The following is a 144,179-nucleotide window of genomic DNA, read 5'->3' as shown; positions in this document are numbered from 1 at the left end:
TTTATCAGGTTGTGTGTGGATATACAGTTCTTAGGTTGAAACTTTTGGCTGAAGTTTCTTCCAGTATTTTATTCTGCAGGATTAACCACGTTGAGCTCTTATTTGTCACATATAGCCATAGGTGCATCCCAAATTGCATACAAACATTTTGGTTTCCTTAAATATATGAGTTAAATTAAATTGGCTTTAAAGACCTTCAACATTAATATTTTTTAAGTTTTTAAGTTAAAATGACTTGAAGGTAGCAAAAAGGTATTTTACAGTGTACGTACTGTGTACTGTTTTAAGTAGTCTGAATATTGCGTTCACACCAAAAACTGCAATGTAACGTTGTATCGCAATTACCCAGATGATGCACTTTTTCATCCGGAAAAAAATATAATGTGCATTTGAATAGTCATTTCCAATGTTTCTGTATTGGGAAATTGAATTGTGTTTTATGACAATATCCTATTTTAAAGTGATACACTAGATGGGTGAGTACAAAGTGCAAAGTATATACTTTTAGTATAGGCAACATCTTTTGGGACGTAGCATCCTTCATTTCCACATTCACAAACAAGTAATCTTATATTCCACTCCTTAGTTTTCCTTTGTTCTCGTTGATATCCAGGACAGTGATATATGGATGTAGGTAGGAATTAAGGGAAATAGATGGAGGAATCTGTTCTCATTTCTGCTGTTGCGTTGCTAATCCTCAGTTGACGTGCTCTGTGGACGTCTGCTCAGCACCGCTGCTTCCTCAGAGTGTCAGAAATCCTATTTCACACACTCTTACTGTACTTTATTATGGATGACATGCCTGAGAGATAAAAATGGATGGTGTGAAGCCATTTAGCCGTTCTGTCTCTTCTGTGAAGCATTGCTGAGGAAAACAGTAAAAATTGTCAATATTGTTGAGAGTTGTTGGCACTTTGCTTCGGGGGATATTGGTCTTGTGTAACACAGAGCGCACAAATTTAACTAGGTTTTAACTACGTGAGACACAAACTGTTCTGTGTTGTTCTTGTGATTGCATTCATGTAAAGGTGTATAAATACTATATACTGTATATATATATATATATATACTGTATATGTGAAGAGTTTGGTTGCAAAATTTGATAAATCTGTTTGACATGTTATGTTATCATGTTTATTGTTTTTAATAATGTTAGTTAACTGTGTTTTTGTGTTATTATGCCTTAAATCAAAACAAACCATCTGCAGTTTCATTGATATTAATTGGAATGCAATCTATGGAACAAATAATGATTTTAAAGGAAATTCTGGACCCATTTTGGAACCAAACTCTTCATAGGATATATGTATGTATATGACCCTGAAATTAGCAGTAAATTCTGCCTTAAAGTTGTATATTGTTACTGTCCTTCCAAAAGCTTGGATATTCAGATTTGTTTTGTAAATTATTAATTACAGTGCTGTTAAAGTTGACAAGCACTTTTTAATACTTTAATTGTTTAGATATTTGCAAAACTCATTGACCGACATAAAGGATATTAACTATTTATGGCAAAAAAAATCATGTGGAGATACAATGTTTTAGAAGGACAGCAGCAATATTTAAAGCGTTTATTGCTGTAACTGTATTTAAACATGGCCTGAAAAGTAAAAACATTACACAAAATTAAATAAAATATAATGTATATGATATATACTGCATTATATTTTAGATCACCTCCTTATGCTGACAATCATCATGTTTTAACCCCTGAAAAGCCCCTATACATAGAACAAATGTAATTTATAACAACTGAAAAAAGGATCATGTAGAGCACAAAAAAAACATTTTACTTGAAGCGCTTGAGCTAACACAATGAAAAGTTGTCTCTGTTTCTTTAACCTCACTCACAGTTTCTTGGCAAATGTTAATTTAGTTTTTCGATGAAACGGAGCTTAAGGGTATTCCAGCGTGACTCATCAGTGCTGTTCTGGTAAATAAGGACATCCAGAGAGAAATCAACACTCCACATTCTCTTTGATCTATTCAGAGTAGGCGCAAGTGTGGCTGTTTTTGTCTGTTAAACCTGAAATCATTGCGCTTAACAACACTGACTTGAATTCAGTTTTTTTACCAGGCACTCTCTAGATCAAATTTTACCAATGCTTTGACAAACTGGTCGCCCCATGTGTTATTAGTATAGTTGCCAATCAATCTACTGAATCCCCTCAAAAAGTGACATCATTTACATTCTTTGCAGTTCAACTTATAAAAAGCCTGTTTCGAATTGCTTTTGCATATTAAACCAGTCTAGGAAAAGAAAAACAAACTCAACATTTTCGTTCATGCACTTTTAAAAACTGATGTAATACATGCAGTTACCAAGGCTAAAAATAAAGCTTTTGGCTTAAATTTTTGATCAGAGCTGCTTCAGAGGGACCTACAGTAAAAATGTCACCGCCAAATTCTAACGCCCAATTGCCGCAGTCACTGAATGTAATTTATAATTCAAACTGGTCTGTTACTCATGCATGTAATTGTTCACCTTCACACCCGTGTCCACCTGGATGGTTAAAGAGCAGCTCGGGCCTTCTCTGATACGTTTATTTACCATTATACTCATGCTGGCACAGCCATCTGTCAGCTAAAACGCTGCAACAAAGAGCCATTTCCGAAATTCTCTTTGTAATATTAAAAGCTTTCATGATGCTTGGGAATAATGACTATCATCATTGGCTTTGAGAATTTTAGTTAAAGGCTCTTTATATGAGTCATACGGAAAATGTAATTCTTCTCGTATTGTTCTAATTTACAGACTAACACTGCATTGTACCCCGGTGAAATTTCTTCGTTCCAGTTTGTTGAAATGATGCACATTTCATTATCTTGAGAAGAAGCAATGCATTGTGTTTGACATCATTACGTTTAAAAAAAATAAAACCAAACAATTCACAATTATTCATTTGACCTGGTCCATTGGTTCATATTTCAGATAATGTGAACAAGACTTCAGGAGATATCATTAAATATACAGTCACTGAAATTGCTGGTATATTCAAATGTTGTACAACGTTTAGTTAAATGTAAAAATATATAGATATTTTGAACAATCAGAAATGTGAAGCTGCTTTTACTTTACTTACAAAGTCAACATGTTATTTATTGCTAAATTTTAAAAGATATTTTCACAAAAAATATTAAATTCTTTACCCAACTTACAAAGTCAACATATATTAGTAATTTTTTTGATATTTTCACAAAACCTGATTGCAATCTTTTTAATACTTTTACCAAAATATTAAGTTCTTGTTTAAACGACTTACAAAGGCAACATGGTATTTATTACAAAAATAATTACATATTATTTATTATTGATCATTTTTAAAGACATTTTTATATTGTAGTAGGAAATTAAGTGGTGGGGGATTTTACCCATTATTTTGTGCAATTGGTTATATTTTTATATTTTGTATTTAACCTTTACATGTATTGAGAGTCTGTACTATCAAATCTATTGATACTTAAAAATTATCTTTATTTATCAAATGAATGTAATGTAAAAAATACAGTATTTGATCGACCTGAATGTTTGAGTGCCATGATGTCTACCAAACAAAGAACATCCTTGTCACAGTTTTTGTTTATTAACATGCTCGCCATACATCTGCAAATAGCAATGAAAATCTTTCTTTTTAGTAGCTGTTCACCTTTCAACCTGCACCTGCATTGTTAGTTTGCCGTCATTTCTGAAAGCATTCTTGAAGAATGCAACGCAGGTTTCCCTCCCTGTGCATTTTAAGGCAAATTTGCATAGACCCCGAAGATGACTGGGAGATCTCCCTCAAAGATCCTGTGCCACAGCTAAAACATATCTTAATAGCCACAATTTTGACAGACTGACAGTTTTATCAATATACGTTTATATTAACCGCATATATAAGCCGCAGTCGTTCTTGCACTAATTTTGTGGATTACACCAGATACCAAAGCGGACATTGGCGTGTCACGCTGCAGCAGAAGTATTCCTGGATTTATTTACGGCCTCCTAAGGTTTTTCCTGGCCCCCTCCTTTCCTGCATTGCTTTATGTACGTGATCAATTATTTAGCATGTGGCTTCCTCCTGAGCTGCCTCCTGCTATGCTCAATGGAGGATTTCCTCCTCCTGCAAACGCTGCAGTGCTGTCATTCAGCAACATTCAAAGGAATTTAAGTTTCTTTTTTACTATGGCACTGTGGACTTTTAGATAATTAACTTTCACCGATTTATTGAATGTTTCAACTAAATGTGCATCACAGTGTTGTTTTTTTGTCAATGTGATGGAAATTTTCAGGCATTTCAGTAAATGTGATTTCAGTCACATCTCAAATATTTTTTTTTTAATAGCAATAGAGAAAACCTTTCAGTATTAAATGGCTACTAACACAGAATAATAAATGAAGTTTTCAAAACTTAAAATAAAAATAACATGACATGATGGGTTGGCACTCCATCCAGGGTGTATCCTGCCTTGATGCCCGATGACTCCTGAGATAGGCACAGGCTCCCCGTGACCCGAGGTAGTTCGAATAAGCGGTAGAAAATGGAATGGAATGGAATGACATAAAAAAGGTGAAAAATATTGGACATTAATGAAGAAATGAGCATAAAATCTTAACCCCTAGTTAGTCTAGTTGAAGAAATTCCCTTGAAAGAGATAACTCACTCCAAAACCTGTATGTGACTCTGTTTCGCCCGTTAAACACAAAATTATGTATTTTGAGAAATGTCTCTGTGCTTTTTCAGACAATAGAAGTCAGTTGGGCCAATGTTGTTTGGCTACTAACATTCTTCAAAATATCTAACCTGATCTCAATTTGTAACTATTTTACAAGGCGACTTATGTGTATGAATAAATATGTTATGAATCGTGCAAAAACACAATACTGAGGCCCCACCCTCTAACCCCGACTCTAACCCTAATGTCACGCGAAAGCTAATTCTACTAAAACGTGCGAATGAGGTCGTACAAATTCATACGAATTTGCCAAAATTAGCTACATCGTAAAATGTAAAAGAAGAAAAGGTCATACAGGTTTGGAATGACATGAGGATGATTAATTGCTGCAAGCTTTTTTGGGTGAACTATCCCTTTAATATCCCTTCTAGGTCCCACCATAAAAGACTCATGTTTCTGATATACTAGGAGAAAGTAGAGCTGTCCTTCATCTACTCTACGATCACGTTCAGTTACGAGAACATACAGTATGACCACCAGTGTACAACTTATAGCCTGCTGAAGGGAGGACAATTCAGCTGAGATTTTAAAAACCGCAGTCATTGAAGTTGTGATCGAGACCGCGGCTGACAGTGATGTACGAGCAGGCAGAACAGAAATACATCGAGCTTATAAAGCCTGTGGATGAATGGAGCAATATTTCAATATGTAATAGTGGCCTGTCACAGCCCCTTACTGTGTCTCGCATGCATCTGTCTCGCTGCTTCTCCCGGAGTCTCGTGTTGGGAGCCGAAGTCTTGATTCATAATGTGAGCATGTGTGCAGGCGATATTTGAGTTGATTTCCTATCAGCATTAAAATGTAGGGCTTTATTTTCCTGCCAATTGGCAGTAGTGCAGAAAGTGCTTTTTAATGGCTTAATTGAAAGAAGTGACTTCGATAGAAAATTAGTCATCGTGACACAGTCTGAGTCATTTGAGATGTCCATTTATGATGATGTTGTTGTGCATAAATAAAAAAACCAAACCCTGGTGCGCACCAAACAAGCAGCCCGATACCGCTGAAAAGATGGGCCTTGGTCCACTTTCAAACGAACTCTGGCGTGGTTTGATTGAAATATGAACGCAACAGACCAAAGGCATTGAACCGAACCAAAGACAGAAAGGGATGACAATATACGACCCGAAAATCTTGTGATTTGTAAATATAAAAGGAGTGTTTAGATCTGTGCTTGCGCATGTAACGGAGGAATTCCTGGCGCTGTTTTGGCTCCTTTACCGCCTTGCTAAAAGTAGCCTCATATGCGCAGGCATACACCGAGCATGTATTACCCACGCAGCACTGTGCAGATGCAATTGTTTTTGATCTCCTGTAAGCTCCGTTTTAAAATATAAATCAGAAAAGCTGTCCAATCACGTTGCGACTTTACACGTAAGATGTTAGGTTCGACATCTTTAAATTCGCTGTTAATCTGTCTGAACGCTAAGCGGACCAGGACTACTTTTTTTATTTTTTGCTCCGGACCAAAACACCAAAAGAACTGAATTAGAAATATGAACGCACCCTTAGTGCTCAGCCGCTGTAGTGCTTCGGAAGGCAGGGGCGGAGTGCGTTGCAATTCACATTTTCACCGCTAGATGCCGCTAAAATCTCCACATTGGTCCTTTAAGAATAAGTGACACTACATCTATCAAACGGAATGGCAAAATACTGATTGTTTTAAAAACAATACTCTATCTAAAGCTTTAAATGGTTTATGGAGAAATTACTGACTTGACGAATTTGTATCATTTATACCACAAGACACACTTCACGTTCTACACAATTAAAGGAAATGAGTTCAGGGAATTGGTTTCTCCGAACTGTCTGAGTTCTTTCAATAATGGGTATTTTATTAAATGCACAAATCTCAGCCAGGGCTTTTCTCTGCAACGTGGAATTCCCCCAATGGGCTTTCCCTGCTCATAATAACACTGATGTGGGGTTTGCTCTCAGTCTCTATCTGCTCGACTTCATCTTTACTTTGTCGTACTATCAGCTGAAGGCCTTTAAGAATACATAAGGACCCAGAAGGTTTGGCTAAGCCTGGTCAGCAAATCCAGCTACATGCTTAGAGATGTCTTTAGATATAACTGTATTACTGGCAGCAGTTTGCCATTACGTTACTGTGGATTTACATTTGTGTAATTTACTGGAAACAATTTGTATAAAGATAAATAAACATTAAAGTCTTTATCTTTACAGAAATATATAGAATAACAGCCTCATGCTACGGAGCCCTTTTAGGGACATGGTGGTGGGAAAAAATGAGAGGGAAGAGAAAAATATTTTTTTACACTTTTGCGTTATCTCGCAAAATCTTTGCGTTCCCCCGAGGAACATTGCGTTATCTCGCAAAACTTTTGCGTTCTCTCGCAAAACTTTTGCGTTCTCTCGCAAAAACTTTTGCGTTCTCTCGCAAAACTTTTGCGTTCTCTCGCAAAAACTTTGCGTTATCTCGCAAAACTTTTGAATTCGGACAAACACTTCCTGTTTAGATTAGATAAGATTCAACTTTATTGTCATTACACATATACAAGTACAGTGTAACGAAATGTAGTTTAGGTCTAACCAGAAGTGCAATTAGCAAGTGCAGGATATACAGTGTGAATAAATACAGAATACAATATTAGGGGAATATATTTAATGTCCTGCTGGCTGAGTTTGAGACTAGCTCCTTAAACATTGGTTTATATATGCAGATTCCCGAACTAATAACTAGTGAACTAAAGGTTCTTATAACACAAATGATACCTCATTCTACGTAACGTAAACAATGAACATGAACTAAATATTTTAACAAAACGAGCCCCAGGCGGGAGCCGGCTGAGACAAGACCGAAGGGATCCTCTATAAAGGGCAAACCCAGAAGATCATTAGGCTACTCAAAATAGTAATTCACTTCAGTGCTACATAATGTAGTATAACTAAAACCAGTTTAGATTCAGCAGGAGGCCATTAATGTGTAATCTGAATTTGGTGAGACTACAGTGTGTAACATTTAAGTTATTAATGACAATGTTTTAATAACGCTTTTTGGATTTACAGTCAATTTGTAGACGGTCTCTTTGAACTACCCCATGTTTCCTGCTCATATAGAGATACATTTATATTCTCGTTTTGAGGAAGACTAGGTTGTTGATCCTTGTCTAAGAATAATGTGTTGTTTGTGTTATAACAACGTTTAGCTCACAAGTTATTGGTCCGGGAATCTAGTATGAACCGCTCCATTGTTAATGTACGCAGTTGAATAACAGGACGTTTGAATGTTTTGCGAGATAACGCAAATATGTTTGCGAGAGAACGCAAAAGTTTTTGCGAGAGAACGCAAAAGTTTTGCGAGATAACGCAATGTTTCTCGGGGGAACGCAAAGATTTTGCGAGATAACGCATAAGTTTTAAAAAATATTTTTCTCTTCCCTCTAATTTTTTTTCCACCACCATGTCCCCAAAAGGGCTCCGTATCATGCAAAGCATTCTGGGAACCAAAATTAGAAGAAAAAAATGAAAAAGGTTGATGAGAATTTCTGTGTTCTCAGAATGCTTTGCTATTATTTTTTTGTTTTTTTTTCTGTGAAGATAAAGACTTTTTAATGTTTATTTATCTTTAAACAAACAGTTGCCAGTGAATTACATACTTGTAAATCTACAGGAAGCTACCGGCAGCTACAGTAGCTGCATAACGACAGCAAATATTTTTACAGTGTAGACATACTTATCAAGGGCAACCTCCCATCTGTAAAAAAAAATTCAGGTAACTGAAGAAACTGAGACGTTTGTGTATGATCTTTCTAATTGTTTTCGAGACTGTAAGTTGTATTGATGGTTTGAAGTCTTATACTTGTAGTTTTGGTGTAAATCTTTTGATACCTAAATTTTTTAATTCTTTCATCATTTACTCACCCTGTATTACTTTCTTTCTTCTGCAAAAGAAGATATTTTAAGAATTTGGTAACCAAAAACCGTTTGTCCCAATTGACTTCTATTGTTTGGACACAAAGTCAATAGGGTTTTCTGATACCAACATTCTTCAAATTTATCCTCTTTTGGTCGAATTATTTCTACATCATAAATATAAAACAGTCTCTGATTTACTGTTAAACCTATTTTTTTGCAATGGCCGTGACTTATGTGTTTTTGAATAATGAAACACTAACATCATTTGATGTGACCTTGATGCGCAGCTGTCATCGCAGATACTGCAGACCTGCTCCGGGCGTCTGTCACACTCTGTTGCTGTATGTATGACACGAGTGAAAGATTGTTTTCTATTCATATAATCTTAGCCAAGGGGAGCGTTCAAGAGGGTTGATCCACAACAGAATTTAAGAGAGATCTACATTGACTGCAATGGTTGAAACTGTTACCATAACCTTCACTTTCTCAATAGTTAGAACATATTTCACATGCTACAAATACTTGATATCTTGGAAACCCCCACTATCTGATTATTATCTTTTAAATTTTGGAAACAAATGTTATTCTTATCGTAGAAAATAAAAATATAGGAGATAGATGTTATTAGTTTACAATATACAAAATATTTTTTAATTGAATGTAAGATTGTCTGTCTATATTTCATTGCCCCAGTATGTTTTATTTTTTATTTATTACTATAGATTTATCTGCAAAAGCAGACAAAAAATCAATAGATCGAAGCCTCTAGGTGAAGAATTTATATAATCTCTACACGCTTCCTAAATGAATAAGTACAGAAATCAATGAACTTGAATTATAAGAATATTCCAAAGGCCCCAGTCCAATAGTTGTAGAAATCAATGATGTTTAATTTGATTTAAAAAAACACTTTGTTCCCTTTGTTCAGTGCCGTAAATATGCATTGAGATTACATCTAAACTTAACTCATTGCTGCTTCGCAATGTTTTCCACTATCACACCCAGTGCTTGAATTGAAGGGGGGCTGGGGGGATCCCCGGGATCCCCATAAGGCATTAGGGACCCCCCATAAGAAGTAAAAAACAGACTTTGGGGGGTAATAGTATATAGTAATGCATATTTAAGTCAAATATATTGTGTATTTTGTATAAATTGTATATCGCGAGACTAACCCCCACCAAAAAAAGTCTTATGAGGGGGACCCCCCATAAGACCTGGTTCAATTTGAGCACTGATCACACCCACCTCTAAAAGCACTTGCAAAAGAAGGGAGGCCATTATTGATGCTGTGGTTTGATAAATAGCTTGATTCCATTGAAACTTGATTCCATTGTAGGAGAAAGAAGGTTACACACAATCCATTTTTACACAAAGAGAAAGCTGTGTGGTAGAAGAAATGTTCCTGGGAGGCCCAGGCGTTCGCTTCAGATTTGCTGCTTTGATGCTTGATTGTTGAAATAATATTCTTCTGTTGTACGGTGTCTTACACAATAATACCCCCTGGCAGAGTCAATTCAGGCTATTTCTAGAGTTGTGGTGTTGAATTGCTAAGGAATATAGTGCTTTACCTACAATTAAATGCGTGAAGCTTTTCTACATGTGCTGCTTCAGTTGCTTTCTTGTGTTCTTCACAGAGTGCAGAAGAATGTGTTGTGTGTGACAATTTTTTTTTACATGGTTCAAATTTCGAAAGAAATGCAATTACTTTATTTGTTTTATTCTAACAAAAAGCCACATGATTGCAACGCTGGCAAGGCTTCTTCGTTATTTAAATGACTAGACATTTATATGTACTGTACAGTAAAGCATCTCCGTCTTAAGTGAAATATTGATGTCCTTCCAAAACCATGTATCTTCTCCATATTTCATGATGGGTTTTTTTTGCATCGTTATTAATAACCACCCTTTTTATGTTTGTCACTGTGCTTCGCAAACAACTAACCAATAAAATGTATTTAAAAGTGCTTGTCAACTTAGACAACACAGTACTTAATCATTTAAAAACCTCAGTGTTTGTTCCATTTCCTAAAAAACAGCGAATTTGGACATCCAAGAATTCAGAAAGAACAATGACACAACTGAATTGCATTTGTTATATTTTAGTGTTCTAGAAAATTGTAGCTTTACCTTGCTTTGAACAGCTGTCTCCAAAGTTAATCCCAGTTATTTTGCATTAACACCATGAGCTGAGACTGATGAAATATATTCACATGGCTATCATCCTCATGGGATGAAAGATTAATAGGAAACTGTAATGACCTCCGTGTTGAATGGACCACATGTACCATGTAATGGCAGTTCCTGTAGGAGGATTCCACATCATGCTAATAAGACTGCCATCCTCCATTAGTATGAGAGATGTTTAACAAATCCACCATCAGGTAGAACAAAAGTCTTGAAATACACATAATGTTAAATCTTCTTAGAGAAATAGTTTACCCAAGTTATTAAGTTATAATTTACTCACCCTCGCGTTGTTCCAAATCTGTTTAAATGTCAGAGAAAAAGATATTTGGAAGAATGCTTGTAACCAAACAAGCATCTTATCCACCATTGACTACCATAGTAGTCAACAGCAAGCAATAAATATGCTGTTAAAGATCGTAAAATATTGTTGAGTCAGTGCCTGGTTGTGGAAGAACACAGTCGCTGCAAAACCATCCTTCGGATTCCGACATAAGTTATGTGTGGTTGAAGTTTATTTTTAAAGAGCTCACGTTACCAGGGGACCTCTATAGTCATTTGTAATACTTGCACAGGTTGTCTGTGATCTTAATCCCGTGTGAATTGGCCCTGTCTGAAATTTGTAAAGAAAAAATTCCCCCACAAATAACTTACCATATTTCGACGAAAACAGAGGTCCTGTGATAATATTATTCCTGTGCGAATCGGCATCTTTGTGATTTGGTGGGCTCATATATCATTGTCAAGGTTTTATCCGAATAACGTAGGCTGTTTTGAGGTGTTTTGGTAATATTTCGGTAGCTGTGTCATATCCATTTTTTACAGGGAGTCTCCCTGTTTTTGTCACGGAAACTCTGGTAACTCATTGAGATTCGCGATCGCGGTGATCTTATGTCCAGTTCAGGATCACGGGCTCAAATGCTGACAGGTACGGATATCATTAAACACCGTACAACAGTAGGCTATACAATCTACGCAGAGCCTTGCCATCACATAAGTGAAATAAGTCAGTAACTGAGCAAAATCACAGGCCTCGTTTATCCCGTGTGATAAACAATACGTTTCTAACCAAATCCACAGAAGGCTCCAACTAAGTTTATAAGACAAACTGCTATCCAGTCATAGCAGTGGGCATTTACTTCCAAGTCTTCATGACGGAACGCCCATTCAAACCGATTGTTTATTGAGCCGGCATCAAAACGCGGGTAGAAAATACACTATTAATTTGATGTTTTTGAATGTTAAAACAAAGCGTACTTCATTAGTAGACCTCATACAACAGTATAAAACAATAAACAAGCCCAGTTCATGACACCTTTAAGAACTCTATAGTGGAACAACCTATGTATGTCAAATGAATTATTATTTTTTATATTCTTTTTATGCAATATTGTACGCAATATACAATTTCATCCTTCATTTTACATTATTTACACGTTTGTGTGTGTTACACAGTAGATCACAAGAGTGAGTAAACATCGATTTCTTTTTTAAGTAAATTATTACTGTAAGAACAGTATTAAGAATTATTTAAACAGTACGATTTGAACCGAATAAACAATGCTGTCTCAGATTTATCCTTAGAAATGTATTTCCATGCCTCATCCACATTTAATCCCACAGGCTGATGCACAGATTGCTCCTTGACAACATTTGGCAGAGGATTGAACGTGTGATACAAGGAGATAGCAGAGGACAAATGTTCTTGCTATTCTTAATGAAACTCCCATATGAGCACAGGTAGACTGTCCTCAGGAATCAGGAGCTGCAAGATAAATGACAACAAATAGCCGAGGGAATCCGGCATCGACTGAACGGAAGTACAAAATCCATCTTCTGGTAAATCTAGACCAAAAATGGGTCAGGACAGGGCACAGTTCATCACTTTAATAAAGTTGCAAAAAGGGAATGTCAGTGTTCTCTTACAAGATTTTCTTGATTCATTCAGAATAAAGAAAACATCAGCAGCATAGCAATTTCAACAAGATGCTATTACATACAGTACCTCTTGTATATATTCATTCCAATGACTCTTTCTGTTTGTTTAAACTCTATCTAGAAGGTTGAGAAGCAAATTATCGCCTAGCAAAATTTAGTCACGGTATATGCATCCATTTCTGCATATATATTGCTATTATAAATCGCTGTATGCCTTAAAGGTCAAGTGTGTAATATTTAGGATGATCTAGTGACAGAAATACAATATAATAAACATAACTATATCTTCAGGGGTGTTTAAAGAACATCCATAATGAATTATGTTTTTATTATGGCAAAGAAGCGAAAACGTGACATTATCTTTGTCCAGAGAGCCACCATGGTTACAATTCACAACCTCATCCCGAATACCACTTAAATCTCCATATTACTCCTTTAATCTAAACTGTATTTTCTATGTGTTAAACTTTTTTTAAGCTTAAAAAGAAGTTTCACTTTATTTGGTGCCTGATCAAAACTTTTAACAAAATACTTGTCATCCATTACGGTAATTTGTACAACATTTTACTAAATGAAATAGTTTTTTATATAAAAAGTTATCCAAACATTATTAATATAGAAATTGATATATGTATTACAGTAGGCTAAATATATAAAACAGGATATTTGCAAAAACATTGTTATAATTTTTTGGTTTTTTTTTAATAAATAAATGTTATATTTATATATTTCATTTTATATCAACACAATATTTTATAGTCTATTTTGTAGTTTTGTATTCTATTTTTCTAAGCTATAACTGAGTGTACTTGGCATACTTGCATGCAAGTTACGTTACTATCACTATTAGATTTGTTCTATTTTGTATTTGTAGCTATCATTGCTAAACAAGACTGTAAACTACCAATATCTACTGTAAACAAGATATTGCAAGAATTCTGCACATTTTTTAATTGTTATAACACAACATATCCTGAGGTCCAGATGTGAAAGGACTCCACAGGGGGACAGAATCGTACATATCATCGGCAGAGATGTATAGTTTGATCGCATTTGAGTAATTACGACACATCTGCTGTAGTCAAGCTCAGTTTCCAGATAAACATCCTAACTGTATACAATTAGCCTAAATGAGCTGTTGTCAAAAGCCTGAGTAACAAAAGTGGGCCACGTTTTCCCATAACGCCTCACTCATGAGACCACTGCTTTGATGCAGTCAAGAAAAGTGCATATGCTTATCTGGCAGTTCCCAAGCTGGTGACTGTGGTACGAAATAGCTTCTCTTTTACTGGTGGAACAAACTAGATTAGTTCTGCTGCAGCCTGTAGACTTTCCTTGCTGTAATATCTCCTCGAACACATGGCGAGAGAGACGATATCCGAATAGTTTACATAATGTGCTTTACAGTCAGAGCAAATGGATGTTTGCATCTATAAATGACTGCTAAGTGCTAGAACAACCTTCTGTTTGAATGGCTAGTGTGGGATAGATTCGTTTTTGTACCTGAGATGAAGTGCATGCACCAGGAGGTATTAGATGCATTATTTCTTGCATACACTAATTACCTGATTTACAGGCAGATAGAGCGCTTAATGTGTGCAGGGATGATGGCCTGTTTATGGTACCATGCATGCAATAATGCAAGAGTAAATTGTCTCATAAAAGACGAGCATTCCTTGAGTTATCTTTGATCTTTGGAATGCCGTGAATGCAATAAGACCGGGTTTCTTTTAGAAAAGAAGGACACGGCAGTTGATGTGCTTTGCATTTTTAAGCACAATTAAAAACAGTGTAGCCTTATAGTAAAAAAATGAGGATCAGCTATTCATATTTGAACCAATAATAAATAAAACAAGACTCCCTATTGCAGAGTATTGCTTTTGACGGACACATTTAATGACTGGCTCTGCTGTAATAGCATAGAAACTCTCACTACTGTTGTCTCACTACTGCTTTCAGCAAATAAAATGTCACAACATCATTCTCTATAGTGAAACTTATAAAAAAAGGTTGTCTAAGAATATTTGGCTCATTTGGTTCTGGCAAGTAATATTACCTGTGCTTCCAGAGAGGTGTCATTTCAAACTCAGAAGAATTGAAATGGTGCTATAATGTCTTAAATATTCATAATGTACTTTTGTAGAGGGACAGTTCATAAAATGGATCACTGAGTCTGCACGACAAGATTCAGATTGTGCAAGGCAAACTGACATCCTATTAATGACTTTTATACCTTTTTAATCTGAATGGGAATCTTTCTGTTGCGGATCATTTATGCATGTTATGCATGTTATGCTGTAGGATGGTTCAATAACACTTTACAATAAGGTTATATTTGTTGAAGGAGCCAGTCTTTGCTGTTTTTGAGGCTTTGATTAATTTTGATTATTTTTTGGGTGTTTCAAATTGGATGTTCATGTTTCTAATAAAAACAAAAAACACTTTATATTTCACATATTTCAATGGGGACCAACGTTTTTACCAACGTTTTTCAAAATATCTTCTTTTGTGTTTTGCAGAAGAAAGAAAGTAAGACAGGTCTACAATGACAACAGGATGAGTGAATGATGACAAAAGTTTTCATTTCGAAGGCGAACTATTCCATGAACCTTTAACTCTTATGTTAACAGTTTTTTTTTGTTAAATAAGAAGAATTATTGGTCATTGTTAGTTCATGTTAGCTACTACATTAACTAATGTTGACAAATATAAATTTATTGAAAACTGTTACCAATATTTATTTAAACAAAAGGCTTTGCAAAATAAATCCAGCTCAACGCTGTCAATATAGAAATATGAAAACCTGACTAATTGTCAATGTTTAAAATCACCTGTGACAAAGCAAAAGGGCAGTTTTGCTGTAGTCTTTATCTGAGACCAAAAAGTTGGTCGTCATGTTTTATTAATTCACTCAGAAGAGATGTGATTTCAAGAGCTGTTGATTTGATGCCACTTCTCACCAAAACAATTGAACCATTCATCATTTTATCTGATTTGAACAGTGAATTTTCCTCAGAGCAACATCATAGATTTACAGAAGGTTCTCAGGCTTGGAAAGAATTCCAGATGTGTAAAATTCCCAGTGACTCATACATCGCATTGTCCTGCAGAAGGTCTATGACGTAAGTGTGCCATAACCAGCTCTGAGCTCTGTTTGTTTCTCTTCTCTCATCTCATCCTATCCTTGGTGATGCTTTGAACGGTCTGACAGTATAATTGTAAGAACCCATTGGAAATTCATCAACAGGAATACGGCAAATCCATCCGTCCACAAGATGCCTATAGGCAAGATATAACATTTCAGACATGAATTATATACAGTACTTGTGCTTGAAATACTAAATACTACCACCATTTTTAAACTGTCCTAAACACAATTTTTCGAAGCTAATTTAGTTAACTAGTGACTTCATTATTACAATTAGTTTAACATTCATTTACAGAGCAAGATGGAGCAAAGAGGGCTTGAAATTACTTGCTTATTCGGTTATTTACATAAACCATGCAAACGAAATGATTGACTTAAAATCTGACATCCCAAAACATTCACAAAGATAGGACACGTTTCATAATTATGGCTTCAGTTCGCTGTGCTGTAAAATTGCAGACACACAAAAAAATCATATTAAAAATACAGCAACAAAACGTTTTGTCACGGTAGACTGCTACTCATTAGAAAATGCAGCTTGTTACTGATAAAAATTCTCTGTTTTGGAAACATATGAAGTACTGTCACGCTTCTGAAAATAGAGTCAAAACAGTACTGTCACAATTTAAAATTATTCTTCAACACTGCAAGATACATATTACAAATAAAGGAGCTTTAAAGGTTCCGCACAGCGATGCCATTGATGATCCATTTTAAGGAACCACTCGGTTGCTCTTTAAAGAACCCCCTTTCTTATTAACTTTTTATATTATGAAAAAAAATTTGGGACACAAAGATGTTTAATGTTTTCAGATGCTAAATGTTCTTTAGACAAAAAAAAGGTTATTCTATGGTATCGTGAAGCCCCTTTATTTTTGCATGCTGGCCTACAGTAGATGAGAGCGAAGCACAAACGAATAGTAGAGCCACAAGACGTCCCCCAAAATAAATAGCTGAAATAAGAAAAGCTAATAGCTTGACATATTTTTAATGTACTTGAAACAATATGAACACAAACTATACCAGATTGCCAGATAGCCTTGTCAATGGACTTTTGTTGACAATAAGCAACAAAGATTTCTCAGTTTGACAATAACCTTAAATTTACGGCTACTTAAACCTCTAAACATCAAAAGATAAAGATATACAAGCAAGCAGCGTTCAGCGGAACTGCTTTGTATCAAATATATGCTGTAATTTAAAAAGTCAAACTTAACTAACATAATGCCTTAAAGGGTTAGTTCACCCAAACTAACCATTGATTCCCCATTTAGTCTTTCAAGTCATTTCTTTTGAGAAATCAAAGAAAACTCTGAGGTTGTGTTTTTGGGTAAAGTACCCCTTTAAGTAGGTATAAGTGCAAAATCTCCAGTTTGATATCTTACTCAATTCTCATTCAATCGTAAAAAAAAAGGTTACTATTCCACTTTTATTACTTTACAGTTTTGCAGTGTTCATAAGATTCTTAAGTGCTTTGACCATTTGGGCATTCATTAATGTTTCAAAGGCTAAAAAATACCACAGATAGGGAGCATCGTTTAGCTAATATAAAGAGAAATGCATGACATATGGATAACAATGTTGGATGCATCTAATTTTGTCCTTGACTTAGCAGCTCTGCAAAACTGTGAAGAGGCATTAACATATTCCTCACGTTAATGAGAAAACGACAGATGGTGATGCATTATTGCGCTACTCAACACTTTCACTAGGACTTTGTGGTGGAGGCTTATTTATCTAGAGCTGAGGAAAAACCCTCTGCTTAAGAATAGTTCACATTTGGCGTGCATCATTAGTATTCATAGGGCTCGGCTTGCGTTTCCCGGGAAGTTTGTGTGGTTTGTTGTCTCCCCAGCGAGACAAATGTTCTCAATATTTAGCTACATTGGTCACTGTCACAGAGCTTGCTTGCCATTAATATTTCTTCTCGGCATACAAGAATGGTTTTCCTCATCATGTGCTTTCTCTTGCTGAGACTTACTGTGGAGATGAGTATAACATTCTGACTTGAAATATAGCAGTTGGCCGTTTTTACACCAGTGTGTAACTCCGTTTCTTGGTCTTAGACTCTTGTATGTACAGCTGTATACAAATATAAAAAAGCCTCCTCCAATGGACCCTTAATGTATTCACAGCGACTCAGTGAGACAAGTGACGAATGGAACCACAAACAGAAATCTCTGTTTACCATGAATGCTTTTAAAGAGTAAACCTCTGCAACTCTATATCAACATGCTCGGTCAGGCCGAATGAAAACAAATGCCCGCTGTTGAGTCATTCAGTGATGCAAGTAAGACATTAAGCATTTTCACTTAAGCAAATGATCAGAAATAGTAAAGAGTTGTTTCTTCAAAGCCATTAGAGTAACGACAGTGGTTTTGAGGTCGGTGTGGGGTTGAGGTTGAGGTTTTATTGTTCTATCCAAGTATTTTTTATATGAAAAAATTGCTACAGGGGTCTGTGTTTTACATTTAATTTGGTGTAGCGCAGTCACAGGGTAATTCACAATTATTAGGATGAGCTTCAAATAAATGCCATGGTGTGACAACAGAAAACAAAGACACAACACTGAGATACCACAGTAGTATTGGTTTGTAGCAGCAAGATCTTAACTGTTATCTTTGTTTCCCAAAGTGAATAATGAGCTTAAATTTTACTAGAAGGAAAAGAAAAGCCCTCGTTTTCTCTTGAATTCAAAATAAAAAAGTGATATTCAAGTTTGATCATTAAAACTCCATTACAACAGGCTTTGGCTAATGTTAGCTGTGGTTCACCACAAGGTATTAGACTAACTGTGCAGATTTATAACCAACCAGCAGTACTAGAAAAGCCCAACTAATGAGACAATAGAGTCTGCAAAGAAGATCCCAAGGTGGGCAAGGAATGCCCATGTATCATATCCCCACCCGGTGCTCATTCACAAGCTTTCAATTCACAGTAAAGCCAAATTGCTGTACTTCATAGTTCAATGGAGTGAATCAACACTTTGACAGAGGAAACCTCATGTGGTTACGGCTGTAACGTCAGCCATTCTCTACACACATGCTTCACACAACGCTCTCTGACCACAGAACGCACCATCACTCAAACGCACCAACCGATCAACAAGACATACTGGTCCCAAGTCAGATGATCAATCAAGCCCATCTTGGTTCGACAAATGTGCACAGGTTGTCAGGATGGTTTGACTGTAAAAACAGGACTGGAGAGGAAAAAGGTGCCGTTTGATGGACAGCCTGTGCTTGTACATGTGAACTGATTTGGGGAAGCCAAGAGGATTGGGTTTATTGGCGACTGAAGTGTTTGATAAAATAATTTAACTGATGAATATATTCCCAAGATATGTATAAACGTAGAGATGCATTTTAAGAATAATCCATTTTAAATGATTTAAAGGGATAGTTCACGCAAAAATTAAAATTCTGTCATTATTTAGTGACCGTCAGATTGTAACATATTTCTTTGAATTTCTTTGTTCTGATGAACACAAAGACAGATATTTGTAAGAATGCTAGGAACCAAACAGATGTCATCCTCCATTGACACCCATAGTATTCCCTGGGGGATGAGATTGCTGATAATTGCAGTTGCATAGTAATGTGTACTGTATGCTACTTTTCAGGAAATAAAAGGGTATTTTTTCAATAATTAAAGGGATAGTTTACCCCAAAATGTAAATTGTGTCATCATTTACTCAAAATACTTTTGAAGAACACAAAAAAGATATTTTGAAGAATGTTGGTATCAAACAGCAGTGGTACCCATTCACTTACCTTGGTTTTATGTCCGTTCAATAGAAGTTAATGGTAACCGCCGTTGTTATGTTACATTCTTAAAATATCGGCTTTTGTGTTCTGAAGAAGATAGAAAGCTTTGAAATGACAAGAGGGTGAGTGAATGATGACAGCATTTTAATTTTGGGGTGAACTATCCTTATGTTGTTAAAGTTGCTTGTGCAGAAGAAAATCCATACTGTGGCATTACTCCAGCTAAATGCACTAAATGTGTTTTGAGGAAGCCTAAGGACTGATTTTATGTTTTGCAGATATTGTGTGGGCTCCATTTATGGGTTTATGTTTTGAAGTTGCTTGGCTGCGGCAGAGCCTGGAAACAGACGGACACACTCACATGGAAAATTGAACGTCCCTGGTGGAAATATTCTTGGTAAAATACATTCCTTTCTTCGCTCTCTATATTTTTTGCATTCTTTATTTACTGAAGCATTTTTCAGTGTTTCACTTCAAGCCAAGACTGTTACTTGACTTTATACATTCTTGTTCTAATATTCAAATCTGTTGCAATTTTATTTCACGATTTATCAGTTTTGTAGTCAAAATGTTAAAATTTTTACATTAACATTATTGCTCTCCTTACGCTTGGCAATTCTTGACTTCAAAGGAAGGCAGATTAAAAAAATATGTGTGCACTTGACAAGTGTGAAAAATCTTCGTGCATTTATATCTCTGCAGGGAGCCGCTGGGAGCGTGCCCCAGATCACACCAAAAGGTCATTTTCATACCCATAATGGAACCGACAAGTACTGTTATTGATAAGAAAGCCATTTCAACTCCTAGCAGCGATTTTTTTCATGGTATTGATTTAGCTACTAACATGTAAGAGGGTCAGCGCTTTTGGCCTTTAAAGATGATTGGCTGATTTTATTGCACACTTTCTATATCAGGGACAATTTACATTTACATTTAGTCATGTGATGATCTCTAACATGCGTGAATAAATATGTCACACTACAACACATTTCAGAAAGACCTGTTGAATAATTAGGCAAGGCAAGGCAAGTTTATTTATATAGCACATTTCATTCACTATGGTAATTCAATGTGCTTTACATGAAATAATTAAAACAATAAAACAAGGAATTTAAAAACCTTTTAAATGTTATATAAAAAAAGATTTAAAGTTGATTAAAACAGTAAAGATTAAACTGATTATACATGAATCATGTCGCAGTCAGTTCGGACTAGGCACAGTGCTCATTTAGTAAATGCACAGCAAAAAAGAGGATTTTTGAGTCTGCATTTAAATGTTGATAATATTTTAGCACATTTCATTTCTTCTGGAAGCTGATTCCAGCTACGGCTAGCATAAAAGCAAAAAGTGGATTCTCCTTGTTTAGAGGGAACCCTTGCTATATCTAACTGACTTGATCCTAATGATCTAAGTGGTCTGTAAGGTTTATATTTAGTGAGCATATCTGCGATGTATTTCAGTCATAGGCCGTTTAGTGATTTATAAACAAGTAACAGTACTTTAAAATCAACCCCAAAAGTAACTGGAAGCCAGTGTAGGGATCTAGGGACTGGTGTAATATGTTCAGTTTTTCTGGTTGTAGTGAGAATCCTGGCAGCAGAGTTCTGTATGAGCTGCAGCTGTCTAATGGTTTTCTTGGGAATGCCGGTGACAAGACCATGGCAATAATCCACCCTGCTGGTAATGAAGGGATGAACAAATTTCTCCAAGTCTTGACTGGAAACAAACTATCTTGCAATGTTTTTGAGATGCTAGTGTGCTGATTTTAATACTGCTTTAACATGACTACTGACCAAGAGAAATTAACTCAACCCTCTCATTTGTAAGTCGCTTTGGATAAAGGTGTCTGCCTAAATTAATAAATGTATAGTATAGTAAATTTGCCCCAGTATGTTTATCACAGGTGACTTTACATCCCCCCTTCATTGACTCCATTAACGTATTGTAAAACTTGGCATGTTTTTCATTTGCTTGCATTGATTCCAGTGCGGCTTTACCTAAGGCTAATATTATTTCCTGCTATTCCTGAAAATTTCATTTTGGGGTCTCCTTCGCTCCTTGAGAGCAAACAGTTGCCTCTTGCCATGCTTTGGCGCTCATGGGTATGTCGTTGCACTTGCCAAATGTCATTTCATTAAAAAACATAATGTGGGGGCTCTGGAAATGAAGAATAATTGGCATGCTAGTAAAACTAATAAGTCCCTCAAGGAAATATGCTGTGCTTTTAAAATCAACCCTTTGAACCAAAGAGGTATCGGTACCCAATAAAAATTTGAAACTTCAAGTTTGCTTACTTGAAGCAGTATAGGTGTAATTTTATTACAGCAGTCTCAAGCGATTAAATCAATTGTCATGTTGAGAGTTTATTAGACGGTTTTCCCTGATCGGATTTCGAGGCACTGAATCCTGTAAAATGCCTTGTGTGGCTTCTTTTGCTCATGAGTGATTTAGAGAGTTGATCTGGCAAATCTATTGTCTTAATATAATCCTCTTTTTCTGTTTGTTTTGTGTATTAATTATATGAGTGTTTTGGGAAATGCACTTCAGATCGTGTGCATGTGGATTAGGATTATTTTTTAATTATTCTCTCTATTATCTATTTTTTATTGTTTTGTTTTCAATAATTTATGACAGCTTTACAGTTGGCAGCCATTCGCACTCATCGCACTAAGGAATGTAAAGAAACACAGTGTCGCTTTGCCAAGCTATTGTTTCATTGTAGCCTGAATGAAAATTTTGTTTGAAGTATCTCTACAAAAATAGCTCTCATTTCTATGTTCTGCTGAAGGCTTTGAAATATATTTGGAAGAATGCTTATAACCAGACTGATTTTGCCCCCACTGCCTACCATAGTAGGGAAACATAAAATGGTGCCACAGAACTGTTTGCTGTCCTACAATCTTCAAAATGTCTTCTTTTGTGTTTAACAGAACAAAAAAAAGTATAAAGTTTTTTTTTACCATGGGAGTCAATGGGGGCAAAATCTGTCTGGTTAAAGGCATTATTCCAAATATCTTTCTCTGTGTTAATCAGAACAATGAAATGTATGGGTTAATGATTACAGAAGTTTAATTTTTTGGTGAAGTATGGCTTTAAATACTGCCTAAGCCCTGTTAAAGCCCTATTAAAGCCAGTGTGAGATTGAACCCTAGCTTTGGAAAGGGGGAGCGTGAAGAGTTTTGACTGAATAAGAACAGGTCTATTTTTGGGTTGGACTTTATTGGGTGTGCGAAGTCGAAAGATGCAGTCATTTGAGAATTCAAAAAGAAGGGCAGTGTCTAATAATGCACAGTGACAGGAAATAACTTTGTGTTCACTGGATGTCCTTCAGTTGGAACAGTTGATGCTCAACCTCCAGATAGAGTAAAAAACAGTATTCTCTGTTCGGTAAAAATTATCTCTTTGTGAGCTGGAAATATTAAAGCTACACTATTGAACTTTTGCTCACAGTTTTCCCATGTGGTTGATAAGCGCAATTGCACTGAAGAAAGGTTTTCATTCAACCAAATAAAAACACTTTGGCTAAGTATTCACAGCTGTATTTTATAACTTGGGCCAATGAAAAAATATTGGTTTTCATTTGCTCAAGTTATACAATAAAGATTGGTTGAATGAAAAAAGAATTTCAGTGTATCTGTTACTAGTGTAGTAACACATTTAGCTGTATAAGATTTCCTGTTGGTAGCACAATACACGTGAATTTATTGACTGCACTGATTAAACCAGCAAATGCAGATATGTTGGAAACCATTTTTCAGTCTTCCGCAGGTAGGGGAAGGGCGGGGCTGTGTGTACCGACCCGAACACAGAACTTACAGAGTGTGGTTGTAGCCGCTCTGATGCTACTCAGCGTGAGTAGAATCCGTCCAGTTAAGTTGTTCTACCACTGAAATAATTTTAGAGACATTATTTTAAGGTAGAAAAAACTACAAAGTGTTGCTTTAAGCATTTGATAAATCACCAAGAGCTTAAGAGCTTAAAAATTCTGTCATCATTTACTCCCTCTCATGTCATTCCAAACATGCATGAATTTATTTTTTCTGCAAAACACATAAGAACATAATTTGAAGAATGTTGATAATCAATAACATTGGACCCCGTTGACTTCCATTGTACGGACAGAAAACCACTAAACCCTTTTTCAAAATATAGAGAAAAAAGAGTAGTTTGAATGACATAAAGATGAATGAATGATGACAGAAACCACATGCCTAATTTTATGACCAAGAGCAATCTGTTTTGAGTGTCTGGTCACTGGTAACCAGATTTTAGATCTTATTGATCTAAATATTTAACAGCAAATATTTAAAAAGACTAAGTAAAATAAGTAAATTTTGTTTTCTTTATTCTGTATTTGTATGGTTCGAGCAGCAGTTTTCAATTCCTTACTTTCTGTATTCTCTTTTTTGCTCTCTTTTCCAAAGGAAAACACAGCTATTTTCAGCAAAACTGTAGGTATATTCTGTAGGCAACTGTGGGCATTGTGCTGCTGTATTGAAAAACAATCTAAAATTGAAACAGCTTCACACTAAGATGGCTATGACGTCACTTGAATTGTTTATGCTACATCTGAAAACGATAGCATTCATAAATTCAGAAAACATGTCCATGTCATGGGGTTATTCATTATTGAGCATCACATTATAAAGTTTTTAAGTGAGTCATAATGTATTGCCTGTCATTGTTCTGAATTCATCCAACGGGATATTCATTACATTTTTATATTCAGTGTAACAAATTCTTGCGGGTTTTGACTGATTAAAGGGTGAGAAAATAACGAGAAAAGTTTTAATTTTGAGTGAAGTAATTGTTTGACTTTGTCCTGTGTGCTGGCAAAAATGAAAGCGGACATGCAAACACAAGTGCAAATGTTAACTATTTTGTAATATTTTAGTGTCTGCCAAATACACAAATGTCATAAATCCCCAGTGAAAATGGTTTGCAATGACCTTTGATTGTCATTTATTATACTAATACATTTTGACACGCCCTTGTCCCAGGTGACCCCCAATGAGATCCAGTTTATTCAACTGTTCACAGAGCATGAAATTACTTTAACTTCCCACCATGATTTAAACCCTGAAGCCGGTAAATCATTTCATCTCTTATCCTGGACATTCTCTCTTGTCCAGTGACCCTCTATTTTAGATGGATCAAGCTCAGACTCAAAAAGTCATTGGCCGGTCCTACATTTGAAGAGGCCATCAATATATCTGGCATTTTACAAGCTACATTACCCTTACTAATCTACTCCTACCAAGCATGCATTGCTCAAGCAAGTGCCAAATCACACAGTGTAGTACCCAAAGGTATTTTTACCAAATGCTTAGCAAAAAGTCTGCTTTTTTACCAGAATTGCTTGCATTTTAGCAGTATATTGACAAATCAAACCATGCCCTGTAAACTGTATCGTGTTGTTAAACCAGTATTCTGCGACGTTCCTTTTACTATAAGCTGCCAAAGGCAGGAGAGATTTCAAACATAGCAGAATTGTACTGTGAATTCCAATATTATTCAAACAGTTGTTTAATTGAATGTGATTCGGTTAGACTTCTTTTGAAATTGTGACTCTCTTACCATACAAAAACATACGTTGTATCTGGGAAAAAGATGTAAAAAAATTGTTTATAGTAATAAATATCCTCCCATCTTACAGTCTCCAAAACTAGCAAGCATTTTGCTGTACAAGTACAGGTTTCAAATATAAATTGAGTGTCCATCCAGGCCTCTGTATTTGTGAGGGGAGTTTTGATTCATGAGTAGTACAATGATAGACTATATACACATACACAGAGGCACTTTTATAACCAGCTCATTTAACAGAATGAATGAGTCTTTGAATTTCAAGTGAGTCTCGGATAAGTACATCATATGCACAGAAAATAGCAAAATTCAATTACATTCTCTCTGTCACAATGTTGATACTATATTAAGAGGAGGGATGCCATTAATGGAATCCTTTAACCACTGGTGTTAGTCAAGTAAATAGTTTTTTAAATATAGTGATTCATATTATAAAATAGATTACAGATTAAAAAGATTAAACTCAAGGTTTTAATAAGTCAAAGATTGGAACCCAAGACATCATTGGTCTTCCAATTGTTTGATTATGTCTTGAGGTGTTGACCATACAGTACAGTACAAGTTTTTTTTTTTTATGTTCAGGATCTATTGACAGAAATCCCCTTGCATAGAATTCGCCATGTTGTATCTACAGTAGCCGGAAATGGAAATGTGATGACATCTTAGTCCTGTTTCAGACAGCGTAGTGCTTTGAATGGGTAGGATGCAACCTCACCAAACGACCTTTTCCATAATAAACTCCTAATATGATGCCTTATTAATAGATAGTAAGGTGGTTGTTAGGTTTAGGCATTGGGTAGGATTAGGGATGTAGAGTATGATCATGTAGAATATGTGCTTTATACTACTAATAAAAAGCCAATATGCCAATAATAGGCATGCTAATAACAACTAGTCAATAGTGAGAATTGCCCACTAAACTGAAGTGTTACCAATTTTGTTTCCAGAACAGTGCATATTTTCTTACTTTTATATGTAGTTACTTTTATAATATGCTAAATTATCGATTTCTTTCTTACTGGTTTTATGGTTGACGGTCGCCTTTCATTTTTGTCTACTCTGTGGCGTGAAACGCTCAATGCCCCAAATGACTTCAATGCGTCAAAGAATTCTAAAAACGCCCTGTAATGAAATACATTGCTTATCTCAAGGGCAAAAGATCAATTTGATGGGCCCAACATCCTTATCAGACAGCGATTACATGGGGGGGGGAGCTGTTTCCTATTGGAGTTCTCTGACAACCCAGTATCTAACTCCTAATTAAAATTCGCATGGAAGGTCGGCTCTCGTGATGCGCCGAATGTGCCTCATGCATTGAATGGCCCACAGGGTCCACTGGCATTTAGTTCTACACGAAACACGCTACGCCGTCTCTTTCTTTGACCAAATAATAATTAGGACAAATTTATGGTGATTTATTGAATGACTATCTGCTTTTAAAATAGAAATATTTCTACATGCTTTAGTGATTTCTAGGCATCATATGACAAGCACTTTAAAAATACTTGAAAGAATGAAATGTGCACGGGTGGAGGTCTTTTATAGTCAGCATATGTAAAACATCCGATTTATGCATTCAAAGACAATTTCTTTGAGTTTGAAATAATGAGACGCATAGCATTTAAAAAATAACACACTGTTTGACTCATCAAGCATCCGTATATGATTAAATATTGAGACAATGCTTGGATGTAGAAGACTGCATATTTTATATAGATGTATTTACATGAGAAACACCCAACTGTACTGTAAAAAATCCAAAAGGACTGTAGGCTAAATGGACATCAAAACAAAACACTTCTGCTACTCCCCTATCCCGTAATTCTTTCAATTAGATAATTACAACGATCTTCACACTTAACCCCCTCAAAAAAGAAATCCACAGATGTGCCCGCTGTAGCTTGTTTTGACAAGTGCCCAGTGTATGTAGTGACTGGGCAGTAAGAAGCATAGATCATAAGGCAGCAGTGGCACAGATTTTTTTTAATGATGGCAGGGAGAACTGCTGCATGTTGACTCATCCTTATCAATATGCGTGACATCATTTCTAGCCTTGTAAATGTGCTGATTTAGATGCGCTAAATCTCCCGTTGACCTTAAAAACCCGTGTTCAGTGCACGAGACACAGAAATTGGTCTGGCTTTATTGCTGAGGGCTTTCTCAATTTCCCCTTACAAACTGCATTGATGTTTCAGTATTATTTATAGAGGTTTGCCCAATTAGTTTAAATGCAAAACTATCCTGAGCCAGTCTGGTGTGACGGTTTTGGGAGTGCTGGTGTTCTTCTGAATAATTAAAAGTGCAATGCAGTCTGACAGTCAGCAATTTGGCATCGCCATGCTAATAATACTTTGTAAATTAATTGCTAGATATAATCACCAAAACAGAAAGTGGTTGCTAAAAAAGAACTAGCAGAAGACACATTCAAATCCTACCCTTCGACATGTTTTTCAGCCACTTCCATTTACCACGGAGAGAAAAGACATTATCCAGAATGTACGTAGCATTTACTTTGCAGGATAAATTAAGGGGTTGCACAACATGATCCATCACGGGTCTGAAACGTTAATCAACGCACTATTAACACGCTATCATGTGTTAATCAGTGATGTCCATCGATGAGGCTGCGCCAGAATATTCTATCAAGTGTTTAGAAACAAAGAAAGGAATTTCTGCTTTAGTGTAAAATGGCTGCATGGCCTGTTTTAAGTGAAAGACATATCATTATACTCTAATTTCTTACATTCAGCTGGTTGCTAATAAAAATCAGTTGAGAACAGTGCATAGCATCTTATTTCTAATATTAAAAAAGAGAGGAGAACAAAGTGCTGCCTTTAAGTGCGCCTGTTTTCTAGGTCTTGGTTGGCCATTGTTATACACATTACACGTCAAGGTTAAACATATATGACTATGGCACTTTTATGTGCTTAAACATGTTTTTGCATCACAGCATCATGGTTACATAGCATTGATTTATTTATACATTGTATTTAACAAAATAATTGGGTTTCCTGTAGCTCAGTGGTACGAGCATTGCTACAACGATGCAAGGTTGTTGGTTCGATCCCAGGGGATTGCACATACCTATGAAAAATGGGTAGGATAATGCAATGTAAGTCACTTTAAGCGTCTGCCAAATGCATAAATGTAAATTTAAATGTAAAAAATAGATGTAAAAATAGACTTATGAAATTGCCCTCTTTTCTACTATACTGGTAATAAATATCAATATGCGAATATTGTTTATTTACCAACACCTGAGTACATTATTTTCACAATAGAGTACCCCAGAGTGTTTTTGTATGCAAACCCCAAAAGAGACTTAGCATTAGCACTTCCGATTCGATCCCCCCAAAGTCTATAAGTTTTTATGTGTTTTTGTCAAATCGCCGGAAATAAGGTCTGTGGTTAACGAAACCTCTAAATATTTTCATTTTTTAATCTATGACATAAAACACACCAGTTATAACCCTTTCGTGATTTTTGAAAGCCTTATTGTGTCTTAAAAACGGCTGTTGCTAACACGTTGCTAAAAGCACGTCTCACAAATAATGTAACATGGGCATAGATCTCTAAAAACATGGATAGAATGCATTCATGGAGTACTTACATACCAGGGAACAGGTTTTTAATAAAGAATTGTTGGAGGCTGTGTAGTGGGGATGTTGATATTGAGCGACCGTAGTGTAGTCTGTCTGTAGCCTAATGTTAGCTTTTTACTTCTGCCGATTGTATTTAGACTTCAAATGTTGTGTTTCCTTGTAAAGATAATCTTGATAGACAAAGCGTGTAAACATTATAAACCTTTGTTAATCACAGATTGTATTTTTTGACATGTTCGAAAAATATATGGGAAAAATGCATAGACTTTCAGTCGAGGGAACCATCCAGCACTAACTTCCAGGTTGGCCTACAAAAATACGTCATCCCTGCAGCACTCCATTGTTTATATATCATAGGTCATTGATGCCGACACATGATAATGGACACGTGGCAGATGTATGATGTACTTAATTGTCTTGAAGTAGTTACTTCATTTAATACTGTCACATGTAATTTCAGATGCAGAGATTCATTGCCACACTGCACAGGAGCTCCTGTCATCATTCAAGTGGCCACACCCCCTTTTAACCTCACAGCTCTCCTGGTAAATGCGGTTAATTTGTACAAGACTCTACTTATCTTGAAAGTTGCAGAAGCTGAACCAATACCCTCCAGCTGCAGGGTAGACCTGAAATGTGCAGGTAACAATTGCACAAAGACGCTTTTCATGAAACCAGAGCAAAGATACTTTTCAGCAGACTCAAAAATAATGTCAGAGATAAGCATGCAGCGCTTCACCCAGAAATGAAAATCCTGTCATCATTTGGTCACCCTCATGTCATTGATACCTGTATAAATTACAAATAGATGAACACGGAGGAGGATGTTTGGAAGAATGTTAGAAATTTTAAATTCTGTGACATCATTGATTGCCATAGTAGGGAAAATGAAATTGTAGTAAAAGGTGCTCCAGAACTGTTTGTGTTCTGAAATACCTCAAAATATGTCACTTTGAGTTCAATAGTACAACAAAAAAATGTACAATATTTTTTTCCTACTATGGTAGTGCTTTCACAGAACTGAAAATAGCTAACATTCTTATAAATATATTTCTTTGTGTTTAACAGAAATTCAGGGTAAGTAAATGATGACAGAATTTTCCTTTTTGAGTGAACTATCCCTTTAAAGCCCTGTACTAATAAAAATAGGCCAGCCTTCATATCCACCTATAAAGAAATGCTGATTTGCAAACTTGTTTAAAACACGTGGGTCTATTCGTGGTTTGCTTTTTGAAAAAGAACACAGTGATCAAACCAATGAGGGTCAAATATATTTCCTCTTGAAAGTAAACTTTTGTGTTACTAAGCGATGAGGAGATGTTCCCACATGCGGACACACAGCAGGCGCATGCTCCCTCAAGAGGCTTCGCAGCATCTGCTGTGCTGTATCACTCTCCGGCTCCTGCACACCGAGTCTTCTCTAATTGTCAGTTGAAAAGACGCAGTGATGCTGTGCCCTCTAACAAGTGCCTCTCAACTTAAGTGTCATTTGCATCATCTTAAGAAACAGGTAATTTAATGCAGGCTACATTGTTAAGTGTGATTTCTGTATTACAGGCCCAAACTGCAGTTAATTAAGCCAACATTAACATTCAGTTGTACTTGCGAGGCGGCCTGTGAGATCTGTTGCAGCAGATGCCTCCCAAAAGAAATAATTCTATTGCTCCGAGGTTTCTCAAATACTGAGAGACCTGAGACTGGCAGTCTCTTGTTTTCATATCTCAATTTAGGTTTCAAGGATCTAGCTTTTGTCACATGCTTCGTTTTGTAATAAAATACTGAGACATTTGTTGACACAAAATAAATATTCACGGGGTTACTGCATACGGGCAAATAATGCCCTATTTTACACTGCAGCTGATGAAACCTAATTAGAAAGATCAAAAGTTATTAATTTCCCATTCACAGAATTGAACCAAACCCAGACATTTCAAGGAGAACTCACTAAACTTTAACGTTGCCCCTAATGTAGTTTTAATTATTTTTTCTCATTGCTAATGTATCACTGGACAACAGAGGAAAAAAATATATTAATACTTCAGAAAGTCCTCCTTGTTTTCATCCAAATTAGATTTTGTGTACTTGCAGTACTTTGAATCAGCTGTAGAAACAGAAAACGTAGAAAAAAGCAGTAAGTGTTAATCTTGTGAAGTTAATTTCCTTCAGTTCCTTGAATTTACCCCAAAGCCTTTTTGACCTTGTGCTTTTTTTAATCTTGGTTACATTTCTGATGTAACAGGACAGACGAAGACCGACAGATTTCCTCTCTTCATATTTTTGCAGACACGTTCCGATTTCACAGAACTTTATCGCCACCAGATTTCTCCCTCTGGTTCGAAAGCAAATGCGTCACAGCAATGTGCGAAGATCTTGAGCCGTGGAGTCTCCAGACCGTTAAAGGCTGGAACACATGCCCTTAAGGGTCTGTTTGACCTTCATCTAAAACGAATGATTCAGCAGTTCTACAAAAGCGGATCAGTCAGATGAGTCACCATCATTCAGTAGTTCTCACTTATGCGGTTGGGCCAAGTGCATCAACCTTTAACTCGTGGCGTTAGATGCTGGGCAGTAAAATACAAAACCCGTGCCAATGAATTACAATCAGCCTCTCATGAGGCAGTGTAGCGAGGCGGGGAGGAGCTGTGGGTGTACCAAAGACCATGGCTGAAGGTAGTATATTCCCAGAAAAGCAATGTCAGCATTGTGGCAAACACACTCTGACAAGTGGAATGATTAATGAGCTTTGAAGGGCCACTTTAGACATTTAACAAGGGCTAATATTTTTGATGAGGGTGCTTAGGAGTGCATTTGTTTAAAAAAAAGAGCTTTCATATTTTGAAAGTTGTGTTGATTTTGTGCAAAGTGACCTAATTTCAAAACAGTACAGCATGATATACTACAGTATGGTGCAGCATTATGTAGTGTAGGATAGTTTAGCTTAGTAGTGTATAGAAGCACATACTGTAGTATATAATAGTACAATATGCAATAAGTACACTGCAATATATTATTAAAAAAAAGTTTTAAAAAAAAATCCACCAGCTGGTGCACCAGAAAAAAAGCATACCGTTATTTTCTGTAAAATTACTGTTTCCCCTGTTTTTCCTGTAATTTAAAAAAATCTGTAAAAATGTTTACAGTGTATAATAACATGTATGTACAGTATAATACGATGAACCTGTTTTTAATGGTATTCTATACCCGACATGTACATTTGCAGTCTATTTCTGTTATTTGAAGTTGTTGTACATGTAAAAATTCTGTAAAATGAAACTGTAAAATGAGTGTTAGTTAGCATACAGTATTCGGCTTGGTAGAAAGTTTCAGTTTCAACGCAATAGTAATCCTGCATATAACACAGAGCAGCAGTGACAGAGAGGACGCCCATGCTGTCTTTCACTATTCCAGTCGGTTACCGCCTCTCCTCTTCAATGAAGTCTTACTCAGTGAAATTAACATCAGATCTGAACAGCAGGTGGTGCTTCCTGTTTTTCTGAGTGGGAGCCAAAGCCATTCATGACTCAAGGTTGCACAGGCTCTGCTGGACACGAGGCACATACTGCAGCAGAACCATATGAGGGCCATTCATAATACTGACAACAATAGCAAAGCGCACTGTCACCTCAGAGAGGAGCCCCGTTTCTTTCAGCAGTCGTTTATGATTTGATTAATTTATCACAGCCGGGAACTGACTTCACACTCGGTGATGTCGGCTGCAGCGTGATGCTCGTCTTTTCGAGGTTTGAGGGAGTGCGTGGTGTTCATCATGTGTGTTTTTTTACAGCATACGAAGATAAATGTAGGCGTAAACATGGTGGCAGGGAATATCACACGGATGTTTGAAATGTATGATTTTAGGACAATAAGCATATTTTACTCTCCGATTCGTATGAGCCCTGACTTGTTGCACTTTTACCATTAATATTATTTGCACTGATGATACTTATACTGGTGTTTACAAAAAAAATTATATTGCTGCACTAAAACATTTTATTTATAAATATTAATAAATATTGATAAAATATTTATTAATTTATCAAATCAAATCTAATCTCTCTATTGTCACACATCATGAGTGTACTGATAGTGAAATTCTGAAGTACAAGACTCTTGGCCATGGCAGTACAAGCAACCAAATATGAAAATGTACTATATACATAAACAACAATATACACACTTTACACAATATACAATAAATAATAGACAATTGTATACAATATACAGTACACATATCTCCAATATACAGTACACATAGTGCACTGTATTGTCAAGGGATTTATGGATGTTTGGATGGCTTATATATATAACTTCCAGTGATGTTTTACTGAAAATCAAAATTATTAAAGGAACATTATATCCACTATATCTATAGGCATATACTATATATATATATATGTGTGTGTGTGTGCAAAAAACAGCCAGCAAGATTTTCTTACCATGTAAATTCCCATAAAATATACTGAATAAAATGACTATATTGTGAAAATGAACATAAACGGTCATAATCTGATCTTTTTACATCCTTTAAATTTTGTATTGATATATGACCTGAACATTTTTTTTAAGACTAACTCACTCCATCTTGACATACTTGCAGTCATTTTGATTGGCAGTTAGCTTATCTTTATATTCAGTAATGTACTTTACGGAACATAACACCTCTCCATCCCACTATCCAGGCCCCAGGGGCTGATTCTAAACCCATTTAGCTATTTATAATGCATGGGATTACTTATTCTCATGAAATGGGTGTATTGACAGCAGCCGATAACATGAAGGCTCCTCTATCCAATGGAAAGTAATTAATTACACCGGGTCATTCAATTTCTCTAGGATGCTAAGATGAGACCTTGCGTCCACTTGCAGTATATGCTTTATGGGCCGCTGGCCAAAGCTTTATAGAGAGAATGTTTAGTAAGGGAAAGTAAAGTCAAAGACAAAGGACTAGTAATGAGATTATTTTAGCAGGTCTGTTTTGCTGATCATAACCCTTGGAGCTAATACACGCATCATGTGTATATACACCTTAATGAGAGTCAGTTATTACATTTTTTCATGTACAGCTAAGAGTAATAGAGTTTATATATAGAGGATTAAATAAAACAAAGTATGGCGACTAAAATTTAATTTCTGAAGAAATACAAACTGTACTTTATTGCAATATCACACTGCTGTATAAAATCTAATCAGAAATGTTCCTGTTACCTAGGGTTTATGCCATGACAGCAAACATTATATGAAATATGAGTGATAGATAAAATAAAAAATGCAATGGCATCTTAAGTCTTCACTTGCAATTTAGTCTTTAATTCATCAAATGTGCAACGCAAACATACTGATTTTACACAATATTACCTATGATTTTTCTGTTCAGTGTGAAGACGCATAATTGAAATAATACTCATTTACGTCTTGTTTTGAAAATGTACAAAAATATGGGATTCCTCTCAAACACAAACACTCCGTCCCGTTTTCTATTTCCAGCATCTTCTCCGAGTTTATATGTAGTTCTCTCCAGTTATCTCTGTGCCTGTACTGTTCTTGCTCTTACATTATGAGGGCCTATACTGTGTGTCTCCATCGTTCAGTGCTGGCGAGAAATGGATTTACTGAGAGACTACACATCCTTCTTAAACCCCTTGTGGTGATTTTAGGTCTATTTTTACTGCGTCATTCTCAGCCAAAAAAGATTACAAAAATATACTTCCCTCTACATGTCAGTCCAGAAAAATGTAGGCTCCATTTTATAAACCTAACATATACTTCATTTATTTAATTTCATTTATAGACATGTTAATGTCCCATTGTTTGTCACTTTCATTTAAAAAATATATTAATGGTGTAATGATTTTATTTTCATCAATTGAAACCATCGCTAAATTTAAAGGTTAACATTTTTGGAGATTTACCATTCTCATAACTGTGAGTTGAAGCAATACTACCACAAAAGCTTAGATATGATCGTTATTAGAGAAGAAAACTGAGCTTCTCGATTTAGGTTAAAATGTCTTGCTAAGAAAAGAAAAAGCTAGGGCATGTTATATTAACTCTCCATCGTATCCCATTGGAGCACGCTGCTTTCTGCCAAATCACTTTGATATTAAAAGGGAGATGCCTATTCAAGACAATTTAAAAGAACCCATGCATTTTCTTAGTGAAATATATTTTAACTACAATACAAAGCACAAAAGTCTCTAGATCACTGTTGATGCGTTACTGCTCCTTCATTTATAAAGGTCACATGACATTTATGGCCCAGGTGATTGGTTTCCAAAAATGTGCCATTGAGACGTTTGGGAAACCTCTCCAGCATTTTTTAGACTTCCTTGGGTGTAGCATCAACACAAAGGTGCAGTTTAACATACAGTAGTTTGTAAAACAAATAATTGTTGTTAAAATGAAAAGTCTCTTAAATTCTAGTCGTGCTTAAAGGTCATATATTTCTTGCTGTTCTCAGCAAGTCACCGGATTACATTCAGAAGCTGTAAACTCACCATCATCACAGAAGTAATGTATAGAGGGCTGTAACTAAACAGGATTACAGGTCTTCACTTTGGTTACACATGATCAGCGATGCGGGAAATTCTTTTATCAGGGACTTCATTTCAAATAAATGCACAAAACACAACGTATAGAATAAAAGCAATGTGTAGTGAGTAATCTAAGTGTTGCTGCTCTGTGTTTGGTTATTAAAAGTACAGATGGTCTTTGAGAACGATGGATTCACTTTGCCTCGATTTTAAGAAAGCATCAGTAAAGGTCACTGTAAATGTATTCATTATTTTCTAACTCAAAGATGATAACCATAATTGACCTTATATGCATTTCCAACACATTTTCATCATGCTGCCAGTTATTTTATAGAGTATGAATTATTATAAGTGTGTTATGGATTGTCCCAGTTTTTACATGTTGCATTACTTGACTCTGGGAGAGATCTTTTATTCCACTGTTTGAAGTTGCTTCATTGATGCATCGTATGGTGTTGTCCTAGAAACATTTCTCATAAGATATTAAGCATTTCCTTAAGCATGAATCTAAAATAAGCAAAACCTATGATTACATCATCTAAGAAAGGTTAATTGTTACCTCCAATACTATGTACTGAAGGCAGTCCCTGTGTATATTTTTGTGTCATTGTTTTGTGTAACAAACCATTAAAACGTATTATATAATGGTCTATTGGTGCAGGTTGATCAAGCCCATATCTGTGTTAAAAAAAAGGTTATTAGCCAAATAAGGCTGATATTGTTTTCCATTATGTATACTGCTGGTGTGTTTTCTATAGGAAATGTTGTGGTAAAATTATATTATTTCACATATTTCAGACATGTGTAGTACAGTATGTGCAATGTAATGTTCAACATGACCTGTCTTATTATTCTGCAGTTTCGTGTCAGGACATGGACAGACACGATCTCGTTCACATCACCATCCACTCCCACAGCACCCTGTCCTTCAGGGGTGCCCAGTCACTTCATCAGCAAACTCTCGAGGACTTTATTCAACATTACAGAAGCCTCTTATCTCCCCCTCTCTGCAGCGAGTTCTGGGACTCTGGCACGCGTTAAAATCCGCGTCGCAAACGCATCTGTCTCGCGCGCGCGTAACGCAGCCCAGGGTCTTAAAGATTTGATGGGAAAACCTCATTCATTAGTAATCGAGTGGCTATTTCAAGTGGTGGGTCCGCGATCACTAAAGGCTCCGAAGCGCTCGAGCCGAAGCCCCCGCCCTCCCAGCATTTCCACGTCGTGCCTCCCTCCATCCACACAGCAGCACATGGTTACAATCAAGCCCATAAATCAGACGCCTCCGATCTAATAGTCGGAATGAAGCACACATGCACACCAGACCGGGGTTGGCTGCTGTTGCAGCAGCAGAGGATGCGAGAGATATCAGTGCTTTAAAAGGGGGAGGGATGGACGGCTCGAGATGCAACCAAAAAGCCTCTATAGTGATCAATATCTGACCGTCTTGTTGCAAATCGCCGCAGTGCTTCACAGGTGTATACTCGAGTATTCTCATACGGATTGACTGAACTGGAGCCACATGTCACATGTGCTTCTTAGGAAGAAACGGGGCATCATCTGCTGCAAGCCGGATCTGGAGGAGGATGCTGCGGCAAGTGATACACAGAGGGCTGAAAGCTTCTTTCTACTGGCTGGGTTTGTTCGTGAGCAGGCATCCGGTTTTCTTCCTCACCGTCCCCGCAGTGCTGACCATCATTTTCGGATCCACGGTTCTGAGCAGGTTTAAGCCCGAAACGGACCTGGAGATCCTGGTGGCCCCGACGCACAGCCTCGCGAAGATCGAGCGGAGTCTCGCCAACAGTCTCTTCCCCATAGACCAGTCCAAACACAAGCTGTACTCGGACCTGCACACCCCTGGCAGATATGGCAGACTCATCCTGCTGGCCAAATCCGGAAATATACTGGAACTTGCCGAGCAGGTGCTCCAGGTGCACAAGAAGGTCCTGGATATGCGCGTCAATTACAAAGGCTTCAATTACACTTTCGCGCATCTCTGCGTCCTGAGTCACCGGGACAAGAGATGCCTTCTGGATGATATCATCACGATATTTGAAGACATTCGTTTGGCTGTTCTCTCTAACAGCACTTTTGCCAAGGTCCCTGTGAGCTACCCGAATACAACGTTAAAGGTAAGATACGCATTCGCGCACGCATGTTTTCGTTGTAAATGCAGTGACTGCTGCTTCTGGAGCGCAGCGGTTTTGTTTAGCGATGTTTAGATATGGGAGCGTTTAGATCGAGGTTTGCATGGACTGTATCTGTAGTTAAGGTTGAAACAATGAAACTGCACAATTATCTCGGTATATTGCGACACTTGCCTATAACCCCCGACAACAGTTGTGACGCTTGCTTCGCGACGCGGCTCATGTCGCCCGTTCACACCGGGTAAACCCTCATAATTATGAATAGACTTCACTGCTGGTGTGTGCAATCCGAATTAGCTGCATACCTGTATAGATCCTCAAGATATGGATTTATTATATATTATATTATTATTATATATACCCCTGATGATATGTTCACACATTCTGTATGAATTGGGTATGTTAAAAGAAGGATGCACCTTGTGTGTGTGGTCAATTGCACAATTGCTAATACTCATGTGTCCTTAATCAAAATGTGGCAACACTCACAGACCGAAGACTAAACATAACAACAGCGCACATAGTCAAATATCATATTGTTTTCCCAAGCTTATGTCAGTCACAATAGAACAAGATGTGTGTGAATGAGGCACTCACTGTGGCCTCAAAGATTAAGAGCTCTCATTCATAATGTGTCCGTCTTTTTATACACATTGACACTGTTACTGCATTCAAGGGTACAACCTTCTTTCAGAGCTGTGATGTATGCTTCACCACACTACAAGATGCTGATATATTGAGCTTTTTTGCGAATAAATAGAGTAAGCTATTACCCATGTCTGTCTTCTGTTTTATTCATTCTACATCGTTTTAATGTAAAACCAATGCTGTTCAACTTCGTAACACATTTAGCAAGCTTAATGCAGTGGTTTAAAATCTTCTCGCTTGTCTGTCTGACTGACATTTAGCTAAAAGAGACTAAGTACACAATTGCTTCATTGTCTGGCATGCTGGAATTTAGCCTAGCTGGCTGAAGCCTTGTTTTTTGTTATGGATGGCTTGTTTAATGCATTTGTTAAAATGTGTGAAATGTATTCAAATACCAGTAGAAATCAAAATGAGTGTAAGCCACAGTTATTGTACTCTACAAGTGTTTAGCATAAAAATGTATATTGAAGATTGTGAATTTATAGCTGTAACAGGACATTATGGAAGCTGGCACTGTTTGTTTAATTTTCTAGGATTTGTGCTTGGTTGCTGCATTTTTATTAGACATCTATTTTAACACAGGTTTCTATTCCCATTTCTACCAGAAGCCCATATCTCAGATCTCGGATCATTTGTTAACCAACTTTAATATTCCTCAGATGTCCCAAACGTACCAATTATTTCATTCAACATATTTTCAGAACTCCGTTGATTTTCCCTGATTGCAAAGTACACTTGTCAGATTACAGTCACGCTAAGCTCAAATTCAACTTTAGTCATTTCTCTTAATGAATAAACCAAACAAGTAACTGGTTTGTTTTTCTTCCAGAATGGTAGAGTGTCCTTCATCGGCCATCAGCTGGGCGGCGTGCCCCTGTCCACGAAAAACTCTGACCAACAGGTCAAATTCGCTCGTGCCATCCAGATCACCTACTACCTCCGCAACCTTGGCCCAGTGGTACAGGACATCATCGCTGAGAAGTGGGAAAGCGAATTTTGTAAGCTGGTGCACCAGCTGGCTACGGACAGCGAAGAGCTACACATTCACTCGCTCACTTCCTTCAGCTTATGGCGGGACTTCCACAAGACGGGCTTGCTGGCCAAGAGCGAGGTGCTGGTCAGCTTGGTGCTGGTCCTCCTGGCAGCGACCATCTCCAGCTCCATGCGGGACTGCTTGCGAGGAAAGCCCTTCCTGGGCCTGTTGGGCGTCCTTACCATCTGCATCGCCAACGTGACGGCAGCTGGGATTTTTTTCATCTCAGATGGGAAGTTTAACTCTACGCTGCTCGGGATCCCCTTTTTCGCCATGGGTAAGTGCGCAGGGAGTGATGGTGATTGTATGCGGGATTACAGTAATTGCCGTGCGACTCCTCAGACGAAGGTGGGGGGTGTAATTGTTTTTCTACGGCAGTCATCGAGGTCATTGCTTGAGCAGGAATGGGCTTTGTTATTACAAACGGAGAATCTCTGATACCGTAAATGGAATTGGAAGATAATTGTGCTACAATAAAAATCATTACACCTTCGCCTCAATTCTGCAATTACGGTCGGGAGAAATGTCAAATTTGTATGAATATAAATGAATGTTGCATAACGTAACATGTAAATCTGATTGGTGGCTTACATTGTGTGTTGCTTATGATAGACTAATAAATAACATAGCAACTTGATGGGACTTTTACATAGAAAACTGCTCTATTGTGGTAGAAAAATGTGTTTGACAAAATGTCTATAACACAGCTTAAAGCCTCCATGAGTTGTGTTTTACACAGTGTTGCAGTGGTTGTAATAAATGATTTATCTATGCACACCATTATTAGTTTTTTTATTCATTTGCACTTGTAATCTTTAATCCAAAAACATTAAGCTCCTCTCCCCCTCAACAACAACGCTTCACCACATGGCTTTAGCAACAAAAGAGAGGTAGGACTATACTAACTGCCAATGGCCAGGCATTTTTCGCCCTCTCCTCCAGGCTCAACTTACAACAAACCAATCAAAAAGGGAAGGTCAAAATAAAGTCCCGCCCTACATTTTTTTTCTAATTTTAGAAGCCATATCACTCGAACATTCGTCGATGTGGAAAAGAAGTTAATCGCAAAGTCTGTTTCATAGTGACCTTAAAGGGATAGTTCAGTCCCCCCAAAACCTGTATATGTATTTCTTCTGCAGAACACCAAAGGGCTATTTCGAGAAATGTCTTAGGTTTGGTGTCCATACAGTGGAAGTCAATGTCTGATGTTGTTTGGTTTCCAATTGTTGTTTATGCAGAATAAAAGACCGGAACGATGTGAGGGTGAATAAATATAACAAGAATTTATTTTTGGGTGAACTATCCTTAAATTCTTGTCTGTCATCTATCAAGTTCAGCTCTTTTCAATTTCCTCATTCCAGAACTAATAATATCTGTGCATATCAAAGTATTCTAAATCCAAGATAATTTTTTAGGTGAAAACCTGTAATTGATAATAATAGTGTGAAAATTACATACAATGTGGCGAAATATTTCAGTCTATTGACTTTTTCTTTTCAAAGGGTTCAGTTTTATTCTTCTTGCATTTTTAGCGTATGACATGGAACAGTCATTAATTTCCAACGGTGCTATGTTTTTCTGTTGTTCTGTGGACCCCCGGGAACCGAAACTTGCGAGCTCAAACAAACTTGGAAATTTAACGAACACAGATTCAACACATCTCGCAGGTGTGAAAACACCCTTAGATTTTACACCTGTCTAGGCGGCATTAGATGCCCTTCGGTGACGGCTGTCGCAACCCTCAACTGAGTGGAACTAATTAGCTTCGAATTTAAAACGTGTATATTCGTATGCTCCTGCGGAGGAAGATTTGTGATTCCCGAAAACAAAGGGATAGAGGGTGCAAACTCACAATTACAACCTGCAGAGAATCACTGCATACAGCATTCCTGTTCTCTGTAAATAAGAAATCACTGCTTTTGCATTTCTTGATTGGTTTCTGTTGAAATGCAACAATTCTGCATGACTTCTCTGTTTAACAATTACAGCACTAGTATTGTAAGTAGACACCTTATTGTTCGATTTTATGATCATTAATGTTCTAGTAGAGCTTGTGGATCAAAGGTAATAATGCTCGCCGTTGTATAGTCCCCTCTAAAGCTCCAGCCAGCCGTTTATGGTGTCCCTAATGATGTAAACCCCACAGATCCTGGGTATTATTGTATGGCTAGCCCAGCGTGAAAGATTAATTGCTCCCTGACCAGTGGATTTTGAGCCCTGTGCTGAATACAGGCGGACCTGTGATTTACTCTGCGTTTGAGTTTCACAGGAAGGACAATCCTGAAAAATAGATTTTGTCCCGCCAGCAAAGATGAATGGCTACACACTACACTGCGTACCACAATGTGCTCATGTGTCCCCGGGGATTCAGGGTGGTCGGGTTGACCTGCAACATTTTTTTCTAAAGGTAAAGATGGCTTGACGGAATGAAGTGAAGCATGAATGAAGGAATGAGTCATAAAACGTTTTTTTCTTCTGCAGAACACAAAAGAAGATATTATAAAGAATTTTTGTAACCAAACAATGGAAGTACCCATTGACTTACACTGGTTTTGTGTCATAATAAAAGTAAATGGGTACCACCACCGTTGTTTGGTTAGATGGTTACCAACATTCTTCAAACTATCTTCGTTTGTGTTCTGCAGGAGAAAGTAAGTCATACAAGGATGAAAAGACAGGAGGGTGAGTAAATGATGACAGAATTTTCATTTTTGCATTAACTATCCCTTTAAGCTTCAAAGCATATTTTAGCTACGCCAGCTTAAAGGACAGCAGTATACACCTTCAGTTTGATGGTTATTTTTATTCAGACGCATACAGCATAGGACCTATTTATAGAAGGACATGGTTTCTGCCACGCGTCTTAGAGGCGGAGTGGCGAATGCTTTGTTCTTGTGGGACAAATGACAGGATGGGAAATCAATGTCAGATTACTCACTCACCTCCTGATCTCAGTGTATGTAAAGCTCTTTGGCGTTGTCACGATTTTCATGATTTTCTACATCAAAAGAACTGCTTTACTCTGTCACAGACTCTCACAGAGAGTTATATAAATTCTACTTTATTAAATTATTTAAAAATGTATTCTTATTTATATGCAGTACACACTGTACAGTATTTATCTATGTATCAGTTACAGTACAGTAGTTGTTTATTGTATCTTATTTTGAAGAATGTAGTATAGCAAACAGTTCTGGGGCACTTTTGACAACCATTTTTCTACTGTGGTAGTCAATGTTGGCAAAGAGCTGTTTGGTTACAAGCATTCTTCCAAATATCTTTCTCTTTGTTAATCAGAACAAAAACATTTATACAGATTTGGAACAACTCAAGAGTGTTGAAGACAGATTTGTTATTTTTGGGTGTACTGTCCCTTTAAACACTACATTCCCTTAAGCAAAGCTAAACTCACAGGTAGCTACTCTTTTTATAGTTCACAGTGGTTCAATGTCATGAACTTGTCTCTCAGTTTGTTGAATTGGCAAATATTTCGGGTGTCCCACCTCCAACCCCTGTGTGTCCGCTGCTCTGAGAGTACCGTAAGCTTGTGTTTATGTATGTGCGCAATGGCGCAGTCTCTCCCCGGCACGTCAGTCCTATTGATCGAGCTCATTTAGGGCCACAGACTGTGGAACAGCATGTGCCCTGAGATTCAGGCCGTCTCTCTGCAATTCTCTCCACACAAGCATGATTGTGTCTGGTCACGGCTAACGCACATACGGCGCCCGGGAAACAGTATCCCGTCTCAATCATCCATTCCGCGAGCAAACACGTACACAAAGCCGATGTTTAGACCCGGCCACCTTTCGCTGTCTCCCACTGGAAAATATAGATGACGGGGTGTTGGAAGATTGAAGTGCGGCCATATTGAATGCCATTGATTAGCCACTGTGCCAGAAGGCAAAGGGAAGTCCTGGGGAAGAGATTAGGGGCCTTTCAAATGAACTACTTATCACAGATGTCTTCAAGCGTCACACGTTACATGCCATTAGGCCCGTGGCTGGATAATTTGCCATTGTCAGGAGGAAGAATCAGGATGAGGGTGCTCAAGCGGTGTGGTGGACATCCTAAGCCAGGGGGAAAATTTAATTTGCATAGTGTACTTTGGTCAGGCGTGCCAGAGAGAACATTGCCAAGGTGTACGGATGGATGGAAATCTATGGGTCGCAGGTTTTCTGATTGAAATGCATGAAAGATAAAAAATTATATTAGGATAGATTGCATAATTTTGTGGTTAGTTTACAGGATATTGTTTGGACTTTTCTTAAATAATTACAGACAGTTTTTTTCTTATATGATGTTAATAAAAATGCTTGAAAAAGTGTTTTGTTGTGGAAATGCAGTTGTTAGGAGTGTTTGATTCTGCGGTGAAGACCTTGAACTCAGTGACATACTGACGTTGGCATGTTTTACAATACCATGAAATATGACGTGATGGACGGTAAGGTATATCTTCTCCCATGAGTTCTCGTGACTGAACCAGCACATATAGAAAATGATTGACAGCATAGGATGATTGACCCAATTCCAGTAAAACTGACAGTTATGTGTACTTTAAATGCTTTCCATTAAAGGAGATTAAGCGACATCTAGCTGTGAGGTTGCAAATTGCAACCAACGGCTCAATTCAATCCTCCTTTTCAAAGGACTACGGTGGCTGATACAAAGATGTTGTCACATTTTCGCTTTCGCTGAAGAAAATTACTTATTTATGAAAAGCGCTCTGTAGAGCAGTTTGTCTGGTTAGGGCCACTTTAGAAACAACATGGCGAATTTCATGTAAGGCGGTGTATGTAGATAGAAATAGATCATTCTAATAAAAACATAACGCTTCATTATGAAAGGTCTTTATACACCTCTGAAGACACAGTTATGTCGCATTTCTGTGTATAGGCCCTACCAAAACGTACACACTACCTTTGAAGGCTAAAATATTGTTTAAATTCCCTCATATTGCTTAAGATTATGAGTTGGATTCACATTATATTATGCACCTGTGCTCATTACTATCAGACTACAGAGGCAACTTTGATATAATCTAAATAAACACAGTAACAGTATATTGTCTTTCAAGTATTGTTGGGTCGAAGTCATGAGATGAAGTCAGAGAGGCGTTTATTCATTTAACTGTGCAGCTTGTGGCACAATAGATCCAGGCCGTATCGTTCAGCCCATTTTAGACTTCTCAGCAGTAAAGTAGGCCATAAGAAAGATCTTAAAGTTTGAAGTATTCAAATGAGACTGATAGAAAGTACAAATGCTTTTATTAGCTTGCTCTCAATGTGCTGTCTTTTGTTTTTAGCTACTTTCTCTGGGTTTTTTTTTAGATTCTTTTTAGGTTCTTCATACTGCAAACTCTTTACAAACTCATAAAAGACCTTACAACAATTTCTTTATCATAGGACTTTAATAAGCTCTGTTCCAAATCCTTATGAGATGACTCGCTTGTCTATAATTTTTAAATCTTCGATTATTATGTTTTGGTTTTGTTCTGTTTTTGTTTACTAAGTTTTGGAAAAGAACAATTATTATTATTTTTTTTTTTATTTGGTATCAAAATATTGGATAGACAAAAAACAATAACCATGAAGTATGTTCCACCCAACATCACATTATAAATCTAAACAACCCTAACAAAAATCAATTCATTTTAAATTATTAAGAGAAAGAGATTATTAAGAGATTATTAAAAGAAAGTCAAACGTCTTCAATCTCCACGCATCACTTCAGGATTGTTCATAGTCACCAGCATGATTGATAAGGTCCACTTTAATGAAATTACATGCGAGCACCCCAAGCCCTTTACTAGAGCGAGATTTACACGCGGCGCATTAGCGCAGGCTTTTTCATTACGAGCTGCAGATGTGGAGCCACAAGAAGAAACAACCTCTCAATACAATCATTCTCACTATGACAGAAGTGTCAGACCACTCACTACATCTCGTCTGCAACCGTTCGACCGTTCTGAAAAATATTCTCGCTTTCTACACACATACTGTTGTGAGCACATTGCACAGCTAATCCTGTGTTGGGGGATTAAAAGAGGCCGTGCTGTGATGTGTGTGTGTGTAAGATAACAACATGTTCGCTGTCAATCGAGATGCTAATTTTGGACTCTTTTATAAATGCAGTGTTTTTAACATTTTTGATTTATTTTGAGTTATACAGGCTCTAGTTTTTGTTGATAACATGACATGTAACCATGTAAATACATAGGTTTAAGACAATTTCTTAGAGGTTTTCTTCGTTTAGTCAGCATGTATAAGTAAACAAAATATTCAGACACAGAATTCAGCACATTAGAACAAGCTATTTTTTACATTTGGAGGTATGCATGCTTCAATGGAAGCAAAAAAATCTACCCTTTTGTACGAACGAGTGAACGTGATCTATGTCGCCAATTTGCTTATTTGATTATTGACCTGTGAATGCACGATCGGTCTTCTTCATTTTACATCATCAGCAAGCGTTGCTTCAGGTTTTTTTTTTACTTTATATTATTTAAAGGTTTACTTTTCCCAAACATTACATTATTTACTCACCTTCATGTTTGTCTAAATTTGTTCCTCAGAATCAAAAGATTGAGATTTTTTAGTGCTGTTTTACTTTTAACTTCTCTTTACAAAGGTAGTAGAATGTGGCCCCCTCTTATCAAGCTTCAAAACGACACAAAAACATTATAAAATAACTCTATGTGACTCTTGTTTATTTCACATATTTTGAAGGCATATAAATGAGTTTGTTGAATCACAAATGAGAAAATAATAGATTATTTTATGAAAGTCTTGACCTTTTCTCTTCTCTGCGTGTGAGAGCGTACTAAAACATTGGAGACCACTCCTCTCTTCTCCTGTTGTGGATATCGCTGTTGTTATGCCTTATTTAAAAAGAAATGTCAGTCCACCGTTTAGATGGAGAATGCACACGGAGAGAGGAACAGGTCAAGACTTTAATCAAATAATGGAAAAGATTTTAGTTTGTTTTCACTAAACCTCATTTGCATGCCTTTGAAACATTTTTAAAGTACGGCACGAGTCGTGGGAAGTTATGTAATAATGCTTTTGTGTCCTTGTGAAGCTTGCGAAGAGGGGTCACAAACCACTCCCATTGCAAACAGAAAAATCTAAACATTTTGAAAGAGTACATAACTGGGGATTTTTAAGGTCCATGTAGTGTCCAACAACAAGTTTATATACATAGAAGGTTATTATTTCATAACAATAAACCGTTATTCTTACATTACTTCTTGACTGACTCTCAAATGAATCGTCCTGCGATTCATCGGTCTTCATCCCTCCTTTCCACTGGCCCAGTCTGATGTGATTGGGCAGATTGCTACAGTGTTTGGGGGAGAAGAGTGAAGTTTTCGCGGGCAGTCCTAGCAAAGCGTAGGCGGGGACTGTATGAAGTGATGTAAATCCTCGGCGGTCGCGAATCGGACTAGGGACAACTCGCTTGTGTGATTCAGAGTCAACTCCCTTTATTCCAAGCCAATTACTTTGTTATTCATTCACCTTCGGATTTACAACTTGGCAGACTGCTTACTTATAACATTAAACACTGCATGAAATGTCATTTTCATGATCTCATCATATGTACTCTTTAAATCTCTGTTTTTGTTTAGTAGAAAAAAGAAAGCAATTGGGCATACGAACAATGTAAGAGTGAGTAAATGACAAAAAAGGAAAATTCTGTCATGAATTAATTCCCCCAAGTTGTTCCAAACCTTTATAAATTTAAAAAGTAAGAAATTTGGAAAATGTTAGCAACTGAGATTTTTGAGACATTCTAGGAACATTTTAAATGATAGTCGAATGTGCCCCAGAAAAATAATTTTCCGAAAAAATCCTGCCATGTTATTTAGTGATGTCCCGGAAATGTCAGTTGCAATCATTCTTCCATATATTTTTTTATTTCTTCATCAGAACAAAGAAATGTATTCAGATTTGGAACAACTTGAGGGTGAGAAAATAATGACAGAATTGTCATTTAGGGTCGAGTATCTATCCCTTTAAATTACATTTCGGAACCAAGATATTTACTTACTTTTCAGATGTCATCATATGAATTATAGTCTTGTTGTCACAGTATGAAAATCGGTGTAGCATTTTTCGGATCTTCTGTCACAACTGGACATGTTTTATGGGTGGCGTCCTCAGGATGTTTCGGTCCAGGTGATTGATATGTTTGCGGCTGCACGCTGCTGAAGTTTTAAAGCAGTAATTTTGTTTAATGACTCACTTTACTGCAGTGAGAGAGGTGATGCTGCTCTCTGTAGCGAAGGCACTGCCTCAGAGCCGCTTGCCTTCGCTCTGTGCCGGCTGAAACTGTGCACAGGAGGCCTGTGACAAACTGCCCTCTTAAGTTAGGTGGAATGTTTTACCTGTCCAACAGTACACATAGACATGAGCTACAGCCCTTTATTTCCTGATTTAGCCCTTGTGAGACTCACAGGGAACATTGCAGTTTAAATTCCCCGGGTGTACCTTTGAAAAAGCATGGATGAATGAGTTTTGAATCTTGCTGGTGGGTTTTATTCTGATAATGGTTGGAGAATATTAAAGTATGTTTATATTGGGTGTTTGTATACCCACCTTCCTGTTTGCAAAGTCGGGCAAATTTCAGAATTGACTGCCTTTCATGAGTGAATTGACAGACATATTTATTTTTAGGTTTAATGCTGTTGGGTTTTTTTCACCCAAAAGTTAAACAAGCCTATAACGCTGTTTCTTCTGCAGAACACGTATTTTGAGAAATATCTCGGTGGTTTTGTGTCCATAAACTGGAAGTCAATGGCGGCCAATGTTGTTTGGTTGCCAACGTCCTTCAAAATATCTTCTCTTGTGTTCTGCACAAGACAGCCATACAGGTTTGGGGTGACATGAAGGTGAGAAAATCAAATAGATGTTATCCTTTTTATTTTTGGGCGAACTGTCCCTTTAAGACAATTACCACAAGCAAGATTTTCGTTTTGCCATTATGCACCGCAAAATAACTATACATTGTTCCTCTACTTTACTTTTAGGGTCAATTGATTAAATATAATTAACATTTAGTCATTAAGCAGATGCTTTTATCAAAAGTGACTTACAGAGAGTTCAGGCAGCAATAAGTGAAATGTCATACATGAGCAATAACACAATAGGTGCTAATAAAAAGTTACTAGTTTCAGCAAAAGCTATACCGATACCTGTTGAGGGAGAGGGAGAGGGAGAGGTGCTAGTGTCTTTATATATAATATATATTCAAATAAATTAAATACAAATTGAATTAAGTGTTGTATTATTGTACTGTATAATAAGATGTTTATGGGTACGTCATGCTTAAAATTATGATTTTTTTTCTTAAGATAAAAAGAAAGCTGCATGCTCTTCAATTCATCAGTTCAGATTCAAGACTTGGAATATAATAGGCATTCTCAGGCCATGTCTGCATGGCACATAACCCTGCTCCCTGCATAAACAGTCAGCAGTCGGCCACAGGTCATCCCCCCTCTGTGTGTCCAGAGGCATTTGGGATCCCAGTGGCCCTATTAGACAAGCGCCTGGTCCAGTGAAATGATCTCAGATGTTGTTGAAATGGTTTTATTTTGAATGCCTCGATAATCTCTGTCCCAGCCTGTGATTTATAAGCGACAGGAGGAGGCATCGCCTCATGCCAGCTCACGCATTTGTGCTCTCTGTTTTTAATGCACTCTGTTTGCTGTTGCGCTCCTTAAAATTCACAGCCGATGCTGCAGAGAATGTCAGTCTTTTTCTGCGATGTCAGTTTGCTGTGGTTTTTTACATCACTAAGTGCATGCAATCCAGGGGTGGTCCCAATTTAATTTACACCCTTCAATAGATGGAACCCTTTGACAGCGCTTGTTTGAAACAGTAACACATGATCATGCATTAGATGTTATTTTAGGAGAAAGCTTGCTTTCGGATTGCCACTGCTCAAAGACAAAAATAAACCTTGTCAGAAAAATTCAGAATTCAGGTATTAAATAGGAAGAGTAGAACACTATATAAAAATGTTAAAATGACAGATTTACAGTATCGAGAATTTTTTAATTATAATATCTATTATATTATAATAATAAAGGTAGCGCTTCTCCGTATTGCGCTAGTATAGTCATGTGTTCTTTGGAACTGCGCACATGTACACCAAATGCACACCATTTGAAGCTCACACATTCAATTTTCAAGTGTATTTACTATCAAATATAATCAGACTTCTTATTCTTTAAATATTTAACAAATCATTAAGGTGCCAACAGGCTTTGCATTCTAAGCATTCTGTAGAAGACACCACTGCAGTTTTATCTGTGTAGCTGTTCATTACACAAGGTAATGTTCACAGATTCTCGGTGGATGAGATCTTTGAGACTGGAGTCAAATGGAGCTTGAAGCACTAGCTGTGCCTCTGGACCATCTGAAGGTGAACTAGCCGAATCCACTACAGAGTGAATAGTGTAATGAATAATGCAAGAAATGAAGTTAAAGTTTATTTACCATGCAAAAGGCATTCTATGGAGATCTTAATAATAAGTGGCACTCACTTCATGTATTTCATTCATCTTTTTAATTGGTGGATATAAAAGGAATAGCTTCAGCAGTGATATTCAGGAGATGACTGGGTCAGCTACTTATCACACATTAAATTCCCTATGTGGTGGTTTTGTTGCTCTACAATTTGGCAGGAAATGACCCGTGTATGCACCCAGATGCCTCAATGGCTTGTTATTAACAAACTTGTTTATAGAAATTTTGCATTGAACTGCCATTTAGAATCTGAATTTCAGTCCCTCAGGACAACCCAAGGCTGAAAAGCTCTGGTGTACGCAAGCGGTTTTATTTGTTTGTTTGTTTATTTATTTATTCAATTATCATGTCTATCTTTTTTCTCATTTGTCACATTTGGAACTTTTGTAACCTTTCTTTTGGGGAAAAACATTATCTAATTGTTTAATTATAGTAATTGGCTTTTAAAGTTTCCAAAATACAAAAATAAAGGAATATTGTTTTGAACCAAGTCACTCCATCTAACTCATCACATCGACTTAATCCTTTTCGCTTAATTGGATTTTCATCCTTTTCTGTGAGCTCAATAGGAAAGGAATGGGTAAGAGAAGAGATGTTGGGTTCTTGACAGCAAGGGTTGAAGTGTGATGTCCCTGATTCAGAGTGAAAAATTCAGCAGAGGGAAGAAAGTTAAATGTATTAATATCTTCAAAGGGAAAAGTGAGCACATAGACTAGATCTGATGTTTCATCTTAAGTGCTCAGAGTTGAGGACTGCAGAAAAGTATTTGAAAAATACAACTTAGGTTGCAACTAATACGAAAGGTATTTTTGCAGTGTGATAACTTGTGTTTAGTGTTTTATGTTAATAGAAAAGCTAATATCTATGCTCATGCATAATACAGTTTATAGTATAATATTATTTAATAATGGCAAATGTGACACTCACAAAATTTCAATATTTAATTGAACACTAATTAAAGTATAATGTATAAAGTTACTTAAAATAATGCAAAAAAAGTTTTTATTATGTATTTAATATTTGTAAGATATTTATGTAATATTGTAAAACAGTTGTTGCTGTATATCAATTATTCTTATATTTATACTGACATCAATCATTCTGTGTAATCTTGTTTTTCTCTGTGAATGTTCTATGAATCCATTCAGCATGAAACCAAAATATCGTCTTTTCTGTTCTTTTCAGGACATGGAACAAAAGGGGTCTTTGAACTTCTGGCAGGCTGGAGAAGAACCCGAGAGAGCTTGCCCTTCAAAGAGAGAGTGGCAGACGCCTTTGCCGACGTGATGGTATGTTACACCATGACCAGCTCTCTCTACATCATCACATTCGGTATGGGCGCCAGTCCGTTCACCAACATCGAATCTGTGAAAGTCTTCTGCCAGAGCATGTGCATAGCAATACTGGTAAACTACTTCTACGTGTTCTCCTTCTACGGTTCCTGCCTGGTGTTTGCCGGGCAGTTGGAGCAGAATCGCTATCATAGTGTCTTCTGCTGTAAGATCCCGTCCGTGGAGTACCTCGACCGCCAGCCCACCTGGTTTAAGACCATGATGAGTGATGGTCACGACCTCTCCACGCATCACGACAGCGTGCCATACCAGAACCACTTCATTCAGCACTTCTTGCGGGAGCACTACACAGAATGGATTACCAACACCTACGTCAAGCCATTTGTGGTTATCCTTTACCTGATTTACGCCTCTTTTTCGTTCATGGGATGTTTACAGATCAGTGACGGATCTAATATAATTAATCTGCTAGCTAGTAATTCGCCCAGCGTGTCGTTCGCTCTGACACAACAGAAGTACTTCAGCAACTACAGCCCGGTGATCGGCTTTTACATCTACGAACCCATCGAGTATTGGAACTCCTCAGTGCACGACCAACTCAAGACACTGGAAAAAGGCTTCAATACAATTTCGTGGATCGATAACTACTTCCACTATCTGAAGGTGGTCAACGTGAGCGCGTCAACCAAAAGCGATTTCATCAACATCCTCAAAACCTCGTTTCTCAGAAGCCCCGAGTATCAACACTTCGTGGACGACATTATATTCTCGAAAAACGGAGACGAGTACGACATCATCGCGTCCAAGTTGTACTTGGTCGCCAGGACGACCGAGAAGACCAGGGAGGAGGTCGTGGAGCTGCTAGAAAAACTTCGACCTCTGTCCCTGGTCAACAACATTAAGTTCATCGTTTTCAACCCCACCTTCGTGTTCATGGACCGATATAGTTCCTCCATCATCTCCCCCATCCTCACGTCAGGTTTCAGCGTGCTGACCATTCTCATCCTCACCTTCTTCCTGGTCATCAACCCGCTGGGGAACTTCTGGTTGATCTTGACCGTCACCTCTGTGGAGCTAGGCGTCCTGGGTCTCATGACGCTCTGGAATGTAGACATGGACAGCATCTCTATCCTGTGCCTTATTTATACTCTCAACTTTGCCATGGATCACTGTGTCCCCCATCTCTACACATTCGTACTGGCGACTGAGCATACGCGGACTCAGTGCATCAAGATTTCATTGGAGGAACACGGGGCGGCCATTTTGCAGAACACCTCATGTTTTGTGATCGGGATAATGCCCCTTCTCTTTGTGCCTTCGAACCTGACCTACACACTGTTCAAATGCTCCCTGCTCACTGTCGGATGCACAGTGCTGCACTGTTTCGTCATCCTGCCCGTGTTTTTGACGTTTTTCCCGCCCTCAAAAAAACGGCACAAGAAAAAGAAACGAGCCAAACGGAAAGAGCGCGAACGGGAGAGGGAGAGAGAGGAAATCGAGTGCATTGAAGTCAGGGAAAACCCCGACCACGTCACCAACGTTTGAAAGGCACGTGTGAGTGCAGGTACTAAGAGAGCAGGTCCTGTCCACAAGGGGGCGACGACACGCGGCACTGGCCGAAAGGTGTCCGAGCTGTGGCGCTTTCTCTTTCTGCTGGGGCGACCCCGGCGATCAACAGATGTGCTGTCCAGAGTTAAAAAAGATCCTTCTCACTCTTCACCCAGAACAGTGTATAACATCTGCAGCTGCTAGCTTATGTTGGCCATTGACGTGAAAGGCTTAGAAAACAGTTTTCCTGACAAGGTTGTTCAGATAGGTTAAGACCTAAAATGTTTCACTCCAAAAATTCTAGCATGAAGTAGGTTGTTCCCTACGTTATTTTAAGATCCACACCATGTTTTTCATGCAAGGAAGTGGTATGCATATCTTTAGTGGTTCTCCCAAAGGTATTCATGTGTGTTTTGTAAGAGCATATATGAAAAAATCTGGTTCATTTGCTCTTATTTAGCAACAACATGATTCCTTTTGATCTGTGTTTTTCTGTCCGCCCTGCGCTTGCATTATAAATCAAGACCGATTCTGTTTAAAGAAAAACGTGTAGCAATCGGAAGTAGCGGTTTTCAGCGACTATCAAATTATGCAACCCTCTCCTACAAATAACAGCTGGCATGCATTTATCACAAATATCCTGTAGCAAAATCTATCAATATGTTTGCCATTTCTCCTGTAGCAGTTAGAGGTAGGTAGAAGTATTAACATACTAAAATTAAATATAAGTGAAAAATATCCTCAGACAGGTAAAGGCATTAATATAGAATTAATTCTAAGGAATTGAAAAGGGTGCTTTTTGCTTTAATTGGTTTGTTAATATACAACAAAAGTATTTAGCTGACGTTCAAGATCGTTTTTTTTCTCTTCAGAGTGAACAAACAGGGTTGTGTTGAAAAAAAGTACGTTTTGCGAAGGCCGCCAATATGACACCGCTAAAATCTTTTACTCATAATATTAAACTGTATATCCCATTGAAAAAAAGATTTACTAAAACACCTGAGCTCCTCATTCATGAGACAAAACTGTAGCATGTTTTAACGCTGCATTGATATGGTCTGTTCTGTAGTTTGTTTGTTTGCTTGTTTGTTGGTTACAAAACATACACCTGCCCTAACTGAAACATAAAAGTAAAAAAATGACGAGACTTAAACATTTTGCTTTTTTATTTTGCACAGCAGGATAAGATTGTTGTCTAACATTATGTGTCACACTGGAGGTATTGGTTTTCTTTCAATGAAGCATGTGTTTCGTCTGTATTTGTGTGTTTTTATGGGGATGAGCAGTGCAGATGATATACACTGTGTTCACGATGAAGAAAATATCTTGCACAAATCAACATAAAGAAATGGAGATACTGATGGAAAGAGTGTGTCTTTTATGTTAGAAGTGTCAATCCTCTTGTTCGCAGATGTATGACATCACATTTCGCAATGTTGTGTGTCACAGTTTTGCTCTATGGGTTATTCTACAGTACGTGTGGTAAATACTAGAATTAGCTGTTTAAACAGAAATTGGACATATTGCACCGACTGCCCCACAAATGGTAATGTTGAAAAATGTTATGCTTCTTAAATGTTCACGCACAGCTGAATGAGTTCAATAGTGAAGAGAAGGAGAACGTTTGCAGATGTTGACCAACTGGATCCTGAACTCTCTTGTTTAATGTTCTGATAATCACAGATTAAAAATATTTGATATAACTCTGTAATCGACCTCTAATCATCCTATTTATCGCTTCAGACTCAACAGTGTAAAGGTTTAATGCTGCACAACTGGTTTGTGCCTTTCATGTTGTCATTGGTTCATGAGGGATTGATCTGCAGGTCAGTCGTTGAACATGCCTCAACCCATTACTGGCCAAAAATCTTAGTATTTTTGAGAAATCCCCAAATATTATTTCTTAAAATGTAAAAAAGCTTTGGTATGTATATTGTACGCATTTCATAATCGTTGGACTGTGCTAAACTTTTGTTTGTTATTCCATGACATGCCTTATTGGTCCAGTAAAATCACTGGCTTCATTGTAGAGTCATTCCAAAGGCAAAGGGTCTTTTTTTGAAGGTAACCAGAGTTCACTCGAAAGGTTGAGATAAATGGACCAAATGTTTGGCACGGTCTTGAAGCAGATTAGCATGGGAAGAAGAGACAGAGTCCATTACAAACCACAAATGGTAAAACGCTTCATTAACGCTTGGTGAGCTGATGTTGTTGAGGGCTGTTTAAAGACAATTTGTTACAGATATCGGGCACCTCAGTTAAATGGCCACTTTGTTAGACGCAACATTCAAATCCAGACAGGATTCGTAACTAAAAGTCAGTAAAACATTTGAGCGTGTTGTCTTAAATTATGACATCCCTACATTTCGTGAGACAGGCATACATAAATATTTGTGTCGGAAGAGGGCATGAAAATTTAAGTAGGTAGGAGATGCATAATGAAAATGGTGAAAGTCATATATTTCCCAGAATAATTGTGTATGCATGTATTGTATGTTCTGTATGCATGTGTTTGGTTAGTGTGCGTAATTTACTTTGACTTTTTGAGACCTGTAGACGAGTTTTTTGGTTTATACATTCTTGATTCCATCTTTAGTCATTTCTGTTTTAAATTTAGTTTGGTTATGCTAAGCCAGTAGAAAAATATTGAATTGTAAAATAAATGTATAGAATTTTCTAATTTTTTAAAGAAAACATTTTTAAGATGAGTCATATTATTATAAATAGCAATAAAGCAAAAAAAACAGATCAATTCTAAGGTCAGTATGCCGGTAATAATTTATGGAATGTGTTACTGTATCCTCAGCGAATCAGTTCTTTTCTCACTTTAATATAATAGTTGCTTCACTGTCAATTCAACATATCTACAATAGTAGCCTATATAAAACCATAATAATGTTATTTTACCGGAGATGACATTTCTCCATGCTATGCGGCTTTCCGACACTTATAATCTATTTCTTCATAGGTGGCCAATACTGAATCTTAATTAGAAATATAATTATAATGCAATGTATTCATAGGTGTAAAGAGTTTGCTAACTATACAATGATAAAGCTATTAAAACACCAAATAACTATGTTGTCAGTTCAGTTTTATCACGTAACCCAACAGTATTATATCTACCAAACCTCTGGTTATATCTTTAGAGTTAAAGCTGCATAGATGAAAATCTGTATACTGTTGTTTTTTGTTGTGATGCATGTTCTTGGATCAGGCCATAAATCACCAAGTCGACATCCTTATTATCTGCTTTATTTCACTTTAAAGTGGCCCACAAATCAAAGTCAATGCAAAGTCACCGTCGTTATAAAGAAACTACTGACTTGAGGCAAGCGGCTTCGTTTTCTGATGACCATAAATCAAATATGCACTTTTGGGGCTTAAATTGCTATGAGACGAGCGTGTGATCTTAGATTTCACCAGCTGAGACTGTGAGTATATGTGAATCATTTTCATCACAGGGAACAAATTTGTTTAGGGCCACATGTTAAATGCAGTGTCAGAGATCAAACATGAGATTATGCGTTGCTCTGTGGACCCTGGAACATTCATTGCTGAATGTCGACAGTCACCCACTACAGCATCAAACTGTATTTGAAGATTATTCGATAAATATTGGCAGCAAAACATCCACATTGTTAGACACTGAAGTCACATACATGAATTTACACATTGTAATAACATGAAAGCAAGTGTTTGACATCATATGATGTTACCATAAATCGTCCAAATACTTAGTTTCGAACACAATATCTATGGCTTTGTTAAAATCTTTCTTGCTTGTTTTTTTTGGTCACATATCACAAGATGATGCATTTTTAACTGTGGTCTAAGTGTCCAAATGCGTTTTGTCCCAGTTAGTTGCTGTTTAATCTTGTGAGCCTTTGCTTTCATATACAAATAACAGAATACATCTCTGGCTTTCTATTTTCTACTTGTGTTAACTGTATTTTAAGAAACTGCCATGCCACGGATGGGGTCAATGCAATATACATTTTTAAATGGAACTCACTCATCTGTCATATAATATTCAACTTTTAAAGGGGTACTTCACAAAATGAAAATTCTGTCATCATTTACTCAACCTCAGATTGTTCCAAACTTGTATAAATTTGAAGCTGAACGCACAGGAAGATATTTGAATAGGCAGTAAATTATGCCAGTAAATGACAGAATTTTAGTTTTTGAGCAAAGTATCCCTTTTGCCATTTATTGATTTAATTATTGATTTAATGTTGAATCAATGTTGCAATTCAACATTTATTAAAAATTAAACCTGTCACTGTATCTTTGATATCTGGCTTTGCATCTGCTTTTTAACACCAGTATGTAGTATTTGTCATATTCAGATCACCCATACACAGCAATAATGTGCTGCAAAGTTGAAATTGAATTTTCTCACATCCATTTTTCAAACACAACAGTCTTTACCACCTTTTTTAGGTAGGGCTATACATCCATGGCAAAAGCTTTCATACTTTTTATAATGTCAGTTTCACAGCACAGGAAAAGTATAACACGTGTTTCACATGGCATACATAAGCAGGGTGTATTTATTTCACAGCTCATATGAAGCTTGTGTTTGCTGCGGGTTGTGCGCTCAACTCAACAAGTTGTTTCAAAGTATTTATCTACAAAACCTTTTGAACAATATCCGTTTTTAAAAGGAAAAGCCACGTAATAATGGAGAGTATGTAAGGATGTTTTGCAACAGCACTTTCTCAATACATCCAGAGCAGTTTAAGCAGTTTAAAGCTACACTTTGTGGTTTGTGTTCCATTCATGTAGATTAATTACCATCTGAATGTAAATGTGGGTCCTTCCTCATGTACAAATTAGATTCTTCCACGATTAAGTTCGTAATAATTCTCAATGGCCCACTCCTGATAACCATTTTATAATTTATGATCGGTATTAAAGAAAACACTCAATGCTGGAACCCAGAAACGACTTTAATTTCACTGCAGAATAGCGTGAAAGCGCCGTTACATTTCTGTTGCTATGTGCGCCGTGTGAAACGGGCATTAATCTGTCGCCTACTAAGACACCAGTTTCATCATGTTGAATTACACATGCAGGTGCACGCTCTATAATAAGCTTTTGAGTATTGCGAACTTTCATTTACGAGAGGTTACGTAATCTGTAACCTCAATTCAAGTAAGCTCAGAAACATTTATGTGTGCATAGACGAACAAAGCATCTTCCGTTCATCGCTTTCGTCTGCTCAGCTCTACACTTGTTTTAAAAACCGTCATCCAGAATTTTAATAAGTGATGAGGATAAAACCAATCGTTGCTGAAATGATTTGATTTGCTGGTTTTTATAAGCCAACAATATTTGACGATGCACGAATTTTAGGAACAGCGATTTAAAGATGATGTTTTGTTTTTGATTCATTTGGGTGGCATTCATTTATGGTAATTCAGTGTGTGTTCATCAGTTTTGTTGAAACAGAATTAGACTGCTTGGATTGCATGTGAAAGCTTTGTTACCGTATACAATCAAACATCAATAGCTTCATTTCAGAGTCATTTCAAATTACAAAGCGTATTATGTGTTCAGTTTTTTGTGTTTTGCTGGTTGTGAACATTTAAAGGGTCTACAGAGCAGAAAGGGTTATATGAATCTTCAACAACTTATACGCAACATTTACAGTAAATAACAATACTGCAACATGAGACTACCTAATAAGAGTGGTCAATGTTTAGCATAGTAATCTAAAAAGCTGTCTATAGTATGTCTGTTTAATGTTCGGTTTTAAAGAAAAGTAAACTTCAGGTCGTAGTCAAAACAGTGCATTAAATCTGTAGCACAGTGCCATTGATGTAATTCTAACAGATAATGAGTAATGCAATTATTGAAATCATTTCAGGAAAATGGCCCAAATATGTGCAAATATAAAGCATAATACAAAAGTGTTATTTTAATGCGCGGTTAATAATAAAGAAACATGGTACTGTACTGCATTTCACAAAGTCTTTCTAAAGAAAACAAACACAGATCAATAGTATGGGTTTTAGAAATGTACAGTAGAAATCTTGGACGAAACATTTCTAAATGGCACCGTTTGAAAAAGCATCTGTTTACAGCCATAGCAAAATAGAATTAAACTACTATGTATGCAAGATATTCATATGTTTTTTTATCATAAGAGTTGTGTGCTTGTGTATAACACTGTGATGCTCATACAAAGTTTACGTTGCTTGCATTGGAAAGGGATTGAAGCCATTGGTGTATAATGTAAATGAAGAGGTCTGGTTTTGCACCCAGTGTTGGAGGTATAGACCCATTTATAACAAATGGAACAAATCAGTACAGATCAAATGAAACTGTGACGCTTGCAATGGCTTCGAGCTAGACAATGTTACGGTGTTGTGGCCTAACACAACCCAGTTATGTAATTCTTAGTCTGTGATTTGTGTACTTGTGGTTATCTGAATATGCGTTCATGTACCTCATGCTCTCCGCTCTTATTTATCTCTGCGCTCAGCAGCTCCAGCGCTTAATTCAATGAACTGCCAAACGTAGGTTACATAACCTATCTGCAGTGATACTCTATTCTTACCTGATTACATCCGAAGAAAGAAAGAAAGCAAAAGAAAGTCGTCCTGTAGAGCATGGTGCCTGGATTGGTTAGGTCATGGGTTCGATTTCCAAGGAACGCACAAAGAAAATGTCATTTCTGAATGCAATGTACGTTGTAATAGATAAAAGCGTCTGCCAAATGCATATGTAACTGAGAAAAGAAACGACCCGCTACATTCATGTCACATTTCAGTCTGTTTGTGCAGTTGTACTTGTTGGGTGTTTTGAAGTTTTGAGTTCACTGTGATGATTTCGTTATGATGTAATGACTTTGTTTCAACCTGTCACAGAACGCACAGCACAGCAAACAGAATCCCCTAGCATAAAATAAATATGTCTTCCATTATCATAGTGTTCAGTTTGTTTGTATCATGCACCAGAATACTGTTCTTGTTTTTCATTTCATCTCTGTGGAGTGTGAAGATTACATCATATAAGGTAGTGAGAAACATGAACTGAGTTGATCAGCCAAAAATAGAAATCACAGAAAAGCGATCATTTCAAGGAATGTCTTTAAGTCTGAATTTGTAAGGGGTATGCATCTGAATGCTTTGACTATTTTCATTGTAAACTATTTTTTACTGCCTGCTACGTTGAAGCTATAAATATTATGCCGATGTACATTTTTATAAGGAAACACGAAAATATGGATTTTTCATTAAAGCTTTTGTCTATGAAACTTCATGGCATAATGACTGCGAGGCTTCTGTGTGTTTTGTTTTTTCTGTGGGTGGCTGGAAAACTAATGTCTTTCTTCTCTGGTGACACCGAATGATAAATGAGGATCTTAGTGTTTAGCATTAGTGTGACAAACTAATGTTGTTAGTGTCATGCCTAATGTAACCATCACCTTGTTTTGCCTATATAGATTCTATTAGTTACTATGGTATGGACTCTAATAAGATTTTTTGTTATTAGAAAGTGACGTCACCCATCTGTCGATCGGTTCACAAAAACTACATCAAACGTCAAAAAGGTTTCTTTAATTCAATTTTATTCAATTCAAAACGTAAAATTAGTCTCTATAAAAACTATCCATCAAATCCATTATGAATCAACATTAAACATTTACTTGAAAAATCTTCCAGCCCATCTTGTAACTTTTATTTTTTGTATAATACTGTTCAATTCCGTAACATTTTTGTTGCTACTGTAGTACTTTTGGTGATAATAGCTTTCTTATGCTAAAAGATTACAGGTATGTGTACATTTTTAGTGTTCAAATAATAATTGTTATCTGTGCTGCTGTTCAGATAAGCTGCACTTTGTCTTCAAGAGTGGCATGCACTACATTACATCAGTTTCATTTTACGGATGCTGATAAGACCAGCTGTCAAGAGAAAAATGATCTCAGCATCCCATCAGAGCTGTAAAATGTGTAACTCAATTAATTTAATTGAAGAGGAAAATCTGAGGATCATGACATGTTCAGGGAAATCTCTCTCCAGTCCAAAGTTTTTTGTTCAACCTTTGTCTAGGCGGGTACGTTATATGTGCATTCGAATATAGCCGGCATTTTTTTTACAAAAACATTTGCAAGTATATGAAGCATAACACGCTGCATTCTTTGGCCATGATTATGTTCACAATATACATTAGCAATATACTGAACAAGTAATTTCATACTATTTAATTATACAAACAAAAAACATTATTTACTTATTAGTCCTTATTCGGCAAATAAAAAATGACCTGTCTAGATCTTTCAAACTGGATTAATAAACAGAATCATCTGTGCTAATTATGAAGCTCATAAGGTCCATCTGAACAGGGAAATATAAGCGAGTGTTTGCATGTGGTGAAGTAAATGTGATCTCATCCGCTCTGCCTTCATGTTACTTTGAGCTGAACCTCTCCGTTCTCAGCCCAATCCCTGCTCTCTACAATCCAAAATGCATGACGAGTGTGCCGTTTATCTCCTGCCAATCTCATGGCTGCCCCCGCTGAAATACTGTTTATTTCGAGAGCAGAGTGCTGGCAGGAGCAGACTCGACATTCAATGAAAAATGAAAAGCTATATCCAAAGAAATGAATGGCAAATAGTTATCCAACACTGAAATGATAGATGCCCTTGAAATGTCCGGAATGTGTTAAATTATTTAACTGATCAATCTTTGACATCATGGTTTGTTTGATATTGATGCTGTGCAACTTGTTGCCTCTGCCTCTGATGGCTGTAGCTGTCAGTTAAATAAACGAATAAAAAAATGCATGTTATGAAACGGTCAGTTCTTGTCATTGATTCTGATTGGTTGAGCCGAGTTCTAAGCCGTTATAGAATACCCAGATTTATAAAAGCTGACTGCATTATTTACATTGCCTAAATATCACTTCATTTGCTTTAATTTATGAAAACTTGCTACACATGTGGAATAAACGTTAAAGGAAAGCAATTTCTTTCTTACCTTTTCATAATCTGAAGATTGTTTTTGCCTCAAAGAACCTTTTGTGAAACAAAACGTTAAAGGATGTTAAAGGTTCTTCAGGGAACATTAAGACAAAAAAGGTTCAGCATCATGGAGTAAATCATTTTTTATTAGGACAGTGTCAATGGAAGGAAAGAAAAATCACAGCTACTGCCAAATGCTTCATTCACTTATTTCTCTGAACATCATTTTTATTTACTGTACCTCAGCAAGAATTTTGCTTTCAATTAGAGAATTGTTAAAAATCCAACTTGCAAAATGTTTTCGCTACAAAGATAAATGAGTAACTTGAAAATATAATTTTAATGCGCTTGTATATGCATATACTAAACAAAATTAGTGTTAACATGTTTCTAACAGAGATTGTTTAGTTGACAGAACTAAGATTCTCAAGTTTTTGGACAAAATGTGTCAGAAAGTTTGCTCAACTTGCAGAACAGTGTATTCTGAACAAACAATATTGCAAAAGTTTGAAAGTTCCGTAAGATGCATTGCAACATATTCAATTCGTTTTTTTTTTATTATTATTATTGTTTTAGTTCTTGCTGGTTTAATTTATGCTTTAATGTTGTTGTTACTAGTTATCTGGTTTTTGATTGTTACTACAGTTGAGGTTTTTGTGTTCAAAGTTGAGGAGTAAGTTTATGACAGAGTGGCACAACTGCAATAGCACTCAAGACAAACTGGTTGAATAGTTATTTGATCACAGTTTTGGTCTGTCTGATGGAGAAAACATGTTCAGTTGTAGTAAAAGACGAATCAATTTGTTTATTTTAAGTTATCCATCTTTATTCTCAATTTATGTTCATGTTGTGACGACTGTAATTTTTTAGCATTTTTTAACCTTTAGTTAGTGTGTAAGTTGCTGTTAGAGCATAAATAATACCTGCAACATGAGAAAGCTCAAAGTTCACTGCCAAGCGAGATATTGTCTTTAACAGAATTCACTTTTCAAGGACTACATAGAAAGGCTGGAATCGGACTACAGCCCTCTACTTCCCGGGTACATGATGTCACTATTCCGAGTGCTATTAATAACCTCCTCCCACAGGAATACGCCAAAAAAGGGGCGAGGCCTTCCTTAGAGAAGAGCAAGAGCCGCTGGAGTTGTGTTTGAATATCAGAGATTATAAACATTTGACTGAGTTACGCGCTAAACTGCTTTCACTTTCATCACACTCCTACAGCTGGTAATTAGAATTCAGCGACACACATTCTAAGATAACCAACGGTCAAATTACAGCTTCCTTGACTTTAACTGTGAAAGCTGTTCTGTGTAATACACTGATATTGTGTTTGTGTGCGCTTACCTCTTAAACACTTCTATGAAACATCCTTTGAAGTCCTGCTTGCAAATGTTTCCTGGTCAATCTGCTTGTTTTATTATCAAACTCGGGTCCAATATACGCAAGGCAAAACTAACACTTCTGTTATTAGTGTTAATTAATATAACCTGTCTGACACCATTCGGTCCGGTGTCATTTCCCTCGCCACAGTAGGCAAAGAATTTGCGATCTCTAACAAAGATTGACGTTTCCACATGCACTAGCAGACCTCCGTTACATTTCGATAGATCCACATGTTTTTTTACTGATAAAGTGAAGTTGACGCCATGTTACCGTTTCTTGGTCAAAGCCAAAGTTTATGAATATACGTGCACTGAGACGTGCATTGACCAATCACAACAGCCTGAGAAGCGGAAGCTCGCTGGTATGGGTGGACATCTTCACACACAAACTCTTAGAGGGGAACCAATCATGACAGACCTGGTCTGCTTTTCGGAAGGAGGGACTTTATGTAGAACGGAAAAAATCCAGTTGTTTTGCTAGAAGAGGGATAGCGATGAACAAGAGACTTGAAATATGTGAAATACAAAGAGTTTTTTTGAAATTACAAAAAATAATATATATATATATATATATATATATATATATAATCAAATCTTTAAAAAAATCAAAGACGGGCTCCTAAAAGTTGGTTGGTTTTTAGTCTCTGTTTGTTGAGTCAACTAAAAAACGTGCTTGTGATAGGTTGCCTTATTATTATAATTTTTAGTTGATTCAACTGTTTTTTTACAGTGAGGCTACCAGCTGATAGCTTGTGAGGCTTTAGGCTTAAGACTTGTGTAATGTCTTCAGGGCACATTCCTCCACGGCCAGCTTTCTCACCAGGGATTAGTCCTCTTAGCTACTTTTCTTGGACTGATCCCAAAATGTCCTTTCGAGTTCTTCAACGTTTTGTTTAAATGCATTTCATGCTTGATGTCAGCAAATTCTTCACCATCCCAGTTGAGGCAGTATTTCGATTTCACCTACAGGCTGAATGAAGGACATTTACAAAATACAAATGTACACTTCATGTTATTTATAGCCAGGCAATATCAGACTGGGAGTATCAACAACAGCAAGGCCCTGATGACCATCAAAAGATGATACAACTGATATAACAGATTTGCATATTTTCCAAAAAAATAAAGGAAGAATAAACATGAGTGCTAGATTTTAAACCATCATCCACTTTTAATGTAGTTGGCATATTGACGTCACACCTGTTCACTTGAGTACACAGAACTTTCATGTGAATTCACAATTGCAGCTATTTATTATGACACGATCACTCAACTCTTTAAATAAATGTATTGGTCATTTTACTGTATATTATAAGTAGATAAGTAAATGTGGGCCATATACTGAGAAAGTAAAAGCTTCTCAAGCTTTTTGACTCAACACGTGAAATGTTACCAAGAATTTCAAACCAGAAATTAATAGACATTCAATTTGGCAACACTGAATAAATGAAATAATTTTTTCATTTTAATTTATGAATGAATTAAACCCTGTTTACCATAATTGCTAATGTAACTGTAATGTATTACGTCATGTATCTTATAGAAAACTTAACTGGAATCTCAACAAGGAATGAGCAATGTTTTGCAAAGGTATATTGAATCGTTGAATTTTTGTGTTTAATTCAATGGCTTTTTAAAGCTGAATGCACCGCAAAAAAAATTAATTAGCTATTGGGATAACCTTTAGGGCAAGAACAAAGCCATGAATACAACATAAGTTGTACAAATAAATAAGAGAATTCCGCCCATAGTTTGTGAAATACTCTTTAATAAGAATCCTTCAGTCTATCAGCGGTATGAGCATTCTTTAGCTGCCCTACATTTGACAAGTATTCACTTAGCAGAACACTTTCTGGTTGCTTTTAAGTGCTTTTCACGACCATTTTCAAAAAACATTAAAATATAAAATGTACTCATGTAAATGTCCATCCATTTAATATCAGTGCTAGAATTTGAGCTTCTTTAAAGGCTTTTTTATAAGTCATAAACTCTGATAACCCTGTCAAGACTGAGCTTGGATTTATTTATAGCTTTAATCACATGACTGAAGCGGAGACCAAGAGGCCAAAACATAGTCAACAGCCACAACTGCACTTGGGTGATTCTTACACTGCTGCCAGGTTGAAAAGGATTCAAAAGTACAAACAGTTATAAGTGTTTTCAATGGAAATGAAGTCTTCTTTCTCAAATTCGAAAACTAAAGGTGAGGGAAAAAACGGTAAATAAAATTGCTGGATTACATTTCAAGTAATTAAAAAAATGTTGTATTACTTTTGTATCATCTTTGGAAATGAAACAATTTCTACTATTTTGGTCACAGCAACTCAGAAAAAGTATATCACTGTGCTTTATGTATTTTGTTTAACCTAAATTTTATAAAAATTCAAATCAAAATAATTTTCTAAATCAAGTAGACTACATCTTTACAGTAGTTCTTTTAAACAAACCTCTTGTCAATTCCTCACTGCCTTTTTGGCGAAAACCTTGTTTTACCCTCCAGGTGGGAGTTCCTATGGATTTCACATAAAGACTGAATTCTAGCTCATGCTGGCTGTTAACTTCATAATGGCACACAGAAGACTGGAAAAGATGTGTCTAGTGTATTTTCACTTCCTGCGACTGGAGGACATTTTGATTTACAGATGACGTCAGCTCTCTGTCACAAAAGCATGACGGCAGAGTAGAAAGGATGAGGGCAAAACTGCTAAAAAACTGCAGGGGGGAAACTAAGAGCAGGGGATTGTGGGCGACTTGTATAATACAGATTGAAAACTAATCAAACTAATGTATGTTGACACATGGGTCAAGATATGCATTTTCAATAGCAGGTTTACTCTAGCATTTATCAGTCTAATACTCTTGAGTGTTTTGAATCGTGATAGAGTACGAGTTCATTATAAGCCTTGGAAATCCAATTTGCTGAGATAAGTGAGTGGCTCGGTTATTTTAAAGAAAATTTACCCAGCACCTTCTTAGTATTCTAGACATATTGCTTGCTTCAGTATCTATTTGAACATCCATTAGTTGCATTCTGCGTAAGATCTCTCAGATCTCTGTAATATGTTTTTGGAAAACTTTCAATTGCAATCTTGCAACAACTTATCTGTACCCACTGTACTCTATATGTCCTACTTCAAATATTTAAGAGTACAGAGATTGTCTGGTTTTATGTGGCTTAAAATCGAATAAATAAAGAAAGCCATTATGTTTAATAGAAATAAAGCCCATCTGATTCTCTCAAATTGTAGGTTTTAAAATGAGTTGAATGTTAAGAATGTAGCACAAAAATCTACGGACTGAATTTGGCAGACACATGGATCATTTTTGAAATATCTATACTCATTGCACATGACCCAGCTTCTCCATCCTCAACTCTCTTTTAATGCAAAAGAAATGCAATAGTAATCATTGCTGTTATTTTTTGTTGTAGTTGTATTTATTGTAACACAAAAAGCACACACTCAGTTGTTCATCTGTCAATGTGTGTGGCCTGTTTAAAATATGTTTACTGAGTGTACCAATACCAAACAAGACATGTATACTGAACAGATACTAGTGTTTGCTTTAAATGGGCTAGTTGCACAAGATGGTGCCGGTGAGCTTTTGCGATGCCAGGGTCGGCAGATTCATTTCCGGTGGTATAACACTATCAAGTTGTTTTGGTTAACGAAGTGCTCAGCAATGGAAAGATGATCTGTAATTTCGCTGATATATTTATACTTTTTTACCTAAAAACATCCATATTTGCAACCCCCAAATCCCTCCTTTTTTTCATACAATGTTATACGACTGCCGACCCTGGCATCTCAAAAGCTCACCGGCGCCATCTTGTGCAACTAACGATTTGTGATGTGACATAAGCCATGTAAAGCAGATCCTCTGTTGATTTGTGGTGCTGTTAATATGTGAACGTTTCTGTGAAGTGCTTTAGAGACAATACAAATAACCATAGAATTATAAAAATACACATCTTTATCTCTTAATTTTTCTATACACACTGTTTCGCAGAGTTCAGCAGTGCCGTGCATGTGTGTAAATGGAAGAATGTTAATGAATGTGCCCAGTGACCTATCACAGGTCTGTTGTGGATCATCTCCTCATGTTTCAATCTGAACTTCATGGAGTGCCCTCTCCTTCAGGGATGCAGTGATGGAGTAAAGCCTGAATACCAAAACAAGACCATCTTTAGTCATTCAGTTTTTATTATTTCATATGTCAAGCTCATTTCCACAAATAGTTAAAAAATAAATCCAGACATCAAATTGTGTTGAATGGAGTACTGTCATAATGCTTTTGATTTATGCCATGATACTGTATTTTCAGAAGAAGATGATTCAATTTCCAGTATTAAATGTCAGATTTTTTCGCTTACATTTCAGCACACAAGATGTCCTTGGCAACATTAAATCATGGATCAAAATGTTTTTCTACATCCATACAAAACATCCCAAAGCAAAGATATTCTAAACTTTTTGAACCTGATGTATGAAATTTATCATCTCTTTTTTTAAAACAGTGCTTAGGTGTTTACACTTTTTTATATTCATATTCACATATTTATATTCATTAACATATTTTTAACAAAGTATAAAGTTTGATACACAACTAAAGTGTGTGACCCCAACACCCACCTTGGGGTCCGGTATTGTTTCCTTTTTTTATTCCAAGATTGAAAGCAGGCAGAATTTGTGCAGTTCTTCTTGCAGTCTATGACTTGATAGATGATTGGATTGTACACGGCGGAGGACTTTGCCAGCAGAGTCGGTACAACCGAGACTGAAATAGGCACAGAATCAGGTTCTCCAAAAGCAGATATCACCGATACTACAGCATAAGGGATCCAAGCTATTAAAAATCCTGCACAGATCAACATTGCCACCTGGTGGAGTCAAGCAGAATCACATGCAATACAACATCGTATTACTCTATAGCCAACTTTTTATTTATGCCTTTGTAATATATTTTCATAGTGCAAATACACACCTTAGTCAATTTCATCTCCAGGTTGTGGTTGTGCTTATTCCGCGTGTCAAAATGAGAGACTTCTTTAGCCGAGGACTTCACTTTGAAGATGATCATGATGTAAGAAAAGACGATAATTCCAGTGGGGAGGACCAGACAGAAGATAAGCATGCACATAACAAAGCTCTGACCGGACACAGAGGCCTGGGCCAGCCACCAATCCAAAGTGCAGGAGGTGCCAAACGGCTCGGGTGCATAATTCCCCCAGCCCACCAGAGGCATGGTGGCCCAGAATATGGCGTAGATCCAAGTGAACACCACATAGAGAATAGCGTGGCGGCGCTTGAACCATGTACCTGTTGGAAATGGAAATTCATGTTAGGATAAGAAAGAATTGCTGTAGCTCAAATGGTAGTACAGCGCAAAGGTTGTGGATTTGAATCCCAGAGAACACATACTGATAAAATGTATAGCTTGAATGCACCTTTTCTGCACTAAATTCATAAATATCATCTATAGAAATGTGTGGCAGACAATCAACAGTAATGAATAGTTTTCTTACCATATCTTAAATGACAGATTTTCAAGTAGCGGTCTAAGCTGACGATCGTCATTGTGATGAGACTTCCACATCCAAAGAAAAAGCCAGCCCAGCCGTAGAAGCGGCAGCCTTCCCAGCCGAAGAGCCAGCGGTGAGAAAAACTGGACACCACAAAAAATGGCTTTCCAGTGACTGACAGAAACAAAAAAGGAAATACATGTCAATTCCAGTTCTTATCGGAAAATATAGGAGGCAGTGTGTAAATGTGATTGACACAACGTGAGGTCAAATTTATTTCTTTACGTACGCAAATTTCAAACTTAATGTTCAATGAGCTAGTTAGTTGTGTGTGCATACATTGTAAATAAAATAATTTGATAACGATACACAACGCAATGCAGTGCATGTGAACAGCTGCAAAAAATAATGATACGGAAAATTAATTTATATTTAAACAGTATTTTTTGTTCAGTTTTTACAGATTGTTTTACTATAAAACATTCAAATATTATGTAGTCCAATCGATTAACTTTGATTGAAAGAAATTTTTCATAATAAAATTCCAGCAAATTGACTGTCTTTCTGGACACTAATGATAGACTGGCTGCTATTAGCACAGGAGAGCACAGGAGAGCATTATTTTTGCATGCTCTGTGGGATGAATACATTAACTTTTGTGTTACAGCGCAAAGCTTTTAATTAAAGGCCATTGCAGAAAAGACACGGCACAGAATCTAAAATAACTAAAAATCACATTAAAAAGCACTTTATTATAATTCCACACACTACGCCTGTTCTTGACATATTGCCTTAATTGTCTCCATATTACCATGATTCACACAGGTTCTCCCTCTAGGTCCATTATATATGTGACATACACATCTGTTTACCAGACAAATGCATTGGGAGGGTAACCAGAGTTAGAAGGCATGACTCTTAGGAAAACAAAAGCCACATTATCCTCAAATACAGCGACGCCGTGCTGGTAATAAGCAACAAGTTACAAAGGCGGTCTCATTAATCCATTAGATACTGCACTTTGTCATCCAGCCCTGGGAAATTCCTGATGTCTACCCCAAACTTTGAAACTTAATTCATCTAGAAATTGCTATGAATGGCAATGCTGAATATAAACCGCATGATTGACAAGGCCATTTCTCAAGCATGTCAAATGATAAATCATCTGATCTACATCATGCTCCTCGTGCTAATCCAAGAAATGAAAGACTTAACCACAAAAGTGACTTAAACCATATTTGTGAGGTAGTCAATATTAATGCCTAAGTTCCTGTTCTTGGTCTATTTAAGTTTACAAATTTAAGTCAAATTAGCGATGTCTCGCTCACAACCCTGCACTCAGTTCAAGCAGCCAACGGATAATTTATTAGATTAATAAGAGGAAGACGTTTCCCAAGTGTATCCAAAAAACCTAGGATGGTATCCAGTCCTTTCACGACCCTGCATAGGACCAGCAACTTTGGAGAATGGATGGGTTCCCTAGTGGCTACAACTTCCATTGACATCTAAAAGTAGTTATACCAAAGAAGAAGTAATATATTGTTTAAATCGTACTAAAAAATCATAGTAAAGGATAGTACAGAGTCAAGGCCTCAACCAATGATCCCTGCATGCCTTTGGTGCAGTGTAATTTCAAGGCTCTCCTCTAAGAGGCGATACAGTACAGCTATAAATAAAAATAGCCGAAAGAGAAGAGTGACTGAAGGATGTCTGACAAGGACATGCTTTACACATGTCTCATGATTGATTAGATGCACAAATTATATTGTGAAAGTAATTGAATCTTTCATTCACTTTGGTTGGCAACGCTGCATAACCTCAGGTGATTGTTGACTCCAAACTTAATGCCCAAGGAACAATACAGAATAAAAGTTATCAAAGGTTAACATTTTTTCAAAGGTGCTTCCTATCCTTCAATCCGTTCTGTTTATCTTGTATTCAGATAATATACAAAATGTCTAATTTAAAAGAATTTTAACATACACATCTGACAGATCAAGTCATGACCTCACCTGATATGCCAAAGTCGAACAAAGCGAGATTCAGTGTCATGAACTCTGGCGGCTTTAACTTGGTCTTCCGTTTGATGGTCTTATAGATGACGTAACCATTTCCAGTGGCTGACAAGATACCTGTAAATGAAAGCAAGATCCAACAGTCAAACTTCAGATTTCTACATGGAGGTCACCTTTGACATACTTTTCATATCCTAGCATATTATCTCATTTGAGTGACCCACTAGCAAATTAGGTTTATTTGATGCGACAGTGAATAATTCAATGAACTCTTTCATTTTTCAGTCTGCTGTCCTCATATGATCATGAATAGATGTGACGTGAATGGCACACATTGAAACAACTGATACATTCTTTCTACGGTTTGTGGTTTTGAGATTGTTGACCAAAATATTAAGCAATTTAGGCATAAACTGAAAGTTTTTAATTGTTCAATTTGATTCACTTGGCAAGGCATTGGTTTAACTGTAGGTCACCCTAAAGCTACAAAAGTAATTTCTTTGTTTGGTTAAAAAGAAACATAATACAATTACAAATAGGTCTCCTTACCTCAACCCAATCCACAATGGTAAGATAATAATAATGATTTATAATTTATCGGTTCTGATACGACCGTAAACCTCACTTGTTTTTCATCACACATAAAGACGCAATTGTATGTGTCAAACAAAGTTGGTGACAGGAAGGCAAAAGCTACAGATTAAAGTTTTAACACAGAGAAGTTATTTATGAATGTGCATTTACCAAATGCTTCAGTCTTGGCTCTATCAGAAGAGCAACAAGAACCCTCAGAAGTTATTTACTGTTGTCTGGTTCTAACACAGTCTAGCTCAAACACATCTCCTCTCGCTGACCACTGGACAGAAAGGAAAAGACTAGACAGTCTGACAAACAGAGATGGACAATTATTGATTTGGTGTTTTCCAATCGCAAGGAAATATGTTCACAATTTTCTAGGTCATATAAGAATTGTTTTGAAACCTTGGCAACAAGGAATCCGCTTCGAGAGAGATAGGTGAATTGAAAATTGATTTTTTTTTTCTAAAACCATAGTGCACAAGAAATGTACTGGCAGAACATCAAACTGCTTTCTGAAAAACTCTAATGAGTGGGCATTTCTACCATTCTGTTAGAGACTGCGAGAATTGCTTCTTTCAGCTATAGATTTCTGTTTTAGGATGTTTTATTGGCATGACAAATATTTGTGCATTTGTTTGCCAAAGGATTTACAGCAAAGAAAGGTCTGCATTAGTTGTAAGCCCATAATGTGGAAATACTGTAATTGTTCTGTGTAATATTTTACAGACATGTATACAAAGACCAGTTTGGTTCCAAAATGAAAAAAAATCATGTCATGTCTTAATGTGCAATCTAATAAATCAAACAACAGTTAGTTTGTTTTGATTTAAGCCATAATAACTAACACCAAACTCTTCATATATATGGTTATATATACAGTATATGTATATTGTAATAAGAGGCTTTTTAAAATCTATATTTCTGCTATTAAAATTTACAATTTATACTAGGTATATGTTTAGATAAAATTATCTGTTTTTTTCATTCTGTGAATTACATACAATATTTCTGGCAAATTTTAAATACAATTTTTGTTTCTTTCTATTTGCGTTAACTTGCATAAAATGTAAACAGGAGAAACAGGTGAAAATTGCAGAAAAGATTCTTTGTATTTTTTCAGACCTCAAATACGGCAAAGGAACTTTTCACTTTTAGGCATAAAATATTTGTGCATGTATTTAGTAAAGTTCAAAAATATTTTTTTATGTGATAACCTGGGTTTTTATCACAGTGTTCCTGTGTCTTCATGCTGTCAGTTTTTCACATTTATGTTGGCTGACACTCCTGAGGTTTAATTTTGCTGAAATTCATCAAGAACTGATGAATGACCGCAACACATTAAGAAACACTGATTGAATGAAAATTTGGAATGGTTTCATTTTATCAAGTAATTCTATCTTATATTGATCTATTTTCTGCAGAACATTTTTATTGCAAACAAAAGCATTAAATATTAATATTAGATGTGTCCTACAGATGTCTTACTGTCAATCAATGACTGGCAAATTAAATAGATCAATCCAAACTGACAAATTTAGATTAAAACATAAAATCTGCATGAATACATTCAATAATTGTCCATGGTGTGCCCGTGAATATGTATTACATTATTTTATGGTCCATATTCATAATCAACGAACAAAGCACATGCTTCAAAGTATATTGAATCAATCCTTTCCTGCATGTGCCTTTGAAATACTCCCTAGATTGTTTATTAGCAATGTCTATTTTTTATAAACCAATACAATATTAAAGCTTAGTAGATATTCACACTCACCAATGACGAGGATGTAGAATGCAGCCACTATGTCCGCTTCCTTGGAAAGCTTGGAGGCAAAGGGATCCCCTAGAAGAAGATAGTGCGGTACATAGCCCGAGGGTGCTGACGTCTCATTCTCCATTAGAAACACTGAGGAATGTGATAAACTGCCACGGGGAATAAGAAAAGATGTTCAGATTAAGCACTTGAACGTGTCTTTTAGCTCAGTGTGCCACATGTGCCGGAGCAGGGCCATATTCAAGAGCTTTGTGATCCACAAAACCTCCAGCTAACACTCTAAAGCTCAAGAATGGTGAGATGACATGCAGGTGCTTATGAATTTGGGATATTTCAGATTTATAGGACACTTTGATGGATATATGGGCAATTTTCAGGTTTTAAGGCAGATCTTCAAATTTATAACATTACACACCGGTTAGAATCCTACATGAGCAGCATGTACATTTCCTGCTTCCCTGTAGCTCAAGTGGTAAGAGCATTGCGTTAACAACGCAAGGTTGTGGGTCCGATCCCAGGGGATTGCAATGTATATGTATAAATATATAAACGCAATGTAAGTCGATTTGGATAAAAGCGTCTGCCAAATGCATAAATGTAAGTGTTTACAGGGTCATTACTGAGCAATATCTTCAATGATGCTTCACCAAAAGATTACCATCGGTTTTATTTTGATCAGTTATTTCCTTCACCTATTGATTTTTTATATGTCTAAGATCAGTGTTTTTTAGTTGGTGGGTAGCTTGCAGCCAAAAAAATTATCACAGGTCTTGGGGTCATATGCAGCAAATGTATGCGACTATGAGCATTAAGAATCATGGTACGATAGCAAAAGAACTAGGTTTAGCATCTTTTAAGAGGGATATGAAATGGTTTAGATTGTTATTGTATTATTACATATTTTTATTTATATTTCGAGGTTTGTAGGGGATATGCCGACAATCAGTTGAGGGATAGTTTGCCCAAAATGTTACAAAAATGTACTCACCCTAAGTTTGTCCCAACATGGTATAAACTTATTTGTTCTGTTGAACACAAAGAAGGTATATAAAAATAGTTCTGGGCCACCATTGACTGCCATAGTAGTTTTCTTCTATGAGAGTCAATAGTACCAGAGGACTATTTGCTTACAAACATTCTTCTAAATATCTTTCTTTGTGTTAAGCAGAACAATTAAATATATACAGCACATTTTCCTACTATGGTAGTCAATGGTGGCCAAGAACTTACAAACATTTTTCCAAATATCTTTCTTTTTGTTTAGCAAAACATTGAAATTCATAGAGGTTTGGAAAAACTTGAGATTAGGTTCATTGATGACATAATTTTTCATTATTGGGTAAACCAAAAATAATTTCAGTCTCTTTCTTTAAAACCAAAATGCATGCAAGTTTTCTCAAGAAATTCTAAGAAACAACATTTGCAGCTTAACAAGCAAAGAAACTGTCGGGATTTGTGCACAACTCTGCGTTTTCGTACACGATATTACAGCATTCCTTCTTTACCATTCCTCTCAAAAGGCGTTTAATGGATGCTTTTAACCAAACACAGCCATTATAAAAAATATTGTGCACTATACCATTTTTTCTGACTGACCACTGGACAGAAAAGGAATGGACAAGATTGTGTGAGACAGTGATGGATAATTATTGATTCAGTCAGTCTTTTATTACAACTGCAAGGATAAATGTCCTCAATTTAAAAAAATAATTTTCATAAATTAATAAATATTTCATTGAATTATGTATTGCATTTTTTTCTCAGTGGGGTTAACACCATGCAGAGAAAATAGCAGCCTACGAGAACGGCAGAACTGTTTGCATGTAAACGATCTCCTGATAATAGTATGTGACACGTACAAAAGTTGTTCACAAAACAATTAAAACAACACTCGAGTTTTTCGCGAACGTTGTCGGTCTCTGCAGGTGATCTATGGAGAGCAAACAGCACAAGCTTAACGTAATGAGCATTCACTGGACTCTCTGGTGACACACAGATTTTACAATCATCTCACGGGAGATCAGAGGTGATGTTGCATTCGTCACACTTCCGTGTTTTAGGTAACACGGTTCTGCAACTCCTAACACGTGATTTTAGAATATTACAAAAAGTGAGAGGTTACTAAACCACACACCCTCTCCCCCTCCCCCAGATTATCTGTTTTTGATGTAGTGCGTAATGAAATGAAAAGTGGATAATGCCGCAAGAGAGGATTACTGAACTAAAAAGGGAAGGCTACATAAACATAATGACATTATGTCTGCTGTGAAAGCATTTAAGACATTATGTCTGAATTGGTTAGTTCGGTATAATTATGTCACTTTGCGTCAATCAATTGCTTCAAACTAGAAATGAGACAATCCAGATTCATCAGATTTTCTTAAAACTCATTTTTCCCCCTACTTTACCATAATGCAAATCAGCTCGCAATAATGCTGTTCTCCGTAGTGCAGCACACTTATTATATGCGCAACTCATCTGGAATCTGGAAAATTTTTATTGGCAGATATAGACAATATAAGTCTTCTATAAGAAACATGTAGCTTCTAAATGACATTGCCAAAGTAAAGAATAAGACCTTTCAATAAAACTGATTAAAAATGTAATACACTCAACGGGTCTAACTACCAGATTCATGTTTTATTTATAAAAAAACTGAGTCATAGGCTACAAGATATTTTCTGAGCACACCTACAAACCACTACACTTAATATGAGAAATAATGTGACTTCTTAATAATAGCACAGTGAAGGCCATAATTGCTCTTTTGTAAGGAGAATAAAAACCTTCTTTTCTCTTTTGTGATGGCTGGCTGGATGCCACTTATCAAACGTTTAATGTATATATTTTAAAAAATCAATTTAACATAAGTGGCAGTAACAACCTGTATAGTGAAATATGTTTTAATAACAGTATCACACATTAAAAAAAAAAATCTGTTTCTGATGAGAACAATTGACGTTCATATTTCATGTTTCATAACTCTCCTAAAGCGGCAACATCAAACCAAACAGATGAAACCAAAGCGTTGCTTGTGGCACTTCTTTGTACATAACTATGTATGATAGCTTTGTAGTCATCACGTGGAACTGCAGTCTAAATAGGTCTTTTAGAATGTAGCCTAAAGTGATGTATGCCTTCAATAAGTGATATTTTATTTACAGACAGCATTCTTGTGACGTGTCCATACGAATACAAAATACTGTAACGCAAACACAAGATCACAGTTGCGCAAGCTATCGACAGGTGTCAAAATGATGCCACTCACTGGGAATGTAGAATACATTATTGAAGAGCAAATATTTACCTGTGATTGTAAAAGCATCCCGATGGGTTTGTGCACTTTTGCAGTGATGCTAAAATTGAGTTGATATCCTCTTCATCGTCTTCGCTTACAACACGCACTGCGCCGGTGATCTTTCCTTCTGTTATCCAACGCTTGTTTGCTTGACTTCTTTATCCGGAGGTGATTGTGATTTTTATACACGATCCTTCAAACTAGTTTGATCTGAACTGCTGGGAAACCAAAACGCAGTAATGCACAAGATTTCTGGAGCTCATGTGTAGGAGGGAGCGCGCGTCTGGTAGTCCTGGTGTAAAGTGAGAGATCTTAGTAAGCGACGGGTTACAAATCCATACAAACCATCTCGGTTTCCTCCAAAGAGGCTGGACCAAAACACACGCATAATGAGCGGTTAAACCCCGCCCCCTTGTTTGGGATGGAGGGGTCAATTATAGATGACCGCTATATGTAACCCACGGAGATTTCCGCTTGTTCGTGGTGAACTTTCGTTTCTTCATGTGAAATATGATGTGATTTTGAAGGTTACAAATAAGGGTTCTTCTTTCAGAATTTTAAACTTCTTTATAAAGACATGATTTGCATTTTAATTCAAACTTGTTTCTTCAACACTTTTCATCATTTAATTTATTACAAAGGAGCTTTATAGAAAATGCATTTTAGATCATTGAAGGAAAAAGGCAATTATAGATATAATAAATCAACAAAAAACATTTATAAACATCTATAAATTATAATACAATTATAATTGTGCGAATATAAATGAGAAACTAAAAAACATAACTTTGAACCATTTAAAATTATGTTAAATAATTGTTGGAAATAAGCATGTTGGATCACAATCATATTTTAAAACACCTGTAAAAATGCATAAATAAACAAATGGGCCTATAGGGGAAAACTATCTTCCACATGCATAAATGCAATTTAATGCAAATTTGGGATTGCAGATACTGTCTTTTCAGCTGCTGCTGAGGAAAGAAACTATAATTGGCAAGTAACAAATATGGACCATATTTTGCGCACGCTCAATGGATGAAGGTCACAGATGCAGTCTCCCTGCCATTTACACAAGCGCTGGCCGGTAGCTGCCTTTCCTATTTTTGCATGACTTAGCACAAATTCACACGCCCTTTGCTACTTTCTTTCCTCCTGTTCGGCCAAGGATGACCTCGGAGCCAATAAAAACATGTTTTCTACATCTCTTTTGCCTCCAGACAGACTGAATTTGTACGCTGTGTATCTCACGCACACATGAAACTTATGAGTCCGCTGGTTAGAAAGGTAGATGTTTGAATTTTATTGGTCCATATGCTCACACGGACACAATCATTGAGATAAAAAAGGGGATTTAATCTGTGAACACATAATCTGTTCATGTAAATAGTGTAGTTTCATACTGGATTATGGTAATATGTGTTATGTTAATGGATCATAATAAAGAGATTTATGAAATCCATTGGCTGTGGATTTAGAGGATTTTGGTAAACATGTAGAAATTGCTAAAGGAACATGTGCTCTAGATCAATGCAATCAAACTGGAGTGTTTGTCAGTGATTTCTGAAAGGAACATAATATCCACACATCCACTTATTATAGCACTTGAAGAGAAATGAACAGAACAGTTTTGTGTGAATACGCAATAGACTGTAATCTTGTGTAATGGGTTCTTTTTGAGATTGATTTTGCAATGTGCGATTTTTCCCCACTTCAGACATCTGATGGTTGGCTGTTTCAAATTTCCTGAGATTTATTTCAAGAATTTCCCTTCCAATAGAAGTCAATGATGCCCAGTGTTGGTTGCTTATAACCCCTCTTTAAAATATCTTCTTTTGTGTTCTGCAGAAGAAGGAAAGTCATACAGGTTTAGAATGGCATAAGGGTGAGTATATCATGAAAGGATATCCCCTCAGATTTTCAATTCAATACACAATGTGACGGGCGGCTCAGCAAGCAAGTAAGCCAAGAAAATTTTACATTTCATAATTGTTAAATCAAGCAAATACGTTCAACTTTGGTGAACCTTGAGGTGTCCTTGGTTAAAAACAATGTCGAAGAGATAGAAAGTGCTGAAAGTGGAAGAGTTGATTACGTCAAAGATTCTCTTCTAGCCATTTACCTTTAAGTGAACATTGAACATCCAGGTTAAAGACCAGAACATGGGGTCATACAGACACATTTGGTTGTCATGGAAAAACCTTCATGATTTCACACAGCATTCTAACAGACCTCCTGACCTAACAGATCGCTCAAGAAAACAAAGTAAAATGAAACAAAAACACATTTGAGCATTTTTCATTGTGTTCATCTTTTTGAATTTAAAAGGACGAACTTCCTTCACAATTTATTCCACTGATTGATTATAAAAAATCACAGAGTTTAAAAAAAAGACACTGTTAGAAAAATGGAACAGGACACCGTGGAATATGAGGAAAAAAAATCCATTCCCACCTTTAATGGCAGTTTGTGTAGAAAACCATACAAAGTGTTGAAAACAGATCAGAAAAATGCATTAGCGGATTCACACATGCCTGTTTGTGGAGCTGGAAGTCTTCATTCACAGGAACACACCAGTGCATGCAAGGTAAATGTGTGCAATCGGTAGCGTTTCTAATCCGGTTCTTATATAGAACAAACATTTATATATAACAATATACATTTCATAAAGATTCAGGAACTCAAATGCTCCTTTAGACCAGACTCACCGAATAAAAGTGGGATTAAAAAGACAAATACGCTTTCTAATACACTGAATATTATAAATTGGTTGGACTAACACATTGAATAATATTACACATCTTTGGATTGCTTTATGTTTTAGGACTAAATCAGTTCGTCAGGAAAATGAGAAGACAATATAGTTATTTTTAAAACCGATGCGATTTGTTTAGCTAATAATCCCCCAACAATTATCAGTGTGCTTTCTGTGAAAATATGTTGCCATGAGTGTCCACGGTGATTAAGAAAGAGATATTGAAATTCAAGTAACGTTTTCACGAAACATTTCACCAAGTATCAACCTGATAACATGATAAAAAAGAAAACATTAGTGTTAAATTGGAACATTTTCTCGTGGGGTCTCAGACTTTTGAACACAGTCATTAAGAAGTTAATCCTCTAACTATATGCAGAAAACATTTTACTGTAGATAACTGATTATATTAAGGACCCATGCTATAAAAACACAACTACACTCTTTAAAATAAAGGTGCTTAAAATGTTCTTCACAGTGATGCCATAGAAGAACCATTTTTGATTCCAAAAAGAAACATGCCGCCAAAGGTTCTTTCTAATTTTTTTATAATCTAAAGAACATTTTTTTGCCACAAAGAAGCATTTGTGAAACAGAAAGGTTCTTGAAATGCAAGGTTCTTTTGTGGCATCAAATAACCTTTTGAAGTACCTTTTATTTAAGAGTATATAGGATTTACTTAAATAATTTTTTGTGTTAATTTGCTTAATTTTTTGCACACAGTTTTTTAAAGTAAATTCGCATAAACTGCCCAAAAAAATTAAGTACATTTATTTTTAAAAACTGTGTGAAAAATACTTGACACACTTTTTTTTGTCAATTTATTACAAAAAGTGTGTGCAAAAAATCTAAATATTGAGAAAATTGCCTTTGAAGTTAATCAGAGGGACTTTAGCGGGCCATCCACTCACAAAAATAAAGTTATCATATATTTATGGCATTTAATTTACCAAATTTTTTCATGGCACATGATCTTTAATTGAAATCCTAATGATTTTTGGCATACGAGAAAATGTATAATTTGCACCCTTACAATGTATTTGATTTTTACTAAAAATGTTCCTGTGCTTCTTAAGACTGGTTTTGTGATCTAGGGCACAAATGTTTTGTCTTTGTCATCATTAAGCACCTTTTATTTACAAGAACTGCTTTGCACTGCTTTTTCGTTTTTCACATTTTTCACAGTAGAAGTCCAGCTCACCTTTAATATCTCTATAGCAACTGCAAACCTGTGGGTCAAAAACCTGCACTCGCCATGTAATGGCCTTGGCCACATTATTCTATTAAAAAGCATGACCTATTACTCATGCATGAAGGAACCTTATTCACACATGTCTGTTTGTGGAGCTGGAAGTCTTTGTTGATAGGGACACACAGTGCATGCAGGGTAAATGTGTGCAATCGGTAGCGTTCTTAACCGGTTCCAACAAAGAACAAATGTCATAGCCATTTCTTAAAGACAGTTACGCTTTCTAATACGCTAAATATTATAAATGGTAGGACTAACACATTGAATAGTATTAAGCATCTTTGGACTGCTTTATATTTTAGGTTTAAATCAGTTCGTCAAAAGGAATATGAGAAGACCATAAGTATATTTAAATACTGATGCTATTTGCTTAGCTAACATTTTCCCTACAATTATCAATGTGCTTTCTGTGAAAATATTTTGGTCATGGGTGTCCACTCTGATTAAGAAAGAAATATATAATATCTTGTTTTCACAAAACTTTTCACTCCAAGTATCGACCTGATATAATATAATATACTAAATATATAATAAAAAGGAAAACATAAGTGTTAAATTGTAACATTTTCTCGTGGGGTCTCAGTCTGTATGAAGATAATCCTATAACTATATCTGCAGAAAAAACATTACTGTAGATAACTGATTAGAATTAGGACCTATGCTGATAAGAAACAACTACACTCTTAAAAAAAAGGTCCCTAAAAGGTTCTTCACAGTGATGACATAACCATTTTGGGTTCCATTGTGAAGCAGAAAGGTTCTTAAGAACCTTTTATGTTAATTAACTGTTTGTTAAGTAAATTCACAAAGAACGCCACAAAAATTAAGTAAATCTGCTTTTGAATATTGTTACAAAAAATTGAGCAAATTAGTTTTTATTCCCAGCGCAGCATAAAGTACATGACAAATACATTTTTGACAAAAATAATCATATTTGTCAAAGGTTCTTTATAGTGATTTCTGATTGTAACCTTATCTTTCCACTGACTTTTCATTTATAATTTATTTATGTAACCAAAAGGTTCGACTGATGTTAAATATTGTGTTGGATATAACACAGTATAATTTTTATATAGCACATCTGTACTTACAATACTGTCTATTGTCCTTTTGTCTAATATTGTCATTTTTGTCAAATGTGTATTGTCTCTCACATATTTATTTTTTAAGTTTCTTTACCTGTGCCTTGTCACTTTTAACCTGTAGGTGCACTGGAATTTTCTGTCACTAAGACAAATTCCTTGCGTGTCTAAGCACACTTGGCAATAAAAAGCTCTTTCTATTAAAGAAAATCTATCATTTTGACGCATACAATGTGCACTCACCTAAAGGATTATTAGGAACACCTGTTCAATTTCTCCTTAATGCAATTATGGTGGTGGTGTTATGGTGTGGGGGATGTTTTCTTGGCACACTTTAGGCCCCTAAGTGCCAATTGGGCATCGTTTAAATGCCACGGCCTACCTGAGCATTGTTTCTGACCATGTCCATCCCTTTATGTCCACCATGTACACATCCTCTGATGGCTACTTCCAGCAGGATAATGCACCACGTCACAAAGCTCGAATCATTTCAAATTGGTTTCTTGAACATGACAATGAGTTCACTGTACTAAAATGGCCCCCACAGTCACCAGATCTCAACCCAATAGAGCATCTTTAGGATGTGGTGGAACGGGAGCTTCGTGCATCCCACAAATCTCCATCAACTCCAAGATGCTGTCCTATCAACATGGGCCAACATTTCTAAAGAATGCTTTCAGCACCTTGTTGAATCAATGCCACGTAGAATTAAGGCAGTTCTGAAGGCGAAAGGGGGTCAAACACAGTATTAGTATGGTGCTCCTAATCCTTTAGGTGAGTGTATTTTGGATTTTCCTAAAAATGTTCCCCTGCTTTAGACTGGTTTTGTGATCCAGGGTCACAAATGTTTTGTCTTTGTTGTCGTTTAGTCCCTTTCATGGAGTTGCTTTGAGCTCCATTTCCATTTTTCACAATAGATGTCCAGCTCACCTTTTAATATTTCTATAGCAACTGCAAACCTGTAGGTCAAAAATCTGCACTTGCTATGTAATGGCCTTGGCCACATTAGGGTGGTTAGAAGCGATTAAAAAGCATGACCTATTATATTCCAAAATAAAGGTATACTAACTGCAGAGATATGCTGCAGACCATTGTCGCTGGACAAACAAAATAAAAAGATGATAAGTTCCTTTAAAATATGAAATAATTTGCATTCAGTCACAGTCAGTTTTCATGAACTGCAGTAAAGTGGGAAAATATCTCAAGATGAACCATTGGAAAATTCAATCGTTAAAGCTAAGAGGTAACAGCTTGATATCGTAACACAGTTGAGTGGTCTTATGGATCATGGACAGACAAATGTATTAGGATGGGACGGATATAAGCTTTGACATAGGGTCTCAAAGGAATGACACCAACAATGTTTTTAAAATAATGCTGCTTGTCAATACATCTGTAAATTAAGCTTACAATTATAATACTCTTATTTTGACACAATAAAAAAATTACAGAAATAAGGAGATTAAACAGTATAGTAATTAAATAGGTGGTTTGCAAATTACCATATTCGACTCTATTGAAAGTCATGAGTTTGTTTCAAGAAAGACTTCTAGGAAAGAACACAAAGCAACTCTATAAAAATGCCATAACATGAGATCATAAGCTGTCAGCTGACTTAAAAAATGAAGCAAGCCTTTAACTAAAGGATTATACTGTTGATGTGTGTGCACATCACAGACCTCGCTTCTCTTCCCTGAAGGAAGCACTTAATGAATGGATGAAATTAATAAAGAAAGGTCACACGGTTCAACCAATTACGCCATACAAATATTTTCCTTAGTAAAATCACAGGAAAATAATTTCAAAACGATTTGATAAATAAATAAATTCCAATGAATTATGAAAAATGTATTCATCATAATTGTTATCATATCGCCGCAGTCATTCCAAAACCCTGGACCTTGAAATTTGCTGTTTTTCAATAAACGGTGAGACACTGTACTTGTATTTTTTATTGATTAGATATTTGCAAAACCCAGTGACAACATAAAGGATGAGTTATAAAAATGATTTATGGCAAAAAATTAAAATGACCAAATATGAAGATAGGAGATTTCAGAAGTACATCAGAGATATGATCATATAATTATGTTTGATCAGCTTTAACTATTATTTATGACACCATACACAGGCTTATGTAAAAGAATATCTAAATATTACAAAAGAAATTATAAGATAAAAGTATTAAACTAATAAAGGTCATCTAAGAATAGTTGATTTGGTTATATGCAGTATTAAAGGACATGTTGGAAACTAAATTCAACAAACATGTCACAGCCAAAGCATATTTTCTGCAGTAAACAAACTTTATTCAAAATCTTTTGCTATTTTCAAATTGTAACAACAGCAACCACCTGACGAACCCAATTTGCATGAAAAGGCCATTTCAGATTTTTTAACAGCTACATTCATGCAAAATACACTGACACTTAAATGTAAATACTGTATTGCATTAGCAATCAAACGAGCAACTTTTCACTACAACACAAGAAATAATTCCCTACTCGTTCCTAACATCTCCTTTTATTTGAAAGAGTTCAATTGCTATTCAAAATCTAGACACAGACTGACATAACAACGAAACCTCTACAGATGATCCAGAACGCAGCGGCAAGAGTGGTCGTCAATGAACCGAAGAGAGCACAAGTCTCCCCTCTCTTCATTAAGTTAGATTGGCTCCCTATAATTGCTTGCATCAAATTCAAGATTCTGCTCCTGGCCGTCAAGACCACCACTGGTTTGGCATCCCCTTAACTTCATTCACTTATGCAGACTTATGTACCTATCAGATCCTTATGCTCTGCCTTGTGCTGCCATCCCAAAAAGGCAAAAATCACTCTAACAAACCTTCTTTGGATCGGTTCCACATGTTGTGGAATGATCTTCCTGCTGCTACAAGATCAGCCGATCCTCTGGCCGTCTTAAAGAATCGGCTGAAAACACATAACTTTCGTCAACACCTGACCGATCATATCTGACTTCTATATCTTTTATAAACTTTTTATAAACTCTATCTATAAATAAATAAATAAAACCTTGGCTCTGTACACTGTAGCAGGCTTTGTGAGACGTGTCTTATTGCACTTATGCTTCTTGCTGTCCTATAATGTTGACCCAATTGGTTCAATTGTTTACCAAACTTATTAGTCGCTTTGGATAAAAGCACCTGCTAAATGACTTAATGTAAATTGTAAACAGTGTCTGAGTGCCTGAGAATTGTCAACAGCGTCAATGCTGAATTGTGTAAGCATGGCTAGAGCTGAAAGTGAAAATAGCCTTAGGAGACAGACATGCACTCATGCATAGCTTTAGACACTATGGGTTGAGATGTATGTTGGCAGATGGAAGTGTGACTCGCATGGCTCATCTTGCTGGATTTGGTCTTCCTTTGGCTCTGGAGGCTGGAGGGTTTCCATAAGACTTTTGCCCTTGGTCACCTGTTTCAGTGCCTAATAATAAAACGTTCTCCTTATTTTCTGATTCTCATTAACATTTCTCAGCAAGACAAGAGGGGAACTCTTATAAAATGGCACGAAATGAGCTCCTACAATATTAAGATGATATATTTGTTAGCCTAGTGGTAAAAGGGCAAAAATCGAATTAAGATTTTTCTTTCTAAAAACACTTTTTAAAAGAACGTGCTAACATCAATTGATGTACATTTTATATTTCTATTTGTATTTAAAACAACGGTTGGGTCTGTTCATATTCATGGGCTTAAATAATCCACCATTGTTTTAAGTGGAAAACCAAAACTAACAGAATTTACCCAATGGGGTTCAAATGATCTAATTTCGTGCTTCAGAGTTTCAAAACCAAGTGTGATGTTTGTTACTTTATAAGGTACTAACCATTGAACTGCCAACACTTGTTGACCACTATTATAAATATTAGGATAAATATTAGAAGGGCGATTTTTGCTTGAGGTGGAAATTTTCTTTTAAACTCAGCAAAATTAACCTTTTCAAATGAAAAGATTTTTTTTAATTTCAGACATGATTTGTGAAATCGCACATCTAATTAATAACAACCATAGCAGTATCTGTAAATAAACACATTTATTTAGCCTGGAAAAAATCTCAGTTCATGCAATTCAGGAAATCATGTAAACAAGATCATTTAAGAGATGACGAATGCACAACAGATCTTCAGAAAGAAACTGGAATGTGTTTCCCATTTCATACGACACACATTTTTTATGTTCTTTATCTTCTGAAGTAGCTACATACAACAAAACATCTGCACAAGAACATATTCATTTTACAGAGAGAGATGGAAATCAAAGAGATGTTTGTTTATTGCTTTAAGGATAAATTTCATCCAACTGCGTCAACAAAGGGCAGCATGCGATTCTTTGCTCGCTCACTTCCTCACTTCCTTGCTCGCTAAAACAATCCCTGATCAGGAATGCTTTTATTTAGGATTTTTTAAACATAAGGAAATGTAAGCTTTTTAACAAAGCCTAAAGAACGGGAACACTTTTCTGTGTATCTGAGAGCATTTCATTTATTGGGTTTAAGACAAACTCGAGTTCAAGTTGAGTTTGTTGAGCAATGCAGTACTCCACTTGTTGATACATACATTCTGGTTACTATTAAAAGCCCAATCAGAGTTTAGGAATTAAATAAATAAATTTCACTGGTTATTTTCTACACCTGGTATCTGTCTTTTCTCATCGTGTCTTTCCGGCTGACTGGCCTTCGTCTCTTCCACCGAGAGACAGTTTCCTCCATCTCCAGAGGTGAGTTTAACAAATTGAGTCCCATCAGAATAAACCAGATGTTTTAACTAGCCAACCAGTCATCTTGAAACAGGTACCGGCAGGCTGTGATGTAGAAACATGCTACCAAGACTGGAACATTATTGGAGTAAAGCAAAGTTGTCTGGTATGTTTCTTTATAATGTAAAAGATGACAAAACACAAAAAAAATAAAGTGGATCATTAAAATTTCAACATGATTTTCGGGAGTATTGGTCCAGTAGGACAAAACCACTAGGTCTAAAACTGGATTTAAATTATGAATTGATTGCATGTCATTGGTGAAATGACACCGCGTTTATAAGATCTTTTTCTTGTGGCGATGCACGTTTTAAACCAAACACAGATAACAATCCCAGTACATTTGTCATTATGATGTCTCAATCAGACCATAAAAATATATATCATGCTGTAAATCTAAGTATACACATATATATTTATATATATATATATTTATATAGTATGAGCGCTCCCAGTATTAACACTTGTAAAAATCTTAACAGGCACAATAGTGTTACCCTGGATAGGAATGTTAGAAAACAACAAAAGAAAAAAATGTCTCCCTTTCGAAACGGCAACAGAATACATCATCACTTTGCAAACAAGAGTATGCCATACATAATCATCAAAAGAAGCTAATACAGACAAGAGCATTGCTGAGAGCATAACAGTTTGCTTTAAAAACTAACCCATGTCATAAAAAACAAGGAAATGACATAATCCACCCTCATTTATACAGACTCAGTAGTATTAAATGCATAATCCACTGCACTTGTCAATAAGTACGGAGATTGCATATTCAGCACAGTAGTTAAGTAAGGCCTCAATCATGTTTTCTTGGCAAAAAAAAAGAAACAAACAAACATATACATCTGATGTAATTACACTTTTCTAGACCTAGAAAAACTCATTATGTGCAAATATGTGAATCTTACAATTTGTAGAAGTCAGTAAGTGTAAAAACGACATTTGTCCCTCCAGCTGGAGTCGTTTTTCACCCGTGACATTACAGCGGAGCTTCAAGTCCAGATTGGTGCCAGGTTTCACGTTGACTGTACAATCTTCTTCAGTTTTTCTATCTCCATCTAAAAATAAAACGGTACAGTAAACAGTCTTTTCTTTACATGGTGAGGAGTTGTGCTCATATTCAACACAACAGCATTATGATGTTTGAATATCAGGGATTATTCCAGCACAAATGATGAAGGACGGGTTGTGCACCAAATGTAATGCTATTGTTTAGGAGTTTCATAAAATGCCTCACTGTGTGTAAATGCAGTAAGAAAACTTAAAAGACTATTCCAAATCTTAATTTAATCAGTATTTCTCGATGTAGTGTAGCCATTCCAGTCCGGTGTGTGTTGAATTTCAACAAAAATCAAACTTCAGGAGTAACAAAGTCATCCAAACGGCAATGTGACAAGACACATGAAAACCGTGGTTATCACGTACTGTAAATAAAACAAATTAAAATCTTACTGGTATATTTCTTAAAAATGAATATGAACTTGTATACTTTGCAGTATTTAAGATCTTAAAAATTACAAAGTAAATTTTGTTTTATTTTGCCCTGTTTCTCCAGTTTAAATCTTCTGCAAATAACAGCAAAGAAAACAATTATTTTATTAGAAATTTTGGATATTTTTTTGTAGTTCACAGCACCGAAATGAATATTTTACCTAAACTCACAACAATAAATAGAAAATTCGGAAAAACTGAAAATATTTTTTTTCTGGGCCAATATGTTTTCGATCAACTCACATTTGGCCACAGCGACATGAAATGATCAATCTCTATGCATGTCATCTGTTGAATGCAGATTGACAGTAGGTACAAAATTGCTAGTTTTATGGTTGATGCAGATACCCAGCAGGAGACCCAGGGCTATGCCAGACCCCCTGGAATCCCCCCTGTGGTGTGTGGGAGCGAAAGATCAGCTTAAACTACAGCGTACCCTTGAGATGCTAAGAACCAGCATCTAAGGGTAGTGCACACATACAAAGACTCGAAAAACCTATAAAGAGAACCTTTGATGTAAAGATGGATGTACCTGCAGAGCCACACGTTTGAGCTTCTCGTCATCCAGTTCATTTCTGAGTTCATGTAATTCTCTCCTGCAAAACAAGACGAAAGATGTGTCCCATCATTCATAATGTTTATCAGTAGAACGAGAAAACTTTTATAAGATAGTCAGATGATGTACTGGGATTCAATATCGGAAATGAGTAACAATGAAAATATAAATATGCAGCTGGATAAAATTACTTTCTATCTAACAATTTTTGACGTGCAAAAACATATTTTTTAAATTAAGTAATGTTTGCTGATTAAATAGAAAAAGCCACGTGACCTCATTTATATATGGCTTGTACTTAATTAGAAAAAATGTAACTAAACAAAATTAGAGATGTTAACTTAGAAATAAAATGACATAAGTTTAAGATAAGGCACTAAAATCAGGAAATAATTACCCTCATTTCTTTATCGTAATTTATAAACTAAATTAAAACTTAAAATTAACCTAAACTGCTATATAACAGAAAATATTAAAATGACAAAGCACATTGCTAAAACATAAAACTTTATTTAAAGGAACTGTTGAAATTCTGTGATTATTAATGTACCCTCAAGATTTTTTTGAATACATTTCTATTAATTGCAAAGGAAGATATTTTGAAGAATGTAGGAAAGAAAATGGCTCTGGGGCTCTTTTGATTTCTATGGTAGTCAATGGTGGCAGAGAACTGTTTGGTTACAAGCATTCCTACAAATAACGTTCTCTGTGTTAATCAGAACAAAGAAATGTATACAGATTTGGAACAACTCAAGGGTGAGTAAATGAAAAATAATTAAAAAATAAATGTTATTTTTGGTTGAACTCTCCCTTCAAGAACACGCAGCCCTTCAATAAGGTAAATGACTATCAACAAACAAACTGCACTGAACTTTAATACAACTATCCCATTGTTTCCACATAGTAACATTATTTTAAGACTTTAAATAAGATAAAAAATCTTTGACAGCTTTAAAAAGAGTCAAGATGCCCTCATTAATTTGATTACTTACATTTGTTGTGTCTTCAGTAACTCTACAGAGAGCATCAGCTCCTTCATCTGGGCCTTAAGGTCCTCCAGCTCAGAGCCCTTTTTCTCCTCCTCCTTGTCAGCTTTTGGTTTGGACTCGGGTGCGATTAGGGTGGCTAAACTTGCTTTAGGTGCAGGAGACGGTAATGCTGATGAGAAATTTGTCTGAGAAAAAAAACAGGGAATATGACAGGTACCAGGAACTACACGGCTTGTAAAAGGAACAGTGCTATTATTAACAAAGAATGCAAAACCACAAGGAAAGAGAAGAGCGGTCAATTCAGATCAAGGTCATATCAAAACGGCTCATGAGCAGTTCACTTAGAAACCCTTGCGGTGTATCTTCATGGTATATCTTCTGGTGAGGAAAATTAAACCTCGCATATTTCTTTGAGTTGGCTTTCGATTATTACATTTAGTAATTATAGAAAAGAACATAAGATGATTCAATTAACAGACAGTTTTGATGTAAACACTGTAAATGTTGGGCTATAAACCCTTCTTTACCTTCTGTGAGGAAGATGTCTTGTCCTCTTCATCCAGTTTCTCAATTTTCTCAGGTTTCTCGACAGACTCTTTGCTCGGCTGTAAGACGTTACAGAGCGTGGGACATTACATGAATGATAAAGCTATAGCGCTAATACTACTAACCATCTCACATTCACAGCATATAATGTTTTCTTTCTCAATCGAAATACAGAGTTGATGTTGTGGTAAAATACATGATAAAATAACATATGATGATAGTTTATAAAAATGTATTGACATGTGTCGTTAATATTTTTTATAGGGCTGTTAACTCATAAACACATGCGACATATTTTTTTTAGATTAACGCGTTCAAATATTTTACACAATAAACGCAGCATCCGTTTAAGATATGTCAGAAAGTTAGATATGTCTAGAATTTTAGTAATCACAGATTTCGACGTGAATGTGAAAATTATTAGAATGTAAAAGTATATTAAAAACATCAATGTCACAGAAACAATGTGGGGTTAATCGATACTATTATTTTAATTGCTTGACAGCACTAATTTTTTATTTTATAGCAAATGTTTCTAAAAAGCACTCAAGTTACTCAAAAGACATACTGTAATGTGCACGCACACTACATTTTAGCCTTGACTTCATTCAAGTTGACATCTGGCATAACACTTGTGATGGGTGAGGAGAGACCCCCCCTCATATGATTGTAAAGCACTATGGGTGTACAGCCATACCCAGTAAAGTGCTATATAAATGTTTCATTCATTCATTTCATTACAATCCAGCGTGACCTCTCATACAGTACGAGGTCAATCTTTTTTTACTTACAGAATGGCCTCTGTGACCAGGCAGTCTCCTCCCAGGCATCTTTGGTCGGTTTGCGGTGGGGTGGGATAACTTCTCTGAGGTAGCGGAGACGTCCTCAAATGTCATGAGAATGACTAGGGAAAAATTGTTAACATTTTGAGTAGGACTTGAGCCAAGAGGTTTGAAAATCAACTGTAACTGTACTAATAGGTCAGTGTATCGCCAACAACTTCACGATAGGATGCGCATCAAGATACAAGGCCATGATACGATCGGCATCCCAATACGGGTCACTTTTAATTACATAAACTGAATAGCAATTCAACTGTGATCATGGGTTACATGTAGAAACTTGCCATTCATAACTACTTACAAGTTATCCTGACAAATCAATGCTAACTTTGCTAAACCTTTGCATGAATACATTTTCAGGGGCTGGGATAAACCACAATTAGGTCTTTTACACCACTAAGAATAGTTACAAAATATTTGACGCATAATAAATGCAGTAGAATCGATACGGAGGCAGTATCATCGTATCGATATTTTGAACAGAGCCCGTATTACCAGGATAAATATTTAGCATTTTGCTTTCTAAACATCCTGACAAACATAGAGGACACCACCAATCATGTTTATCCCACCTGATCTCACAGGAATTCGTAACTCTTAACATTGAGGCAAATTCGTATGAACCAAGACGTATGATTATTAGAAAAATGCAATATTAAAGCCCCCCTCAACTCCACCCCTAAACCTAACGTCACTGGCACGAAAGCAAAATGTACCACAACGTATGAATAAGACTGTATAAATGCATACGAATTAGGCACATTGTAAAATAGTTACCTATTCCTGCGAGATTGCGAGACTGTCGGGCAGAAGCTTGGTCTCTCCAAAACTGCTACTTTACAGGAAAATGTAAAAATGCTGTATTTTATTTATTTAATTACTTTAATGACCAAGCACACTGTGTTGTCGAAGTTGACAAGCTATTTATTGGTTAAATATTTTTATAAACCAAAGTTAAACATGAAGTGTGACTGACCAATAGCTATGATTTATGAAAAACAATTGATAAGGAGATATAAGGTTTCCAACCGACAGCGATGATTTGTATCGATAATGCATCTCCATGTTAACCAAAACCTGGCAGGCTTCCATCAACGGACAGACAACCACATGATGATAAACAGATTTCTCTATAGCTATCCTAACATGATTATATGTTGATTTACATTTTATTAATCCCACAGATTTTTCAGAACAGACCCTCAAAGCAAATTTGTGCCGTTGCCCTCTACTATTAAACAGACAAGTCAAGTAAACATATTTGGGTAAACCTGTGCAATATTAATAAGGCACAAATGAAGCGACAAACGGATGGGAGATCATGGTGAGATTTGTAGAAGGACGCATTAGTACAGGATGGGAGGTCCTCATGTTCTTTTGAAACCGTGCCACCTGCTCTACAGATCTGGACCATTATCCTCCATGCAGCAAGAGTAATCCTTCTCCCAGTGAGGGATTCATGATACTAATCCACACACAAACACAAACACCCACAGCCAAAACCAGTCCAAACACCAACATCACAGCCTGTGTAGGCGGTTTAAGCAACATAAAATAACATCAACTTACCTGCGTCTGGATTCTTCTCGATGCCATCCACAACTGTTGCTTTTGGCTTGCTGGGTAAAAGGTCGCCCTCCGACTTTGGTCGAATAAGGGGAACTTCTCCATTGTGGCTGTTGGGTCATAATCATTTGTAATGTTACTAGCTACATAAAAATGCCTAAAGAATAGTTAACCCATAAAACCTATTACGTTTTTTAGTATTATTTATGTAATATATTAAACAATAATCCATTAAACTATTTAACATTTAAGGCAGTTTAGGTAGTAGTCAGCCAATTTATGATTAAAATGCAAGGCATCCATTATAAATAAAGAAAATCTCATAACACAGTGTCTATGACTCCGGTCCTGAAGCCGCCTCTAGCACATTTTGGATGTCTGCCATATCGGACATAAGCAATTCAGTCCTTGCAGTCTTTACTAATGAGAAACTAATATGACAGAAGTAAGAAAAAAATTGCTTTTTTATTCAGTGCTACAACTTATACGTACATAAAACTAATGATTATTTTTTAAAGATGTTTTGCAACGATTCTGTCAAAACCACCAAAATGAACCGTCAAAAAAAATCAAATGTATATAGAAATAGTTTGTGACACCCACACTTGCTTGACAGATGGCGATGGAGCGATAGGTTTGCTGTGGACGGGAGTTGGACGCAGCAGCGCCTTGCTCGGAGGCACGGGTTTTTTGGGGGGTACGATGGGGGCAGCGGGTTTGGCGGGTTTCTCCGGCAAGGGTTTGACAGCTTTGAAGGAAAAAGAAAACATATGCTTAAATAAATTGTATAACGATATACATCTCTATCGGTTCTCTGTTCTCTACCCATGGTTTCAGCAACCAATAGAAACCCATGACAAAAGCATTAAAAGCTTGATTATTCCAACTTCTACAGCATTTAATGCATGAATTGAAACCTCTTACGAGCACGCAAACTGACATACAGTTCTTCAAGTCTAAAAGTAGGTCAGGAGACATTTTCACAGGATGTTTGCACCTCATAGACCCCTTCTTATATCATCTCAAATCGATGCTCTCATCTCATTTGTAATGTCACATCACAAGGTCTGCGATCGATTTGTGATGCTCAATGTAAATAGAAGACACATTAACTTGAAAATCTGAAACCCAAAATCTGCTTATACATTGAATCAGACATATAGTAATATTCGTTATATACATTTCAAGTCATTGACACGCTTTTGCAGGCCAATATGACCAAAATGAAGTTAGAAGGCCAACATAACTGCAAACTTATCGAGTGCCATGATGTTTCCTGCAACATTTACATTTACGCACAACGCAGACACTTCCAGAACGGGTGTATTTTCTTTTGCAGAACACAAAATATGTATTGAAGATTGTTGGTGACCAAAAATGTTCGACCCCATTGTATGAACACTTAACCACAAGACATTTAACAAAATATTTCATATACAAGTTTTACATGACATGAGGGCAAATAAACAATAACATATTTTTTATTAACTATCCCTTAAGGCATGTCATTTCTTTTTTTAAAAGACAACAATAACAATAAGAAACTAGTGTTTTCTAAACTTATCAGAGTTAATATTTCATAGTATATAAGTATAAAACAGTATATCTTACAGTTTATCAATTCACTATTGTTAATACCACAATACTATAGTATATATAAACAAATTATAGTAATAACTATAATATACTACGGTACACTAATGTTTACTACAGTATATTTACATCAATATAATATCACTGCGGTTCTTTTAAAACCTTGTATCTCCATATTTTGTGATTTTTATCTTATGCCATAAATCATTATTATTAGTCACCCTTTATTTTTTTTACGGGTTTTACAAATATTTAACAACTAAAAAGTATTAAAAAGTACTGAAAACACAGTATGTCATTTTTATGTAAAGTTTTTTTGTAAAGTTTATTCCATTTCCTGAAGAACAGCAAATTTGGACATCCATGGATTTTGAAGGACAGTAAGGTTAATATATATACACCTAGTCCTATTAAGCGAATAGAAATATATAGTGTGTTTTTCTTTAGTGTCTGTGACCATGTGTTTTGAGGAACCAGACAGCAAACCGTCTTACCTTTATCATCAGGCCGTGGCTGCGGTTGCCTCCTGTCCGCGATGGGAGCCTCTGGTTTCAGAACTGTGAAACGAAGCATATTATCTTAATTATTCACCTGTTACTCAGGTCCTATTTTACATTCAATACACGACAAACAAAAGAACAAGGCAACTTATAAGACCGACGTTACATCAGAATAGGAAACATGCAGGCAGTGCATTTCCTGTGTGGGTAGGAAAGCTGGGCCAAATCTTTGCAGCTCTCTGCAAGCTTTCTCAAAAGCTGTCAGGATGATGTGGTCATACCAACATCCGCTGCATTTGCAGACTGACTGTGTAACTCGAATTGTTAGATTTACCACACCCCGCACTTGAAATGAAAACCCACAGGCATTGTTTTCCAGCAAAGTGTGTTTACAATTTCAAGCAGTCATGTTGTTTTTATTCTTCTATCAATTCGAATTTGTTTAGTTAGGCTAGTATTTTTGACCAAAAATATTTTTATATAAGCAGCTTAAATCAACACGTCATCTCACAGCAGTTTTCATCCACTCACATACCGATGCATTTATATTGGCATGTTCTCCAAAGTCTAAACAATCAATCAAATCAAGTAGTGCTGTTATCATTCATGACTGGTTGTGGGTCACTGAGAAATAACCTCAGACATCAAATCACATCTGATGATGCTTGGAGCTCTTTAATACCTTCAATAATCTCACAAAAGCTTGAAATAATGAGAAAATGTATTCAAGGTAAGTGATCAGAATAAATAGCGTTGTGCCGAGGATGTGGCGTCATACCTGGGGTCTTGGAGGGGGGCGGTGGCTTCTTTGGCTTCTGTGGAGAAAGAGATTTTTTACATTATTATATTATTACATTTAAAGGTGCTGTGTGAATTTTTTTGTAGGTTCTTTTGAAAGAAATTAAATATAATAAACATAATTTAGTCTTCGAGGTGTATAAAAAACATACATAAGGAAGTCTTATCTTTTCACTACCTTAGAATGGGCTATTTCTATCTACATACACCCCTTCCATTTGTTTCTACAGTATCCCTAAACAGACAAACTGTTTGTAATACATCATCTCTTTCGGGAAAGAAGCAAAATCTTGGCGACATCTTAGTTCTGTGTCGGCCACTATAGTGCTTCGAAGGGGAAAGGGAGGGATGGAGTGAGACGTTGGTTGCTAAATCTCATACACTGGACTTTCAATGGCCGTTTTTGATTGACTGCCTTCGGCATTTTGGTTACAGCGTGGCCGATAAAACTGTTTATAAATGCATAGGTACTGCCTAATTATCTCTCTTGCATAATTCAACATTTATCAATGGCTAAAATAATTAAACACTTGCCTAAACAAAATTAATTCTCTATCTTACTTTGTGCATCTCTGATAATGTTGGCCTGTTAAATTATAAATGGATCCATGTTGAATGAAAATGATTTGATGAAAATAGCTTGTATAATTCAAGTGCTTTTGAACATGGTTTGTTTAATGACAAAGGTTCGATTAAGTAAACAAGTGACAAATATCAGTATCGGACGATAGTTGTTTGGGAAAATATGTATTTACAAAAAAGTAAAAGGACTGGATTCTCATGAAGCACAGAAATAAGTCGTGACATTACAGTACATTTCACAGTCAGTTCAGAGTCAGACAAGAGTTCTCGCTTCACATAAAATGAGAGTCAGACTGTCTCCGAAAAGACGTATCTATGAAAGGATCTGTTTAAGGCCAAAGTATTTCCTTTCGCTGAATATCAGAGACATAACCTGAATTTCAAGGGCTGAAGGGGTCATGCTCAAATCCCTCACAGCGAGACCAAACAGTCAAATCCTACAGATCACAATCTCTTTTCCAGTGTAAAATTACTTTGTGCATTCAAATATCGTCTAAGCAGCATATATCGGTCGAAAAAACAAGTACTTGAGGCCATACAGACAGGACTACTAGACAACAAAACAATCATCGCAAAATAATAATAGAAGTAGATTACACAACGTCCGTTAGAAATTCAATGTTTAAAGTGCTGTGTCATGAAAATGAACCTCAAAAAGCTTAACTTCAGAACAGTGGCCTTAAAAGTATGTACCCTTCTTTGTTTTAAAAAGGTATTCTAAAGAATGTTTGTCACCAAACAACACAGACTCCCCTTGTATGGGCACAAAACCGTTTCTCATTATATCTTTTGTGTTCCATCGAAGAAAGCGTCAAATACAAGTTTTTCTTTTCAGGTGAAATATCCCTTTAACACATAACCCCGATGAGGAGGTTAACATCTCATCAGACACGCTTACATGAAGAATTGATCATTCGTTTCTCGCATCCAATCCACCCTGTGCAACGGGCCCACCCGGAGTTGCCTGAGGGCCAGAAACTTCCACATTTCACTGCTTACCATCCACTGACCTCTACCAAACATCACATGAGCTTCATCTCATAACGACCTCACCACGGCAGCACAAAGACGATCATTCAGGCCAATCAGGCCGAAACAAACAGTTATGCTGGGAGTGTATGAACCAATGACCCCGTTTAGTGAAACATCTGAAAACTTCTCCGCAAAAATGGGCGTAACAGGGGAGACCCCTCCGCCCAGACAATCCTTCTGCTTGTTCTCTAGAAGGCACGGCTGGTGCTTTGGCAAATGTTGGAACACAAGTCTCTTTTTGCAACAGCATACAACTGTTTTGTGGTTAAACACGCCCCCTCGGGGTGAGCAAGAAGAATTCAAAAACTAGATTGAAGCATTATTTGTGAAACATGCTTTTACATGGAGGTTTAATGATAGTGATTTAAATGCTCCAGTTGGGATTAAATACATAACAGAGACCCACAACAAGAAGGGCTCCGTGATTAACGCGATGTGGAAAATGTGGACGGAATCGCAGAATCCAGGCACATAAAGGGAATTTGCTGTATAACACGGAATCTGGCAAATATATTACTTCTTAACTAGAAGTAGCGCTGAACAGCTAACAAAATACAAATTGGGCTACCAATAACGTTAGAAGTATTCAGATGCGATTTAAATAATCTGCTTGTTTGCTGTATTAAAATGGTAAAATTGCATGTACTCCAGATTACTGTCAAATAACCTTGCGGCCACCCGTCAAAATAAAAGTCAGGATAATTGTAATAAGTTATAACACCCACATTTTACCACAGAATCCTCCTCCACCTTAAATTCTTTTATAGTTCTACCACTAAGTAAATTATTTAACTCTAAAAAATATATATTACTATATTAATAACTAATATTACTATATTTTGTTATTATTGTGTACGAGCACACTAAGCTAATTCCAAACAACTCGATGTTTGACAAAAAAAAAATGTTGAGTAAAATAGTTTAGAACATTATACCCTTTTTTTGTGGGGGGGGTATTTTTGCACGACTTTGAATGTGCTGAAGTGTTCTCAGAAAAGTGTGCCTTACGCATCAGATGTTTAGCCAATGGTCCGTGGGTGTGATGTCTGAGGCTGAGGCTACCCGATGTGCCACCGCGCCACGTGCCGGCACACTGCCCACGAGCCTATCGGCATTATACCCTATTATTAAAGATGTTTTCCTTTTATGGTTCAAAGTATCCACTGTTTTTTTAAATAGTTTATAATTGAATACTATAGTTTACTGAATTATTTTTTCATGGGGGCAAATGAAGGAATCCAGAAAAATTCAAATGGAAAAAACTGAATTTGGGAAAAAATAAAATGTACTTCATAGGGCCCTAAACAAGTCAAGTAAGGATATACGCTCAAATGCTTTTATTTTATAATTTGTTTGACCTTTTTAGCCAATACATTATTCCCATACAACAGTTTGTTATTGCAACGTTTAAATGACTTTGCCATTATTGTAAAATGCGAAAACCTTCTTCTCTCCAGCAAAACCATTGCAAACATAATGCCCGGCACTAATAAGAACCGCACCTCAGGTGATTTTCTGAACAAAAGAATCTGAGAATGTTTCATACCTCCTCTGGTTCCAGTTTAGGAGATGCTTTAATGGAGCCTTTGGACGCGAGAGTCTGCATAAAGACAGAAAGAACTACTTTTATTGCCATTAAAAAATAACTTAACACTGCTTTAAAACTGTATACTTCTTCACAGCATGATGACATTTCTTTTTGAGTTCATAAAAAGGTAATGAGGACCCTCGCAGTGAACATCAAACAACGGTTTTACCTCTTTTTCTGTTTCAAGTAAAAGAGCCACAAAGTTGTCTGGAAAAACTCCTTGTCTTCCGTTGATCTCTCCTCTCCACCAGCCCTGCTCACCCGTGTCCTACAACATCACAAAATCTCTGAACACAAATTCCGTTGCTTATAAACAAAAGATTAAGGTGTTTCTTCGACTTTATAGGGCCAAGTTTTATTAAGACTATTATAAATAAAAGGAACTAAATACACACTAGGATGTAATAAAAGAAATCCCAATGATGCACGTGCTGTATATGCAGCCGTGAAAAAATAACATTTTCCATTTAATCAGCATTTCTAGATGTATTTTGGCCATTCCAGCCCGTGTCTGTTGACTTTCAACCAAATTAGAACCCCAGGAGTGACATTAAGTCATCCAACAGCAATGTGAAAGAGTGACAGCATGAGAAGACATATGAAAACTGTGAGAACAAATCAGATTATCACATTAAAAAAAAAAAATTGAACTTTTCCTAAATACATGTGAAAAAAAGTGAATATCAACTTGTTTTCTTTGCAATATTTGAGGTCCTAAAAATACACAGCATCTTTTCTGCTATTTTGACCCGTTTCTCAGTTTTCATTTTCTGCAAATAAATGCAAATTGAAACAACATTTTTATTGAAATGTGGAAAGAATATTGTTAGTAGTTCGCAGAATAAAACTAAAATGATCATTTTAGTTAAAGTCAAAGCAATAAATAGTAAATTCTGAAAAAAGGCCTATATGAAATGGTCTCTTAATTTTTTTATTTATGTCATTACAAAACCAAAATGCAGATATATATCTTGCCACTAGATGGAGGTCATGTGCAAAACATCTTTCAACCTCTTATTTGCTTCCTGTTTAAAGGCTTAGATAAATACTGCTTTATAATAAACAGTTTCCATGTTTCTTGATTTAAATAAACCAAACACTTACAGCACATTTATGATTTATGAAAGAGACTAAAAGCCCCCTTATGGTGTTTTGTGGAAAACAGGCAAAACAGAATGTTCTTGCATGGCAAGAGAAAAGCCAAGTCATGATTATGATGCATCACAGGTAAGAATAAAGTTAAAAATAAATAAATCTTGCTTTTGCAGTTTGCAGAAAAACATTCCTTAAACTTTTTTGTTTCAACAGGCATTTTCACACATTGGACTAGTATGGAGACCTGGACAGGAATGACTGGGGGCTGATACTGAGAACTAATTGGTGAACAGTCTCGTTTGAATGAAATCAATCATTCCTGCTTCACAGGTAACTACCCAAACTGGTTTACACTGCTGCCTAAACAGGGCTTATCTAACTAGACTAAAAGTGTGTTTCTGTTTGCATATGAGGATGTGGGAGGTTGACATATGACATGCAGTGACAGCAGTTCAAATACTCCATTACAGGACAGGATTTAACATAAACATAGGTCATAAACTAATATATAGGCCAGGCACCTTTTTTGGTGAATACTACAATATTTACTGACAGCCTTGTCCACAACAAACAAACAAAAAACATATTTTAAGCTTCCAAATCAAGCTTCTACAAAGAACATCAAACATATTATTTCCTTAATACAATACCATTCAATAGTTTTGAAACATTTCCTCATTGTCAATTTTTCCACGTTTTGAATAAAAGTCAAATTTACATTCAAGCATCTTTTAAGTAGTCCTCAAAGTACTTGTGGCCTTTCTTATGTAATTTCAATCATTTAGTTATGCAAAGTAAGATCATGAGAGGCGTTTTAGTGAATGGTTACAAAACTTTAGAACGATACTGTACATTTAAACCTAAAATCGTGATGTTGAAAAGAGAAAAAAAACCTGTCTGTGTTGTTCAGCAAAAGCTTGTAAAATTAAAACAATAAATAATAGCGTAGACAGTCGCTCAGCTTGTCATACATACTTTGCTTAGTAAAAGAATGGCGTCACCCTCCTTTAAATCCAGCTCATCTTGGTTAGTTGCATCATACGGGAAGATGGCCTTGCAGTATTCTTTTACTGTAGAGAGACACAAAGCAAGAAAGACACATCATATATATCCATCACATGTTTGAGCACTACCCAAAGCAAACCAAATAAAAACTCAATTTTGAGCATTTACTTGCAATCCAATATACATTGATAGAGCAAAAGGTGTCAGTCTTTTCTCAATACTAAATACTAAATCTAGAAGAGCCCCAAGGGTCACATGGGTGGGATTCCTATAAATCTACGGTTACTACATTGGTCATCACACTTATGTTTATTAAAAACACTTTACAATAAGATTCTATCAGCCAAATAAGTTAATTAACATGTACAATGCTAACTAAACCACTAAAAGCATTTATTAACATTAACATCAACATTAACTCATACATATTTCAAATGAAACGTTGCATCTGTTAACATGGTTGCACAATGAACTAACATTAATAAACAAAAAGTATTGGCATTAATGAAGGCTAATGCTGTAAAAACACGTTGCCAATTGTTAAAGGTCCAGTGAAACAAATTTAGCGGCATCCAACGGTGAGGTTGCCAATAGCAACCACTGTCTCACTCCACCGCTCACCCCTTTGCTTTCGAACCACTACGTTGCTGACACATGGCTAAGATGTCACCACGTTTTTGCTTCTTTGCCGAGGAAGATAACGTATTTATAAAACAGACTCTGTAGAGCAGTTTTTACTTTAGGGCTACTGTACAAACAACATGCCGAATTCTATGCAATGGGACCCGCTATGTATGTATTATAAATAATAGCTCATTCTAAGGTAATAAAAAAATCAAAGTTCCTTATGTAAGGTCTTTATACACCTTTGAAGACCTAGTTATGTATATTATATTGCATTTCTGTAAATGATCCTCCAAAATGTACACATTGGACCTTTAATGGATCCTGACTAAAGCTATTAAATGAAAGTTTATTGTTAAGTGTGTGACCATTCTCTTCACCCCATCTTTCCCAAGCACTCACCTTTTCCTTTGTTTTCAGCCTCTTTTTCTCCTTTATGAGGGTCAGGAGTGCTCAAAGGGGAGGGTTTTGTGGCAGATGGTAATGATGGAATTGGCTAAAATGAAGCAGAACCACAAATGGATTTACTGACACAGCAGCCACACAAACGCATGCAGTCGCACGCCGGACTGCAGAGACAGATCAGCCATTCCTGCATGAAAGGAATGCTGGGAAAACAACAATTACTGTCACGTATATACAGAGCAAATGGGAGAGCAAGCTGATTTTAGTCCTGGCCTTTACCCACCGCAGAGTCATTCTTTAAAGCGACAGAGATCTTCAAGCATAGAGACAAAACCACATGTTTTGTTTTTATATGAAGATCGTTATCTGTGAGTTCCACTGACCCTTAAGTCATGTGGTTTGACATCATGAGTTCAAAGGTCATGTGTAAGAATGTAGCAGAGGATGACACTCGTTTAAATGAAATTATGAGATGTACATGGTGAGAAGACTATCAAAAAAAGGAAAAGATTGATAATAGGTTAAACCCTTTATGTTAGCAGACTTGATAACTTCAAGAGGGTATATCGTACATGTTTTTAAGCATTTGATTTATTTGGAGGTTCACGTTTATTAATGAAAGGATTGAGTTTTTCATGACCGTTTCCACCCTCTTTCAGCTCATTGACGGAATCAGGCCCTTTATTTTTATATCATTTTAGTTTCATCTTCTGTTATTTTGGTGTTTTGGATTAGATATATAAATCACACTTTCTCCTCTTTCCTAAACTATTTTTTATCTTCTGAGCAGGGGAGGAACACTTGAGTTCTGAAACTATTTTGAAAGATCAAATAAAGTGATAAGAACTCAAGATATGACCCCATTAAAGGAATAGTTCGCCTTCACAATGAAAATTCTGTCATCATTTACTCACACTGTTGTCATTTTAAACCTGTGTGATTTTCGTCTGGAAGACACAAAATAAGATATTTTGAAAAATGTTTGCAACCAAAAACTGTTGATCCCCATTGACTCCTATTGTATGGAAACAAAACAAATGCAAGTCAATGGGGACCAACAGTTTTCTGTAATAAACATTTTTCAAAATATCGTCTCGTTCTGCACAAGAACGAAAGTCATACAAGTTTGAGATGACGAGAGGGCGTGTAAATAATGACAGAATATTCATTCGGAAAATAAAAGACTGATATTTCAACAAATGTCAATTTCAAAAAATGTCTTTTAAGGAAAGGTTTGATCATCATTTATTCAACTCTCATGATCAGTATGTGACGCTTTCTTCTGTGGAACATAAAAGAAGATATTTCAAGGTTTTGTGGCCATTTAATGGATGTTTGGTTACCAACGTTGTTCAAAATATCTTTTGTGTTCTGCAGAAGAAAAGTAAGCTATAAAGGTTTGATATGACATTTTTGGGTGAACTGTCCCTTTAAAATTAGTGGTGTATCCAGCCCTGTGCTATGGGTAATCTTTTTCTACAAACATGCACAGACAGGAGTAGTCTATTGTCTCTTTGGGCTGTGCAGATCACAAGTGATCTTATAAGAAGTGGCATTTCCAGAAAGCATAGAAACAAGTACCCTAAATAATCAAATCCAAGAATAGAGACACATTGCCTAAAAAGGAAGGTCTCACAGTGAGACTGTCTGTCTTCTGCTTTACAGCGTGGCCTTGAGCAATCTCTGGCTGGACTTGCAGAGCAGTTAGACATGTAATTACCCTTCAACGCTCCATTGCTCATAGCGAGGGGGAACAGGCAGCACTGATTTTCATACATGCCATGACAAGGATCTCATTTCATATAGCATGTGTTAAACTGCTCGGTTAGACTGCAATGACATATTCTGAAAGTGACACAGAAAATGCACATCTCCTTTAATTCTTATTTTTTAATTCTTATAAAGGGATAGTTTCCACAAAAATGAAAATTCTGTCATCATTCAAGCACCCTTGTGATTTTTTTTTACCTGTATTACTTTCTTTCTTCCGCAGAACACAAATTAAGATACTTTGCGGAATGTTGGTAGCCAGCACCCATTCACTTACATTGGATTTGTGTCCATACAATAGAAGGGAATGGGTGCCTATGTTGTTCAGTTACCAACATTCTTCCAAATATCTTCTTTTGTGTACAGCGTAAGAAAGAAAGTCATACAGGTTTGAAATGACAAGAGGGTGAGTAAATGATGACAGAACTTTCTTTTTTGGGGGTTAACTATCCCTTTAACGCTATAATTATCATAAAAGAACTGTCAGGTGCAGAAAGCAAACATACCCTTTCTTTCTTTTCTTCACTTTCAGAAGGAGTTCTTTGGACTTTGTGGAGTTTGACAGAACCCTCTCGGAAAATGTCACCAAAGCCGATGCCCTTGACCTTCTTGGCTGAGCCATTATCCCATTGCCGGGATGAGGGGACGTAGGGCTGGTGGTCCCATCTCTGTTATCTGTGGGAACGCATCACTGTATGAGCATTGCCAGGGTTTACAACCACTTTTTTTTTTTGATGATCTCATGGTTCAAATAGCCAAAACAAACACTACACTTTCATGTGCCATAACAGGATTTAGTCACAACTGCACACACCCTTAAGTATTCAACAGTAAGTCAAACAAAGGCCTGAGTTGAGTTTTTTTCGTGTAAGGACATGCCCTATCAAAGTTTTGCAAGGTTATCTGAACGATACCTGGCTCGTCTGTTACATCGCTTGTCTCTGTGTCTTCAGCTGTTTCTATTTCTTTGACAAAGTTGGAAGGAAAAAGTCCAGACTTCCCATTCATAGTTCCGCTCCACCAGCCTTCTTCGACCTGAAAACACCCCGCAGTCAGCACAAACAATCCAAGTCAAACATTCGTTTACAATGTAACCTAAATTTATAAAACAGTACGATTTAAGTTAAAGAACACTTGACATGTTACCATAAGACAATGCATCAGGTATCATAAACTAATAATAAATATATTATCATAGTAGAAATTAACATTAAGAAGATAACTAGATACTTAAATTTTGTGTTAAGGTAATGCTAGCAAATGCAGTCTTACTGTAAATTGTACAAACAGTCTAAAACAATTTGCAGTTGTTTGCAAACGCAACCAAACAAAACCAAAGCTACAGTTAAAAACTGCAATAAGGAGGTGGTGATCGCGCATCTGAGCTCAGTGCGAGACTGCATATTCCTGCACCCAGAAGTTGCACGCAATTTTTTTATTTATTTCATTCAGGGCAGTTTTAAACCCACACTGAAAACAAATGACACTCATGACAGGTGCTCTTGCTTACCTCTTCTGTGATGTCAATGATATCTCCAACTTTCAGTTCCAGCTCGTCTTCATTCTGAGGCACATATTCAAACAGGGCTTTGCACTGACGCTTTTTGGGCTCTGTAACGAAAACACATTCATTGAGGATCCGGCTCGACACGCTCAGCCAAAAACGTATGCATGACCTATAGAGGGCACAATCACAAGCACAGCATTTACCCATGTGCATACACACATGAACTCTCACACACATTCACACCACACCCTCTTCGGAAACATTTTTTGTGTTTCATGTGTAGAATCCATTGCTCTATAAGGTATAAGGGACCATCTGAAAAAGGTGCTGAAGCACATTTGATAGGGCATTGTGTCATTTGATAAAACTAACAAAATGTACCTTGAATGCTTTGAGTAAAAGCGCCGATTGCATAAATGTAAAAAAGTTAATTTTCGGTATCCTTAAAATGTATAGTCCAGCTTTACCTTGACAATGCATTGCAAGAATGCAAAATCACCACCGTATTACAAATGTTATTTTGGACATGTACCGTGGTAATATCACAACATTCTTTAAAGCACAGTGCATAAATATAGTATTTATTCAGCATCCCATAGCAGTACCACCTAGTTAAAGTTTATTTCATTCTGGTCAAGCTGTTGCACAGGAGAGTAATGAGACTAAGTCCACCAAGCTACATTCCTCTGTTATCATGGCTTTAAATGATTTTTTCACAAGGAACCTTGAACAGCATCACAGTCAGTGTGTGTTCTGTGATAATGATCCTGTGCAGGAACCGATAAACACATCATCTGCATTATAGAATCAGGCACGGAAAAATAAAAAAACTTGTATTCTAAAGACACTTAAATAAACAAAGCTACTGCTGCCCACTAATGGCCAAACCTATTTTCTGCTGAACTCTTTTATTCTAAATTCTCGCAGGTACAAAAAGATTAAAGGTTAATAAGCGAAGAAATATATTGGTCCACTGGCCTAACTTCACGGTCCTCTTCCCAAAACCCCATCTTTTAAGTAAACACATACAAACGGATTCAAAAACATTTTGCCGTTTTGCAAAATAGATCTCCTAATCCACCTTTTAGTTTAACTTAAAAAGAGTCGGAGACTTGTAAAAATGTGAAATGAAAGGGAAACCCACTCTTTTTTGAGGCACGGGGTTGAGAGTTGGGCTGGAATCCGAGTCCTCCGGTGGGGATGCCGTAAGTGCTGATCCTCTGCACCAGACTCGCAACGTTCCCCGACGCTCGTCGCTGTATCGGAGATTCCTCTTTCAATTCCTTCACTTCTTTAGCCTCCTTCGGCTCCTCTTTGGTCTTTGGCTCCTCTTTTTTCACCTCCTGAATTACAAAACAGTAAAAATATTTGAAAATGACAAAACACATAGAATCAGAAACAGTCAAATGTGGTGGTGTTTACTGCACTTCTAATGTGATGTATAGAATGTTTCCGTTATAAAATATTACGTTCCTAACATGCATTTTACAGTAAATGGAGAAAGACATTTTTCATGGATGATAAAACGTGTGAATCAAAAAGATCTGATATCATTTATTCACTCTCAAATCCTTTTAAAAGGCCTGTAGACCTATAAAAAGTGAAAACAAAATTTAGAAGATGGTTTTAAGGGGTCGTATGGCGCGAATACGTGTTATTCTGTGTCTTTGGTATGTTATAAGTTGACCATGCATGTATTAAACACGTAAAATTCTAAAATTAAAGTATCGGAACAAATGATCCATTCTTTCTAAAAGCGAATGCTCAACAAGACCTCCCTGAAAAGCCTTGTGTAACCACACCCCGGCAAATGTACGTCACTTCGTAACATGATTTGACTAAGACCGCCCAAATCTAAACGTAAGATGGGCGTACTTATCATCACCGCCACAGCCATGTCGCAGAGAGGCTGTGTGTTTCGTTGCAAAAGAAGCCTCTTTGTTTGCCCTGCCAAAAGATGACACAACTAAAACGAATGGTTACATGGTACATGTTATGTACAACACTGTTCCAGAAAAGAACGATCCGAATGTTCAAGTTTGTGCATCACAATTCACCGACGTTTGCTTCACGAACCTGGGAGAGATCAAGACCGGCTGTGCACGAAAGCTGTGGTTAAAAAGTTGACCCATTCCAACCATAAAGACTTTGCAAAGACAGTCTAGCAGTTCAGATTCGCATCCTGTAAGCATATTTTCACTGTAAAAGTCTGTGCCTGTAAAAGACGGACTTAGGGGGGTTGAGTTTGTTATGTGTTTGCGATTTGCTAATCGGTATCTATGTACCAATCAGAGGTGACAAATGTCATGTTTATAATGGGGTTTATTGTCTTTTTTGAGTCTTGACGTGACGTGGCGTTATGCTGGTTGATCAAGAAGGGCCAAAGCACTCGCATAATTTATTATGTAACCATTCCCTGCTTTAATGCGAGCTTGTTTCTTTCTCACAAAAACTCTGTATGATGTATATGGTTGTTTGTTTATAGTCTTCATCACGTTGTATATAAAAGGTAAAACAGTAAGCTATAGTTTTTTACTATTTAACATACATTTTTTTTAATAAAACCTTAACAATCCTTTACATCCTGCTCAATTCGCGCCGGCAAAGTTGATGTATCGGCTTCATCATCATCATTTTCTGTATCAGATTCGAATTAATATAAGGAACTACCGATGACATTTTATCACCTGTCAGTACAATTACTTTGGAACCTGATGTTCCAAATATGGTAAGAAGTGTTACAATTCCGTCACACACTTGAAGTATTCAACCAATCACTTTGCATTGCCAATCATAGCACACCTCACTTTTCAGAGCAATGAGCTTTGTAAAAAATCAGTGCGTTTCAGAGTGGCGGGGCAGGGAGGAGATGCAAACATGCCAGGTATGTGGCAAAATACAGCGTTTTTTAACCCTAAATCGTCTATACACATTTCATTTCATCTAAAACAAACGATAACATTTGTTTAGCCATGTCATCTGACCCCTTTAAGAAATATTAAGATATACAGGCTTGGAATGACACACGGGTCAGTGAATGATGAAAGCATTGTCATATTTCGTAGAACTTCCCCTTTAACAAAACTAATTTCCGTTTTATTAAAAAATGTAAATACTACATCGTTGGGGCTGAACAGCTGAAACAGACAAAAACATCTGCCACACAAATCTATTTCTGCCCTTATGTTCTGCTTTTAGTATTATTCAGACAAATATCACATACACCATTAATTATGCAATTTAGCCCTGGTTTCAATATTTCCAAGTCACACCAACATCATTTAGAACTTTACAGCAACAGTCAACTACAGCCTATATTTATCGTTTCCAAACAGATGTAAATTTACAAATACCTATAAAATTGAGAATTCTCACACTCAAAATTTGCATTTCATTCTTACAAAAAGTGTAGAGAGAAAGAAAGAATCCAACAGAAGAGTGATAATGACAGCAGTGTGGTTTCAGCCCTCAGAAGTATGTTCAACTCGCCCTGTTGAAACATGCTCAGGACTTCTAAAAGATCCGATTTCTACTAGAATCACTTCTAAATGTGTACATAATAACAGAAGACCCTAAGTGTACCACTTAAAACTAGCATGAACAAGAATAAACATTATAAAGCTTATAGAGTCAGTGAATGACAGCACAATATGTCATTTAAAGATTTTTTTTTTCATCCATCTCATGTATTTTTACTACTGTCGATACCACATAAACTGTATTAAAACAAAGTTTAAGTGATTTCTTATACAAATTGTTTATTCAAACCGAGGTGTATACAGGAGAATATAGCAGTACTAAAAGTCTCCATTGATCTGTTCAGCCGGGTTCAGGGTCTTTACACACAGACAGACATGTGGTGCAGCTCTGTGTTTCCTGGAGACTCCAGTACAGAATGGAGAATGCCACAGGCTGCATCCGTTCCAAACTTCCTGTCTGAGATGCTGACAAAGAAATTCCTCATTGTTACTCCCTGTTCCTTAAGAACCAGCTTAAGGTCAGCCTTCTCAACCATCATAAGGACCTGAATTTCTGAAAAGAATAAAGCTTATACGACTTTAAAACAACGTGATGGAGTTAAGTAAAAAGAAAATTTCATTAGGAAAACTCAAAATCGTCGACCGCAGTGGTGCCAGGACTCTCTTTTCAAGGGATTGTGTACCCCAAAAGGAAAATTCTTTCAATTATTCACCTCATGTTATTCCAAATCTGAATTGCTTTCTTTAAGAAAAAAAATACAACAATTTGGTTGTCTAAACATTTTGGGGTCCCATTGACTTCCATATTATAGACAAAACCATTGAGACATTTCTCAAAATATCTTATTTTTTGTTACACTGAATGGAGAGTCATATTGAGGTTTTGGAATTTCATAGGGGTGAATAAATTATGTCATTTTTCATTTTGGATGATCTATCCCTTTAATTCTTTGTATAGTATAAAGAACGTTATAGGTAGTATAGTAATAACATATTTGAATCTTATTTTAAATTTTTGATAGGTTTAATGATGCTCACATCGAGAGCCAATGACCTTCCCTAGCGCCCACTTTCAGACAACACAAACACCTGCCTTTTATAACAACTAGAAGTATCCCAATTACATCAAATCAACACTAGAATTGCAACGGAAACATTATTAGAAAAAACGTCTTCTATCTGAACTAAATTGTGAATGCTCCCTCATTTGTAAGTCAATTTAGATAAAAGCATCTGCTAAAGAATAAATATAGACACAAAATTTTGTGGTAATGGACCACCCAGATAAAAAGCATTTTTCCTAAAACACTGCTTTTCTTAGCAACACAACCAGAACAATGAAAGCATCTAAGCCATGAAAGGTATAAAAACACCTTTCCAATAAAGTTATATTTGTCTGTTAAGTGCCCTTTTAAACCTGGCTGGTGATTCATAGAAACAGAGCGAACAGAGTGCCACGCTGTGAGAATCTCAAGGAATACAAAAACCACCAAAGACAAACATTACCTACAACACATCCTCCAAGCACAACAAAGATCTTATTTAGATACAAAACTGCCTAAAATCAGCTCCTTACCTGCTCGCATTCCATGGTCCTCTTCTTAAACTACCACAGTGGTGACTATCAAATCTTTCCGGGATCAAAGTTCATTTAAGGGAGTGGAAGATTACCTCATACCCAACTAAAGGAGTATCCACAAGGAAACGAAAGCAATAATTTCCTTCCTTTGACGAGATTTGGAATTACCACTGACTTTAATGTGGCTTTCCTCACATGGCCTTTCAGTCAAACTACTAATTATAAAGTAGCTACACAAATGGGAGACTCCAATGTGAACATTTTTTGGAGGATCTACTGACAGAAATGCTAAATAATATACATAACTGTCTTCAGAGGGGTTTTAAGACCTAACCTAATGAAGCGTTATGTTTTCATTACCTTAGAATGAGTTATTTTTCTAAAGAAAGCATCTTTCTAAAGGTGGAGTTGTTGATTTGGAAAGCTGCTTAATTTAGCCAGCTAGCACTGAAATTATAATCCCACATTCTATGCCAGGGGTCTTCATCGGGGGATCCGCGATGGAATTGCAAGGGGTCCGCTAATTACTCTTTACTCTCAGGCAACTTTTTGTTAAAATGTAAAGCATGGGTACTAAAATATTTCAACCAATGTTCTCTTTAAGCTGCGCACATGCACAGCCGCATTGAACCACCTGCATGCGTGCAGACATAAACATCCGTTCAGGCAGCGAAAGCAAGTAATGGAAGAAACATTACATCTGCATCATAAAAACCGGTAGGGTCTCAGTCTCCCTTCAGATAAAAGTACGCATGAAAGGAGTTTCGTGCAAATAACGTGCACTCTCATTTGTTTCTGAACTTCTGTTCAAATTTGTTGAAGCTGTAAAGCAATAATTTGACAGCCAAATGACATCACATTGGTTCTGCATTGTAAACTCTGACAGAACTATCGTACGTGTTTAAAATCGATGAAACGCACACCGCTGCATCTTGTTGTTGCTTTCAGTCAATTTGATGCTCTGCTCGTGTAAACTTTTGTGTAACAGCCGTGACAATGCTCATCCAGGAGAAAGACAACAAAACTCAGAATTATAAAATAGCGATGTGTTCTGCAACACACAGAGAAGCGGAGGGAAAAAAAAGAATGATGCTTCATATAACGGTCTGATGACATAATGCATTAATTACTAATAAATCTAATAATACATAATACTAATTACTTTCGCATCCAGAGACAACCTCTACCTCCGCTAGAATAGTCTTTGTGCTATTAACCAGGGTCAGTCATCTCATTGAAGCCTAAATAAAAACTAAGGTTAAAATAAATGTTTCATACAATAAAATTCAAATGTTTGATGCTTCAAATCCCTTAAAATAATCAAGCAATCTATATTAAAAACAAAAATATTACACAGAAAAGTTTTTAACCTATGTGCAACAATAACATAGAAGTGCTCATGTAATGTCTTAACATAATATTGCTTTGACAATAGGGTTGTGTCTATTTAAATAGCCCGGTTTACACATTTAGTGTAAGGGGGTACCCTGCTCCATGCATCTCTCATCTAAGGGGTCCTTGACCTGAAAAACATTGAAGACCCCAGCTCTATGCGATTCGCCGTCCAAAGCCACGCCTCCTCCAAACACATGAATGTATTTCCTAAATCCATGTAACGAATTACAACTAATTCCATTAAATTCTTCCCAAAGCATGTACATACCTGTCCAAATGAAAGAGATCAACCATGTGGTCTACTTTCAGACCCTTTGCCTGCCGAAACTATCTCAATCGTGTAAAAGCTGAACCGCTGTTAATTCGATGAAAAATCGATTCACGATTTTTAATAACATTTCTTCCTCAAAATTCGATGTGATATATGTTTAGATTTAATTAAATCTTGCTGGAATGATGGCGTACGATGTGAGTCTTTACATTAAGAGATCTCAGAATACTTCATCTTCGCTTCACAAACCTTGCATATTGCATACGTCTTGTCAAGCTCCTTCTTACCAAAGAGTTGATAAAATCCGAAGTATTTCCAAAAACCTACCCTTCGCTAAAAATGGGATGGGGTGTACAGGGCTCCAGACTAACTTTTTTTACTGGGAGCACTGTAGCACCTGACTGAAAGTTTTAGGAGCGCCAGCTGAAAAATTAGGGGCAAACCTTAAATCAGTCAGCAATGCATTTTCTCACATTTTCCCAAAACTAACTGTATTACTCATACTGAAAAATAAGTTAATGACAGCAGATTTGGTTCTGCTTATTTTAAAAGATGCAATGTCTGCAGAGCAGCTTCGTTATTGAATGGTGCTAAATAGAGAGAGTGTAATCTGAATTTATTTGAACCTACAGAAGTTGTGCTTCTCCAAAAGTATGTAATTTAAGTGTTTACAGTGTTACACATTAAAGCAAAATGGAAGGCTTCGTGTTATGTTCTTACGATGATTTTATTGTGTATTAAGGACATATTCACCATATTCACAACAGGTCAAATAAATCTTAACAAAACATTCGCCTGCGGTTCGTTCTTGCTGTGAACGGACTTGAAATGATTCGGCGATGTCTCTAAAGTAATCCACAGATAAATAACGTTTCCTGAACTCCTCCGCGTAAAGTTTCGTTTTAAACGTCTCCTATATCAAAACGTTCTTCCGCGGGCTCAAGAAATCAGTAACAGCAAACAGCAACTCGTAGTAATGCTAATGCGCTCACATTGTGTGTGTAAACTTGTCAATGCGGTTCTGGATTGTAGGAAACATCAGACATGTGAGTGACCCACTGACTGATGCGCAGTTGACTATCCCACACAGCCTGCACTGGCGCTTCTTCTCGTCTTTTCACATGAAATAAAAACTTTTACAAATTTGCGGGTCGCGCATGCGCGAGTACTTGTAAAAGAAATTCTTGAGCTGTCTTGAAAACTGCTCGCATTTAGTCTGGTGTATTTCTTTTACCCCTGCCATTGCTGAAGCTGTCTCTCGACTGTCCGGGTGCCGCACTGTTCTCGCAACAATTTTTTTTTTGATTATATCAACAATTGTTATATTAACTAGAACATTGATTCTTTTAAATCTGTGAATCTATGAGAATCGCTAGAGGACTGAATCGCGATTCATATGTGAATAAATTTTTCCACCCACCCCTAAGGATCCCCGACCCTGCCTTTAAGTTTTGTGAAAGTGCTCATTGCATACATGTTGGTATGGTAGAAATGGTAAAAATGGAGATAAGCAGGACAGCGTTGTGAGCCAGATTCAATCCTGGAGCCAATGAATGTGCTTCAAATCTCATGACCTCATTCACATTTTCTCTTTCATTATTTCCTAACATTATCTTATAACACACCACGAAAATACATAGAATTGTACCTTTACGAAGTTGTCTGGGAAAATGCCTCGTTTTCCATTGAGCATTCCTTCCATCCATCCGTCCTCGTCGATTCTTCGTACATTTTTTATCACGTCTCCGAGTTTGAGGGTTAACTCGTCGTCGTGGAGGGCTTGATATTCGTACTCCACCACCACCTCAACTACAAAGAGAGGAGAACATATTTTAGTATTCATGAAACTCACCTCAAGAACATGAATGTTTTTTTATAAAACATTATATATTTAGGTACATGCATGCCCAAAAGTTTTCTCTGATGTCAAGTAATTCTGTCATTAAATTAATAGGTATGTGGTTTTTTACACTAATTTTATGCCTGCACTACAAACATTTCATAACCTGCAACATTTATATTTAAATATGTCATATTTTGGTGGTGTTAAAAATGTGTAGAACTCCAAAGAGTTTCTAAATACTCAATAGTGTTTCTTCTGACCTTCTCAGACACATTGTGCACCTTGACTTTCAGACACTTTTGTTCAGATACTTCAGTTAAGTACAAAATTATTGTTTGTAGACATTCTCTATTGGAATTTGACCACATGGTTAGATCAAAACACAACAGCAAGAAGAATGATTTAAACTCCTTCTCGAGTACTTTGGATTTTATGTTTGTTCATAAGCTTGATGGAAGAAAGGGACAAATACTATATTTGCAATGTCTTGGTGATGTGTTTTCGTGTACAACCTAATCATTACTACGGATACACAGAGACAAAAATCCCATTCCGTTAGTCGTCCTCACAGTCTTGTGGAGTGTCCTGAAGAATGACTTCAGCAAAACCACTAAATCTGTCTGCGAGATTCGCACATGATACTGTGAAGAATGTGATGGGCAGCATATCACACACACACACACACTATCTATGTTGACAGAGTTTATTTACACAGTGATGTCAGATATAGCATAGGCTGGAAAACAGGGAATTTGGGACATAGGGAGTTTACAAGGAGTTTGTCCGATTAGATCTCTTCCATGTCTCCTTATCGTCACTCCTGGACAAAACTGATGTCACAGCAACAGTTTTTCATTCAAATATATTGGGATAGTTCACCTGAAAATTTACGTACTCTCAGATTGTTCCTTACCTGTATAAATGTCTTTGTTCTACTAAATACAAAGGAAGATATTCGGAAGAATGTCAGTAACCAAACAGATCTCATCTCCCATTTACTGCCATAGTAAGGAAAAGAAATACTTCGGGAGTCAATTGGGGATGAGATTGGTTTGATTACTGACACTCTTCCAAACATCTTTGTGTTTAGCAAAACAGGGAGAGGTATGGAATTGGAACAATCCAAGGGCGAGTAAATGTTGACAAAATTAAAAATTTGGGGTGAACTATCCCTTTTAAAGATGTATTTAAAAATTGTATTAATGTTGCACAGTTGAGCTTTAAATTTATCTCCTTGTTCCAGAAAATGTCAATAGAAATATTGATTATATCGATGTCACACCTACCAAAAAGGGGCTTTAGTTTTGACTATGTTTTTTGCAGCTCCCAAGGTGCCCTAATGTAGAGCAAAGCTCTGCAGAAACCGTCTACCACGAGTTGACATAATGACAAGTAAGGCGGACTGTGGTTTCTTGGCATCAGCTTCAGGAGCGGGCGCAAACCCAGAGCCTTCAATTTAACGGTCTTCCCTCCCTTATTCCCTCTGCTGCCATTCAGAACGGAAAGCAGATAAGGCAAATCACTTCTGAGAGTTAAAATCTCTACATGCTTTGTTCACGTGCCACTGTTGCGATTTTTCCACTGGGTAAATTCCGAAAAAGTGAAATTAGAAAAAAAACCTGAAGTGAACAGGAAATAACTTCAGCTTGAACAGTCCCAGAAATAAAGCTACATAAGTTTCATTCAGCTACTACATCTCAAGCTTCACATCATAGAAATTCAGAAGTTACGGATGGATATTTCCACAGCTGGAAATGAAAAAAGCACTCCCCTGTTTATTCAGTAACAGCTCAAGGGGTGAAAAAACAGTCTGTGAGTATCTCACTTGAAGTGATAGTTCACGCAAAGATTTAAAATCTGACATCATTTACTCACACTCTTTCTTTACTCTATTCTACAGACGCAAAATCAATGCAAGGCCAATGAGTATCGTCATTGTTCGGTTACCAACATTCTTCAAAATATCTTGACAAGAGGGTGAGTAATTGATGACATAATTTTCATTTTAGGGTGAACTATCCCTTTCAGTACAGGAATGACTAAAGATGACCCATTAATGAATTCAGAAGACAATATATATGATGCAATATGAATCTCTTGTCTTGAAGCTTGTAAAAAGAGAGATGCATATAAACATGCACATCGCGCACAAAAATGACAGAGGCTGGCAGATGCTTGCAATGTTTTCTGGGAAAATGGGAGGTCCTAGTCAGGATACGCTACAGCATGTGTTTACAATACAGCAAACCAGTGTGTGTTGTGAAGCAGAGATACAGGTCAGACATTAAATGGGTCAGTGATTTAGGAAAATAAAACTACGGCACTAAACAAAAACACATACAACTGCGATCAATATTGTCTGAAGCTTGGAAGAAATTAACCCCCTGAATGCCCTAAATATGGGACGCTTCATTTTAACCTCATGATGCCCTAAAGCACTCTTAACACAGCCCATCAAAAACATGGCTGACAACAACACACACACGCACAGTGAATAAACCCTTACGTATCATCATTTAAAATGTGTTTGAGATTCTAGAATAATACAGGAAACAGGAAGCAGTACTTGGACTAACCAAAATAGTAATTTAGACTCATGTTTTTTGACTAGCAGATGATTTCATCCAGGTATAAGTATTTGCGGATGATGTCAGCTCACCACAAACATAAATCTAGATTAGTATTTCCTATAACAATGCCAATGTTTTGACTTCAAACAACAAATATGAGAAATGCAAATAACTTTAGCAAAATATCAACATTGTTTTGATAAGGTTAATTAAATGCATGCAAGCTCATTATTGTTATTATCATACATCTTCTATCATCAATTTTCAGCATAGTCTTTTTCTATACAGTAACTTTGCAGGATAAGTAGCAGTGCTGTAACCTACGTGTAGGGAGAGGCAGCAGAGATTCCCCACATTTTTTCAGCTATAGGTTTTGTATGATGTCACGAGCAGGGTTTGAAAAGCAGGTTTAAAGATGTTATATGCACATATAAGGCAAGTATAGACGAAAGGTTCCAGAAGATTTTTTACTGTGTTTGGTTTAAACTGTTCCTGAATGTCTGCATTCAAGCTGAAATACTCTGTCAGTGTTCCCGGAAACTTACATAAATATACACATGTAGATATGTTTTCTTGAAATAATCGTTTATTAGTTTCAATCACTGAACTAAAACTCAAAATATGTTGAACCATTAAAGTAATAGTTCACCCAAAAATAAAAGATATAGATCTTTACTAACCCTCTTGTCATTTCAAACCTGTGTGACTTTCTTTCTTCAGCAGAACACTACTATTTTATTTTTAATTGGTGTTAACTGAACCGCATTCACTTGCGTTGGGTTTTTTGTCCTTACAGTAGAAGTGAATGGGGTCAAGTGCAGTCCGGTTACCAACTTTCATCAAAATATCTTAACAAGAGAGTGAGTAAATGATGACAGAATTTTCATTTCTGGTTGAACTATCACTTTAATATCAGTTGTGTGCACGTAATGTTTGCATTAAATTACTAGAAGCCTACCTTTGTAGGTTTGTTTTTGTAGTTGTTCATTTTAATGCTTACTAGGCCCTAGATATGGTAAACAAGATACACGGTATATCTGTTGAGCACATTCCCACATGAGAGCAGATCACGTGATAAACCCATCTGAAACCCGAGATCATTGAGAAATAGAATCTCTTTTCAATTCACCCGAACTGACTTAGTTTGGAGTCAAGACCTGACATGACCAAGCAAAGTCCACTCGCACCTGTGCAAGTATACCTTCATATTCCTTCACCACGCTTCCGAACTTCCTGATGGACTGACTCAGTTTCCAGTGCTTACATAACTTTGTGACAAGATGATGAATTGCTGACCAGGCCCTGAAAGCAACCTCTCAGCCAGCCAATGCTACAGATTGATAAATTCAACCTACATCTAAGAAAACAAACATCATACACCACGTAACATCAGAAAACAGAATGTAAACATTTTTGGGTGTAAGCCAAGTGGTCTTTTAAACACTACACTGAAATTGTAGTATCACACCTTCACATTTCGCAGGTTGTGATTCACATCAAAACCTTGGCACTAGTTTAACTAGTTATACAGATTAGTCTGCCAATGCGTAAATGCAAATAGTCGTTCTTTTTCCTGTGAACCGTTTCTCAAATCACTTCCAAAAAAATACCTTCAGATAAGCACCCATCAGGCACAATAGGTACCAATAGCTGCAATCGAGAGTAGTAAATATGGAAATGAAGCTGACCGAAAAGAGGATTTGCAGAAAACATTTGCACTTTATTCAAACCAGCACGATCCACAAGAGCATGAAAGTACAGCCACCAATTCTCCACTATCACATTTGTTTACCTGCCCAACTTCTAGCAAGGGGGAGGGGCTTCCTATTAAAGCTTCATAAAACTTAAGTGGGGTTCCTTGGAAATGAGCCATAGCGCCTTATAAACTGCTTTAAAAACAATTAAGGCAGCTTCGTACCCACTTTCAGCGAAAAGCCAACACTTAGGTACACTACCAAGGCAGATAACGTTAGTTGTTAAGTCTGGCGCAAAACGCCAGGAATTTATTGGTCTGTACAACCCGAGCTAGTTTGCGAAACTGGCGCCTAGTCAAATATTCATCTGGTTAACGTTACAAGTTTATTTTTCCAACTTGGATACAATGTTGCTTTCAACGACGCTCGAATGTCGCGACGTTCCCTTGGAAACTAAACGCGGGGTGACACTGTAAGCGATGCATAAGAGCCGAGCTGAACTCACCCATACTGTCCTTCGATACGAGACCGTCTTGATCTGATGTGTACAATCTGCCGTCCCGGTGGCTGATGTTAGCTAGCAGGCTGGATGCTAGCTGTAAATCCTACTTGTGCGGGGAATCGTGTCGGTGAAGTGCTTGTTAGCGCGTTTATTTGCTGTATTAATCCATTCGACCTTGTTGTAATGTCGGACTGTTGTTTAAGTGTGAGGTATGATTTGTAAGAGTAAGTTACTGTGCAGGAAGTTATCCCGAAGTCTCCACCTTTCTTAGATTTGACTCCGCGATATTTAACCAGTAGGATCCCGCGAGAAGTGAGATTTCCTCGCTGGAATGTCAGATTGTAGTATGACATTTGTGTGTAGACGGGGTTTTTAAGAATAAAGGCAGAATAAAATAAAGCACACATGCACGCAAGTGTTGCAGTGATTTACTTGTTCTCAGAGATGCCAATATATGATTGTATATAGTTTTATAACTGTATGCAATACTGTACGTAGTTGTCAGTCACTGTTGCACATAGTCCATAGGAAGAAGTCATTTTTATCATTTTTACAGGCCATAGGAAGAAGTCATTTTTATACTTTATCATAGGCATAGAAAGAATGTACTTATAATGCATATTAAAGTTTTCCCTTCCTATCTATTTTGTCTATAGATGTATATATTGCATTTATTGTGTAAGGGGATACCTGATTCTGCATCCCCTAATCTTTTTTGTAAACACAGAGTACGTGGGCGGCAGAGTGGCTTCCCTGCAGCTTCTCTGTAGCTAAAATATTTGCATTAAATTTGGCTGTTAAGCTGTTAACGGTGAAGTGCAATTGCTCCAATAAAAACACTTTTTAATGCTTATGTACCTCTCTTACTTTCGTTGAAATGTCTGTATTAATAGTCTCTCTGTCGATCTGTGTGATCTCATAATAATAAGGAATTTAGACAAACATCACTTAGACAAGCATTTGTATAGACTATTAAACTCTAGTATTATTAATTAGTGTAAATAAATGTGCTATAAAATAAAATTCTGATTTGTGGTTTCAGATCCAATAATCAAGTATTGGCAAAATTTTAATTCGTTTTAAATGATAGAATTGTGCTCTTTGAAGTCACGTAATGTTTTACCGCCAGATGGCAGCATATGCTCAGTAAAACGTTCACCAGAACATTTTAAAGATCAAAGCCTATGTACAATTCTCAGGGCTTTAGCTGGACAGCTGTACAAGTTGGCTGTATAGCCTTCAGAGTATGTTGATTGGTTTATTTAATGTCATGTGTTGTAGTATTGGTTCGTATTCCACACTTGGTAGAATAGAATTAACACTAGAGATAGAAAGTTCATACTTGTCTCACATGTACACTGCTGACTCTCCAAACTACAAGAAGTAGGTTCTCAGAGTTTTAGGCGCATGTCACAAATGTTTTTAATCAAAGCAGGAGAACGTATGACAACTATGTTGCTGTCAGATTAGGTTCCCTTTTGTTCAATGAGGGGAAGAAAGGAGACAGGCCTCGAAACATTGACCCACCCGTCCCAAACTTAAAGCACAAACCACTAGACCAATTGGAACATTGGATAGGCTGGTTTGAATGTGAAGCACATCAAGGCTGAATTTTGCCAGCTAGAGCAGGGGGAACATTATCTGACAGCTGAGATGTTTGCAGTCAGATATCTAATTAGGTATAAACGGAGGCGCGGGTCCGCTGCAAGTGGGTGGGACATTTTTATCAACAATTGGGCTGTACAAACCTTCACAGGATTTGAGTGGTTTATTTAATGTTGTGTGTTAGAGAGCTACATTTATTTTCTGCATGAAGCCTAGAACACTGATCTAGTCTGCTTACTGGAGTGACCCTAAAACTAACATTAGGTTGCTATTTAACATTGACTTAATCTTGCTCTTACAATTAAAAATTTAAGGTCTTCACTGAATTAACCAAAATGTATGTAAAGAACGAATATATATTCTACCAGCAGATGGCGTACGTTGCATTTCAGTTTCACTGTAATGTTGACTCATAGGCCCTTTAACATGAGCTCATCAGGTTGACTCAGTCCCTGTTACTGATTTACAGATAGTTTCTAAGACATTCTGAGTATTCAGTAAACCATTTGTTCTTTAAACATTTTAACACCTGTGAACAGTATCGAACATCAAATTTGGCTTTAGTCAAGAACTATAATATGGTTTCAAAACACAACAAACAAAATGGCCTGGCGGACTATTGTTTGTTTAAAGCCATTGGTACACCCAAACAATAGTACAACTAGCCGTAATGTTGCACATTTCAGTATTGCTGCACTTAAGTTAGTCAAACTCTTCTACCACAGTCTGAGTCACTAACCCACTTAAGAGTGATTTCCTGCAACAACAAAAAAGGGGGCACATAAGAGCGTTTCCCCCTTTGATCCTTTTAGCTCAGAGATGCTTAGGCCTGTGCCAGATGGTGTGTCCATTTTCTGCCAGTATGCTATTAGCTCTGTCTATAAAATGCTAGAAAATATATTTTATCCTTGTGCCAGTGACACAAAAGGTTATTAGAGTGTACTGTTTGTCCAAGGCTGTCACAGAATGTTTGAATGACATACGCTTTTGCAGATCAAAAAATGAAAAAATATACATTCAAATATATACATTAAATGCCATTCAAGTTGCTTCCCATAATGCATAAACAATTGAAAATAAATGCAATATAATGCAGGGTATTTCTCAACTCAATTCAGAAGTAGTTTCTAAAAGCTGCACTTTTTTCAATGTTAATAACCTCATTAAATGTTTAAAGTCCCAGTCAATTTAAAAACAACAATTTGTATTTTTTCATGAAATATTGCAGCGTTTATAGTAAAATAAAAAGCCATCAGTCTCCTCCTCGATCATGACGCCTGAGTTGATTATGTCACATTAGAAACTGCATTAGGTTAGGTACAGCAATTCCCATATGTTCAGGCAGATTATGTTTCACGCTTTAAGTTTAGGATATTTTTATTTGTCGAAACGAAACGTTGGTTAATATCAACCAAAGACAACGCAGGGAGGCCATTGGAGGAGGGCGGAGAAGAGCTAAAAATACCCTTTTTAAAAGGCTTTGCTGAAAGTCCCCGTGAGCTGGTAGTTGCGATCGTTTTCACATCCTCATTCTGACGCACTTCCAAGTGAAAAGTAATATCAAAATATGATGATGTGGCTTGTGTTTTTACAGCGAATTGAATGGATGCACAAAAACAGCCATTGCATTTTGAAATGAAACTGGCAGCAGACCTACATTTTAAGGGCAGGAGTTAATGGATGCTCCACCCATGCCGTCTAATTTACATATTTGATGTGAACGGCTATTTCATGGTGGAAGTGCATTTTCAGATTTTAATCGAAGATTATGAGGGCACATGAATTTTAAAAAGAAAATGACCCACATTGATAATCTTTTTACTATAAACGCTGCAATACTTCATGAGAAAATACGAATTGTCATTTTTAATTTCACTGCGTCTTTAAATGTTACTGAATCATTAGTAATATTAATGTGAGTAAATACTTTTAAAAGTACCAAATCGTAATTTAAATATCTTAAATCCGAGGTGTCTGGAACACAGTAGAAATATGCCAATTGTTATCTTTAATATTTTAAATTTAATTTAAAAAATATATAATTTATTAATTTAATTTATATGTTTCCTAAATCCCTTTACGTTTCCAAGTGCTCTTAAAAGTCAATGTAAATGATTAGTGCCGAAATGCCAATCAACGTACAGTCCAATTGTGCAAAATACAGTAGCAATCTAATCCAGCTAGAAGTCTGTCATCCCCAGTATCTTCCCGGAAACGGTCTCACTGCAGGCCTGTGATACGATCTACGGCGCCCACGCGCAGCCAGTGGCGAGTTTCGGCCGTGACGCGCGTCGCTAGTACCCGCCCTCACCAGTCGCAGCCCGTGTTTGCTGCACAGGGATTCCGTAACCCGGACAAACAGAAGCCAGACTTCAGTCCACACATTCATCCATCATCGCTATGGGAATTATACCGCTGCTCTTCCAAGACGAAGCGCCCATGCCCTACTACTTGAAGCCGGTTGACTCCGCGGCACAGACTATAAAAAGGCGTCAGTGGACATTAACGTTATTTGTGAACTGAAAGGACAATGTGGCGCCTCTTGATGCGATGATGGTGATGCTCCACCTATGAAGATCAAAAGTAACAGAGGTAGATCTGGGCATATTTCAACAAGAGTGAATCGATTGAGACTCTGCCTGGAAACATGTCTGTGAGTTTGACAGTGGTGGTAAGTCAACGATACATTTGTTTTCTCCTATCCTCTCGAATATTCTGGCTTTTGTTGGATTTAAAGGGACAGCACATCTTACCTGGTGTTGATCGCTCGAATAGCCTATGCATGGGGAAAATATCTGTTTTAGAACTGTACCATTTTTCATGGTTATTTAACGTATTTTCATGTGGTTTCTGTTCAGCACATTTTTATTTTTTACTCTTTGTGACTAATAGCAAGATAGTTGGAGGCTTTCTAATGGTTTTGTTTGTGGTGCCACTTTATTTAATCATCATACATCTGTCGATTTTTGTTATTCAAAAAGTGATTCGCCTAGCACAAATGTGAAAATGTTCAATTAAGGACTCTACCTGTTTGGGAGGTCACATTACATTATCCTTGTTTTGGTTTAGATGGAACAATGGAACCCCCCACCCCATATCCCCAAACATCCCCTCTTCCTTGCACACAGAATACACAAATACAACATAGCACATAACATAAACATTGCTGACATAACACATTATGTTGATGCTTAGAGAGCTACATTGTTGTGTTTGAGTAACGTAATTATTTTAAAGACTCTTGTCTTTGTCATTTTACATCACTTTGCTATTTTAAATGCATTTGCATGACTTATTCTATAGGCTGTTGTTAATGTCTGTGTTTTTATTGCATTAAAACAATTTCATGACTCCATATCCCCATGCAGCTGTATTGTTTAGACACCAACTTTGTTCTATATGTCATGATATGCCTATGTTGTTTCAGCATAGATTCATTGGATGTTCATTTGGTTTATAACATCCATTAGCAGGTTTTATTCAAGAGACCATCAAGTCCCATACTGTATCAGTTTACTGCTGGATTCAGTTGTTTAATACACATGACTGTCAATGCATTATTGCAACCGCACCGGACGGTTTAACCGTTTGCTCTGTCAATTTGCACCATTCATGTACAGTACCAGTCAAAAGCATGTTTGCTGGCGGTGATGTAATACGTTTGGCAAGGTGCCTGACATTTGCAGGAATATTCCTCGCTCATACACAAAGCCTTCAGAGTCATTGGCTGTTGTCGATTATAAACTTAAGCACGATTGCCTCAAGGCAGGGAGTGTTTATATTTCACCTATGATGTATCACAGGTGTAACAGGTGTCCTCTTTGTCTGGTACTGAGAGTTTGGCACATGGAGCCCCGATGATATCACATCTGTCCCCATAGTTGGTCCTGCAGATTCGCACGCCATGTTTACTCGTGAATCAACAAACAGTCAGAGATCTATACAAACCTAAAGCCTGTAGTCACGTTCCCTGAAGCACACGCCAATTCAGATTTTCCATTTAGCGTAAAGCATCTACATCTGTGGTTAATACCAGTGGGTTGTTATGTTCCTAGGAGCTCCTACCACCATAGACGAAAAACACAACATTCATCGTAGTGGATGACTGTTATGGGTTTTAATGTTGTTCTTGCACTTTTATACTTGGTATTATATGAAAACGTCTTCGGTATTACTCACTAAATATGTGTAATTGTAGAATTATGTAAAGGATATACGTACAGATGTTACAAGCTTGTGAAGTCAGGTTGTAAAATGCCAAGTCTGTTTACTCACAGGTTACGCAGGAAACCCGATGATTCATTTGAAACCATCATAAATTTTCTTTACAAGCTCATAAGAGCAGCTGAATCAACAGTTAAGCGTTGGATAGATAGAATTTGCATTGGAGCCAAAAGGGAACATTCCATCTTTTGCATGCTTATACTTTCTCATAGCTTTTGAGAAAAAATATATTTATGCCTTGGGGATAATGTTTATACATGCTTTATTATATGACGGAGAACACGAATCCTCAGGCACTTTCAAAGTCATAACCTAAAGTGTTTTGAGTAGGTGCCAGTAATGCATATCTCTTCAACATTGGAACATGCGAATGTGATTTGCATGTCTTGCCTTTGCAGACAAAGACTCTGAGAACAATTAAAAACTATTCTCACTTTGTAGCAGACATTAGCATTTGTTTATTCTATATTTTGCAGTTTTCACACACTATAATTAAAAGTACACAAACTTTACCAAAAATCGTATAAAAGCCAATGGCATAAGCGATCCCTTTTAACCAGAACAATATTTGGAGGTGGCGTTGTGAAATGTCTTTTTATGAAAGAAGCAAAAAGTTCTTCCTCTTTATCTCAGATGACCAGTTCTTCTTTTAAAACCTTTCTAAAAGAGAACAAACTTCACAAGCCTATCTCTTAATGCAACAGTCTACTCATTCAGCGAAGGGAGATTGTTCATGCGAACTGCTTTTGTAGCCTCACTGCCCTACTCCAAACCCTCATCTGCTGGCCTGCTCCGTTGCCCTCTCCTAAAGCAGAGGCTAATGGGAACGCACAGCTTTGTCTAATCGCCATTTGTCCTTCTGTCAGGCTGCACCGAGATGCTCCCCATCACCTCACGGAGAGCAACACGTGCACCATGAGGTCTGGCATTGCCCCATCTGTGTCAGCGTGTGTCGGCTGGAGAATATAAACGTCCTCTTTGTATGTTTTATTCGAAGCAACACGACCACTTTGTCAGTCCTCCCATTATTATAAGGAAATTAGTCCTCTTCGCTTTTATTCAAGTCTTCTGTGCGGTCTGTTGCAAAGGAACCGTAATAAAACACTGGGGGTTTCATGATCTGCAGTTAATTGAACTTTGGGGTTAGAAAGTGATGATGCAGCGAGGTGCTCGTGTGCTGAATGTGAAAGCTTATTGCTTTCCGGCATCATATTTTGGTGACGACTTTTGTGGCCTGGCGAAGATACGGTGAATTAAGCCGCCATGTGTAGCCAAAGCCCCATTTAGGGGGAGGATTTCAACGTGGGGTAACGTCATAATGAATATTAGGTGCTGTTATCCTGCTGTGCAGTCGGGAGGAATCGACAGTTATGTCTGGAATTTGGCTTTCGGGATTACGTTAGGTCTGTTGTAACTTTAGAGCGCTTGTGTTTACTGGCTTCTTGTCATCAAAGGTCATTTTCAAGGTCAGTGGCCTAAAAGAGTCCTGTCAACAGGGATTCCTTTTTTTTGTTTTAAAACGTGTCACGTGCATGGGTAACTTGTAGCAGATTGTGTAAATGTTATTTAAACTTTTATTGTCATGTCTGTAAGGCATCTATAGAGTAAAAATGACTTAGTTGCAATTCCAAAAACAACTTCTTCCACAGACCCGTGACACAGCAGCCATTCATTTATTATGGTTTTGATTGTTTGTATTGTTTGCATTACATAACAGTCTCCTTGTTCTTCTTTCCCCGCTCTAAGCTGCTGTGGATTTCATTTGGTGGCTCCTTAACCCACACGCTGACCCCCAGCCCGACCACAGAGAAGCTCCTGTCTCCGCGACACTATAACCACATTGACCCCGCCACTGGGAAGAATCTGATTTGCAACAAATGTCCGGCAGGCACCTACGTGTCTTCTCACTGCACAGAATCCAGCATGCGAGAGTGCAACCCCTGCCTGGACGGCACGTTCACCCGTGGTGAAAATGGCGTAGAGCAGTGTCACCGTTGTCAGAGACGCTGCCAAACACCTTTTATCGAAAAGACGCCTTGTACGTCAACCACGGATCGGCTGTGCGTGTGCCCGTCAGGCAGCTTCTCCCAGGGTGGCGAGTGTGAGCGGCATTCGTCGTGTCCACCAGGGAGGGGCGTCAGAAAAGCCGGAAGCGAAACGGAGGACGTGCGCTGTCGAACGTGTCAGCGCGGTACCTTCTCTGATGTAACATCGGATGTTCTGCGGTGCCGAGCTCACATGGACTGCCAGACTCTGGGTTTGACGCTGTTGATTAAGGGTACCGACAAAACAGATAATGTGTGCGCACCGACTCCAGCGGGTTCTGACTCAGGACCGGTTGGAGAGGCCCCTGTGTCCACGATTTCCAGCAATGAGTCAGCACATAGAGGTAAGAGTGAAGGGCTTTGCCAGTGGAGGTCTTCCAAAGTTTTCAAGTGTTTCTATTTGCAAGATGAAAAATGCACTTTTTGCAGTGTTATCATATTCAATTACAGTCGAATCGGCTTTATAAGTAAGTTCAACATAATACAAGTTTTTAAATGATTTAATATTAACTCAACAAAGTATATTTAGAACACTCATCTAATAAGTCATACAACTCACAATTGGCTAAAATTTGACTGGTAAAAATTGAAGGAAGCAAAAAACATTTTCTACGTTGTGTATGTGAGATTTTCAGACAAAGCTTGAAATATTTATTTTTGGAGAATGTATTTATTACCAATATACCAAACCATCTGTTTATATTTCACTTAACCCTGATGATAGAGTCCAGACATCAGAAAAATATCAGTCGATACACAAGTTTAAATTTTAAAAGAGGGAAAATGTGTTATGGATGTAACAAAAAAGTGTGCACAAAGACTTTGTAGGATTTCTGTCAATTCTGTCAAACCATAAGCTTTAATACCCAACAAACGGAGAAGGGATGGCACTTTATAGAACATAAATAGTTACTATATTAAAATGTTTCCCATTTATAAGGAATATGGACCATGATGCATATGAAAGTTTGCTTGTTTTAAAAACAAAAAAAATGCTTCATGTGGGGTATTTAACACACCAAATATTGACATCTGACCTATCAGTATGGTGAAAACCTTTGGTAAATACTTGATCCTCTTAAGGTGTATATTTGCATGAATTGCCCTATAGTGTAGTCTTAAATGAAGTGTCTATGGAACATTCAGAGAACATAAGAATTTGGTTTCATTCCTATTTTTGGAAAGATGAAAATGTTAACAAGCACAACTGTTTGGCAGAAGTATTGAACTTCAAGTGGTCCCCTGACTTATATATATACAAAAAACTCAGAGGTTTTGTCAGGTTGCATTGAATTCAGTTCATATTAGAGCAGTAAAGACAAGTCATTCGTGTGAGATTACGTTGGCCAAACACGGTTTACAGGCTGAGCAGCACAGCTCCAGTTTGTTATCTACACATGCCAGCTTGATGCAGGATTAAAGTTTTAGTTACTCTCCCTTCTGTTTTGTTGTCTGGGATAAGGTCATCTTTAGCACTGCATTTAATTCCCTCTCTCTCCATTTTTGTCTCCTGTTACACCTCACAGAAAGTACTGCAGTCTCACCAGCTGCAGAAATCCAAGAGCTATTAGTCCTGGCTCTCAACATTACAGAGACTGCCGTTGGAGACACAGACGTTTCCACAACTACGGCTTCTCCCGATGAACTAACCCCAATCCAAACTTCTGCTGCTCAGGAGCTTCCCAAAGGACTCCACAAATTATCCTTGTCACAAGATTTCCAGCGGGCCGAGCAACCAGCCGTGGACACGCTTTCCGACGGCAAGGCACAGGGACGGGGCTTTCGGCCCATCCGCAAGGGTTCTCCAAGGCCCAACAGTCACAAGCACTTTGACATCAATGAACACCTGCCCTGGATGATAGTGCTGCTGCTTCTGCTGGTGCTGATGGTCATCGTTGTGTGCAGCGTGAAGCGCAGTTCACGGGTGCTAAAGAAGGGACCCAGACAGGATCCTAGTAGCATTATGGAGAAAGCCATCCACAAGAAACCCAGTTCTCCAGCCGAAACCAGAGAGAGGTGGATCTACTACTCTAACGGCCAAGGTGTGTTAAATCTCTTCAATGCACCACATCGTTTTATCCAAAGCATCAGAATTCAAGATTTATTGTATGTACACATCCCAGGGAATTTGAACCCATGACCTTTGCACAGCTAAGGAAATGCCATTACAACTACAGGAACATTTTCATATAAAAACTTTCCAGTTTTTTTGTCAAAAAGTTCAGAAGGTGTATTCAAAACACTCCAATCAAGTTTTATCACATGTGACATTATTTTCTACTTTGTGTAAGGGAGTTACATTGGAGAGGTACGTTGTTTTTTGTAAAATGTTAATGCCAATTCAAATTCAGTCTTACTCCAGGCAAGGTAAAACAGTTTTTAACTGGTGAAATACCTTCTCCAACCCGAGCTTAATCTGAAAGGGTCAAAGCTGGTTTTCATGAAAAGCGTAAACAGTGTGTCACTATCAAAACATGGTTCTGTTTGTTTGAGCAGCCCGACATAGCAACAATGTCTCAACCTATTCCGTGATTTTGGGGAAGACCACAGTTGTTATTGGAATTCCGTTTGATGATAAACAACCCGCTTAACCTTTAATGCTGCAATCTGTGACTGAAACATAAAATGCATGTTCCTTCACATTCTTGTCTTTACATGTCTTGAAGTCAAATCAACCTGAGATTTCACATGAAACCGTACCCTACTGCTCAAATAATAAATCTCTATCTCTCATGAATCGGGGTTAGGTACAGACACAGTTTTGAACCTGGGCTGATTTTTATGTACTGGCTTAATATCTCCAAAGGATTGGAACTTTAACTACAGCTAGAGTTTTAAGAGATTTAGCTGGGTTTATGAAAACGTGTTAATAATCTGCTTTGGCAAATGCCGGACCTCAACATCCAGGGCTTCGCAAAGTGAATGATATCTTGCAAAATGAAATTCCATTGTTGTAATCCATCTGTGGATCTGTCATCACAACGGAACTATTCATCTCATCCATTCTTCTCTGGAGTAATCAATACTGTATAGAGAAATCCAACTGTTACACAAACAACAAACCTGATCTCTCTTGGTTTACTGACATCACTCGTCCGGTGTTTGTTTCCTCTTTTATTATTTATTTCAAACTCTACACAGCAGAGGCTGCTGGGATACGTCCGTGAAACTTGCAGCTCTTTGGGACCGGCTTATATCAGCTTGAGATATCTGCCCATGTGTGTGACTTTGCGTTAACCCTGAGCAGTTGGAACCAGATTATTCCAGTTCTGTGTGGTTTCAGAGCCGCTGGGGTTTATCAGTGGACATGTCCTGGTAGGAGATGGGTGGAGGGTCTGAATTATGTGTCTTGAGAGATGTGTGAGTTCAGCGTCCCCCGTATCTGTCCTATTTTGAAGGTCACATGACTGGAGTATAATAGAGACTTCGACGTGGGTCAATCGGAACCCACCACGCAAACTTCAATACAAAATACAGCTAGATTTAGTTTTAAGTTAACATTTTTACAGAGTGCAAAGCAACATCCTAGTTTTAAATTGGCCAACATTTAAAACTTAGATTTTCAGAATCTGTAAAAAGTGAAAGTTCACCCCAAAATTACAATTTTGTCATAACTGACTCACCCTCTAGTCATTTCAAACCTGTATGACCTTCTTTCTTAATCAGAACACAATAGAAGATATTTTGAAGAATGTTGATAACCAAACAACAACGGTATCCATTGACTCCCATTGTGTATATAAAATAGAAGTAAATGGGTGCCGTTGTTGTCTGGTTACCAACATTCTTCAAAATATCTTATTTTGTGTTCTTCAGAAGAAAGAAAGTCAAACAGGTTTGAATAGGGTGGGTAAAAGATAACACAATTGACATTTTCAGGTGAACTATCTCTATAAAAAGAGTTAAGCTTGAAGCGTTTTGGAAGAAATTTGTAGTTTTATAATATTGATGAAGTTAGTTGCCCTTGAAATCAGTGAAATATCAGGGAAGGCAAAAGCAATAAAATGTAAAATAAAAACACTTCCACCAGGTGCAGAGTTTACTGTGATGTTTTTCTCCCTAGAGTTTCAGAACATGAACAATTTCATTGTTTATTGACTTCGAAGAAAACATATTCTATTACTAAAAAAAAACATGCTTAACTCTTTGAGATAGGATAATCTCGAAACATGTGAATTAAAAAGCACAGGTAAACGTTAGACAGCCGCGAACACAGCACAAAACATTTCCTTAATTCATTCAAGGTGTGTAATTGGTCGGCCCGAAGGCATGTTTGTCTGTTTACTACATTAGTGAAATAATGACCATGAAGGGCCGCATGGGAAACATATATAAAGATGAAAGAGCGTTCGTACAAATAATGAATTCTTTCATTGGCGGCCAGGAGGTGCCTCGTACGGTATAACAAAGCACGCACGGCGGAGAACAGAGAAACAGAACCACCCGCGTGTAAACCCCATTTAACAACCTCTGCAATAGGTGTTATCTATAAAAGCCCACCGCTCAGGATCAGGGTGGGCTGGGGGTTTTATTGGAGACGATTAGGTACTTCATGGGTGAGCTCAGCTCTGCCAGTATTTTGTGTAACAGTCAGGGAAACTCGGGGGAAGCTTGTAGGATCCCCCTGCTCGTAAGCCCGCCCGGTTCTGTGTTTTATACTCCATGAGAAGACTTTCATTGTGTTGATGGGGAAGTGGTAATTACTGCAGGCGGTATGAAGCAGGAGGTGTCAGAGATTTACGGGATGGCTGTGTTACAGACATTCTTGCAAAGTCACTGCAGTGACTTTCCTCAAAGGGGAGTGCCTGGATTGCATAGATTTCTTTGTATGGCAGCCAAGATAGATCTGGTTCAGCTGGTTCGCCACTTGGTTTGAATTTGATATGTGAATGTTACGACTTTGTTATATTGTGAGAAGCTGAGAGATCAGGTGTCGTCTTCACGCGTGCTTATTGTCGTGTAATGTGTTTCAACACTTTTGTCTGAAGGCTTTTTCATACATTTACTGTCGCGTATTACAAACACTAATGACTGGAGCTTTAATGCCATTCAAAACAGCCAGATCGATGTCATAAAATAATACTGTGTCTGGGTAGTTATGCAAATCACTGTCTGGCGGACACATTTTTGTGGGCGGAGCTTAGGTGGAGGCAGAAAATGATTCCCCTGTCCGCATTACTACTGTCACTCTAGGTGGCACATTGTGTTTAGTTGCTTTTTGACAACGACTAGAAAAAAATAAAATAAAATTTTAACGTGTAAGGTTAAAATTTAGTCACTGTCACTGTCTAGGACCGTGACTGCTTTTGAAAAAGTTAACTTTAATGCAAGGAACTTGGCAGACCTTCACACACTCACTCAATGGATCCATGGACGATCTGATAGGACTACCTCCAGTTAACTGGCCTGAAATCTACACCTACAAGATAGATGAACCAAGCATGTATAGTAAAGATAAACTGTGAGCGTATACGTCTTTATATGCCTACATGTACTAACAGTAGCAAAAGTTCGCATTTAATTGGACACAACATGAGCCTTCTCACTGTTCCCTCTCCCTTTATATTAATGCACTTGTGAAAACTAAAGAAAAATATATGACAAACAGTTTCCTGTATGTTTAGTTTCTGAAAGTTAACTGCTAGTTGTATAACTAACAAAGTTAGCTAGCATACCCATGTGTTCAAAAGTTAACACTACGTGAAAATAACTTTGTTCCCCAGTGTCTGATTAGATGGGCATACGGGAGATATTTTTAGGCAAATAACAAAATCATAATCCACACAAACAAAAGACAGTCGTTTTTAAAATCTTAAGTGTTATGAAAAGAAACACAAGCAGTTTTTATGATCGTTTCTGTTCAGTCTGCTCGTTTTATTGTGTTAAACTACAGTTATCATCAGTGTTTTTGTTTGGCAATGGCAGCAGGTATGTGCTAAAATATCACATTGGAGACTGTATTGTGTCGATTGTGGCATAAACAACACAACAAGATGATATTTTAAACTCTTTATGTAGCCGAATCTGTCCTGGATTGTATTGACCGCTTTAGTTTTCCCTTTGTTTTGCCTCCAGCTAATGCCTTGACGTAAGCGTGACGTCGGTGCAAAAGGGGTCTATAGTGTTCCCGTATAAAAATCTGTAATTCATAACTCGATTGAAACCCTAAAATGAATTATAGGCCGGGTTTCATAGACAAGGTTTAGCTTAAGCCTGAGCAACTACGCCTTTTATTAAAATGCCTTAGATAAAAACATTATTGGTGTGCATCTTGAGACAAAATAATGGCAATTACCTATTTAAAGACAATTTATTTTCAGTTAAGACAGCTAAAATAACTTTTTAGTCTGGGACTAGTCCTAAGCCCTGTTTCTGTGAAACCGAGCAACAAAGTATTAAAATTTAAGATTATTAAACTATTAATAAAGTAAAGTTAATCGAATAAGCAAACTTGTGACATAAGTCATATCAGCTCATCCTTATAAAAGGTCAGATATCCGATTATACGAACACAATGTTCTTTGGAGCGTTTTCAGATCATGCTGGGATAACATAGACCAGTTTTGTTCAACTGAATCCGTGCCAGCTCGAGTGTTGTCATTCAAACAAAAGTAGGACATGCCAAATAGGAAAGATGCTCTGAAATTGATGTCACATTTAGATATATATGCATCTTGCAGTCACTTATACAACACAAATTCAATCATTGTAAGCCGATAACCGATCTATTGGGCGATATACAGTATCTAAATATTAATATAAAAATCAACTGAAAGACTGAAACAAAAGGCAAAAAGTGGGCAAATGCTTTTGTTTGAAAACATTCAGTGCAGAAAACAAGGTAGCTATTAGTTCCCCTTTTTCCCCTAAAAATCATGCACCAAGCCTACTTTACAATAGTAAATGATTCTTTAACCTTCAAACTTTTCTGGAATATTTTTTATTAAATGAACAAATCATAGATGTTCTACCAGAGCAACCCAGAAAAATGTTCTTAGCCACATGTCTTACAGGTCTAAAGACAGAAATGATTCAAGCAATGTGCTTTTGTTCCTATAATTTAATTCATAAATACTGTCAATAAATCAACAATGTGAACGATCACGACAGAAAGATAGTCCTGTACTGTATTTTAACTGTGAGCAGTGTGCAGCTGAAGAAGTTTAAACAGAGGAAATTATTTATGATCTATCTGCTATAATATATCGGCCTAAATTTTTTAATCATCGATAACATTTATATTGACCATTTATCGGCCGATACCGATATGGCAGATAATTTACCCTTTATCCCAAAATTTGACCATTTGTCATGAGAGAAAGTATTTAATCAGAAAATTATTTTTAAACTTATTCCACATAACCACATGTCACAAAGTTAAAAAAACATTGTACTTGCTGATTGAAGCGCTGTCATGAAAACCAGACCTTTAAACATTTGTAAACACCCTGTCTGAGTTCGTATAGTAGCTGCACATGTTTTCCCAGAATTCCGCAAAATTGCCTTCGGGACTGGGGCAACAAAATCCATCAGTCTGTACAGTCACAGACGAGAGAAAACAACATCACCCAACCCGTCGAATTGGGCCTAGATCATTTAGACAGAGACTGTCACTTAGACAGACGCAGGCGAGTGGACAGGCAGCCCGCAGGCCTTGGCATTTTTAGATCCATGGCACGCTATCCTCCAGAGAGCGCCAGTGAATTCACTGCAGATGGATCACAAACAGGACAGATCTGGCTTTCAGATAGATGCCTTAATACCTTCCAGCAGCCGTTGTCCCCTAAAACCATCCTGTTACGAGGGACTCCATCGGGTTTATGTTCAGTAGAGAGAAATAAAACTGGATTATGTTGATCCAGGTTGTTGATGGTGATAATGACAGTTTGTATAATATTATGGGACTAATTTGTTTTTGCAGCTGCAGTATCAGATAATAGGGTTTTTTTTGTTACATTTTATATATATATTTAAGTTTAACATTTTAAATAAATCATACCATATATCTCAATCTCCTATACTATCATATATCATATCCTGTACTGTACCGTGCTGCACAATGCCATACCATACTATACTATACTATACTATTGTATATCCTATCATGTACTGTACGGTACTATGCCATACCATACCATACTATACCATACCCTACTATACAATAATGTACTTTACTATTTTAGTTTTGTTATGTGTAATTTTATAGTTTTAATAGTATTTAAGGTTTTACAGATATATAAAAAATTATTGGCTTGAGACTATTTTTCATCACTTGATGGCTGGTTTTGTAGAGTTATAGAGCTAAACTTGACTGTTGTCTAGTTTTTTCTTTAACAAATTTAAATGCACAGCCCACCAACCTGATGCTGGGGGTTATGGGTGGTTGCCAAGGTGTTGATATGCAGAGTGCAGTTTATTTTTAGTTAATGCTTCTTCAGGGTTATGTAATGCTGCTTGGTGACAGCTCAAAATGGTAAGATCAATCTTTTTTTAAACTAATAGCACTCATAAATCTGCACTTCTGTTAAACTGAAAGAATACGTTGCGTTAAGAATAGTGTGAATTAACAAAGTAGTTGTAGTGACCTTTTAAAACTACTCTCCTTGGTATTCTAGAACTATTCCCCAGCATGCAACGGTTGGTCACGCTAAAGTGTATCAACACAGGCATCAGTCTGGGTTATTGCTATGGCCTTACCCACGGGACGGCATGTCCTGCTGCAGATGTTTGTGTACGTAACTCTAGAGCATTGCCCTTCTGATCTAGACGCTTCCATCCCCTCGCTGCGTCTGAACGAATCCTGCGGCAATAGCAGGTCATGGGGTCACTAGACAAACAACAAACCCTGTTAAATACAGTAGACACAAAAGTTACTGCCCAGTATTATACAGCATATTTTAGCATATACTGTAGCTTGCTTACTATAGTATTCAGATGTAACTATATTATGCAGTACATGAACATCGGATTGACGTGTTCTCATTCCCCAGGTATTGACATCCTGAAGCTGGTAGCAGCTCAGATCGGCAGCCAGTGGATTGATATGTACAAGTCACTGGCCAGTGCCAATGAGCGCGAGGTGGCTGCCTTTTCCAATGGCTACTCAGCAGATCACGAGAGTGCGTACGCCGCTCTCCAGCACTGGACCATACGTGATAGTGACGCAAACCTGGCTAAGCTGATCAATGCCCTTCACCGCCATCGGCGCATCGACGTGGTGGAAAAGATACGTAGTGTCATGGAAGACAATCCTCAGGTGAACATCAACTACATATGCTTAAACCAGTCCTAGGTAGCTGAACACATCTTTGTCAGGCGGCGGTTTATGACAGTTCGCTCAAGAGTAAAAATTCTGTCATCATTTGATCATTCTCATGTGGTTCAGAACCTGTACATGACTTTCTTCTTTGGAACACAAATGAAGATATTTTTTAGTAAAGTTTTGAGTGGTTTTATGTTCATACAATGGAAGTCAATGGGGTCCAGTGTTGTTTGGTCAGCAACATTCTTCAAAATATCTTTGTTTGTGTTGAAAAAAAAGTCATATAGGTTTGGAATGACATAATGGTGAGTAAATGATTAAATAAATTGATTTTGGGTGAACTAGCCCTGTTACCAAGCTGTGAAACCAGTTTAAACCAGCAAACCACAACCTGCAAGCCCCCCTTCAGTCTGCTGGTGTTTAGAATAACGGCCAGATTTGGAAAACACACAGGCTTTTAAAAGCCACACATTAAATGTCTTGCTTACACCTGTTATACATTAATCTAGCATTGACATACACACTTCACTCTAAACATGCAATGTGCTATTAAAGTGTCATGTGTTAAAGCGATTTACACATAGAAATGTTTCAAAATTAGCAAACTTAAGACGTCAGCCTCTCTTGTTCGAACCACAAGCTATTAGTCAAGGCACACTAATGTATCAACTAGCCATGTGTACACAGTGTTATGTAAGGTACACACCCAAAGTCTAGAACACAGTTTGGATAATACATGTGTCGCAGGGTAGACAAACCACATGAGCGCCTCATGACTCCTGGCGGCATCATATTGAGCCTCATTGCTCATAACAGAGGGCTGACACGAACCCGGAGATATAAGATCAATCATCAACATTCATTTTAAAGGTACAATCCCTCCCTGTGTCCAGTCCATAAAGGCCATTTCATTAACCCTGACCTTGTCCCAAGGTCACAGGAGATGGTGTTGGTGACTTGATATCTTTGCTGATATCACCAAGATGTACCAAAAAATCTCTTATGACTGTTTTTTATGTCTGCCTGTCAGCACCACCTAATAATCACATAATTGCCAGAGCAAGTGTTGACTTTCACTAAACCTATGTACAGGAAGGGCAAAGGTAGTCTTGTTGGAACAGGGCTATATTCCTTACCCAGCACATTTTGTGCACTGTTACGAAGCAGTTTTTTATTCATTCTCTGACCTTATTCTTTCATGTTTTGTTTGGAAATCTGCACAGGTTGCAATTTACATCAGGTGTAAATCCTTAAAGGAGGGATTTAGATCTGGTGCAAAAACATGATGCGCATTTCATTGTGCCCCTTACCATATTTGGTAGAGATGTTTATCAAAGGTGACTTACAAAAAGGGATAGTTCACCCAATAATTATCTCATCATTTAATCACCCTCTTGTCATTCCAAACTTTTAAGACTTTCTTTTGCAGAACACAAAAGAAGATATTTTGAAGAATGTTCCTAACCAAACTACGATGGTACACATTGACTTGCTTTGGTTTTGTGTCCATACAACAGAAGTGAACAGGAACCACCATTGTTTGGTTATCAACATTCCACAAAACATTTTCTTTTGTGTTCTGCATAAGAAATAAAGTTATACCAGTTCAATATGACAAGAGGGTGAGTAAATGATGACATCATTTTATGTTTTAGTGTACTCTCCCTCTAAGGCATATATTTTATTTGTGCGTTCTTTGGCGAATGAACGCATGACCTTTGAAGTTGCAGGAAAACGTCAAATCTCACAGAAGGCACACATTCCCTAATCTAAATTTGGATGATTGAATGAGGAATTTCTGCCTTTATGTAACCTGCATTAAGATGTTCTAAACCAGGTGCTTGATGCCCGGCACATTTTCAGCTTCCTGAGGACAAAATGTGATATTAGGCGGAACTGGTGGTTACTCACGAGATCTGATATTAAATTAGCAATGCTGAATGAAAATGGTACATCGGTGGGAGTAATAAGAAAAGCTTTATTTGTTTGCGCTCATCAGAACCACATGTTCCAACATGAGATCACATGGATCTTATGCTGTGCAGTGCCACCTCACGCATGGCCTTCTATCAGGTGAATGAATCACACATGGCAAGACAGACAGAGAAGTTAGGAACAAAGTAAAAAAGGAACTTTTTCAATACCCGTACAGACACTGGGAGACCTGTGTATCAACAGTTGAGTGTTTTATCATAAAAACTCTCCTCTTACCCCCAATTGTTTTAAAATTATAAGGTGATGAGTAAATGAATATCGTTTATTTTTGAGTGGTGTATTTCTTAAAAGCATGACTACTGATAGGATTTAAATCAGTAATAATACCCCCTTTAATGCTGTAACAGTGTTACACTACAAGTGAACAGAAATGTGTAGAAAATCAGTAATTACAAAAAAGGAAAAGCATACATTTAGGTTAATGCATGTTGCCAGTTAGGTTACTGTTTCATAAAGTTTTATACACTGTAAAATATGACACAGGTATTTTCTTAAAAACATTTTGTTCAATATTGTTATTACTTTCCTTTAAAGCGTATTTTTAACACAATATTCCATTAATAATTCAAGTACAATAACCTAAATTATTTAAGAACATGTCATATGATAAACTAATCAGAAGAAATACTCATTTGAGCATTGGAGTTAACTTCTTGATCTTTTTAACTTCGTCTTGTTTAACATGTATTATTGTTTACAACATATGTGATGCACAAATAATGTAAAAGTTGTCTCAATACTGGCATTTGCATCATTATTGTTCACTGAGTGAAAAAAACACTGACCTATTCACAAGCACCACTCTTCTGAACGATTGTAACTACAAAACTCAAAAATACAAACAGAATCTCTTCAAAATATTATACAACTACCAATATATTATACACCAATATATTATACAACTAAACAATGAACTCTATGAACTCGCATGCTGGAAACTCTAAATTCACTGCTCGGTGAAATTAATTAAAATAATGAATGTAGTCCCACCACAAAAATAAATAAGAAAAGATCCTTTATACAAGTTTAAGTGGATTGAACATGATACAGTTACATTTACATTTACATTTAGGCATTTTGCAGACGCTTTTATCCAAAGCGACTTATATTGCTTTATCCTATACATTTCACATAGGTATTTGCAATCCCATGGGATCGAACCCACAACCTTGCGTTGTTAACTCAATGGTCTTACGCTAAGTTATGTTTGCATTTAGAATTCAAGGATTTTTTCTATTATTTTAATTTAAATTTCGGTAAAAAAAACACAATTGTATTAAGTAAAGTTTAATCAATGAATTTAATGAAATTTACTGTCTACTAGCACACATTTAATGGCTGGAATTAATGACAAGATTTTTTAAACTAGACATCATACACTTGCAGACTTTTTGAAAGTTTCAGATAGAAACCCACTAACTGAACAAATCTGCAGACTGGCACAGACTTTCTGCAACAAGTCCAGACTGAAAATTTGGGCAAAATCTATGCAAATGTCTTGTAGTGTATTTTAGCCTTAAGGCACATTTGTCTGTCAGACAGTGAAAATCCTCAAGGTTTGTTATGCTCCTTTACCCACATCTAAACTGGGCTGACCTATGTGTTGCCATTTAACTTGTGGAGTTCATGCAGTTCAGAGTTATTAGTCTCCGTGTGGGGTGACTAATAAATGACCAAATGTGATTGTTCACAGTGCCATTTAAAGCCAAGCTTTGCTTTGCTTCGTCCCATTGATTATTCGGTGCTGAGTCGATGACAAGACATTTACAGGAAATGAATGTGTGTGTGGTTCTGGGAAACCCTACATTCACTTTTAAAAGTGATTCGTTGTCTCAACAACCATATTGTATTATGTTAAGTAGCTTCTACTTAAAAATAAACAAATTTATAACATTTCTAGCTGAACTTAAAATCCTTTGTTCATGCAACACAAAAATATAAATGACAAGAAAAGCTCAAAAGTATGCATAAAGTAAATGGAAAAAATTGAGTTGTGAAAACTACAGTTAAAATTAAGTAAACCTGACATACATTTCCAGTGAATGGACTTAATATTATCAGTACAAATGCTGTGACGAATACCCATACGCCCTTTCGCTTGAAAAGTTTGATTATTCATACTTTAAAAAAAGCATTTATTTAGATGTTATTTAGATGTAAAACGAAATTTAAGATGTATTTAGTAATATTGATGTTGTTTTGTAGTGATTTTCTGTGAAGTTACTATCCAGGTGATTAGTGTTGGCTTATATGCATAGACCCTGTTCAACCCATCATATTTCCTACCGCTAAAAGGAAGACACAGATCTGAAATGCAGTCTGTTGTGTGCTTCTGTGGAGAATAATTCAATGACTGACATCAAATAAGTCATCAATTATATCAAAACTGTTTGTTATAATAATAAACTTCACTATGCTATATGAACATTAAGGTAAATGAATGAAATATTTAAGTACAGCCCACATGAGCACAGTAAGTTGATTGAACTCGTGCTACATAAGAAGGTCAAGCGAACTGATGTATTTGTGTAAACACAAAAAAGATTTTATTGTTATTTTTACTTAAAATCTCCTTAAGTTGAATTAACTTATAAACCATGATGCAAAATTGGTGCACATATATTTTAAGAAAAGTCAAGACATATTTTTTTACAGTGTTGTGTGGGGACCAAATGTCTCCAAAAAGGGTAAGGTTAGTCTCCAAAACTAAGCGAGAATTTAAAGGGATAGTTCACCCGAAAATGAAAATTCTGTCACCATTTACCTCTTGTACTCTTCCACTTTTTTTTACATTCTGCAAAACAGAAAATAATATATTTTGAAGAAAGTTGGCAACCGCGGCAGCGGATGCACCCATTCACTTCTATTGGAAGGACACAAAATGAAAGGAATAGTTCACCTTCAAACTTAAAATTTTGTCATAATTTACATGCCCTTGTGTCATTTCAGGTATTACTTTTTTTCTTCCACAGAATACAAAAGAAGATATTTTGAAAAATTTTGTAACATAACAGCACAGCCCCTGACCAATGCAAGCGAATAGGCGGCTGTTAACAACAATATCTTTTTTTGTTCTGTAGAAGAAAGAAAGTCATACCTGAAATGACATAAGGGCATGTTAATTTTGGGTTAGAGGGTTGGTAATGAGAGAATTTTCATTTTTGGTTGAACTATCACTTCAAATTGCATTTGGTCGGCAAGGTCACACCGTATTAGTGCGACAGTTCAGCCTTGGTGACTTATGCAAAAGAAACCACACAAATACTCTGTTCTAAAGATTAAATGCAGTTATAGACTGTGACTCAAGTTTTCAGAATACATCATCAATGTACCAACACAGTGACATAATAAGTATGATTTGTGCACAGGGGCCTTTCTTTGTTACAATGACACAGGCCATATGTTCTGTGGGTAGTGAATTGCTGGCTGGACAGAATCTTTTTCATATGCCTCCCCAAGTTGGCGTCCCCTGACGCAAAGAGCACCAAGGACAGGACTATTGTGGGTGGTACGGGGCCGTGAAGGCCAAACCCTTTGTGCAATGGGTACATAGTGAAATACTTTGTAATACGCGTAATACAGTTTTCCCAGTCTCTCGGCAAAAAGTTGTCCTTTAAGTCCATTCCTCGCATAACAGTTCCAAGAAAAAGTTGTTTGTGCAGGGAGGATACTGCTTCAGTGATATGAGATCAGAACAATACAGAATTTCAAAACAAATATTTATTGCATGTTCTTAATAATATGGTGTGGGCGGGCCTACACATCCGCAGCCACAGATTTGAACGTGTTTAATTTACTTCCTCAACCTAACATGTGTTTATTGGTTGCTTTGAATAAGTTGATTCTTTCACAAGACTGTAATACAAATATTAGCATTAAAAATCCACCCAAAATATTTTGTAATCTCTGTCTACTGGTGTCTCAGAAAAGTCACTCATGCCATCATTTTTGTCATAGGTTGACCTAAACAAGCTGATGACTGCTGTGAATGTAGCCCAATGCTTGAGCCCCAGCCATAAGCCTTTAGAGTCACCCAGCATTGTGGTGGAGCAGTCGCCCAGCGATCGCTCCAAGGGATTCTTTACCGACGAATCAGAGCCGCTTCTTCTGCGGTGTGACTCCACTTCAAGCAAGGACTCTGCCCTCAGCCGGACAGGCTCTTTCATAACCAAAGGTAAGCGTACAGACAGGAACTTTTTATTTTTTTGCACATGCATATGTGCAGCATGAATGTATATGGTTTTCATCATTCTTTATGCTATTTAGATCGTATCTCATAATGCTATTGAGGGGTGTGAAATTGCTGAAGAAAATATAATATAATATAAGTGATTAATCTATAATATGCTATAATGGTTAAAGCATTAAAGATGATGTGATTTTGCAATACTTTCACATATAAATTATTTGTGAGGTAGTAGTGGCTCAGAATAGCAACTCCCATCTTAACCAATGGTGTGAAATTGAGACACCTTTCAACATTTTTGACTGTATACACTGCCCCCTTGTGGATGCTTCATGCACCTACATCACACGAACCAAATACATACATCAAATTTAATACAGTCTGTGCAACTGTTTTTATAGAGTGCACTGTTTGCTAAAGGTACAGCAGGGTGTCAGCTGATTATAGTTTAAACTCAGACTAATAAAAAACGTAACCTCATTCTTAGGGAGCCCTATGATTTTTTATCATGTTATCAAAAATAACTTTCTGCTTCTCTGTCACTCAGAAAAAAAGGACACTGTGCTGCGACAGGTGCGTGTGGACCGCTGCGACCTACAGCCTATCTTTGATGACATGTTGCACATCCTTAACCCAGACGAGCTCCACGTCATTGAGGAAATCGCTACGGCAGAAGACAAGCTAGACCGCTTATTCGAGATTGCCGGGGTGAAGAGTCAAGAAGCAAGCCAGACTCTGCTCGACTCGGTCTATAGCCACTTGCCTGACCTCCTTTAGACCTCTGCAACCTCGTCATCTATAAAACCACAGTGATGGACACTCTTATGTGCGCTCACAGTTTTACGTCTTATTCAGTTCAACATGCACGCAACAACCAAAACTCTGGAATGCTCCTAAAGGAGTTTCTCTGTATCATTCGGAGCTTCTTGTCTGTGTGCTGGATTGGACACAGCTGGTGTCCATGCTATAATCTCTCTAATAAGTAGCATATTGTTGCACACACATGATGTCTAACTCAACAGCTATAAAATGTAATTTATTAACCATCTCTGTAAACATTTGGTCATTTGTTATTGTGTTTTTTGCATTACGACTAACCAGTTAATGTTGCCCAATCAACAAGGTATTTTTGTTGTTTTTGTTTGTTTTGTACATTCTTAAGTAGGACCACTGTAGCTATTTTAGAGTATACGTTGTAGTAATTTAATTTGTGTGCTATGTGATTTCAAGGGCATTGAAAATCATTCCTGTTGGTTACGTTGCAGATCATGACTGTTTATGTGCATTTATTATACTCTTTTTAAAACAAGCTGATCCCTCCATGATAATCTTTTGAAGGAGTTAGAATCCTGTCATTTCACATGTGCTAGAGTGCCACCAAAATACATTTCACAAAATCAAGTATTTTAGAAATCATATTCAAACATGACAATATAGAGAATGTCCTTTTAAAAAGCCACTCTGGTGCTAGATGTGGGATTGTGGACAATTTTACCCCAATAGTACGGTATGGCCATTTAACCTCTGAACTTGTGGGCCAAAAAATTTTATTCAGTTAGTGGATCTCTTACCCATGAAGATGAGCTGTTTGAAAATACAACATGTTTAGTGGAACGTTATGTATGTATTCTTATGGCTGTTTCCAGATGTAACACATGTAACCAAGACATTTATTATTATTGTTAATGATGATGTAACCTGAGAAAGCAGCAAAATAAAGTTTTTGTCATAACTATTTTTTTTTTTTTGAGTTTCGGGAATACATGAATGCTATACTTAATATAGATGTAACATACTTTCCGCAAATACCAGACATTTTTTTCTAAGCGACCTAGAGGAATTTCTGAAGTACAGGAATAACTTACCCAGAAATGGAAATTTTGGTTTTACTCCATTCCATACAATTCTAAATGAAGCCTCACTAGAAAAACACAATATCATTATGAAACATTAGCAGTTTATCTTTAGTGTGTTGTAGGCTTCATTCCAGTAGAATTTAATGGTGTTCTTTTGGTTTCCAACATCCCACTAATACAGCCAAACTTATTAACAGTAGAGACAGAGACCATTATGATTTCCATTAAAACCAATTCAATTTTAATGATAACCATTAAAGTCACCATGAAAGGGTAGGACCGGAGCCCTTGAAATACAGAGTTACGACACTCGATCTCACCGCTGTGTAGTCACATGTTTCATGGAGCGTTTAATAGTTCCAAACAAATCCATGCTGTCAACCTATTTGAATGGATTTTAGTTGGACAGACAACAGCAACAATATTTGCATGTTTAGCTAAACATATTAGCACATTGTGTACAACGATTACTACGTTGACTAATTTTATAGCAGAATTTTGTTTAGGGAGTAATATGAGTATCTATGAATATAACATCAGTGAATATAAAATCTTTTGTCCGCCAACTCTTTAATGGAAAAGTTCAGCTCAAAATCTAAATTGTGTTATTTTTTACCGCACCCACATGATGTTCAACATATTTTAGGACCTCCCGGCTTCTTCGGAACACATATAAAGATATTTTAGGTGACGTCCGAGATATTTCTAGGTCTACTCATAGACATCATGGTTATAGCGAGCAGGCGTTGCCCATGTCCACACGGAGACAGGGCTGACAGATAAGATAAAATGCATCATGTTTCCAAACGATCATTCATGTGAAGACCTCATGCTATAAGAATCAAACTGGGTAAAAGTTTTTGGATACCAGCACGACTTTGACATGTGATGGCTTTGTTACATAAAAGTTTAATCAGGAATGCTATCTTTCAGGTTTATGGGTTTCGTTCCCTTCTTGCAATGATGGTCTTAAAGATATAATGTAAAAAATATTGAACTGAAGGAATACCCAAATAATCAATAACAGTCTTTGATAGACGTGGATAATCATCAAAATAAGCTAAAATGATATGTTTTTGAACACAGATTTTCTTTTGATTCTAGTTTGAAGTGTTTATTAAGTGGCCTTCTCAAAGCTTTGAAAAGTTTTGACCCACTAAAAAATAAATTGGAAGTTAAAGACGCATATGATATAAATATGGTATCACAAAATTCATCATGAAG

At 36.9% G+C, this 144,179-nt stretch overlaps 4 protein-coding genes across 4 annotated transcripts; 2 read left to right on the top strand and 2 right to left on the bottom strand.

The window, feature by feature from the left end:
* The first annotated feature begins 35,971 nt into the window (after window positions 1-35,971).
* Window positions 35,972-59,769, top strand: ptchd4 (patched domain containing 4). Its single transcript, XM_056765413.1, has 3 exons — window positions 35,972-37,474; window positions 38,967-39,447; window positions 50,882-59,769. Exons 1-3 carry the CDS (start codon window positions 36,872-36,874, stop codon window positions 52,531-52,533), a joined length of 2,736 nt encoding a protein of 911 aa, XP_056621391.1. The 5' UTR covers window positions 35,972-36,871; the 3' UTR covers window positions 52,534-59,769.
* A 6,833-nt stretch (window positions 59,770-66,602) lies between these two features.
* opn5 (opsin 5) lies at window positions 66,603-76,351 on the bottom strand. Its single transcript, XM_056765011.1, has 7 exons — window positions 76,098-76,351; window positions 72,791-72,939; window positions 70,432-70,551; window positions 68,423-68,593; window positions 67,882-68,216; window positions 67,530-67,777; window positions 66,603-67,059 (listed from the first exon to the last, which is right to left on the bottom strand). Exons 2-7 carry the CDS (start codon window positions 72,912-72,914, stop codon window positions 66,996-66,998), a joined length of 1,062 nt encoding a protein of 353 aa, XP_056620989.1. The 5' UTR covers window positions 72,915-72,939; window positions 76,098-76,351; the 3' UTR covers window positions 66,603-66,995.
* An 8,866-nt stretch (window positions 76,352-85,217) lies between these two features.
* Window positions 85,218-118,069, bottom strand: cd2ap (CD2-associated protein). Its single transcript, XM_056764797.1, is given in 20 exon segments — window positions 85,218-87,018; window positions 87,984-88,047; window positions 89,000-89,181; window positions 89,524-89,601; window positions 90,334-90,446; window positions 91,954-92,060; window positions 92,554-92,698; window positions 94,038-94,100; window positions 94,822-94,858; window positions 98,002-98,055; window positions 98,213-98,311; window positions 100,114-100,208; window positions 101,170-101,263; window positions 103,449-103,552; window positions 103,555-103,617; window positions 103,857-103,977; window positions 104,453-104,553; window positions 105,594-105,792; window positions 112,822-112,982; window positions 117,786-118,069. Coding segments are annotated over 20 exon segments (1,926 nt in total). The 5' UTR covers window positions 117,790-118,069; the 3' UTR covers window positions 85,218-86,976.
* A 3,517-nt stretch (window positions 118,070-121,586) lies between these two features.
* tnfrsf21 (tumor necrosis factor receptor superfamily, member 21) lies at window positions 121,587-142,834 on the top strand. The gene is made up of 6 exons (XM_056765018.1): window positions 121,587-122,058; window positions 125,358-126,000; window positions 127,183-127,698; window positions 134,647-134,912; window positions 140,871-141,087; window positions 141,647-142,834. Exons 1-6 carry the CDS (start codon window positions 122,035-122,037, stop codon window positions 141,874-141,876), a joined length of 1,896 nt encoding a protein of 631 aa, XP_056620996.1. The 5' UTR covers window positions 121,587-122,034; the 3' UTR covers window positions 141,877-142,834.
* Window positions 142,835-144,179: the final 1,345 nt, after the last annotated feature.

The sequence above is a fragment of the Triplophysa dalaica genome, chromosome 13 (genome assembly GCF_015846415.1).
Source record: "Triplophysa dalaica isolate WHDGS20190420 chromosome 13, ASM1584641v1, whole genome shotgun sequence".
Lineage (NCBI taxonomy): Eukaryota > Metazoa > Chordata > Actinopteri > Cypriniformes > Nemacheilidae > Triplophysa > Triplophysa dalaica.
Note: the sequence above shows the minus strand (reverse complement) of the source record. Positions and strands in the feature narration are given on the sequence as shown.

Excerpts from the sequence above, each read along its gene's own strand:
- ptchd4 (XM_056765413.1), top strand. The coding sequence starts at position 36,872 with ATGTGCTTCTTAGGAAGAAACGGGGCATCATCTGCTGCAAGCCGGATC. Across the intron at positions 37,475-38,966 it reads ACCCGAATACAACGTTAAAG|AATGGTAGAGTGTCCTTCAT; the intron begins GTAAGATACGCA and ends TTTTTCTTCCAG. Across the intron at positions 39,448-50,881 it reads GATCCCCTTTTTCGCCATGG|GACATGGAACAAAAGGGGTC; the intron begins GTAAGTGCGCAG and ends TGTTCTTTTCAG.
- opn5 (XM_056765011.1), bottom strand. The coding sequence starts at position 72,914 with ATGGAGAATGAGACGTCAGCACCCTCGGGCTATGTACCGCACTATCTT. Across the intron at positions 70,552-72,790 it reads ATTCTACATCCTCGTCATTG|GTATCTTGTCAGCCACTGGA; the intron begins GTGAGTGTGAAT and ends TTTCATTTACAG. Across the intron at positions 67,060-67,529 it reads AAACAATACCGGACCCCAAG|GCTTTACTCCATCACTGCAT; the intron begins GTGGGTGTTGGG and ends TTTGGTATTCAG.
- tnfrsf21 (XM_056765018.1), top strand. The coding sequence starts at position 122,035 with ATGTCTGTGAGTTTGACAGTGGTG. Across the intron at positions 122,059-125,357 it reads CTGTGAGTTTGACAGTGGTG|CTGCTGTGGATTTCATTTGG; the intron begins GTAAGTCAACGA and ends CCCCGCTCTAAG. Across the intron at positions 126,001-127,182 it reads CAATGAGTCAGCACATAGAG|AAAGTACTGCAGTCTCACCA; the intron begins GTAAGAGTGAAG and ends TACACCTCACAG.